Below are 144,179 nucleotides of genomic sequence, written 5' to 3'. Positions count from 1 at the left end.
AAATTCCTCAATAAAAGACCAGAATTTCCATTGCTAATCAATGTGGCCATAAAGCATGCCATCATTTGACTGCATTGCTTAGTGATGGCAATCCCAGCATTACTGTTAGCCCTAAACATCTGCAAGATCTGCTAGTCTGGTGTGCCTCCCAAATAGAATCCAAGCTGGAAAGGTAGATTAATAGCTGTTTATATATAAACAAAGAGAGGCACCTCATAGATAAAAAGTGAGGAGCCTCTTAGAACGGTAGGGAATCATTTAATATACAGTTCAAACACATTGGGTTTGGAGTGAATTCCTTCATTGGTTAGCATCATTTGATTCATCTATGATCTTGCATGCATGCTCAGTAACTTTATATGTACCACATTACATTTCATAGCATTCCATCATAGTATGATCTTGTTAATGCTCATCCTCATTCATAAGGTGTAGTTTTTACATTATAGTGAAGCATAACGGGTTTGCAAGTTTCTAGAGTTCAAATCTTTGTACAGTTCTTGTCTTTAGCAGGTTTGAACCGGTTCTTAATCAGATTTTCACATTCTTCATGGAAAATTTGCTTTGTTACTTCTAAGAACTGAAAACTTTCATCAAAGACACCCCTAGTTACTGAAAACGTTAAGACCCCCCCCTCATGCTCCCATCAGTACCTGTTGCCAGTTTTAACTGAATTCCATTGGTTGTTCAATGAATACCCACCCTGATCCAAGAGAAAGGCATTTATTAAAAGGGAGGGATAAGTCTTTATGTAGGGTATAGAACAGAGGTGGGTTTCAGCAGGTTCTGACCAGTTCTGGAGAACTGGTAGCGGAAATTTTGAGTAGTTCGGAGAACCGGTAGTAAAAATTCCGACTGGCCCCACCCCCATCTATTCTCTGCCTCCCGAGTCCCAGCTCATCGGGAGGAAATGGAGATTTTGCAGTAACCTTCCCCTGGAGTGGGATGGGAATGGAGATTTTACAATATCCTTCCCCTGCCATGCCTACCAAGCCACGCCCACCAAGCCATAACACGCCCACCAAGCCACACCCACAGAACCGGTAGTTTTTTACCGGTAGTAAAAAAATTTGAAACTCACCACTGGTATAGAAAGAAACAATACATACTTTTGGTACATGTGAGGCATCAGAAAACAACAAATCAAACCATAATAGATATTGATTGGACATGAGGAAAGACAGATACCCTATCAAAGCCTTGATAGTACAGTGGTTTAGTGCACCCTGTTATTAACACAGCTGCCTGCAATTTCTGCTGGTTCGAATCTCTCCAAGGCTCAAGGTTGACTCAGCCTTCCATCCTTTCTAAGGTAGGTGAAATGAGGACCCAGTTTGTGGGGGCAATAAACTGACTTTGTATAAAATATACAAAAGAATGAAGGCTATTGCTTAACGCATTGTAAGCCGCCCTGAGTCTCCGGAGAAGGGCGGCATATAAATCAAATAAAAAAAAAAAAAAGGTGTTGCAGCTTCTCCTTTTCCCTCTGGGCTTATTTAATGCTTGCAGCACTCAAATATTCCAGAATAAAACCCGACTGTTTAGTTTCTACATATGCTAGTTTTTGCACAACAAAGTAAATGGTTTTGGCTAAAAAAAAAACATGGTTTCCTGAACTTCAAAAGGAGGCATGGGTGCTATGCTAAAATGCTAATATCTTTATTAAACAGCAAATAATACCACCGCATTGCATAGTGACAGTAAACCTGGTTCCAATTGCTGTTGTAATTTGTGGACTACCTGTTAAAAGCTTAGCACAAGAGGTCCATCTTGGCTGATTTTTAAAATGTCCTGGGGGGGCGGCACATGAATTTCCCAAAATGTGGGGCTGCCAGCTGGGCTGTTTCCCCTTAACTTCTATTGGCTACAGCAGAGTTCACCCAATTCTGGTGGCCCGGAGCAGGGGAAGGGGGGAAAGGGGGGATTATTTTGTGTGAGGGGCAAGCACATGCATGCGTGCACATGAGTGCCCACGACATTTACGACATGAGCATGAGTGTATGAGAGCACCCGCAATGACGCAAGTGAAGCGTGTGCGCAAGTGATGCAGAGGTGCACGTACTGGCTGGCCTCTCACGCAGCCCAGTGGCGATTAGCCTGTGGCCCGGTAGTACAGGTTGGGGACCTCTGGGCTACAGGGAGGAGTGGGGGGATGTTTAATGATCCTCATAAGAAGTTCTTCCTGGACAAGCACATTCGGCTTTTGCAGGTGAGGCTGTATTTGTTGTATGGATGTGATATGCATTAGCTTTCTTTTAGATAATTGTTTCTCAATCATGGTCACTTTAAGATGAGTGGACTTTAACTCCCAGAATTCCCCAGCCAGCCTGGCTGGGGATTTCTGAGAATTGAAGTCCATCCATCTCAGAGTGGCCAAGTTTGAGAAACACTGTTTTACAGTGTTCTTAATCTTTTCTGTCTAGTTTTCATGTTAATGCTGGATGGATCTAACCCAATAACTCACAGGAGACAATGGAATCTCTTCATCAATTCTTTATTCTAGGCCTGGAGTCCTCCTAGGCCCAATTCGGGGTAAAGGTCACTGACCTCTATCTTGTCTTTGCAGGCACACATCTGGAACTGCTGGATGCCCACGTGTAGAACCCTTTTATACATCAGGGGACGAGTCTGAGGTAAGGGGGTATGATGGGATATGGGGAGGTGCCAGCCCCTGCCTGGGAGAATTAGACATTTACCCTGACAAATCCCCCTCTAAATGTCTAATTAACGACGGACATATGATATCTGTAAACATACATGTTAGATATATAAAACACATGATCTACATATATACACATATTTTTGATGTGAGGTATGCGTGTTGCTTTTGAGGTTGTGGTTTTGTGAGTATGTCTGCTGTTTGTTGTTCAGTGTCATATATATGGCTTTAATGAACCCCATTTCTGAGAATTGCCTAACGTGTTTATATTTTATGTCTATGTGCCTTGATCTCTGTCCCACGGCATCTGCTTTTGATATTTCTATAGCTGCCTTGTTGTCTTCATGTATGGCTATGGGGTATGTTGGTTCGGCCCAGATGTCAGTAAGTAAATCATCAAACCACACTAGGTTATTTGCGGCTTTTGATAAGCAGATGAATTCGGCTTTGGTGGTAGAAGTGGCCACCAGCTTCTGTTTTCCTGTATACCAATATATAGGGCAATTGTTTAAGAAGACTACGTACCCGGAAGTGCTTTTTCTGCTTTTGGCATCCCCAGCCCAGTCAGCATCTGCATAGCAGGTTAACTTGGGTTTCTCGGACAGGTCTGGTTCGAGGCACAGCTGGGCGTTGGCACTGTGTTTCAGGTACCTGAGCAGTCTTTTTATGGCTGCCCAGTGCAGGACAGTGGGCTTGCTCATGTGTCTGGACAGTAGACTGACGGCCAGAGCGATGTCAAGCCTCGTCCAGTTGGCAATGTAGAGTAGCGAGCCTATTGTTGACCTGTACAGCTTGTTGTCAACGAAGGGTTCAGCTTCATTGTACATGCTCCTTATGAAGTCCGGTTGCATGGGTGTCTCGCAGGGTTTTCTCCTGACATGTTGCATTTGGATAACAGTTCCATGATTTTCTCTCTTTGTGAGATCCGGAAGCCCTTGTCAGTTTTAATTACTTGCACCCCTAGGTACTTGTCTATCTTCCCTAGTGACTTCAGAGAGAAATGATTTCCTAACTCGGTGGCAAATTTATCGCATTTGGCCCTTTGCTTCCCTATGTACAATATATCATCCACATACACAAGAACACCTTCGAATGCTCCTCCCTCTCTCTTTGTGAAAAAACATTTGTCTGCAGAGGTGGCTTTGAAGCCCATGGTGTTGAGAGCTTTGGCTAGACAGTCTTACCACCTCTTGCCAGACTGAGTCCATATAAACTTTTGTTCAGGAGCCATGTGTTGTCCTTTCCATCATTGTATCCTGGTGGGGCCTTAACATAGATTTCCTTATCCAGTTCTGCGTGTAGATATGCGGTTTGCACGTCGAATTGGAATACTTCCAGCCCTAGGATGGTGGCAATTACTAGGGCGCTCTTGACACTCTTGGCCCTGATTGTGGGGGAGTAGGTGTCTGTGTAGTCTTCCGGGTATCTTTGGGCGAAGCTTTGTGCAACCTGCCTCGCTTTGTAGAGTGTTTTGTTGTCTTCGAGTGTTTTGACTTTGAACACCCACTTGGTCCCAATTGGCTTTTTGTTCTCAGGTATTTGAGCTGGCGAGTATACCTGTAGGTCTCGGAGGCTCTCCATCTCCTTTTCCATGGCTTGTTTCCATCTTTCCCTCTCTTCCTGGGGGAGGCCAAGTATCTCTTCGTAGGAACTGGGTGTGAAATGCTCTGTGTGTATGGACATGACGTAGTCCTCTAGTCTCTTTGGTAACTTGTTCCTACTGGATCTAGTTGGTCTGTCTGGAGGCGTATCTGCTTCATGCAGGCATTTGGCTTCTTTTTTGGAGAGGCTATCTAGGTTCAGTGTGGGGTGTCCTTCTTTCCATTCCTCGGCTTTCAGTTCTTGGTGTTTGGGTCTGTCTGTTTCAGTTTCCTCTGGCCCCCTGGTGGTCAGTTCTTTGTCACTTTGGTTATGTGGTTGCATGTCTCTGCCAAGGAAAATGTCATTGCAGTGGAGCTTTGACCAATTCGAGTGCTCATGGAATTCCGCAGACCTGGATACAATGAATTTGTTATTGCAGTCCACAAATCTGAATCCCTTTGTCCCAGGCTCATAGCCCACGAACCTTAGTCTTTTTGACACCTTTTCTCCCTTCTTTCTTAGCTGTCGGGGAATGTGGACGTCAGCTGGGGCACCAAATACGTGTAGGTGGGCTAGGTTGGGTTTTCTATTGTACATTAGTTCGTATGGGGTTTTATTGATTGAGCTTGACCACAACCTGTTTAGTGTGTAATTTGAATTAGTGTAATGCCTCTGACCAGAATGATTGGTTCATTTCAGCATCCTCCAAAACACACCTCATCATTGTTTGGAGTAGGCCGTTTTTCCGTTCTGAGACCCCATTCTGGAATGGGGAAAAGGGGGTGGAGCTAAAATGCAATATGCCCCTCTCCCTTAACCATTTTGCAAAGTCCTTGGCCATGAATTCTGTGCCCCGGTCAGTCATTATCTGTTTGATTTTCACCCCATGTTGTAGTTCCACCCTTTTATAAAAGTCTTTGAACCTTTGGAATGTCTCATTTTTATGTTTGAGAGAGTACACAGAGCCATACCTGCTGTAGTCGTCTACTATGGTTAGGAAAAACCTTTTCCTGTGTCCAATGGAAGGTCTCAGTGGTCCCACTAAATCCATGTGTACTAGCTGAAATGGGTGGTCAGTTGTGCGCTCTGACCTTTTGGGCCTCGCTTTGACCTTAATTTTTGAAGATTTACACACTGAACACTCCAAATAATTTTTGCAGTCCTTTACTTTCAAACCCTCTGTACATCCTAGCATTTTTTTCTACATCCGGGAAACTGATATGTCCTAGGCTTTTGTGAAGGAGGTGGGCACAATTGTCGTGGATGGGTTTTCCCACGGATACCTTGTTTTTGCCTGGTGACACAGTGTTTGTTTCCTCCTGGGGTCCCCCTCTAGTTTCAGTGTCTCCCCCCTGCTCATGGGTGATGCTTGTGTTTATACTTCCCTCGTTGTTCTCACTGGGTGTAAAGTACGGTAATCCATCATGTGTGGTTACCTTGCCAACCCTTTTTCCTTGGTTGAGTATCTGTACCCTGCCTTCCTTGAATGTTACCTCTGTGTCTGTGTCTGTTGTGAGCTTTGCGATGGCTAAGACATTGTGGGGTATTTCCGGTACGTACAGTACCCCCTCTATTTTCCCAACCCCTGGTATATGTACACTCCCTCTCCCTATGACGTTGGCTGTGCTCTGGTTAGCCATTCTGATCTTGAAGTCTGTCTCTACGAGGGAGGTGAATAGATTGGGATTGTGTGTTGTATGATTAGTGGCTCCTGAATCCAGAAGCCACATGTTCTCATCTGTCCCCTGCTTGGGGTCTGCTTTACCATGCCTGAAGCCGTACATGGTCCCTGGGTTGCTATCTCTGGAAGCATCCCTGCATTCACTGCTTTTTCTAGGGTTGGGCGACCACCCACGTCCCCGTTTCCTGAAATGTCTGCGGTCTGGTGACCGTCTCTCTCTTTATCCCCTGTCCCTATCACCTCTGGGGCAATCCCTCCTTAAATGATTCCTGGACCCACAGGAAAAACACTCTGGGGCAACCTTTCCCCTGTCCCGGAACTCAACCCTTTTGGTGGGTCTGGGGTCCCTTCTTGACATGTGGCGGTCCCTCCTTAAATTATCCTCTGCAATAAGGCGGTTAGTGAGTGTGTCTAATGTTAAGTGTTCTAGACTGAGACTGTCCAATTGCATCACAAAGTTGTCCCAGCTACTGTCTAAAGAGTTTATGACTATACTCATCATACTCTCCTCAGTGATTGCTTCACCCCTATGCATTAATTCAGTCCTGGTTGCGTTAAGTTTTAACAGGTGTTCACTCATGGGGACCCCTGGTCTAAGTCTGGCAGAATGGAATTCTCTGGAAATCCTAGTTGTGGTTGCTCTACTTCTGCTGTAAAAAAGGTTATAAAGTTTTTGTATCACTTCATGCACTGTCATGTGATTCCCTATGCTTAGGTACAAAGTTGGAGAAATACTGGTTAACAAAATACAAAAAGCCCTGTGGTGGTTACAGTCAATTTCAAAAGTCCAGGGTTTCTGGGGTGGATCTGATATTAGGAAAAGTAAGTTTTCTTTCATAAAAACTATCTGCAGCTGTTGACTCCACTCTAGAAGATTTTTTCCATCTATTTGCAGTTTGGGAAAGTTGACAGGTAAAGCCCCAGAGTTGTTAGAATGGTTACTTACAGAGGGTAGCTGTCCATGGTTTTGTGAGTGAGGGAACTCACAATATGGCATGGGAATGGCTATTCTGTACTGACTTGTTTCTATGTTCTGACTTATCTCTATGTTCCTCCCTTCTCTTCCTGCAGGTGGCGTCTGAGCATGTGCGAGGCCCATTTCACGCTGGAGGCCATCCGGAGGGGAGCTCGTGGCTGCAGTTCTCAGGCCTAGGCCTAGGCCTGCTGGTGGAGCGCTTGACTCACCCCTGGTGGGTCTGGATGCGTCGTGGGACCCTGGAAGTCGCTGCTGGGCTGTTTAGTCCCCGGCGAAGAATGGCTGGAGGCTCGGGATCGAAGCGGTCATAAGTCGAGGACTTTCGAGGATCGGTGGCGCGGCGATGACTGGTCCTGATCCGGATGTGCTGGCCCCTGGTTGGTTGGAGAAGCCTGGCGGAGGTCGCGGAGCAGGTAAGCAGCTGGCGCGTCTCTCTTCTCTTGGATCTCTCGTAGTTAGTGAGGCGGGTGGTGAGTTCGAGTCCTGCCTTTGTTCTGCTCCATAGGCGGTCGGGGTTTCTTTCTCGTCGTGGAAGCACGTTGACCCCTTTGGTAGTGATAGGGTTGGTGTCTCGTAGCCGGTGGTCACTCTGGTGCCTTCTTGGCCCTCGAGGTTTTCCTTGCGGCTTGCGGTTAGTGCGGGAGGCTTGAATGTGGAGCCAAAGGCTGCCGCTAGAGTCTCTATTGCTTTCTGTATCTCGAGCATGCTAGGCAAGTTCTGATTTACTTGGATTTGTCTATTGCAGTTATTTTCGGGGTGCCCCTCGTTCATTTCAGGGCCTTGGCTGGTTCCCGCCATTGGATTCAAATCCCGGCCTCCCATTGGTTGCTGGCCATTCCAAGATGGCCGCCGGGAAATTGGCGCGAAACTGAGCCCCTCTATGTCCGGGGCCTCTGCGAGGGAATCCCTTTCCCTTACCGGGCTGGCGTCTTCTTGGGTGCTCATCGCTGCTCCATGGGTTTCTAGGAGGCCTTGGAGTTTCGTGATGAGCTCTCCATTGCTGATGGGCGCTTCCATCATTTTCAGCAGGGCCATTCTCAGTTCGTCTTCTTCTCGTGGCTCTTCTCTTTCGTGATCATCTGCTTCCTCCCGTGGTCTCTCTTTGCAGAGGAGTGGGCCCGGCTCGATGTCCTGTCCACTTTCAGCTGGGGTGGCTCTTGGCATGGCACCTTTGGGTGTCAGTTGAGCAGCCATCCTCTTTTTTTTTATTTATTTATTATTTTTAACATTTTATATTTTAAATTACTAACATTACAAACAACATATACAATATTTCACCCTGTGCTATAAATAAGAAAGGAAGATTTGGTTCTTCGGATATATCCTCATGATCGCCAAAATCCACGTTCTCGGGGTACAGGTACCGAAGCATCCAATTTTCCCAGCGCATAGTCCACAAATGGTTTCCAAATTTTCCAGAAAATGTCTTCTTTATAGTCACCATTTCTAATTTTAATATCACATGTCATTTTATCATTTAAAGCTAATTTCCACATTTCACAATACCATTCTTCTATTCTAAAATTCACATCTAATTTCCAATATCTGGCTATTATAATTCTACCCATTATAATCATAATTCTAATCAATTCTTTCTCATATTTTGTTGGTTCTATTTCCTTAATTATCAACAGTAATATAGTTTCTGGTCTCAATATTATTGCTTTCCCCATCATTTCAAATATCATTTCCTCCAATTGTTGCCAAAACTTTTTAACTTTATCACATTTGTACCACATATGTTCATAAGTCCCTAGCAGCCATCCTCTTGGTGAATGCCCTGGTGTTTACTCTGCTCTTCTTATCAGAGTAAGCGGCTTGTTCGGTCATTCTTTAGAGTTATGGGCAACCATCCTCTGCTGCCATTTTGTTAATGCTGGATGGATCTAACCCAATAACTCACAGGAGACAATGGAATCTCTTCATCAATTCTTTATTCTGGGCCTGGAGTCCTCCTAGGCCCAATTCAGGGTAAAGGTCACTGACCTCTGTCTTGTCTTTGCAGGCACACATCTGGAACTGCTGGATGCCCACGTGTAGGACCCTTTTATACATCAGGGGTGGAGTCTGAGGTAAGGGGGTATGATGGGATATGGGGAGGTGCCAGCCCCTGCCTGGGAGAATTAGACATTTACCCTGACATTTCAGCTGGGGATTTCCTTGAGGTTTTCTCATCCAATCTGATAAGAGTCTATTTTTCCCTAACGCCCTCCTTCTAGATCAGGGCAGAGGTGGGTTTCAGCAGGTTCTGACCAGTTCTGGAAAACCGGTAGTGGAAATTTTGAGTAGTTCGGAGAACCGGTAGTAAAAATTCTGACTGGCCCCGCCCCCAACTCTTCTCTGCCTCCCGAGTTCCAGCTGATCAGGAGGAAATGGGGATTTTGCAGTAATATTCCCCTGCCACATCCACCATGCCATGCCCACCAAGCCATGCCACGCCCACCAAGCCACACCCACAGAACTGGTAGTAAAAAAATTTGAAACCGACCACTGGATCAGGGGTGTCAAACTGAATTTCTTCAAGGGCCAGATTAGCGTTGTAGTTCTTTGCGGGCCAGCGGGGGATGGGGGGGAGATGGGACGGACGCCTCCTGCAGCACCCTGCCATTTTTGGCAGGCAGAGTTATGCTGGAGGCCATGAAGGCTGAAAACGGGCCTTGTGGGGGGGCTTTGCGAGGCCTCTGCGTGGCCCGTTTATGGCCGGTAGAATGCTACAGGAGGCCATGGAGCCGAAAATGGGCCGCAGGGGGGCTGCATGCACACCTCCACGGCTTGTTTTGGCCAGCAGAGGCACAGCGGGCTGGTCTTTTGATATTTCCAGGCCGACACCATGGACCAGATTTAGGCAACCCTATTCTAGATGCACTGCAGATAGAATGACTTGATGCACACACCCAGTTTAAGGATCCTTGCAATAAATGGCTATACATGTAGTGCTTGACTTAAAACCATTTGTTTAGCAATCATTCAAATTACAATGGCACTGAAAAAGTGATTTACAAGCAGTCCATGCACTTACCACCATTGCATTATCAAACTTTATCAAACTTCAGATGCTTGGAAACTGGCTTGTATTTACGATGGTTGCAGTGTCCTGGGGTCATGTGATCACCATGTGCAACCCTCCCAGCTGGCTTCTGACAAGGAAAGAGGGAAGCCGGAATCAATTAATGACCACATAATTCACTTAACAACAGCCTTGCTTAGCAACAGAAATGTTACTTTCAATCAGTTGTAAGTTGAGAACTACCTCTAAAACGGTAACAGAAAAGAGAAGTCATACGAGAGGCATGGTTTTGTACAGTTTTAAATAATTCTGTTCATTTTGTTTATTTACACTTTAATTTTATGGGTGCTGTTTGGAAATTAGCAACTTGTCAATAATTTCAACAAATACCTCAACAAGTCTCGAACCTCTATTATTTATTCATTTATTTATTTATTGAATTTGTATACCGCCCTACTCCCAAAGGACTCAGGGCGGTGAACAGCCAAAAGGTAAAATACATATAATACAAATGTTAAAAAACCATTAAAATACAATTAAATAATTTGGCCCAGAAAACAAAATTTAAAACACCCCAAATTTATAAGACAAATATAAAATTAAAAAAATTTAAAACAGTTTAAAAGAGAGGTTAGGCCAGGCCGGCCTGCTGGAATAGGAATGTTTTGAGGGCACGGCGGAAAGCGCGCAGATCCGGGATCCTCCGTATCTCCGGGGGGAGCTCGTTCCAGATGGCGGGTGCCCCCACAGAGAAGGGTCTCCCCCTGGGCACCGCCAGTCGACACTGTTTGACCGACAGCACCCTAAGAAGCCCCTCTCTATGGGAGCGTACTGGTCGGTGAGAGGCTACTGGTGGCAGAAGGCGGTCTCGAAGATATCCCGGTCCTAAGCCATGGAGCACTCTAAAGGTGGTAACCAAAACCTTGAAGCGCACCCGGAAGATCACCAGGAGCCAGTGCAGCTCGCGCAGGAGGGGGGTCCCATGGGAGTGCCACGTCACTCCATAACCACCCGCGTGGCTGCATATTAGGGGATAGTATCATCCCTGCTGCATTCAAAGGTTGTCTTCCCACACTGGGATGGGCTGACTGCTGTCAGAGATGAAGAACAAGATAGCAGTTCCATATTAGGGTCACCCTCAGTGGACAAATTCTTCAGTATTGCTGACGTGCAGGTATCAAAAGGGGCAGATCTTGCATCGCTGTATCTGCCATTTTGCCTTTTTTGACACTCCCTCCCCAACACCAGCAAGCTGTGTAATGCAACAGTTCTCTCTTCCGATATCTTCAGATCAATCCCACCCCTCTAATGTCTAAGTCAGGGGTCTCCAACTTGGCAACTTTAAGACTTACAGACTTCAATAGCCAGCATGGGGAAGTTGAAGTCCACAAGTCTTAAAGTTGCCAAGTTTGGAGACCCCTGGCTTAAGCCATAGTCCCACCTGCCCTACCATTGCAACCTTCAGTATTCTTGATGGGTATGGAAGAAATGTGAAAGCCTGATGTTTAGTTGCCCAATAGTCTGTATCGTTTGGTTGCAGCAGAAATGCAGTTTTCTACTGCTCTCTGCTGGCAGAAACTGAAATGATGTTGAACAGAGACACACCTTCTATCACACTAATGATGGCATTCACCTGGCTCATCAGTTCACTGCTTACACACCATTATCCAATTTCTCCCACCATTCCTAAATTGGATCCCTCTTTTGGCTCAATTGCAGCCAAGCCATGATTAAAGTGGTATCAAATAATTATCTTTCCAAGTACAATTAGTTCTTGACTTATGACCACAATTGGGACCAGAATTTCTTTGCTAATCAAAGTGGTTGTTAAGTGGGTCATGCCTAATTTTGCTAAAAAATTTTTTACAATGCTTGTTAGGTGAATCATAGTTAAGCAAATCTGTCTTCCCTCTTTGACTTTGCTTGTTGGATTGGGAATTCTGAGAGGTGAAGTCCATTCCAAGTTGGCAAGTTTGAAAAATATTGTGGAGGTAGGTAGGTAGGGTGGGGGGAGAGAGAAAGAGAGTGCTCACAGATAGATGTGGATTGCTATGGTAAGAACCTGAATACTAATTATAATTATTTTCCAGATTGATACGGGAATTGGAGTTTGGCCAGGCCTCCTCCTTTTTGAAGCTTGATATATTGGAAGAACACATACACACAAAAGAAAAGATTTGCTGCCAAAGAAGGAAGAAGCTTCATTTGAAAATAAATCAGTCTCTGGGTATTCTTGAGCTATAGCTTAATTCATTCTTTCTAATAAGCCTCATTAATCAGAACCTTTAGGCTGATTTTGGAGATTAATGACTTCTGGCCAGACTTTGTAAGAGGAAAATTCGACAAACCCCTACTGGCAGGCAATCACACTACTATATTTATTTATCTATTTATTGATTTCATGTACATAACTTCAAACCCATAACCTCGTTGGCCATTTTTAGCAATAAAAGACTTTGAAACAGAAGCTATTAAAAATGCCAGCAAATTTCAGTGTAGCAGAAGTTAAAAATGTTAGTCATGACACTCCAATCGCTCTAACAATCTATTTATTTTATTTTTATTTTATTTTATTTTGAATTTGTGTACCGCCCTTCTCCCTGAGGACTCAGGGCGGTGAACAGCCAAATAAAAACATCAATTACAAATATTAAAATACAGTTAAAAATATATATATAGATTTGGCCCCATTAATTAAAACGATAAACAAAACAATTAAAAACACTTAAAAAGAATTAGGCCAGCCCGACTTGTTGGAAAAAGAAGGTTTTAAGGGCTCGGCGGAAGGCACTGAGGTCATGGATTCTCCTTATCTCTGGGGGCAACTGATTCCAGAGGGTGGGTGCCCCCACAGAGAAGGCCCTCCCCCTGGGGATCACCAGCCTGCATTGTTTGGCTGATGGCACCCCGAGGAGGCCCTCTCTGTGGGAGCGCACGGGTCAATGGGAGGTCGTTGGTGGCAGTAGGCGGTCTCGAAGATAGCTAGGCCCTATGCCATGGAGCGCTTTAAAGGTGATAACCAACACCTTGAAGCGCACCCGGAAGACCACCGGGAGGCAGTGCAGTTCACGCAGGAGCGGTGTTATATGGGAGCGCCACGCTGCTCCCGTCACTACCTGCGCTGCTACATTCTGGACCAGTTGGAGCCTCCGGGTGCTCTTCAAGGGGAGCCCCATGTAGAGAGCGTTGCAGTAATCAAGGCGAGAGGTTACGAGGGCATGAGTGACTGTGCACAGGGAATCCCGATCAAGAAAGGGCCGCAACTGGCGGATCAGGCGAACCTGATAAAAGGTCCCCCTGGTTACAGCCGTCAGATGTTCCTCCAAGGACAGCTGCATATCCAGGAGGACTCCCAGATTGCGAGCCCTTTCTGTGGGGGCCAAAGACTCGCCCCCAATAGTCAGTGATGGAGTCAACTGACTATATCGGGATGCCAGCCACTCAGTCTTGGAAGGGTTGAGCTTGAGCCTGTTCCTCCCCATCCAGATCCGTACAGCCTCCAGGCACTGGGACATCACTTCAAGGGCATCGTTGGGGTGGCCTGGGGTGGAGATCTAACTGGGTTAGAAGATTTTGTGAGCCCATATGGAGTAGTTGAGCTGCCTCTGATGCAAGATCTTTTATTATATAATTATCATGTTTTATTTTTATAAATCTGATTGGCTTTTTTTCATTTTTGAACTAATGGGTGGTGTAGAAATTTAATTAATAAATAAATATGGGCTGGATCCATCTGTAAGAAGATGAGGTCTTCTGAAGGACACCTGTTCACCTTGGTGCTTTGATTTTAGAAGTAACTGGCTGATGACTTTTCAAGCAGATGTTGCAGTGGACATGTGTTAAATCTCATTCAGCAGACAGGTCTCATTATGTTTATTATTTTACTGTTTTTTACCTGTGCATTTTGCATAGGATCTTAGTGAATGTTGATTGATTTAATTTGATCTTGGCACAGCCCACCTTTAAAGTGACGTATACAATGAATGGTACATGATTCTCACCAGGGGTGGGTTCTACTTACCTTTACTACCGGTTCACATCGCGCCCGCTTCTGTGCATGCGTAGATCACCTATGATGACATCTGGGTCAGTGGGTGGAGCTTCCCACTGGTTTTACTACCAGTTCTTGCGAACTGGTCCGAACTGGGGGCAACCCACCACTGGTTCTCACTCAAAGTTTAGCTGTATGATTCCTAAAGTTATAAATAGCTGAACATGTGTTCTGGCTCAATTTGTGGAAAACATTGTCAAATGAAACTTTCTAGCATCAAGAAGGGCTGTTTCTGCTGAAGTAGCAGCAGCAGCATAGTTTCTGCCAACAAGAAGTCAATCTCAATAACTTTCATCATTCTTTGAGTCCCATTAAACATGTGGGTGGGGGAAATTTGGTAGATTGTGCTGTGGCTGGAATTTCAGAAGGCTTCTGGAAATCCCCTACTCCAAAGTTTCATCAGAATAAATTACCACAGACAGCTTTCACAACATGCAGAAAAAGGCATATTTGTGGCTTGGTGTTTTCTCCTTCTCCTCCTCTTTCCCCCACCTCCTCTTCATCTTTCTCTTCTTCCCCCCTTCCTCCTCCTCCTCCTCTTCCTTTCTATACCATTTAGTTTACAACAGAATATCAATAACAGTCTTAAAACCAGTCTCATGACTCTAGCAATGCTTGGAAACAATAAAACATCAAAATGTTAATTTATGTTGTATGAATGGAGTTAACATGGTTACTTTACGATTCGGTGTGCCATGCAAATTGAGGCAGGTGATTTAATTCAGTCAGTAGCTGCATCGAATGGCTGTGCAAGCCAGATACTCCTATTTACTCCTGTGGCTTGGCTGCCAACCAGGATCTTGTGCCAGATGGCAGAACTCAAGATGGTCTCAAAATATATAACCTCTCAGACAGACTTTCCTCATTACTGTGCGCATTTGGACAAGAGACAATTGCCTGCTCTAGGTCGTGTACAAAAGAGAGATTGCCCAACCACTTCCCTTTCTGCTAGAGAGAAAAAATGCTTTGTCAGTTTGAAACCAAGACAGACTTTGGAAGCTGAGGCTGCAAAGAAAAATGGACTCTTTCCATTTCCTCAACCGAAGCCTCAGAGATCATATGGGGAGTCCAGGAAGAATTGAGGCAAAGGGAAATCCTTTTCAGGAAAAATGACTGCCTTTGAAAGCATAAGAAGGAAAAATAAGAAGTAACCACTCCTTTAATTAGAATAATTGCACAAAGCTAGTTTTCCTTTTGTCTGTGTTAAGTCTATTGTCGTAAGTGGTCATTCTCTTGATCATTTGTTTTCTCTTCAGCTCAGTGAATTTGGTATTTTTATGCAGCTTGAAATCTCTTCAGCAAAGGGCTTCTCAGACCGGAAGTGATGTCGCGGCGAAACAAGTCTCAAGGGAAAGGAGCACTCTGTCCCTGCACTGGCTTGAAACATTGATAGTTACTAAAAGGTTATGAGATTGCAAATTGTATTAAATATGAAGAATATTGTATTACTTGTACTAAAATGTAAGACACTCTGGTTCCAAGCTGTTCAAACAAACTATATGTTTGTAGAAAAATAAAAAGTAAAAAACTTTGCAAAAAAAAAAAAGGAAAGGACTTCTAAAGTAGACATTATGACTCCACTCAGAAACTTGTATTGTACAGGTAGTCCTCGAACCTATGACCACGATGGAGCCCAAAATGTCTGTTGCTAAGCAAGACATTCATTAAGTAAGTTTTGCCCCATTTTATGACTTTTCTTGCCATAGATGTTAAGTGAATCACTGCAGTTGTTAAGTCAGTAACAGGTGTTCAATGAATCTGGCTTCCTCATTGACTTTGCTTGCCAGAAGATTGCAAAAAGTGATTGCATGACCCCAGGACACTGCAACTGTCATAAATATGAGTCAGTTGCCAAGCATCTGAATTTAATCATGTGATCATGGAGAAGTGTGAAAGTTATAAGTCACTTTTTTCAGTGCCTTTGTAACAGAATGGTCACTAAATTAATTGTTGAAGTTGAAGAGTATCAGTACTGTAAATTTTCTGGGCGGGGTGCACTTCAAATTATGATCTCTGTGATTTTGAACAATTCTATATTTTATCTCTTTTGTTGGTGAATATTTTACGTGGGACTTCTCGGTGTTGGAAGGAGCTTATATACCTAATCCACGACTTATAATCAGTCACTTAGTAACTGTTTAAAGTTATAACCTACTTAACAACTTAACAACTGCAATCAGCAACATGGCCATATTTACAGACACTTACAGCGTCTTGTGGTCATGTGATCACATTTTATGATTTGGTTTTTAGCAAAACTGCAGCACAGTTAATAATGGGTTTGCTTAATGAATGCAGCTTTTACGTTCGCCACAAAAAAACCCGTAATATCAGGTTAATAACATGACCAACCCGTTTTGTGACTCATGGCATATGACCAGTGGTGGGATTCTGCCGGTTCTAGGGGGTTTGGCCGAACCCTTTGTTAAATTTCTGGCTCACCCCGCCCCTTGCCCCGCCCCTCCGCACCACTATTTATTGCCAATAAATAGTGGTGGGCGAGGGGCGGGCGAGCCAGCAATTTAACAAAGGGTTCGGTGGTTTTTTGTAATTTTATTGGCCCGTGGAGCTTCAGCATAGGCTAATTAGCCCTTGCTTAGATCAGCTCCCGACTCTCAGCTGATTTGCTCTCAGCTGTTTTGCTCAGGACTCTGCTGCTTGCTTGCAAAGAGTGCTGATTTTTTCCCCCCTAGCTATGCTGAAAAACGAAACAGAAAGTAAAGCAGGCTGTTGGCTTTGCTGTTGTTGCACCGTTGGAGAATTAGGCAGGCAGATTTCTTTTCTTTTTCCTCATCAAAAAAGGTAGGTGCAAACAATGGGAAATTTAGGGCAAAAGAGGGGAGTTCAAGATTTTAAAACACAAAAGAAAAAAAGCTCTATTTAACTAGGGAATTGTAATAATTGAGATACTATTAATTGTATATTGTGTTGAAAGCAGAAATGGTTAAGTTGTGGTTTGGAGGAATGTATGGGGGAAATTATTTGGTTTATTATTATTGGTAAATATAATTAATTGATTTGTAGGAAATTGGATTGCATGGAAATAATTGGAATATTCATGTTCATATTGATTAATATACAAAAAAGGTAGTTATATAACTAATTGATTTATATTAAAATGTTGAATTTATATTAAACAACTGTAATATTACATAATTAACCAATGTGAGGATGGATATAAAAATAGATGACAATGGGAAGGGGTATAATATAGAACAGAAGGGAAAAATTGAATTTAATTAAGATTAGAGATGAGGATGAAGGGTAATATTGGTTTTTTAAAAAAATAGACGAGGAATAAATATGGCAAAAAGGAAATATAGAAATTGTAAATTTAATTGAAATGACTAAACACTGTTTAAATTTGTGAACCGGCCAAATACTCTGTTCAGACAAAATACATTGTATGTTTGTATGTGTGTTTCTAATTATTGTTATTTATTCATATTTGTTCTCTTTTATTCTTTAAAGTTTAACAATTCATTCTTTATCTTAATATCTTAATATTTGTTTGGAGTTGGCTTTCTTCCCTTTCATCTTTTTTATTGTACAGCAATCTTTCTCCTCAAACCTACTGTATCCTTTTATGCATATGGACTACTCAGAGGGCTGAAAAAATTATTTCTGACTGGTCCTCGCACTTTTGACCAGTCCTCGAACTTACGACTGTCCTTACATTTTACGTTTTTGCCCTATCTTGTCACCATGGTGAAGAGAAGCAGTTGTGAAATGAGTGACACGGTTGTTAAGAATGCTACAATGGGCATAAATGATGACCAGTCATAAGTGCGAAGACCGGTCAAAAGTGCGAGGACCAGTCAGAAATGACTTTTTTTAGCCCTCTGTAGTCCCTATGCAGATAGCCACGCCCACAGGTCACATGACCAGCTAGCCACACCCACCCGGTCACATGACCACCAAGCCACACCCCCAACTAAGCCACGCCCACAGAACCAGTTGTTAAAAAAAATTGAATCCCACCACTGCATATGACCGTAATGGAGAGGCTCCATTATGGTCATATGTTGAGGACTACCTTTATCTTCTTTCCTCCTTGTCCTTCCCCCTGCTTGATTGTATTGTATTGATAATTTAATTTGCAAAATTAAGAGTAAAGCAGGAGGGGCTGATTTTGTTTATGTATCTATGTCAGTGGTGAAATCTAAAATTTGTTACTATTGGTTCTGTGGGCGTGGCTTGGTGGTGGGGTAATGTGACTGGGTGGGCGTGGCCATTTTTTTTTTTTTTTTTACTTTTAAAGCATTTTTTTCTATAACCTCTTCGGTGAAGAGGTTGTAAAAAAATGCTTTCAAAAGTAAGGTGACCAGATTTTAACATTGGTAAAGAGGGACATTGTGGGTGTGGCTTATTTTGTGGGCGTGGCTAGCTGTCATGCGACTGGGTAGGCGTGGCTAGCTGGTCATGTGACTGGGTAGGCGTGGCTAGCTGGTCATGTGACTGGGTGGGCGTGGCTAGCTGGTCATGTGACCGGGTGGCCATGGCTATGTGTATAGGGACTACTCAGAGGGCTGAAAAGTCATTTCTGACAGGTCCTCACACTTTTGACTGGTCCTCACACTTATGACCATCCTCACATTTATGCCCGTTTAGTATTCTTAACAACCATGTCACTCATTTCACAACTGCTTCTCTTCACCATGGTGACAAGATAGGGCAAAAACGTAAAATGTGAGGACAGTCGTAAATTCGAGGACTGGTCAAAAGTGTGAGGACCAGTCAAAAATAACTTTTTCAGCCCTCTGAGTAGTCCATATGCACAAAAGGACTAACCAGAGGGCTGAAAAAAGTCATTTCTGACAGGTCCTCGCACTTTTGACTGGTCCTCACACTTATGACCATCCTCACATTTATGCCCATGCAGCATTCTTAACAACCATGTCACTCATTTCACAACTGCTTCTCTTCACCATGATGACAAGATAGGGCAAAAATGTAAAATGTGAGGACAGTCATAAGTTTGAGGACTGGTCAAAAGTGTGAGGACCAGTCAAAAATAACTTTTTCAGCCCTCTGAGTAGTCCATATGCATTAAAGGATACAGCAATAGAGAGGGATGAAGGAATGGAAATTAGAGTAGGAGTGAGGGTAAGAGAGGGAGGAAGAGAGGAGGAGAAGGAGAAAGGAAGAGGAAGTAGGGAGGAGAAAAAGAGGGTGTGGGGAAGAGAAAGTAAGAAGGAAAGAAAAGAGAGAGGTGGTAGGTTTGAGGAGAAAGATTGCTGTACAATAAAAAAGATGAAAGGGAAGAAAGCCAACCCCAAGCAAATATAAAGATATTAAGATTAAGAATGAATTGTTAAACTTTAAAGAATAGAAGAGAACAAATATGAATAAATAGCAATAATTAGAAACACACATACAAACATACAATGTATTTTCTTTGAACAGAATATTTGGCCGGTTCACAAATTTAAACAGCGTTTAGTCATTTCAATTAAATTTACAATTTCTATATTTCCTTTTTGCCATATTTATTCCTCATCTATTTTTTTAAAAAAACAATATTACCCTTCATCCTCATCTCTAATCTTAATCAAATTCAATTTTTCCCTTCTATTCTATATTATACCCTTTCCCATTGTCATCTATTTTTATATCCATCCTCACATTGGTTAATTATGTAATTATGTAATACAGTTGTTTAATACAAATTCAACATTTTAATATAAATCAATTAGTTATATAACTATCTTTTTTGTATATTAATCAATATGAACATGAATATTCCAATTATTTCCATGCAATCCAATTTCTTACAAATCAATTAATTATATTTACCAATAATAATAAACCAAATAATTTCCCCCATATATTCCTCTGAACCACAATTTAACCATTTCTGCTTTCAACACAATATACAATTATTAATAGTATCTCAATTATTACAATTCCCTAGTTAAATAGAGCTTTTTTTCTTTTGTGTTTTAAAATCTTGAACTCTCCTCTTTTGCCCAAAATTTCCCATTGTTTACAGTTTTGTACCTACCTTTTTTGGTGAGGAAAAAGAAAAAGAAAGAAATCTCTCTCTGCCTCATTTTGTCACGTTGCAGCTTTACTTTCGCTTTCGCCTTTGTTTTCAGCTAGGGGGAAAAAAATCTGCTCCAGGAACTTTTTGCAGCTTTTTGCAGCTAATTAACCTAGCGGAAGCTGTTAACAGGGGCTGTTTTTTCTATTTTTGCAGGTATGGGTCTACTCTTTTTTTTAACACTGATCAGCTGTAGGTCGGCCCTTTGAAGCCCCGCGGCAAGAGTTTAAAGAGTTTTTTTCCCTCTAGCCATCAACGGGGATTCAGGAGGCAGCCGGGACTCAGGAGGCAGAATGAAAAATCGGGACTTTTTTAAAACGCCGCGGGACGCGGGACAAATTGCTCAAAAGCGGGACTGTCCCGCCAAAAGCGGGACGTCTGGTCACCTTATTCAAAAGGCTCTGACGATCCCAGCTGAGTTGCCTGATCGGCAGAGACTTTTTTTCTTTTAAATGCCTCTGATAACCAGGCAACTCAGCTTGGATCGTCAGAGGCATTTAAAAGAAAAAAAGGGGTTTTTTTTCTTTTAAAAGACTTTGATGATCCCAGCTGAGCCGCATGATCGTCAGAGGCTTTTTTTTTACTTTTAAAAGCATTTTTTCAGCTGAAGAGTTTGTAGAAAAAATGCTTTTAAAAGTAAAAAAAAAAGCCTCTGATGATTGTGCGGCTCAGCTGGGTTTGGGGGGGGCAGGGATTTTTGTTACCGGTTCTCCGAACCACCCGCCTCCATCGCTACTGGATTGGGCGATCCAATCTGAACCGGGAGCATTTCACTCCTGATCTATGTATTGGTTCATTCAGTTCAGTTCAGGCAGTCGCCAGGAATCAAGACTGGCTCAAAGGTACAAATATAGAGAGGCTCATAAGATCACTTCGTTCTTTGAATAAGAAAAAATACATATAAAATAGCAACTTATAGAATGTTAAACTGCTGAGATCTGACTTGGAATCACTAAAACATCTAAATGATTATTTAAACTACTCATATACCCAAACACTATGAGGCCAGAATGTAGCATGATACAATTCATTTTGTATGTATTTTTTTTTCTCTTTCCTTTTTTCTCTTTCTTATCAGTTAGAGGCACACTTTGGAGGATCCTGTCTCTGTAAGTTGTTATTTACATGCTGGGATCAGCAGCTGCAGGCGAGGCAAAGCATCTCCTGGGAGTTAGATAATGTTTTTAATTCTGGTTATTTTTTTATGGTTTTTACTGTTGTTTACTTGGTAGCCGCCCAGAGTCACGTCTATGAGATGACTTATACAGACGAGATGGCCTATGGGTTTATTAAATAAATAAAAATATCAAATAAATAACTCTCAACCAGTATTAAGACAGAAATCAGAACTAAGTGTGTCACAATGGTTCAACACTATTCAATGTTTTTTCTTCGTTAATTTTCCAGGGGTGTGTGGTGTGTATAGTTTGAGTGCAAAATGGGACATAAGTCAGCCGTGTCTTAGGGCAATGAAAAAAAAAACTCACCCAACTATAAAGGTTTAAAGGCAGTCAATTATAATGGAAATATTTAAATAAACTAGCACCATGATGGTTTTTAGTTGGTAATCCATGATATGTTTAAACACACTTTCCTGAATAGCCAATATGAGCTGGGTTTTTAATGTGTAAACTATAGCTTATAACGGGAGGCTGTCACACAACTTAAGCAAAAAACAAAACAAAAAAACCATAGGATGGGTGATACTAGCTGATAAATGTCCTTAAAATACATTAAATGCTATGCATTTAGGAAATTTTGGAGAAAATGAAAGCCTTTTTTGTTCCCCCCTCTCTCTCTCCACGCATGATGTGTTAGCTTGGAAAAGAGGAAGTCTTTGGAAAAAATACTTGCGGCAAACCTGTTTTCTACTTATTTACCCAAGCAGGTGCCTTCTGTAATTTTCCATCCATGTCGAAGAGGAAACAGTCTGTCCTGGATTGTAAAGTCAAGTTTTATGGCAAGAGGAGGAGAAAGGTATTCTTTGTCATATGGTAATGCTACAGGACACAATCTCCCACTTTCTTTCCTGGCAAATCTGAGCTGGTTTTAGTTTAGAGCAATGGTTCTCAACCTGTGGCCCATGCACCAGGGGTGGGTTCTACTTACCTTTACTACTGGTTCGCAGCAGGGCTGCGCGCCGAAGAGGTTGTAGAAAAAATGCTTTTAAAAGACTCTGAAGATCCCAGCTGAGTTGCCTGATTGGCAGAGCCTTTTAAAAGCATTTTTTTACAACCTCTTCAGTCGAAGAGGTTGTAGAAAAAAATGGTTTTAAAAGTTTTTTTTAAAAAAAATTGGCCATGCTCACCCAGTCACATTACCCCACCACCACCACCAAGCCACACCCACAGAACCGGTAGTAACAAATTTTACATTTCACCACTGATTGAACCCCACTTTGCATTGTCTGCTGCATCTCCAGGGTGTAGGGCTTTCGTATCTTTGTTATTGGGATCTTGTCATCTCTGTTTTGGACTCCTGTGAGGTCGGCGGCCATTGACTTCTAGTTGGTAGGCAGTCATGGCCACGGTGGAAGGTGCTGCTCTCTGGACATGTCCATACCAGCGGAGCCGGCCTTCTCTCATCTTCTCTAGAATTGGTGCCACACCAAAATGCTGTCGAATGCTGTTATTTGTGATGTGGTCAAGAAGGGAGATGCCCGATATCCAACGGAGCGTTTGCATTTCCATGGCATGGAAGCTTTCAGCCCTGTTGTTGCAACCCAGCATTCAGTGCCATACAGTGCAACAGGGTGGATGGTTGTCTTGTAAATCTTAGATTTAAGACGGGTTGGCATTCGTCTGTCACATAGCACACCAGTGAGTTCTCGCCAACTCATCCAGGCTACATTCACCCTTGCTTGGACCTCACCATTGATTCGTCATTGCCCTGGAGATGGGATCCCAGATACCGAAAAATGTCCATCTTCTTTAGGTTTTCTCCATTGATTTGAAGTGTTCCGGGGTGGTGACAATCTCTAAGTACTCAGTTTTCTTGATGTTTAGGTTGAGTCCGAAATTGTTGAGGCAATCATTCCATGTTTGAACTTGCTGCTGTAGTTCGCCTCTGGTGGTGGAAGCAAGGATAACATCATCAGCATAGAGCATAGTCCAGGGTGCATTCTGTTGCAGGTCATGTGTGATGGTGTCCATCACCAATATAAACAGAAGTGGTGAGAGTGCACAGCCTTGGTGCACCCCAACCATCACTGGGAATCTGTTGGAGAGGCCAGCTGGACATCACACGCGGCTGCTGGTGTTCTTGTATAGCATTTTGACCCAGTCAATGTGTGGTTCAGGTACTCTATGATCCCAGAGGGCATACCCTATCAGTTGGTGTGAAACACAATCAAATACCTTCTCCAGGTCTAGGAATGCCATATGTAGTGGTTGTCTCTTCTTACGATGTTTCTCTGAGCTGACGGGCTGCAAAGATGGCATCAGTTGTTCCACATCCTTTAACGAAGCCACATTGGTTGAGGATGAATTGGGTGATGCTGCGAATGCGTTGATCAAGGATTCTCTCAAAGATCTTCATAGTGTGAGACAAAAGGCAGATTGGGCGATAGTTGGCACAGCCAGCTAGATCACCCTTGTTGTTAAAAATGGGAACTGTTATGCTTGTTGACCAATCAGTTGGTACATGGCCAGTGTTCATTACAGCATTGAAGAACTCAGTCAGCCAAGGTATCTCTGTATCTTTCACTCGCTTTAGTTTCCAGAAGTCCGGGGCCAGATTGTCAGGTCCAGGGGCCTTCAAGTTCTTCATTCTGTCCACAGCATTGTTGACTTCTTTCTCAGTTATGAGTGGAATGGGTCCATGGGTTGGTGTGCCTTCTGGAATTGGTGGATGTGGGAATTCAGTGTTGGAGATCTGATTGAAATGATCCTGCCATTGCTGCAGGATCTCCTATTTGTTTTGGAGTCGTTTGCCATCCTTGTCCTTCATGCACATTTAATGCTTGATGTCTTGTACAGCCTTCTTCCATGTTTGGCCAATCGGTAAATGTCTTTCTCCCCTTCCCTCATCACCAGGAGGTCATATAGGTCTTGGTAGTGTTCTGCCCTGGCTTCAGCAACCACTCTCTTAGCTGCTCTTTTGGTGGTTATATAGTTCTGTCGTTTCTGTTGAGGATAATTAGAACTGCAGAAAAAACAATGGCTACCAACCTGCCTTCCATTGAGGACCTGCATACTGCATGAGTCAAAAAGAGGGCTGGGAAAATATTTACAGACCCTTCACATCCTGGACATAAACTGTTTCAACTCCTACCCTCAAAACAACACTATAGGACACTGCACACCAGAACAACTAAACACAAGGACAGTTTTTTCCCGAATGCCGTCACTCTGCTAAACAAATAATTCCCTCAACACTGTCAAACTATTCACTAAGTCTGCACTATTAATCTTCTCATCGTTTCCACCACCCATCTCCTCCCACTTATGACTGTATGACTGTAATTTTGTTGCTGGTATCCTTAAGATTTATATTGACTGTTTCCCTGTGACTATCATTAAGTGTTGTACCTTATGATTCTTGACGAACGTATCTTGTCTTTTTATGTATACTGAGAGCGTATGCACCAAGACTAATTCCTTGTGTGTCCAGTCACACTTGGCCAATAAAATTCTATTCTATTCTATTCTATTCTATTCTATTCTATTCTATTCTATTCTATTCTATTCTATTCTATTCTATTCTATTCTATTCTATTCTATTCTGTCTTATCAGCGTGTACACTGTACTCTCCTGTGACAAAATATTTAAAAGTCTTTCAAAGTTGTTATTGAGGTTGGTTGTGTAGTCAGCCAGATATTTAAACTGCATTTGGCATTCTTGTCCACCTATCAAGCCCTTCCCAAGTGGTGCGCCAGATGTTTTGGGATTGCACTCAAAGTGCCTATTACTACTGGTACTATCTTTGCTTTCTTTTACTACAGTCATTCTATTTGCAGGCCTTTACAGATAGTCCTTGACCAATGACAATTATTGGGACTATTGCTAAGCGATGCGCTCATTAAGTGAGTCTCACACAATTTTAGATCTTTTTGCCACAGTTGTTAAGCGAATGACCATGTGAAATGAATCACACGGTCTTTAAATGAATGTGGCTTTCCCCAGGGATTTTGCTTGTTGGAATCCTGCTAATCCTGTCACCACAGGAACGATGCTGCAATGATTGTGTGAGAACCAGTCATAAATCCCTTTTTTGAGCATGGTCATAACTTTGAATGGCTCTTAAATGAATGCTTGTAAACTGGTTATATATATTAATTACACTGTGCGAACAATTATTAGGCAAACTGTATTTTGGAGGATTAATTTTAGAATAGAATAGAATAGAATAGAATAGAATAGAATAGAATAGAATAGAATAGAATAGAATAGAATAGAATAGAATAGAATAGAATAGAATTTTTTATTGGCCAAATGAGATTGGACACACAAGGAATTTGTCTTGGTGCATATGCTCTCAGTGTACATAAAAGAAAAGATACATTCGTCAAGAATCATAAGGTACAACACTTAATGATAGTCATAGGGTACAAATAGGCAATCGAATCATATTAGGAAACAGTCAATATAAATTGTAAGGATACAAGCAAGAAAGTTACAGTCATACAGTCATAAGTGGAAGGAGATGGGTGATGGGATTATTGAACAACTACAGTGCTCTCGGTCAATCCAAAATGTTAATAAACCTCAAACCTGAATATTTAAGAAAGTAAAAGTGAGGTTATGGCTTTCTTAGGGGAATGTGTGCACAATTATTGGGCAACTATTAGTTGTGTGCAACTATTAGTGTGCAGAATTATTATGCAACTAAATGAAAAATGAAAATTTTCCCATCTCATTCAATTATTTTTATCTGTTAAAGTGAGAATAATAAATAACTCAAATTTTACAAATAAACATTTCTGACAGTTGGAAAAAAAATCAGTGACCAATATAGCCACCTTTCTTTTCAATAACAGTTATAAACCTTCCATTCATGGAGTTTGTCAGTTTCTTGATCTGTTGACAATCAACTTTTTGTGCAGCAGCAACCACAGCCTCCGAGACACTGTTCAGAGAGGTGTACTGTTTTCCTTCACCATAAATCTCCTGTTTAAGAAGGGCCCACAAGTTCTCAATAGCCAAGGCCCCCACGCCAACATTCACCAGCGAGCACAATTTTAGTTGGGCCATTCAAGCGGCCACTGTAAGGCCAGACGCCTGGCGCAAAACCCCACTGTTTTTCTCCTCCTCAGCGTCATTCTCCCTGCTCAAGCAGCAGCAGGGCAGGAATGATTCCCGCAGACCCCACCGCTGCTTGAGCAGGGAGGATGACATGCTGCTCCAACCAGCAGGGGCCTCGGCTGCAGCGCTGCTCGAACCAGCTAGTCCAAGCTCAAGCTGGGCTGGCTCCTCCGTCCCCACCAGCGGCTGGGCGATGCTGCGCGCGGGGCATTGAGCGGCTGTTGGCCATGTGGCTCTTTGCCGGTGGCCAGCCCGAAGAGGAAGTGCACGGCCTCAACTCTGCACTCCGGGAAGCGAGGGGGAATGGCTTGACAGCAGCTTCCTTGCTTAGCCCCAACAAGCGATGCATGGTGCCTGCACCAGCATCCTGAGAGAAGCAGATCGCCTCTTGGAAGCAGACAAACAGAGGTAACAAGCGTATGCTGCGCCGTGGGAAAAATGAGAGGCGCTGTTGTTGCACAGAGGTTGCCGCTGCTTGAGTGGAAGGGGGGCAGGGAGAACGGCGATATTCAGGAGTAGGTCAGGTGGAGCTGGCTGACTCAGGGCTGCTCAGAAGCTGCCCCCACCGCTGCCAGAAGTTTGGGTGCCTCGGTTCAGATCGCTCCCTCCCTCCCTCCCTCCCTCCCTCACACACAAAAACAGAGGTTGGAGAACTCTCTTGCTCTCTCTCTCTCCAAGCGCCCATTTGAGGGAAGGGCACACATGGCTAGGTGCATTTGGCTGCAGGAGGAGGTGCGGCGCAATGTGGTTGTTTTGTTCTCCGCAGTGGTGCCTTGGGAGGGCAGGCGGATGTCTGCAGCTGACAACTATAATGAATATATCCACCTGTTCTCCCGAAGCACCGCCGCCACTGTTCGCTTTCGTTTCGTGGCAGGAGAAGGAAGAAAGCAAACAGCGGTGCCCAGCAGTGCTCCAGGAGGGCAGACAGACGTCTGCAGCCAGCCAGGCAGGGAGGGTGGTGAGAGCAGTGGCGGCCCTCCCAAGCGCAGTGCACCTAGGCGGCGGGCAAGGCAGCCCTGGCGCACCTGTTGAGTGGGCGACCAGGTGGGTGGGGGCGCGTTCACCAGGGATGATTGCTACCGGTTCGGTGAACCGATGCCAATCATCACTACCGGTTCGCCTGAACCGGTCCGAACCAGTAGAATTTCACCCCTGACCAAGTATCTACTTAAAATGTATGTTATTCTAAGTAGCGCAGTCTTTTGCAGTTCTGCTGGTGTTATTGCAGGAAGCTGCGATTTCTTTATGTACTTTGTAAAATTCTTGGACATGGTGCCAAGTGCCCCGATGACAATGGGTATCACTGTTACGTGTTTCATCCATAGCCGTGTAGTTTTGATGGCCAGGTCGCGATATTTTGTGATTTTTTCTGGTGTCTCCTGGTACAGCGATATCAATAAACTGTATGCTTCGGCCCTCAACAACTGTGATATCTGGTGTGTTATGTTCCAAATGACGATCCGTCTTTATTCGAAAGTTCCACGAGATCTTTACTGTCTCATTTTCGATAACTTTTTCCACTTTGTGCTCCCATGACTTTTCGGATACAAGTACTGTATGTTGTATTATTATTATTATTCACACAATCAGCCAGATGTTCAGACTGGGTTTGGCATTTTTGTCTACCTATTGAGTCCTTACCAAGGACCTGGGAGAGGCAGATCTGGATGTTTGATGGTTTTTACAGATATCGTCGCAGGATGGAAGCTGTTCCAAGTAAAGCCGCCTTCTGCAATTGACTGATGGTGAATTTGTCAATGCCAATGGCGTTCAAGTAGTGCTTCAGTTGTTTTGGAATTGCACCCAAGGTGCCTATTACTATTGGTAGTAGCCTTGTTTGCCTTTGCCACGGTTATTCTATTTCTATTTGTAGGTCTTTGTATTTTGTTATCTTCTCCAAATCTTTCTCTTCTCTTCTGCTGTCCCCAGGCACTGCCACATCCACTATCCAGACTTTTTTCTCTTTCTTATCGACAATTGTTAAGTCCGGGTGTTATGTGGCAGGTGCCTATCTGTCTGAATTCTAAAGTACCAGAGCAATTTCATTTCTTCATTTTCTATGACTTTCTCTATTTTATGGTCCCACCAGTTCTTGCTTACAGGCAAATGATATTTCTTGCGGATCTTTCAAAGCACCATTGTTGCTACTTTGTCATGCCGCTGCTTGTAGTCAGTTTGTGCAATCTTCTTGCAGCAGCTTACTAGGTGGTCCACTGTTTCTTCAGCTTCTTTGCATAAGTGGCACTTACTGTCTGTTGCTGTTTTCTCAATTTTGGCTTTGTATGCATTTGTCTTTAAGGCTGGGTCTTGTTCAGCCAGAATTAGTCCCTCAGTCTCTTTCTTCAACTTTCCTTCTCCTAGCCATTATTGTTGTTGTTGTTGTTATCATCATCATCATCATCATGATCATCATCATCATCACAGTTCTTGTTCACATCTGTTCTTGGTACAACCTAAAAAAGGGTAGATGCAAAAGGCTCCCTCTTGCCGAGATATGCTACCGTACATAAAAATAATCTCTTTTTCAGTCAAGCATCATAAATCAACCACTCTCTTTAAAAATATTTTAAAAAGCAGCTTACATGTGAGTCCCAGTTTTGTTGATTTAAAATACTAATGGCTTAAAGTGCTTTAAATGAACTTCTTGAGCATGTGATCCATCAAATGTAATGAGAAAAAAATACATGCAGGATTGCTTTAGACAGCTGGGTATTTTAAGACTGTTCATAGCAGCTGTCTGCACGGCAGAGACAGCTCTTTCAACCTGGCACGTGGTTGGAATTAAAAACAAAACAAAAAAATAGATACCTCTGCAGGGTATCTATTTGAGTAAGTGCCTATAAAGCAGGGGTGAAATCCAGGGGTGAAATGCAGCAGGTTCTGACAGGTTCTGGAGAACCAGTAGCGGAATTTTTGAGCAGTTCAGCGAACTGGCAAATACCACCTCTGGCTGGCCCCAGAGTAGGGAGGGAATGGGGATTTTGCAGTATCCTTCCCCTGGAGTGGGGTGGGAATGGAAATTTTGCAATACCCTTTCCCCAGGAGTGGGGAGGGAATGGGGATTTTGCAGTATCCTTCCCCTGGAGTGGGGTGGGAATGGAAATTTTGCAATACCCTTCCCCCAGGAGTGGGGAGGGAATGGGGATTTTGCAGTATCCTTCCCCTGGAGTGGGGTGGGAATGGAGATTTTACAGTATCCTTCCCCTAGGACTGGGGAGGGAATGGGGATTTTGCAGTATCTTTCCCCTGGAGTGGGGTGGGAATGGAGATTTTGCAGTATCCTTCCCCTGGAGTGGGGTGGGAATGGAGATTTTGCAATATCCTTCCCCTAGGAGTGGGGAGGGAATGGGGATTTTGCAGTATCCTTCCCCTGGAGTGGGGTGGGAATGGAGATTTTGCAGTATCCTTCCCCTGGAGTGGGGAGGGAATGGAGATTTTGCAGTATCCTTCTCCTGCCACGCCCACCAAGCCATACGACGCCCACCAAGCCACGCCCACAGAACCAGTAGTAAAAAAAATTGGATTTCACCACTGCTATAAAGGCAGTTTTTGACTTAATGACCACAACTGAGTCCAAATTTTTCATTGCTAAGCAAGACTTAAGTGAGTTTTGCCCCATTTTACATTTCTTGCCACAGTTGTTAAGTGAATCACTGCAGTGGTTAAGTTAGTGACATGGTTGTTAAGTGAATCCGGCTTCCCCATTGACTTTGCTTGTCAGAAGATCACAAAAGGGGATCACGTAACCCGGGGACACTGCAACTGTCATAATTACATGCCAGTTACCAAACATCCAAATTCTGACCACATGACCTCAGGGATGCTGCAATGGTCGTTCGAAGAACAGCCATGTCACTTTTTTTCAGTGCTGTTGTAACTGAATAGTCACTAAATGAATGGTTGTAAATTGAGGACCACCTATATGGCTGAAATCCACAGAACCTCTCTCCCACTTTAAGAACTTCCCAGCCGATTCTAAGGCTGGTTGTTCTATCTATTGTCATTAGTTTAAATTCTTTATATTTAATTTTAATCTCATTTTTTTTCCACTTTGCTCCTTAATTTTTATTGCTAGAGTTGCCAAAAATTCGATCTCAGCTGATACTTGATACAGTGAGACACCTAGCAAATCCATAGCATTCCCCCAGATAGTTAGTACTTGATATTGTTCTTTGTAATATTAAAAATAAATTTATTCATTTCTGACTGTGGAAATATAGATATACATACTTTCCCCTGAATAATAAGCAGCATTCTATCTTTTCCTGTTTTAGAACAATTTATTTATTTATTTATTTTATTAATTCAATTTATATACCGCCCTTCTCCCCAGGGGGACTCAAGGTGGTGGACAGCCAAACTTAAAACACATATAGTACAAAAGTTAAGAAAAAAGTTAAAATAAATTAAATCATTGGCATTTCCAATTTAAATCCCAGATCTGCAAAATCGAAAAGTTCCCAATTTAAAACCCAGAATCAATAAAATCAAAAATTTAAAACCCCCATTAAAACCATTTAAGCTAGGCTAGCTTGTTGGAATAAATAAGTCTTCAGGGCCTTTCGGAAAGCGTGGAGGTCCGGGATCAGTCGTATTCCAGGAGGTAGCTCATTCCACAGGTTGGGTGCCCCCACAGAGAAGGCTCTCCCCCTGGGGGCCGCCAGCTGACATTGCTTGGCCGACGGCACCATGAGGAGGCCCTCTCTGTGCGAGCGTACTGGCCGGTGGGAGGTTATCGGTAGCAGCAGGCGGTCTCGCAGGTATCCCGGCCCTATGCCATGGAGCGCTTTAAAGGTGAGAACCAACACCTTGAAGCGCACCCGGAAGACCACTGGGAGCCAGTGCAGCTCGCGCAGGAGAGGTGTTACGTGGGAGCGCCCTGTGGCTCCCATAATCACCCGCGCGGCCGCATTCTGGATCAGTTGAAGCCTCCGGGTGCACCTCAAGGGGAGCCCCATGTAGAGTGTGTTACAGTAGTCCAGGCGAGACGTTAATTAATTAATACCTTTACTTGATTTGCAGGCCTTGAGCAGATAATATTATATTTCCATGCTCCTCATAATGTTGGAAAAATTGGAAGGAAGGAAGAAGGGAATGACCGTAGAAGATGGAAGAATTACTGCAGCAGTAGGTGCATGATCGGGAAACCCGAAAAACAAGTTAGGGAGCGGGTCTTATCTATGTGGTTGCTAAGATTCACTACCAACTGGTTGGACATAATCAATCACACCTCTACACTGACTATCTATCTTGCATGTTCTACTCTGTGGGGGGGGGGTGTCTTACTTTTTTCTGTACTTTGACTGGTTATTATTATTATTGTTGTTGATGATGATGATGATTCTGTTGTAAAGTTCATCAGGTTCTTGTGAATCGGACAGTTTATAAATCATTGTATGAACAAATACACTTGGAAAGGGGGATTTAGGGATGTTAAGGGGCAAAATGGATGCCCTAAACATCTGCAAGAGTTAAAATACTTCTGCACCCCTTGAAATATAAGAATGTGAGAGTTTTACTTTTTTTAAAAAAATAAATCACCATGAGTATAAAGAAAAAGAGGCAAAGGTGGAAAGAATAAAATAATATTCAAATAAAATAGGGATTAGCATTTTCCAATAGATTATTAATTACTTAGGAATGATAAAATGTATCACTTAAAAAAATTATGAATCACTATTAAGCTTGAAGCTTAGGAATACATTTTAGAAATCCTAAACATTTTGATCAATACATTAAGTCAAACATTTGGTCCCACCAACTCTGGGGGGACAGAGGAGGACACTGGGGGCCTGCACTCCTGGGTTAGGCAGGATAGTGGTAGCATTTCCTAAGGTAGCACAAAAGAAAGACTTTGGTCTAGTGCAGGGGTCTGCAACCTTAAACACTCAAAGAGCCATTTGGACCCGTTTCCCACAGAAAACAAAACACCGGGAGCCACAAAACCTGGGTGGGCGTGGCCAACTCCACGTCACTCACTCTAACCCAGTCACATGACCCCCCCCAGCCATGCCTACCCAGCCGGTCATTAGGGCAGAAAACTGGAAACCACAAAATCCCTTTCTTTCTTTCTGTCTCTCTCTCTCCCCCCCATCTCTATATCTCTCTCTTTCCCTCTCTCTCTCCCCCTCTCCCTCTCTCTCTATATCTATGTCTCTCTCTCTCCCCCTTTTCCTCTTCCCTCTCTCTCTGTATCTCTTGGATTTCCAAGGCCAGGAGAGGAGTGACTGGGAGGGGAGGGTGAGGGGCGGGGCTAGCCAGTGATGGGACAGGGAGCCGCAGCAGAGTGCCCAAAGAGCCACATGCGGCTCCAGAGTTGCAGGTTGCTGACACCCGGTCTAGTGGTTAAGGCATTAGGCTAGAAAGCAGGCGACTATGTTCTACTCCCGTTTTAGGCACAAAACACCACTGGATGACATCGTCAGGTCTCGCTGCTTTAGCAGACTAAGAAAGATACTCAGAGATGATTCACACCCTGGTCAGTGTCTCTTCGCACTTCTACCATCGGGCAGAAGACATCGAAGCATAGCCAGCCAAACAAATAGGTTTAAAATTAGTTTCTAACCTTGAGCTGTCAGACTCTTAAACACAACCACAATCACTCCATGCACAGGCAGGAACATATGATTAGTTTTTCTTTTTCTTTCTCCCCCCCCCCACTAATTACTTGCATAGGGATTATTCTTTATACTATTTATGTTGTTTGTATTTTTTGCATGGATTGCACCAGTGAGGCTAAAACCAATTTTGTTATATATGATGTACAATGACAATAAATGTTATACTACTAAAAGCCAGCTGGGTGACTATGGGCCAATCATCAGGAGATTGTGAATTCTAGTCCCGTCTTAGCCATGAAATCTAGTTGGATGACTTTGGGCCACTGACTTTGTCTCAGCCCAACTGTTGTTGATATGGGGTAAATAAGAAGAAAGTGCATTGGATATGTTCATTGTTTATTTGTAAAAATAATAAAGACGGGATACAAAATAAATAAATCAGAAGATGCTTTTGGGTCAACTGTGGGGTTTTTTTTGGTTCCTTAGAGTCGATCTTGACTCCTGGCAGCTGTCTGGACAAGTCCCTGCAATTTTCTTGGCAATATTGTTTTTGGCAATTGACTTGCCACTGCCAACTTCCTAGGGTTAAGAGAAAGTGACTGGCTCAACATCACCTAGCTGGGTTTCTGCCTAAGGTGGGACTAGAATTCAGGGTCTCCCAGTTTCTAACCTGATACCTTTATCGCTACACCAAACTGATTCTCTTTGTGCTGGAGAACAATTCAGCTGCCAAGAATGTCATTTGGTTACTGAAATGGATGCTGGGCAGCCCAAAAAATTCTTACCCAGATTGCAAATGTTTCAATTTTTGCCTCCAGGTTTCAACATTCCGGATTTACGTACTTTCCACCAGGCCCTCAAGACTTTTTTATTTCAATAAGCCGGGCTGGCCTAACTTCTCCAATTTTAATTTTAATTTTAAATGGGGTATTTTAATTGTTGGGCCAAATTGTTTAATATATTTTAAATTGCTTTTAAATTTTTGTATTCTATGTTTTTTACCTTTGGCTGTTCACCGCCCTGAGTCCTTCGGGAGAAGGGCGGTATATAAATTTAAATATAAATAAATAAATAAATAAATAAATAAATAAACATTTCCAGAAATTTTGCATCTCTAGGAATCCTCGTCAAAGGATTGTTCCGTACACCTGGGGAAGAAGGCTGTGTCTATGGGTACTTGGAAACTTTCCAGATTTTGTGCTTGAAACAACAACAACAAAAAAAAAATAAATGAAATTTTGACTTTGGAATTTGCCGATTAGATAGTTTTGTTATTATAGAAATGGCCACTATATACTAAGTATGCAAAAATAAAAAGTTGAGGCTGGAATGTTATTACTTTTATTCCACTGCCCTGAAGAGTTGGAAGTTAATGCCTTTTTCTGTTTCTCCCCTTACCTCCACACTGCTTTTTCCCCAATTTTCCCATTGTTTTTATTTTCATTTTCATTTTATATTTGGATAGGTTTAATACAAATATACAGGTAGTCCTCAACTTATGACCACAATTGAGCCCCAATATTTTTGTTGTTAATTGAGACATTTGCTAAGTGAGTTTTGGCCCATTTTACGACATTTCTTGCCACAGTTGTTAAGTGAAGCCGGCTTCCCCATTGATTCTGCTCATCAAAAGCTTGCAAAAAGTGACCACATGACCTTGGGACACAGCCACAGTCATCAGTATGAACCAGCTGCCAAGCATCTGAATTTTAATCACATGATCATCCGGCGGCTACAAAGGTCGTAAAGTGTGCAAAATGGCCATAGCTCACTTTTTTCAATGCTGTTGTAAGTTTGAATTGTCACTAAATGAACTGTTGTAAATTGAGGACTACCTATATATAGGACCCCATGGCAAAGAGCGTTGACCCCAGGGGTGAAATCCAGCAGGTTCTGACAGGTTCTGGAGAACCGATAGCGGACATTTTGAGAAGTTCAGAGAACCGGCAAATACCACTGGCTGGTCCCAGAGTGGGGTGGGAATGGAGATTTTGTAGTATCCTTCCCCCAGGAGTGGGGTGGGAACAGTGGTGGGTTGGCCCCGGTTCAGACTGGTTCTATAGAACCTGTAGTAAAACCGGCGGGAGGCTCCGCCCACCAACCCCAATGTCATCAGAACGGTTCTGCGCATGCACAGAAGAGCGCCCGGGTGAGTGAAGCGAACCAGTAGTAAGGGTAGGTAGAACCCACCCCTGGGTGGGAATGGAGATTTTGCAGTATCCTTCCCCTGGAGTGCAGTGGGAATGGAGATTTTGTAATATCCTTCCCCTGGAGTGGGGTGGGAATGGAGATTTTGCAGTATCCTTCCCCTGCTACGCCCACCAAGCCATGCCACGCCTACCAAGCCACCCTTACAGAACCGGTAGTAAAAAAAATTGGATTTGGTTGACCCCCTCTCCCAAAAGGCTCCCTCCAAAATGGCTATGACTTTCCAGCCGGGATTTCCTCGTGGTGTGCTATCCAAGCCTGGGCCTGCTCCCAGAGCCCCCACCTAAGGGCGCCCACGTGCCTCCGCCTGAGGAGAAAGAGGCGGGGGTAGGCGGGTGGGCGGAGCCCGCGTGAAAAGCGACGCACAGGAGGGCGGAGGAGGCGGCGCCTAGGCCAAGGGCGCGGCGCAGGCGCACCTGCGCGGCACCAGCGGGCGGGGCTGCTTTCCCGGCGGGCCTTGTGGGTTGGTGGGAGGCCTCCTGCTGAGGGGAGTCGCAAAAGTGCCGACGCCGCTTCTGCTGCTGCTGCTGCCGTCACTGCTTTCCCGCCGGCCAGCTCCGGTTTCGAGGCTGGGCGTCGCGGGCAGGAGGCCCAGCTCGGCTCTTCCTCTTCGGCCGCGGCTCTGGCCCGACTCCGCGCCCTGACGCAGGCAGAGGGGCCTCCCCGCCCAGGCCGTGTGGGAGGCGCCCGCCCCGCTCAGCGCCTGGCCCTTCAATGCTGCCGGTGGGTAAGCGAGGCGGCCGCGGGTGAGGGAAAAGGGAGGCCTCTGGCCCAGGAAGCGGGGCGGGGGGGGGGAGTTGTGCTCCGACGCCGTTGGTGGCCGGTTCGGGGGGACGCGGGGCGGCTCCGGGGTGACATTGAAGGCGCGCGAGCTCCGGGGGCAGTTGGGAGCTGGAGGGCGGGAGACGAAGCCGGCGAGCGGGGCGAGGCCGGGACCTCATCTCGCGCGTGAGGGGACGAAGGCCGTCTGGGCTCCGGGGGCGGCGGTGCTGGAGTCCTCCCCGGCTCCCCTCCAGGAAGCGCTGGCGGGAAAGGGGCACCTTTGTGGAAACCAGCCGGGCCACAAACCCCGTTTTTAGGACATGGGCAGATCCGGTGAAGGATTCTCAAGTGACCTTCTCTTCCCCCACCTCCTCCTCCTCCTTCCCGAGAGCCAGGCTTTCTGGAGCGCGGCTGCCCTTGGAAGGCAAAGATGGCAGCCTTGGGTCAACGAGGAAAGTCGGGTGCCTTTGGGGCTTAAGAGAAACGGGAGGCAAAGGGCACCTGGGGGGCGGGTGAGGGCTGAGAAAGGTTTCACCTGGAGCGCCCCCGGGGACGGGAGAGAGAGCCGCCGAGATCATCTGGTTGGAGCCACCTGTGGCATGGGCATCCTAGTCTGGGAAGGGGAACAAAATGGAGGCTGGATAGGAGGCAGGTTTGGGAAGAGCTGTGCAGAGTTAACTGGCAGCACGGCTGCAATAGGGGGGAGTTAGCTCTAGGCTAGGGCGATGTAGTAAGAAAGAGGCGGTGGTTATGTAACAATAGATGGAGTTTGGCGCTTAAGACGTTGAGGAAGTGTGAGAGCTGCCCATATACCAGAGGTCTTCAAACTTGGCCGCTTTAAGACTTGTGGACTTCAGCTCCCAGAATTCTCCAGCCACCTATGCTATGCTGGAGAATCCTGGGAGTTGAAGTCCACAAGTCTTAAAGCGGCCAAGTTTGAAGACCTCTGCCATATACAGTAGGCATGTGCTCCTTGGTAATTAAAAGGCCAAGGAGAGAGTGCAAACAGAACGTGGGGTGGGAGAGGGTAGTTAGAAATGGGATAGCAAAGTTGGGTGAGAAAAGCCCAGCAGAGACAGATAATGGGGAGTCGAGGCAGTCCGTTAGGGCTAAAATATTCCCGGGGTAAGTGTCTTTTAGAAGCCTAGAAAAAAAAATTATGTACAAAAAAATATTTATATTAAGTGGCTGGCTCCCATCTCTCTCTCTCTCTCTTTTATTTGTTTGCTTCAAACTTTTTTTTTTTTGCCTTGGGAGAGGTCTTTCTGAGGTTGATTTCAGTCTCCATGGACAGGTTGCTAGTTTCAGTTCGCTCTTGTGTAAATTGAAAACGAAGAGGAGACTTGCCCACTTCCTGTTGAATGAGCAGAAGTGGTTGTGACTCAGAACTGCAGTAGTAAGGAAAACTAGGCACCTCCTCTTGTGACTCAAAGTGCAGAAATGGGCTTTGGTCAGTCCTTCGTGAGAAAGGCTTGTTTCTATGAGATTGGAAGGGAAAGAAGATGATAGGATCTCTTTAGGACACCTTGGCCTGTTGATTCATTTTGCAGGTCTGCTGAAAGTTTTCTATTTATTTATAAGAATAATGAAGTCTGATTTTTTTTTCACTCTTAACATTTACTCATTAAAAGCATTGTTTTCAATTGCTTACTTAAAGGTCTTTTTTAAAAAAATATGATACTGATACTGGTGTTGAAGAGAAAAGTTCCTTTAAAAGTAATTCATTCTATAATCACAGAAAATATATTAATATGAGTTATGCATTTTTGTTCCAAAAATTAGAATATTTTAATTCATTAAAAAAAAAGTGTCATTAAGCTTCTTAAATATTTCACTCAAAATCAAAAATATACCTAAATAAAGTGTAATTTGTTAAGAAAGCTGCCAAAGAGCCTTGGTAACACAGTGGACTAATGCACTGTTATTAACATCTGCTGCTTGCAATTACTGCAAGTTCAAATCCCACCAGGCTCAAGGTTAACTCAGCCTTCCATCCTTTCAAAGGTAGGTAAAATGAGGACCCAGATTGTGGGGGCAATAAACTGACTTTGTATAAATATACAAAAGTATGAAGGCTATAGCTTAACGCATTGTAAGCCGCCCTGAGTCTCTGGAGAAGAGTGGCATATAAATTAAAGCAAAAAAAAAAAAAAACCCTCTAGGAATTGATTTAAACTATGAGAATTGAGTATGACTTAACAGGAACACTTGTCACAAAAAGTTGTTCCTATAAAGCTAAAGTGCATATAATCTATCTTCTGCCAGTCACTGTACTTTGCCCTACTGTGGAATGTTGTGCTGGTTAACTGACAGAGAGTCCAGAAGGAAAAAGAATATGTGGCTGTAAAGTCATCTAATTTGAATAAAGACTTTGTGGTTCTGTCTGAAGTAAGCTATAATATTCTTTTACTAACAAGTAATTTATTTGATACTTTATTAGATACTGTACTAAAACTATTTTTAAAAAAGTATCAACTTTCAAATTTGGGGGAGGGAATTGGAATTGAAATTTCAGCTTTATTTTCAATTCTGTCTTTTACAAGTGGAATGTTACTGTGATCATTTCTTAAAATGAAGAAATTTTGTACCATTTAGAAAATCCAGTTTTTCTTTCTAAAGAAAGAACTGGGGGAGAGGGGGAAGACACCTTTCATCATACAGCACAGAAGTTCTGCATTTTGTTACTGGAAGGAGATGGGATGCAATTTCCTCTGGTTTTTTTTGGGGGGGGATAAGAAACTTTATTCAGATTGGTGGATAATGTGATTTTTGCGAAAGAAATGGGACAAAGCAGCACAAGTATAGATAGTTGATTTATAAAAAAGCACCCAAAATTGCATTTAAAGAATTGGTACATCTTGAAGTAAATACAACAGGAATGTTTACATTGGAATAACAATTTTGTAGAAGATTATGTTTACTTGGAGCTACCTACAATGATAGTCCAATGCATGAAATCTGTTTCTATATCTAACCACCACACACAGGATACTACAGGGGAAATTTTGTTATTCTGTCATAGTGACTTCTGATAAAATGCTAAGCTAAATGGACTTTTAGTCTGTGGCGTGAATGATAAGTTGTCTAATATGGAAATGATCTTAAATAGCTTGCTTGTTCAGTAAAAATATATAACCTTTTACAATCATGCTGCATTTTGACCTTTATCTCACAAAATTCTCCAAACAGTAAACTTAATTTCTGAAAATGGATTTATACTAACTTGTTTGTGTGATCTGGAGGTACACCAATATAATTAGTCATTTGGGTAAATAGAATTGTTGACATTGGTCATAGAAGATGATGGGTCAACAGCTTCTAGAGGCTGACATGTGAAATATACCTGAGGGATGACATGTTGAGAGAGTTGTTTTTGTAAATATATTTTATTTCCATTCTGCCACATACCTTTCCCCCCTGCAAATTGGAACTGCATATACTGGAAACACATTCTCTCAAAATTGTAATTGGAAATCTTACAATAATTTATGGATCTAAATTATTTGCTTTTGAAATTAATTTGCACTTCCTTCATTAGCAGAACTAATTTCATGCATTATTTCCATACTTCAGAAGTGAGTTCTGTATTTGCAGTTTTCTAGGTCTTTTCCACATCATGTAAGGTTTGTTGAATTCTGTTGATATAGATGATATATTGAAAATAAATGGCCATTAATCAGATTACTGCAGTATGGAAAATTCTCCAGTGTTTTTATTTTTCCATGGAAAATTTTCTGTTCTACATCACTGATGTGGCTAATTTGTATTGGGTAATTTGCATCATAAATTTTCCAGTGCAATCTGAAAATTGCCTTATGCAAATTATCTTGAACAATTTGCATGGTGTACTTTTCCAAAATATTTCTCTGTTCAGTGTTTTGTAGAAAATATGCATCATTGCAATGTAAACGTGTTGGGGACAATTCTTTATATTTCTTTTATAAGTACTGTAATATTTTATCTTTGGTGTAGAATCTTAACAGCTTATTACCTAACCCATCTGGGCTCCTAGAAATTTGGCACTGACACCTAGAAACCTGAGGTGTTGATAAGCCCCTAAATGCGCATACGCCTCCCTTCTGTTTTTTTCTGTAACATTTAGTAACAAAAACATATTTCAGTATCTTGCTTTTTCATAATTGCTTTCAGGCTGCTAATATTTCAGTATAGCAAGTAAGATACTTGATACCTGTATTCATGATTTATATAAATTAAGATTAATTTCTCAATGTTTACAGCCCAGTGAAAAATTATTCTTGGTGAAATTATCACTAATTACGAAATGCTATTAGTATATTGTTTAATATAGAACAATATTCATAACATGCCCTCAAACCAAATTACCACTGAATAGTGGTTCCACTTGTAGCATCCTCTATCCTGTAGGCAGACATTAGGCTATTTTGAATGTTTAATTTTTATGTTATTTTGTTGAATGTAAGTCACTGGACCCTTTAATGAAAATGAATCGATCATTTTTTAAAATTCCAAGTTTATAACTTTATAAATTAAATCTACAGGCTGCCCAGTTCATTATGACTCTGAGCACTGTATAAGTTAAGAATACATTCAGTAGAATAAGATGAAAGATAAGATGGACCAATACACCCAACATATTACAACAGTACGGGTAGTCCTCAATTTACGACCACAATTGAGCCCAATTGCTAAGTGAGACAGTTGCTAAGTGAGTTTCTCCATTTTATGACCTTTCTTGCCACAGTTAAGTGAACCACTGTAGTAGTTAAGTTAGTAACAAGGTTACTAAAGAGAAAAGTGAAACAAAGTTTACCTACTTCTGAATGTGAAAAGGCTTAGTTATTATAGGAAGTTAAGCTGGAGGAGAGCCTGAATACCTGAATGCAATGAGAATTATACACCTTTATCTATGCTAACAGGTGGGAATCTGGCTTGTGCTTAAAATCCTGATGAAACATACCTGCATACTTGTTCTGAACTTGCTGAGAGGTGGTACTGTTTGATCATGATTAATATAGCTAGCAACAATCTAAAGGCTGCTGCTGTTATTTCTAAAATGTTAAAAGTTTTCCCCCCAAGAAACAATATTCACAATATATCCTTGAAAATGTCTATTGATCTGACAAGAAGAAGAGCCCCACAATTTTTTAATGTTACTATTTGTGGAAGTTCATATTACCCACATGGAAAATAATGAAATGTGGAACACAGTAAGGAACAGAATGAGTTCAGATAAGCTAAAAAGTATTCAGTGTCTGGCTGATGGGTTAGCAGCTTGTAAACTTGCTTCCAGAAGTTGTGGGTGCTTCATCACTAGAGGTTTTTTTTAAAAGAGATTGGAAAACCATTTGTTTGAAATGGCATAAGTCTCCTGCTTGAGCAGGGGGTTGACCTCCAAAGTCCCTTTCAACTCTATTATTCTGATAGGACACTGAATTAGAAGTTGGGCACAAAAAAAGTAAGTGCATCTGAATTAAATGGACAACATTATCAAGGTACTTTTTAAATTTTCTGTCTTGTTAGCAATGAAACTTAGTATTTGTTCCAGGACTTGCTTATGTTTTTAATCAACCTGGGCTTCTGTTATCTAGTATATGTTAGGACTACAGTTCTCAAAAGTTAGCATTGCCATCGGTCATGCTGTTTGGAAATTCTGAGCTGTAGTTTCAGTGCAGCTGGAGGCTATCCAGTTTTGGGGAAGACTGTAATGAGTTAAGCTTAGCTAATGTTTAACCATGTTCCTGTCATGTCATCCCCAAGCTCTGTGTTTCCTAATTATTGTAAACTGAGGACTACCTGTAACTGCTTCTGACAACAGTTTTTAATACACAAGCAAGAAAAGAGGAAATATCACTTCCTGCTTTCATGCCGTTCTTTTGATTATGGCCATGCTAATGATTAAGTTTGGGAATGAGGGGGCAGAGACCATAGTTTCAAGAAATGAAACTATCAACCTTGACAATCCAGAGTCTGCTGGTATTACCAGGTAAATTGCTTTATGACTCTTCTTATAAGAAGAATAAAATGGAATTTTTTTTTAAAAAAAGGTAAAGAAGAATCAAAATTAAAAGAAATCAGGATATTTTAAAAGATCAAAAAAGGATCTTTTTACACATGGTTTTATTCTATATTTATTTAATATATTTTCTTGTATATATTCTATTTTACTTTGATATTTATTAAGCAATCCTCATAAATTAAAATAAGTAATACAGAACCTTGGATTTCCAACAGTATTTTCTAAATAATGTGATCCATGTCTCAAAGATGGTCTTGAAAAATCATATATAGTCATCTTTAATTATTTTTCTACAGGGTACTAATCTTTTTGATGAGGTTATATTATACACAGTTTATACATTCTTAGTGCAGTTTCAGGTTTGCAAATAGTAATACCATCTCAGTTTCTGAAGTGATGTTTTCCTTTGCTAGTCTGTGATATTTTTCTGTGGTTACAATGCTGCATATAAACAAATATATTTCATTTTGTGTTTGCTCACCATTGGCCACCTCTGTTACTATGGTTTGAATCATTTTTTAAAATCATACAGTAGTTGCAGGCTGTCCTATTGTGACATAGGCAGTTGGAAAAATGAAAAGTAGAAGAGGTTAAGATTCTGTACTATTCTATAAACTACCCATTAGAAGTCTAATCCCTTAGGGATTGTTAAGGAGAACTATAGCAAGAGCATTCCTTTATGCAAGCAGTAGTTGTTTTATAAATCTCTTCTCACTTGTAACTATATTGTTAATTGATTCCCTAGTGTCAGTTGATAGTTTCTTTGCATTCAGTGTTGTTTCAAGCTGTTTGTCTAGAAAATGGCTTCCCCTCCCTTCCCTGGCTATTGGACCATTTTGAGATTCTATGGGGACCTGAATGCTTTACATGTATTGATAGGCAAGGAGAAAATTGAACAACAGCATTGCAAAGCAGTCTTTATGCCTCAAAATCCCCTTTCACACTGCCAACATTTTCTACATTTTATTAAGCTGTGTCCGTTTCAGTTTATCTTTGCCAGTCTGGTATATTTTCTAGGTATTGAACTTCATCAGCTATAATCTGCAGTCAGCACAATTGAAGATCATGTTACTTGGGACTTGAGCTGTGGTCCCATACATCTAAGCTTTAAATCCTAGTAGTAGTAATGACACTGGAAAATGTGAGGGAATGTTTCTGTGGCACATGGTTTTTGCACATTGGTCTTTCCTTCCTTCAAAGTAGTCTTTGAATCTGAAAGGCACTATGCCCACATATCTGTACCACCTTCTCCATAAAATGTGGTAGGGATAGAATTGTGAAATCCACTTGGTTGTATTTCTCCAATAGATGAACATGATAGACTGTTGCAGACATTTGTACACCTGCAAAACTCTTTGTAATAGCTAAATTGTTTTCACACATAATCCATAAAATTTAGGTGTTTTCAGCATTTCTAGGACATGGCTAGTTTTTTGTCTTTGATTAAAAAGCCTTCTCCATATTCAGATTGGGTTGAGGGTGCTTACCTGGGATTGTGTAAACAGGCTACTGAAGTGATTAAAGTGCTTACCTGGAAATGTATAACAGGCTACTGAAGCATGCAGTCCCTTCCTTAGTATATTGTCTTGGGTAATGTACGTCACAACCTTGGTAAAGATCAACACTGAAGTGAGGCAGGTTAGAATTTCCTAGTATTTGTTTTATGTTGTGCGTCATGGAACACACTGCCTTGTGAAAATGTGAGCTGAGCTGGCTTTCAGCTTCCTCCTGACATGACTGCTATACATACGCTTGATGCAAACAGAGCACTTAACAAAGCCCTCCATTCTCATATCTTGACACTAAATCTTCCATAAGCAGCCTGTGAAAGGTAACAATTTTTTAACCAGTGCATTAAGCCTCATTGAAAGGCAGAATTAGTTCTAAATCTGCATAAAGGTGGAATTAGCACCATGTATCATCTGTAGAAGGCTATATGTGTCAGGTAATATGAAAGTTGCTTCTTTCGTACATGCAGTCTTTAAAAATCTATCAATGCCTCTCCATAAGCCTAGATACTTTCTTCCTTGTCTTTTAGGTTTTCCATTTGAATCCAAGCCACACATTTATGGCGATTCTGAGTGTCAGGGCAGATTTCTGCCGGGCCCAGCACAGCACCCTGGCTGAGAAGTGAGCTGGAGACTGGGGTCCCTCGTGGGGTAACTCAACCTGGCCTTGAAGACTCAAGACACTGGGAGAGAATCTTCAAATATATGGGGTTATCTTCTGTACATTGGAAACCTCTTCCTCTTAGTGACACTAGAGAAGCAAAGCCTGGCTGAACTCCGTTGGAGAGAAGACTTGTTCTTACAATTTTCTTTGTGCCTCACCAGTGCCTAAATGTCGTCAAGGCTGCCTATTTTTTGCATGTAGTAGAAACCTGCAAAATCTGAAGGAGTGCCACCTGCAGTGATTGAGGCTGAAGTTGAATTCCAGCAGATGCTCAAGAAAACCAGTATTTCTTAAAGTGAAAAAATATTTTGAAGAACAAGACCAAGGAAATAAGGAAAGCTCTCACCAATTCCCCACTTTAGTAGTCTTTGATGTTTTCTGCTGTGAAACATTGCACAATTTGATTTTTAATTTTTAATTTTTGTTAGCCCTCATACATTTTCCTCCCTTCGCCATTATGAACCGTCCTGCTCCAGTGGAGATTACTTATGAGACTATGCGCTTCCTGATTACCCACAACCCAACCAATGCAACCCTCACCAAATTCACAGAGGTAAGAGGGGTATCCATCTATGATGTATAAAGTTTGAAGCATTAGAAAAAGTATTGAGAGATGGAGAAATGGAAAGGAGGAAGAAAAGGGCATATCAAAAGAAGAAAAAAGTAATTTTATGTAGCCCATTCATAAAAATCCCCTTTCTGTTGATTCACAGATTATTGAAAAGAATTCATTCTTTTAAAAGTACAGCCCCCGTGGGTTCCTACCAAAAAAGGGGCCCTCTTTCATAGAAACTATATGGAGCAGATAATAGCTATGGTGAAACTACTACACATAGTGATAACAAGAGGTCCCGCCATTGCAGTGTCCCCACAGTCACATGAACAAAATTCAGGCCCACTCACTTTTACAACCACTACTACCACCCCGTCACTGACTTTCATTGTCTTCACCTGCCTCCCTTATGCTGGGCTATGCATGCTGGCCATGCACTCGTAGGTGAAAGCTATAGGAGGAGAGTGTGTGGGCTGCACTATATGTTCCACTACTGGCTGGCTCCTTTTTTCTGGCAAGCTTCCCAGCTGGTAGTGCCAGCTGGGTGGTAGAAGCATTTGGTGGCAGCAATTAAGTAGGTGGCCAAAAGGGCAGAGATAAGTAGGTGGAGATGCATTGAAGTAGAGGCAGCCCCTTTCTTTCAATAATGTCTTGGATCTCATTGAGTCCTCACTTAACTATGTGAGATTCGCTCAGCAGCAACTGGGATTGCTGGTACCACCATTGCTAAACAGAGTAGTCAAATGAGGTTTTGCTTAATGTCTGTGTCACTTAGTGATGAACCTGCCAGTCCCAATTTAGGTAGTTAAGTGAGGAGGAGTTGCACTTCACCATATCTAAGCTAGTCACTTTAACTATTCTATTTCAGTCTATTTCAACTTTTAAAATAAAGGAACTGTGTCATTCCTTTGACTTGCTTTGAAGAGACCACTATTGACCCTGTATAATTGTCAGCAATTGACAGTTTACATAATAAAGGACTATGATGAAAATAATTTTTTTCCCTTTCTTTGGTATGTTTAACACCTAAATAGAGTCCCACTTTGCAAAACTGACTAATATGTTTTCCTGTTTTCTCCCAAAGTCTCTGTCAGGTACTGCTCAGGATCTCACAAATTCTCTGAGCTGGTAGACAAATTTGCAGGTTAAAAATGTGTGATGGACATTTCATAAGATGGTTGCAAAATAATCATATGTTAGAATGCACGCAGTACTAAGCAGCATTGACCCACTGCCATTTTATTGTTCTAAAAATGCCTTGAGCATTTAAACTCCATAGTTAATAGTTCTGCCTTAGGCACAAAAGCCAGCTGGATGACTTTGAGCCTGCCATTTTCTCAGCCTTAAGAAGTCACTTCTGAAAATGCTGCCAAGAAATTGCAGATTTGTGTAATCACCAGGAATCAGGATTTAATTGATTGACACCTCCCCAAGAATCCCTTTTGCTAATGGGGTCCAGAGGCTTTGTTGGAAATGCAGAACAAGTTTGAGATGAATGTCTTGCTTTGCAGAATGCTAGTTTCCCTTAATTTTTTTTATCAAGTTTTTAATTTTATATTACATATACATATCAATGCCTGAACAGTGTGACACCTGGGTGCCATACATTTCAGTACAGATAAAATAATATTATTGATCATAAATTATCACATCCATCCAGCTTATATATTTCTAGTAGAATACACATTTATATCAAATTATAATATTTCATTATTTCATATTGTTTAAACATACATAATATTACCGCCGTTCAATTTCTAAACCTCCCTCTTATCATTGCACTTGTCTTATTTTATAAAAATGTGTATACTAATATTCCCCCTTTCTCTTATTTCTGTCTTCATTCTAACTTTTATTCATGTCACCATTATATTAAAAGACGTTCCCTTTGTATTACAATACTATCCTTCATTATTTCATTGTTCAATATTTAAATATACAATTCTAATACCAATCACAATATTATTTAAACATGCAAATTAATTCTATTCATATTCTTTACATTCTTCCAATCTATATGATTCCACTAATAATACACCAGTTTGTATTAAAATATGTTCTTTCATCATTTTATTACTCATTATTTCATTTTATTATTCCACTACAAATCATATTATTTAAACATACTCAATAATACCATTATTCAATCTCTAATTTTCTCATTTTTAATATTTAGTTCTTATTCATATTTCCCATATTTCATTTGAATCTAATTATATTAAAATACTATCCTTCATTGTTTCACTATTCAATGTTTCAATATACTTTCTAATACCAATCACGATATTATTTAAACATACAAAATATCTATATTTTTTGCTTTCATCCAATCTATATAATTCTAGTATTAATACACGTTTATATTAAAATATGTTCTTTTCGTTATTTAATTGCTCAACGTTTACCAATCACAATGTTATTTAAACTTACTTAGTAATACCATCATTCAATCTCTAATTTTCCCATTTTATTATTACTTTTATTTCATCACGTAAAGGTATATATACAAGTAATCCCTCAATGTCCTATTGAACACATTCCTATCTCTGTTCTAATTTCTCCTTCTGCCGCCATTATAAAAAAAAAAGATTTTTTCTTTCTTCTTTTTCCTATCTGGCTTCTTTTTCCTATCCGCCTTCTATCTATCATCTCTTGCCCGCATCAATACTTTAATTCTTATTCTTTTTTTTTGACTTGCCTCCAATATTCTTCTCTTAAATTTTTATCTCTATCTGTATCTGTGTCTACATCCTGCCTAGTCAATCTAAGTGTTTCTCCTATCCCTACCCACTTCCACTGTCTAGCTTTGAAATTATCAGACCGGACCCCTATCTCCCTTCCCCAAGTATCTTCCTGCTCCTCCTGTTCTCTTTTCAGATCTCTTAGAATGTTTCCCCCCTGGTTTGATTGATCAAACATTATTAATTTTATTGATGACTCGTTATCTTCTTTTTGTTGATTCCTCAATTCTGTTTTTTCCTCTATTCCTTCTGGTAGCTCCTTCCGTTTCTGGGCATCTTGGTCATTGCTCATGGTCCTTTGTATAATATTTTCCAATTTTTGATCTATGCCATCCATTAATTCCATAATCGCCTTATGTTCTTTCTGTATCATATCCTTTATGCTTTGAAACATCCAGCCCATCTCATTCAAATTTCGGCTCGTTTCCTCCTTATGTTGCATCTTATCTTGTTTAATAAATTCCACTTTTGGCCAGTAGCCCAAGAACCATTTGTTCAAACCTGAGGTTGCTCTTCAAAGTATACACTAATCACAGTTCTTTATGTTCCATAAGTAGTCAGTTAGTTCCATTTTCATAGTCCAGGGAGTTATCCAAGCCTCTTTAAGTCACTTTTATAGATTCAGTCACATAACTTAACATTCAGGGATCACTTTAATTAAATATCTTCCTTGTTCTCACATTTAAATCTCCAGTGATCATAGGATAGATATAATAGTCCAGTAAATATTTTCACAGTCCTTTAAATGGGTATTCCCAGGCTTGTATATTTTCCTTTCACCAGCAGGTGGCACTCTCAGGTTAATTTTCAATATTATTACTAATAATCTGGTTTTAATTATTTTAAACTGTAATACAATTATAGAAGCAGTATTAATTTTTTAAGTCAGTAATTTCAGCATTTTAAATTGCCTTCCCAATGTCACGTCTTTCCAATTTAAGAGTCCAATTTCCTACGTTTTTGAAGAATTTGTTTTCTTTCTCTTTAATCCTTTCCGGTATGGTAGTTTTCTCAAAGTGTTTGATCGCCGCTTTAACAGATCGTTCTGAGTAAACCCTAGATTTCTCTTGTAGGGTTAACTTTCAGGTAAAAAAAAAATCCTCTCACCCAGTTCCACACTGTTCATCAAAATCTGCTCCAACTCAAAGCTTAGATCAGTGGTTCTCAACCTGTGGGTCGCAACCCCTTTGGGGGTCGAACAACCCTTTCACAGGGATCGCCTAAGACCATCGGAAAACACATATTTTCAATGGTCTTAGGAATAATTTTATGGTGGAGGGTTACCACAACATGAACTATATTAAAGGGTTGCGGCATTAGGAAGATTGAGAACCACTGGCTTAGATGGTCATTGGCTGTCCCAGCTTTGTGGCAGCCATCTTAGGCTGTCTCTTCTCCTTGTCATGGCTGAGAGGGAAAGGAAGCCCCGGGTCAGGTAGGACAGCTGCGACTCTCCCGAGACCTTGCAGGGCGTTCCTGTTCGCTTCACCGCCCCTCCAAGGCGGCTTTGGCTCCTTTTGGAGCCCATCAAGGGGAGAACTCGGCACGGAGACATGGAGACCAGCTGTCTGTGTCCGATCTCACCGCAACATCAACCGGAAGCCTTACCCTTAATTTTTTTAATGATAAGATTTGCAACTAAATGAAATGATTTGCTTACTCTAACAATTATTGCCATAGATTACTATCAGAAAGTATTTCTGGCAGTATTTCAGACAAGTAAAGTTTGATGGCTGTCCAAACAAGGCAACCAAACATTTCCATGTAAATGAGATTAGTAGAGCTGGTGGTAGTAGTTAGTTTTGTTCTTCCTCATTGTGGGGCTCTTGTTTATGTTGGGGACACTTATCATTTGTGATCTTTCTTATCTCTAATTAAAAAAGTCATTCTTAAATATTCTTTCTTTTAGGTTGTTGATAAAGCTTGCTTGTCTGTTTCCTTCTCTATACATATAAACAATATTGTTAAAGCAAAGCAGTTGTTTTGATAAAGTCACTGTAACCTGTGGGCTTCTGTTAAAAGAGAATTTGATGTTTGGCTGTTACTTGTTTAAACACTTTTTGCTGTCAAGAGTTTATTCCAAGTAAAAGCTGATGCCCTTGCTTCTGTGTATATGTCCTTTAAAATATAATTATCTAAAAGCCAGATTCTTCACTATAATCCCCGATTTAGTGCAGATATCTGTAGGATTATTTTTACCATGACCAGAAAGCAGGAATTTATATTTCTTAAAGTGGTGTGTTAGTTATTAGGGTGGTCTTGTCAATGAATTGATCTAATTCCCCTTTAAAATACTCTCAGTTACTTTTCACTATAGTTACAAGAGCAGCCACATTTCAGCATGTATAACTAACTCCTCGCAGGGTAGAATCTGAGAAAAATATCCTGGAGCAATTTAGAGATCATCCCCACCCTTGAATATGTTTCTTTCTTCCCAAAACCTTTTGAAAAACGGGGGAAAAAAATCTAAAATACTTAAGACGCAAAATAAATTAGTCTCTATCTGGAAATGTTCAGACCAAAAATTATATATATAGGGAAGAATTATATGGAGCAAAATGTGTACTCCGCATTACTTTCTCCCTACCCCTTTTCCTCAGCTTTGTAGTACATCTTACTTTTTTATTGATGGAGGATGAATTCCAGAATATATGAATTTTCTTCTATTTTCAGAGTTAACGTTACTTGACTATTTCTCCTAATAGGCAAAAATGAAGGGATACTACATTCCTGAGGTCCAACAGCCTGTTGCCCCATTTGTAGGAAAACTAGAAACATTTACAGCGGTGCTTAAAAGATGTGAATCCTTTTGAGTTTTCAATATTTCATCATATATATGCCTTAACTATTACCTGTTCTCCAGGCAACTTAAATAAATTAAAAGCATACCAGATTAGATTCAGGTGTTACAATCAAAGGAATTATACTTTCTCCTTTAAATGAATTTGCATTCCTAGGGGTTCCAATACTTTTGCTACATGCAAATACATAGTTTTGGATTATTTTCCTCAATAATAAATAAATGGACAATGCTTTTTTCTCATTTAATATCTAGTTTTAGGACTTGTTGGGGAACCGATCACAAGATGATGTAGGTCCTCAACTGTGACTGGTTGAAATTGCAACGGATTTACCTGGAGGGGGTTGGTGGTACTTATGACCGGATTGCAAGTTGCCATGGTCACCTTTCCCTCCCCCCATCATGTGATTCCATTTTGAGTGCTTGACAACTGGACTACATTTACAGTTGTTTGCAGTGTCCTGTGATCACATGACTGCATTTTACAACGGTCTTGCCCAAATCCAGTATTTACAGTATTTTCAATTTTTTGCAAAACCATGCCCATAAGCAAATGACAGTTTGCGGCTGCTTTATGACCATGGTGTTTACTTAATAACTGCCACAAAAAGGTTATGAAATCAAGATAGTCAAGTGAGTTGACCTGCTTTATGATATCATGAGTTATGACCATGATTGGCAGGCTCCATTACAATCGTAACTTGAGAACTACCTGTATTTATGTAGAAATATTGAAAATTCCAAAGGGTTCACAGTTTTTAAATAGTCTTTTTTATACATTATTGAGACAGAGGCACCAGGGCAGCCATCTTAGGTTGTAGCAAAAATACTTTCTTTTGATAGATTGCTGTAAGTTAATAATTATTAATAAAGCTGCATGTCTCCATAAGTGATACTTTTTGCCCTTTACTCTGAGAAATGAATTGGACATGTTTCCTGTTTGTTCACAAAAGGAGCTGAAGAAATACGGCGTGACCACCTTGGTGCGAGTTTGCGATGCTACCTATGATAAAGCACCTGTTGAAAAAGAAGGAATACAAGTTCTGGTGAGTATTTTTCAATCTTTGGGAAGTACAATCACGAAGAGAATGGGACTGACAATATGGCAATTTTTCAATGTCATTGCTAAATGTCTCTTAAATGCTGTGGAATGTTCCTGCATCTGTGTAAAATTGGTTTGGAATCTGGGCTGTAAAGCAGCTTGCATTTTTCTCCCTGTAGGTCTATGACCAGTCAAGGTTTTGACTGTTACTCATTTAGAGGAAGAAGGTATAAGTAGTATCCTGTTCATATCAGAACAGACAAAAGATTTCATTCAAATTGGTCAGTTCAGCAGATAATACTGAACTAAGTTCTTAGATAGAGAAGTCACAGAGGAAAGAGTCACAGGTAGTTAACTGCCTGTTTTCTCAGCGACCAATGATTATGATCTGAGTAATGAATACTAGCATGTCGCTTTTTAGCGGCTGAGCATATTTTGATGTATGTTGCAAACCAGCCGAAAGGTATGAATGAGAAAATGGCTCAAGTCATATATATTGCTTGGCATCCTCTGTGTATATAGGTAGTCTTCAGATAATGTCTGTATAGAAGACTGGAATTTCCATTGCTAAGTGATGGGGTTGGGAAGTGTAAGATCATGTGACCATATTGCTTAGCAGCAGCAATCCTGGCAATCTCTGTTGCTACTATTAGCTAAATCCAACACAGTCATTAGGAGAGAAACAGGTAATTCTTGCTTAACAACCAGCCACTTAATAACCGTTTGAATTAATTATGACCTGTGAAGCACTTCTGATTTGTTGCAAAATGCCCTCCCCAGTAATGTGATCACTGTCTTGCTTAACCACTGCTTCACTTAGTGATTGAGATTCTGGTCCCAATTGTTATACATCCAGGTACTAATACTAAAGTCATTCCCAGCTTGTTCTCTCCCACCTCCAAGACTCAGTAAGGTAAGGGACTGCTTCCTTTTCAACTCCCCCCAGTGCTTATCTCTCCCACCCACCCCATCTCTGCCCTCTTGGCTGCCTGCCTATATTTTGCTACCAGCTGCTTCTGCACCCATCACTGCATACTACTACTGTACTGGCCAGGGCCTTTCCCGTTGCCTTCTTTTGCACTGGTGCAGCCAGGGCTTGCTTTCACGGCTGAGGTTATTTTCCATAAGAAAGCCCTGGATGGGACATGAATGGAGGAGGTCCTGGACAGGTCACAAGAGAAGTCCTGATTGCACCAGCGTAAAAGAAGGTGGTGCAAAGAAGGTCCCGACTATACAGTAGTGATGCATGATGTGGGCAGGGCCAGGTGGCAGGAATACCGGGTAGTAGCAGGTAGGTGGATGGTCAAAAGGCAGCTGTAAATGTGGGTGACCCTGAATTTTGTTTCTGTGACCACAGAGGCATTGCATTGGTCAGAACGTCAAGGACTGGACTTTTAGTCCCTTCATTCACTCTTGATTGAATGGACATTAAACAAGGATTATCTGTAATTAAATTGAGCCAAGGAAGCTATGTGTATTTAAAAAAAACTTTATCTCCATGCCAAGATCCCTAGACTCTTGTTGTTTTAGAAACAAGAATCTTAAAAATAAACTGATTTCTGAGAGTTGCTTTAAAAAAGAAAAGAGAGAACAGCATATCACAGAAAAACCATGGGGAAATCAGTTGAAAAAATACTTAAGAAATTCTGGTGAGGAAATTCACTGCTTTGGTTAACTTCTTCCACTGGCAGGAGGGACTAAGTGGGAATGATTGAAGCTGTAGGACCTCTATTTCATTACTTATTTGCATTTATCCCTTAACAATTTCAGTCTTTTGAAGTCTGTATGTTACTGGACCAAGTGTAAATGTGGGTTGAGTACAGATAATATTACACAGGTTATAGGTGTGATTCATTCAGGTTTAATGGAAAAATGTACTCTAGTAGTATCTTTGGCAATGCCTTAAAGAACTGAAAGTTTCCTAAAATTTTGCAGCTATGCTGTCTGATCCCAGGAGAATATGTTTTGTTTAAAGATTTACTGATGTGTGTATGTGTGTGTGTGTGTGTATATATATATATATATATATAGGCACACAGTATATAGAGAGTAAGATGTAGAGGATATATTTATGCTTACATTTCTTACAATGTTGATTAGACATCGAATGTTAAGATTTCAGAATGCATGTTAAAAGTAAAAACAAGTCCTATATTTCAATAAATGCAACTTTCTAAGGTGAAGTATGTATAGCTGTAATATAGTCTTAAATGCAATAAAAATTCAGGGAGTCAACTTCTCAGATTGTATTTTTGTTTTATTTAGAATAAAGTGGCATAAAATAGGGATGTGGCTGAAACATAAATTATTATGATATTCTGATTTCAGTTCCTATTCATTGATTAATCGTCATGAACCTAAAAGTTAGTAAAAGATTTTGCATAACTTTGCAAGTTTAAATATTCTGAGATCAAAATTAAGATTTCTTGGACAAGTACAGATAATAAAATATTGGGACTTGGATCCTGCTTTGATGTCAATATTTTCAAATAAGAAAATCTTACTTTCATAGATATTACTACAATTATTAACATCAACATTTGGAATAAATTATATATAATTAAAGGAAAAAACTTTTCTTGACTAGAAATTATGAAAATAATGAGAAAGAATAACAAATTACTATGAAAAGATCTTGGAATTCCTGTGCCTGTTCGGAAAATGATATTTATTTAAGAAATGCTTTAAACTGGAAGATTAAATGGGATACCTTTTCCCCCCCCTCAAATTAAGTACTGATTTTTCTGAATGAAAACTCGGGGCCCTCTGGTCTTAATAGCCATCCTAATTTATTCCAGGCCAAAGCGTAGTTTTTGTAAAGATGGAAGTAAAGACATTTTCAAGAAGCTCAACTCGGTAGGCTTCTTGTCAGCATTACCAAAGTGGGCTGCTGTTGCTTTCTCCCAATATTATTTTTGGATCTTTTATACTTCTAGGAATTCCCAGCCTTGGAATTCCTAGAAGTTGCCCATCACAAATTCTTTTTGGAGCTGACTCTGCTTTGATTTCAGCCTTAGCTAAAGTTGATTAGGAACCTGCCATCTTTGAGCTTAGCTTCAGTACATATGTGTCCTATGTGTTTAATGTCAGCGTTAAATCTTAGGATCTCAGAAGGGTTTTTAATATTCAAAAAACATGTCTCATTTAATCTTCTAGCTCATGTAAGTACCATTAAACAATTACAGCCTGCTTTTCATACAGCTCTGTTCACTTCTTTTACTAGAAAAAGTGAACCAAATAAAAACTAACACAAGTTAGTTAAACAACCCCCCCCAACCAAAAAGCATAGTGTTTGGGAATTATTTTATTATTGTGAGACAAATTACTGTTTATAATTTAATTTACTTTTCCAGTCTTGAAGATGCTTTGATTGCTGCTCACATAATGGAATTTTTTAAAAAAGTGGATACACTTTTACTGTGTTCAAAAGAAAAGGTATTACAATTCTTTCCCCCAAAAAAGTAAGGAGTTTCTGGATTAATGATTTTTTTTTAATTTACTCAGTCATAAAGTACACAGAATTTATTTTCAGAGTATTTATAATTTTTTGTATGGTAGGCTAAAAGTATAAAAGATGAAACATTTATATTAGATGACAACAAACTTTTCTAGTTTGTTTCCACAGTTACATATCCAAATGGATATGAGGAAAATCCATATGGAGAATTATGCTTGGATTGATGCTAAATGCCATATTCCATTTTCTGGGATTTTGTTTTCTGTTCTGGAACCAAGCCAGAGTATAGTTCAAGTGTAGTTGAAATTTGTGTTGATTAAATAAAGAAAACCAAAAATTGTCAGCATGGAGACTAAATATGAACCTGAGGGATCACGGAGACCAGATAGAAATGCTCTGTTTAAATAATCATAAGGAAAATTAGCTTTTGGTTGTGTCTAAAAAAGTATAATTTTTATTAAGTAGTAATGCAACTTTACAAATAAGTTAAAACAATATGTTTAAAATGTACATTTAGCAAGTGCATTGTAAAGCTCTTGTTTGTAGTTATAGTGGGGATGGAAAAGTAACTTTCCGACCAATCCTTGCATTTACAACCTTCACAGATCTGTAAAGCAAAGGAAAAGTGGAGTAAGATCATAAGCAGAGTCACAGTTTCACTTAGCAACAGCTTTGATCAACAACTAAGTAGTTGGTTCAACTTGTGGTAGTTAAATGAAGACTATGCCCATGATGGCGAACCTATGGCACGTGTGCCACATCGGTGGGCACATGAGCTCAGCTCCGACGCGCATGCATACGCTGGCCAGCTGAAGGACCCTCTGGAGGCCAAAAACGGCCCACTTCACCGGAAGTCCCACCTGGGCAGAGGGTGGTCTAAAAGACCTCCATGGTCCCTCTAGCACTATGGTTCTATGACTGCTAAACAAGTTTTGATTTAAGAATCATCTCATTCTCTTTTCCCATCTCCTCCTAGTTGGAAGCTTCCTAAAAGAGGCTTCACATATTTTGCCACTTTTCAGAAATAGAGCTGAATAGTTACCAGATTAAGGTGGGGAAAATGTATTAGTGAATTCTACAGAGTACTTGTAGGCCAGGGAAATTCAAGTAGAAATCCTTCCAAACCAACAGATGACCTTGGCCTTGCTACCTCCCACTTTCTTAATTACAGGGTAATTTAAAGCAATTTAAAAATTACAATTCAAAGATACCCTTGTAATCTTGGCGATTTGTTTGAGAACTAAGATGGGTCCAAGGTGCCTATAGAATAGTTCACTGATCTTGCCTTGGCAGATTACATTTAATTCCAATGCCCTCTTTTATCATGTTGGTAAACAAGCCCTCATAAGGACAGCATTCCATAAAGGAAAAAAGAAGGGGATGGTCATGGGATTTTATTGAGATTAATCCATGGCAGTTGTTGAAACATCACAAGTTCATGTGTTGGCTTCCAAGAATAGCTTGTGCTTGAAAAGCAGGCATGATTAAAGATAACAAAATTCTTTTCTAAGAATGGTTTCATTAGAAGGTGTCACAGAGAAGTCACTGTGTCTGGAACAAAACATAACTTGACTCTGGTGGTTGTGGATGAGTTAAATATATTTGTAAATTATATTTAGTAGGCTCCGAGAGCAAGCTTTGAGCTGTATGTGAGCCTAATTATTTGCTTGAAAGATAGGTACCAATTTGCAGGTTTGTATTCATATATACCGTACATTGTTGCCAGTGGTGAAATGTAAAATTTGTTACTACCGGTTCTGTGGGCGTGGCTTGGTGGTGGTGGGGTTTAATGTGACTGAGTGGGTGTGGCCAACTTTTTTTTTTCCTTTTTAAAGCATTTTTTTACAACCTATTTGCCTGAATAGGTTGTAAAAAAATGCTTTAAAAAGGAAAAAAAAGGCTCTGATGATTACATCTGTGGCGCGCGATCGTCAGAGCCTTTTTTACCTTTTAAAAGCAGGAAGTAACGACACCCAGGCAGGTGGGCAGAGCCTTGTGCCGCCATCGGTTTTCCGAACCACCTGCCACAATCGCTACCGGATTGCTCGATCTGGTCCGAACTGGGAGCATTTCACCCCTGATTGTGGCCCTGCAGAGCTAAAGTGCAACAGGGGTAAACGTGTTGGTCTAGCTTCGCCTCTTTCCTGGAAGCTCCTTTGTCTTTGGAGCAGACTTACTCTCTCTGCCCAACCTATTTCTCTGGGGTTGTGGGGAAAATGGGAAGAAGGAACACCATATATGGTTCTTTGAGTTCCTGAAGGAAAGACAGGATATAAATCTAACAAACAAATATGTTTAAAAGCTGTTCTTCCTGGCTTAGAATCTGTTCCCTAACATGTAAAACAGGGAATAATAATAGCCAGTTCATGGCTGTTTTGGAAGAAAAACAAACATGAAACAAATTTAGCAAGCTATAAATATATTCCTAGTAGCAATGAATGCAGCTCTTGTCCTTTTGGTCTCGTTCAGAATTGAAGGGGGCACTTTATGAGTCTTGCAACTTAGTCAGCTTCCATTGCTGCTTAAAAGACATCTCAGTTCCTGTCTCGTGACAGAAACTTACCAGTGGCAGCTTCAATTTCAATAGCTTCAATTTCTGCCCTGAACCACAGCTCTTGTGCCTCTTTTTGTGGGTGGGAAGTCCCTCTGGTGTAGGGCATCCATTCTGATAAGGCACTGCAGGAAAGGTCTTAACATAGCTGTCAACCTGTGACATAAAAGGGCTTTTGAGTTCTAAACGAATGTTGATTCATTGAAGAGCTTGAATTAATTTCCAGCAGCAGTGGGTGGTAGCTTCTTGCCAATAACATGTTATTCTCATGAGTGCTTACAACACGATGTACTTATGAAATAAACCCTATAGGACATATTACAGCAAGGATGCCTGCATAGAGGCTGCTAGTTTTTCCTTTGACATCTCCAGGGACTTTTATTCATGGTGCAGGCTGTGTGGGTCTCTGCCCAATTTGCTGTCACAACATTACTATCTTAGCTTGTTGAGTTTGTTTGCCTTTGGCCCACTCCTGCACCTCTTTTGCTGTTTCTGGACAAAAATTAAGAAATGTGACACCACATGTTTTAATTGGAAATTAAAAATTTAAAAATTAGCAGCTGCTTTGTTTTGCCAGGTATTGCCTGGCACAATGTACTAAGGGCCATTATCTCTGGTATGGTGATAATTAATCTTTTGAGTTAACTTTTGGGATCTTCTATGGGATTAAAATATCGTACCTTTTTCAGAATGTAAAAAAGGGACAAAAAATACTAAAAGATCTGACTCTGGTTTGTCTGACAAAAAATGCTTGAAACTGTTTTCCTGAAAATTAAAGCAGATCTGCTTTCTGGCCATCTCCACTGGCTGCGGTCTTTACTAAGTGGATTGGGATCTTTGGAATCAGATGCTTTGTGAGGAGGAAGAGCAACAGGAACATCTGCCTTGGGTTTGATGAGTGTCATCTGGACTGGGTGAGATATTTGTTCAATATGTCCAGATGTTCAGAATGTCCAGATGCTTGTAGATTCTGGGAAGACCTCCAGATGCCACCAGCCTAGATTGAGAGCCAGTGGTTTCTGATTTCCCTGCATGTGTTTTAGCAAGGTGGGATTTGTGGCTTATTTTTTAGGGGCTGCTTGTACTATTGATAGCACAAGCTGCAGAGCTATCTTGTCTGGAGATTTGATAAAACTTTGAATTTGAGAACTACCACGTTTGCTCTCTTTCCATGTCAGTCCCTTTTCCTTCTGTGCTATATGCTAGAGCCAGGAGTCTGCAACTTTAAACACTCAGAGCCATTTGGACCCGTTTCCCACAGAAAAGAAAACATTGGGAGCCACAAAACCTGGGTGGGTGTGGCCAACTCAACGTCACTCCCACCTAGTTACATGACCTGCCCCAGCCACGCCTACCTGGGTTTTGTGGCTCCGGGTGTTTTCTATGGGAAATTCTCTCTCTCTCTCTCTCTCTCTCTCTCTCTCTCTCTCTCTCTCTCTCTCTCTCTCTCTCTCTCTCTCTCTCTCTCTCTCTCTCTCTCTCTCTCTTTCCCTCCCTTTCTTCTGTTTTTCTCTTTTTCCTCTCCCTCTCCCTTTTTCTTTCTTTTCCTTTTCTTTCTCTCCCCTTCCCTCATTTGTTTCCCTCTTTTCCCTCTCTCATTCTCTCCCTCAAGCTCTCTCATTTCTCTCTCTCCCTTCTCTCCCTCATGTTTCTCTTTTTTTCCTCTCTCTCATACTCTCCATCATTTTCTCATTTCTTTTTCTTCCCTTTTCTCTCTCTCATTTTTCTGTCTCTTCCTTTCATTTCTGTTTTTCTTTTTCTCTCCCTCCCTCCCCTTCCTTCCTTCCTTCCTTCCTTCCTTCCTTCCTTCTTTCTTTCCTTTCTCCCCTTCTCTCTGTTTCCCTCTCATTCTCTCCCTCCAGCTCATTTCTCTCTCCTTCTCTCTTTCTCCCTTCTCTCTCTTTCATTTGTTTTTTTCCTCTCTCATTCTCTCCCTCTCTCATTTTCTCATTTCTCCCCTTTTCTCCCCTTTTCTCCCTTTCATTTCTGTTTTTCTCTTTTTCCTCTCCTTTTTATTTCTGGTTTTCCTCTCCCTCTCTCTTTCTTTCTCTCTCCCCCCTCTTTCCCCTCTCTCTTTCTCTCCCTCAAGCTCTCTCTCATTTCTCTCTCCCTTCTCTCTCTCATTTGTTTCTCTCTTTTCCCTCTCATTCTCTCCCTCCATCATTTTCTCATTTCTCTTTTTCTCCCCTATTCTCTCTCTCATCTCTCCCCCCCCCCCCGTGTGTGTGTGCTCCCTCTTGAACCATTTGCAAAAACAGGCGAGGGTTGGGCTTTTTTGGGGGGGGGGGCTGATGTTCTTTCTTCTTTGGGTGCTTTTTATCATAAGATTTAAATCAAGAGTCATTTCAGGTTCCCAGATAAACAAAGCTCTTTCGTCCCCCTAACTCCCTGTTGGCTGGCTGGCCTTGCTCTCCCCTCCCAGTCACTCCTCGCATTGCCTGAGAAGGTAAGGGTGATGGCGGGGATGGACACTCACTCTGAACGAGAGGGAAGTGCCCCTGTACTTGCCTCTCATCTTGTGGAGGCTTCTTCTGGCGCTTCTTAGTGTTGCTCGCACCTTGGTCGCTTGGGGAGACGCACGACTTACTCTCTGCCCCAAGAAACTGGCCCGGGCTGACTGCGGCCAATGCTCCACGTTGTAAAACGCATCCGCTCCTCCTGAAGCCCATTACGATGCAGAGCATTGGCCGTAGCTGACCTGGGCCAACATCTCGGGGTGGAGAGCAAGTTGCGTGTCTCCCCAAACAACCAAGGTGCGCGCAGCAGGAAGAAGCGCCCACGAGATGAGAGACAAGTACAGGGGCATTTCCCTCTCGTTCGGAGCAAGTCTCCATCCCCGCCATCGCCCTTAACTTCCCAGGCTACGTGAGGAGTGACTGGGAGGGGAGGGGCGAAGCCAGCCAGCCAGCCGGCAGGGGGACAAAAGAGCCACATGCGGCTCTGGGGCCGCAGGTTGCCGACACCCGTACTAGAGTAAGCTTGAATGCTGCCATTAATTTATGGATGTTGACAATTCTGACCCATCCTCCCCTTCCTGACCTTCTTCTTATGCTCTTAGGATAGTGTGTCACATCTGCACGAGAAGTTTGTAGTTTGTGTTTTGTATGTGGATCAGAAAATAACAAATTTAACAGTGTGAGGGATGGAGGCAGTACCTGGCCAAATTTTGTGGCATTGTCTTTAAAATGCATGACTCTTTGCAGTTAAGCAGTTAACTTAAGCCAGGGGTCAGCAACCTGCAGCTCCGGAGCCGCATGCGGCTCTTTGGGCCCACTGCTGTGGCTCCCTGTCAGGTGATCCCACCACTGGCTGGCCTGCACCTCACCATCCCCCCCTCCCCCAGTCACTCCTTGCCTGGCCTGAGAAGGTAAGGGCAACGGCGGGGGATGGGAGAAATGGCCAGGGCAGAGACAGAGAGATACAGAGAGAGGGGGAGGGGGGAGGGGTGGAGAGAGAGAGATGTCAAAAGGATTTTGTGGTTCCCGGTATTTTTTAACAACTGGTTCTCTGCCCTAATGACTGGCTGGGTAGGCATGGCTAGGGGGTCATGTGACTGATGGAAGTGAGTGACATCGAGTTGGCCACGCCCACCCAGGTTTTGTGGCTCCCGGTGTTTTCTGTGGGAAATGGGTCCAAATGGCTCTTTGAGTATTTAAGGTTGCAGACCCCCCTGACTTAAGCAGTTCAAGACATCCGTGGGCTATTCCTGTGCAACATCTCAGGTGAAGCTAAGAGAAAGTGACTGATCAAGGATGGCTAATGGCCGAATAGAATTCCTGCTTTTAATCTGTTACTACTTCATTACACTAGCTCCTTTCTCGATTGAAGTTACAAGCAGACCCTTGGTTTCTTTGACAGCATGGTGATCCCCTGGTTTGGATGAGAGCACTCTTCGGTTATGTTTTGGATTGGTTACATTTGAACCTTAGTTTTAAATCATACTGTTTTTCTTTTTTCTTTGGCTGAATAGGCTTCTGAGCTAGAGTGTTCCATTCCTTGTCGGAAATGAAATAAATTTGAACTAATTTAAATTAATTGACTTGATTAAACATAAGGCTATTTTAAAGATACTGTATTTCATTGTTCTTGTTGGTCAAGCAGTAATTAATTCAGATATGCAGTTCCTACTAAATTAGGCTGGAGGCTTCAACACATTATCTTCTCCATTGACTAAATTGGTTTCAAAGACTTCTGCTGTCTAGGAGGATTAGTCTCTCTCTCCTATTTGTACTGTTTCTTCATTTGCAGAACTGGAACAAAAATAGTCTCTCTTTTCCAGTGACAAAAACTCTGGTGAATGTACCCTTTATCTCTAGCCAAGCCTTTCCTTTAGCTTTCTGGTTCTGCACATTCTTTTCCATTTCCAATATTCCACTACCCAAAGTCATTTAATTTTAATTGTCTTTCCTTTAAATCTCTTAAATTGGCTTTATGTTCATTCCAGATTATATTACACGACCTTGCCCTTCTCTTCAAAGATCTTCATTATCCTTCCTTTTTCCCTATCTTGATACTTTCCTGTCTGCAACTTTAATTTCTTCAACTCCGTCAGTTGAAAGTAATCTCTCTTGGGGACTTCATCCTTTCTCCATTGCTTCATTGTATGTTGGAACTCTTGAGGATATCTTGTTCCCACCCAAAACTAATGGTTTCTTGGAATCCTACTCTTGGTGTAATTCAGCCTAAGCACATCCCAATTTACTTTTGCATCCATTTCCTCTCTTGTGTCATATCTTAGGTTGTAAGACTGGGACAAATCTGACTGCCGAGCGAAAAAGATAGGACCCAACTGGAATATAAATCCTAGCATGATTTTTCACGATACTCATAAGCCCTACCCCAAAAAGAAACCCATTAAGATCATCAGCCAAATGAGTGCATTTAATACCATATCTCTCCCCCCCCACAAATAAGACCTAATCGGAAAATAAGCCCTAATGTATCATTTGGAGTAAAAATTAATATGAGATCCGGTCTTATTTTTGGGGAAACACGGTAGACAGACAGACACTACATACACAGACAGACAGACATATACACTTTAATAAACTATAAATGTGGGCCAGCATTCAGGTTTTGAATTGTTTTTCCAGTGGACATTTTGGGATGTCAACTTTCATGCCGAATCTACTGCCTCTTTCCGGGGGGTGGGGGTGGGGATCAGGCACTTGAATATTTCAGTTTTGAAAGTGAGTTGTTTTGCTCCTAGTCTCAATTTACATTTGACTATTACATAGATTCTCAGAAACATGTCCTAAGACTCCTACTTCAAAGTGGAGTTGTTCTGAATATGAAGGATGTGGGAATAACTGCCTTAATCTTTCTCCAATTTTTCTTTCATTTACATTTAATAAATATTAAATTTAGCTAAACATATAAACTCTGTGTGTGCATGTGTGATTAAACTCCACTCATTTAATACTTTTTTGTTTCTGGGATATAAAAACAAATTTAGTAGCAGTATTTGCTTTCACTGGGACCGCATCCAAATTTCCTGGGGCCTCATGTTATACAGTTATGAATTAGGAGGCTGATTGTTTCTTCTTCACAGCGTGTGTGCCTTGTGCCTCCTGTTTTAAGTTGTTCCCATCAATTTCCAAGTGGAATTTGATGGAAGCCTTGAAGATTTGGGGGTGTTGACTCAGTTCTGCCTGCTTGGAAGAAAGTTGGTGGCATCCCCCTTCTCTTCAGCCTAGATGGACCTCACATTTGTTTATTTATATCCAGCCATTATTATTTTTATAAATAACTCAAGACAGTGAAAACATACAATACTCCTTCCTCCTCTTATTTTTCCCACAACAACAACACTCTAAAGTGAATTGTGCTGAGAGAGAAGGACTGGCTCAAAGTCACCCAGCAGGATTTCATGCCTTAAGCCGGACTGTCTTCTGGTGTTTCAAAGGTGCTTTTTCAAAAACAAAAAACAAAAAACAAAACCTTTGTTTTTTCCATTTCTCATCCAAGAAACTTCTTCAGTTCTGAGTGGATAGTGGTGATGGGGGAATGGAAATATATATATTTCTTTTCAGTCATCTGGTCATTTGCATTCTCTCTCAGAGCAGTTAAGGCCACTTGGTGGGCTAGCTCTGCTGAACTGCTGAAAGTCCAGTTGGCTTCTGAAAAAGCACCTTTGAGACAACCATGATCTGGATGATTGAGAATCTCTATAGACATGTCTTGTGATGATTGGTCCATTCAGATGGCTTTCATGACTAAGCTGGGACTAGAACTCATTGTTTTCTGGTGATTGGGCCAAAGTCACCCAGACAGCTTTCAGGTCTAACCTTCAGAAGGACTAGACCTTCTGAGCTCCCAGTTTCTAGACAGGTATCTTAACCATTCAGATCAAACTGGATATTCCTCCTCTTCTCTTCCCAAGGACTGGCCGTTTGATGATGGAGCCCCACCCCCTGGTGAAATTGTGGACGACTGGCTCAACCTGTTGAAAACCAAATTCCGTGAGGAGCCAGGCTGCTGTGTCGCTGTGCACTGCGTGGCAGGATTGGGAAGGTAAACATTGTCTTGAGTTAGAGCAGGAAAATTAACTGTAATGCTGTTTGGGGGGCGGTAGGGAGGGCGGGGCAGAAGGTGGGTGGGATAGAGCAAAGTGGCAAATTGGGTGAAGCTGTGCTTAGCTTAGCAAAGTTTAGATTTATTTGTGTGGTTTTCTATGAAAGGGGGTCTTACTTTGTAACAGCTGTTTCAGGCTTATTGTGCTTTTGACAGGAAATATTTTTGCCCACTTATGTCAGATATACTGTCAAAACTTGCTTATTCCTTGTGTCAGATACTACTGGATGAGTGTGGCCCAGTCTCTTGAGTGAAGGCAGCTGCCTGTCAATGGGCATTTATTTGTCTGCAGAAAGGTGACTAGTCAGCTCCATAAATTTTTGTCCTACCTCTGAGCAGTTGCTCATAAAACGAATGATAAAGTAGGCTATTTGTACAGCAATGTGCCTCTTGCAAAGAGATTTTCCCTTAGACGTGTTCTGGGTCCTGGTGAGGCATACATACATTGTTTTTCCTTCATTAAGATAATCTTTAACCATGTAAAGTCTTTCAGTTTCCAATTTATTCTTTCAAAACATTCATCTTTAGGACATTATAAAGCATGAGAATCAATCTGCCAGTGCTAAAGTGCAGGCCCCTGATACTCCTCGGAGGGACATAGATATTTCTCAGGGTTTAGCTTGAAAATAATTTAGCTTAGTTTAGCTACACCTCTAGATAACCTGTCTGCTCTCAGTAGGTGTTCTAGAGGTGTAACAGTGTTTCAAACATGAAACAAGGCTGATCTGTGGTTCCTGTGGACATCCAGAGCTTGAAACACTCTAGAATTTTCACTAGAGTCAGACCAACCTGTTTCAAACTTGAAATATCTATTTTGAGCTTGGGATGTTTCAAATGTGAAACATTTTGCAGTGTTAATATACGCATTAGTCTGCATTGGTGTGTTGAGCATTGGGCTGTTGGTGGAGGATTGCTGATTTGGTGTTAGACTTCCTTTTTATGCTGATGGCCTGTGATATCGCAATCTTAAGATACCAATATCTTAACCAATAATACCTTTCTGAGTGCTTAGTAATACAAAGGATGGATAAACTAAGCCCAGAGTGTCTACAACAGTTAGCATGAGTTCCTTTGTGAGGATTGCCATATGGATTGCAGTGTTAAATCGGCTCTTTAAAAATTATTCCTAATTACAAAGCAAAGGTATCTTTATATTCTTCCCCATGTCTCATTTATTTGTAATGAGCTGTTCCAGCAAAATGTACAAACCATAGTTATATCACTTCTGTTTGGCACCCGGAAAACCATTGACTTGGACTTGAATCGAGATCAGAACAGGTGTTCTGTTGCTGCAAGGCACAAACTGTCTTGGGTCAATGGCTATGCTAATTGGAATTATTTCTGAATGTTTATTGGACCATTTTAAAATCTTTCTTAATATTTCATGCCCTTCCAGAGCTCCAGTTCTCGTTGCCCTTGCACTCATTGAATGTGGAATGAAGTATGAGGATGCTGTGCAGTTTATAAGACAGTGAGTGGGGTTGATCTTCTGGGGTATTCCGTCTCCTCCTGCTTGCTTTCTATTTCAGTTTTTCTCTTGAGGAAGTTTCTGTCACAGTGGTTGAAATAATTCTGATTTTGTGCAGAGGCAGCTGTGAAAAAATCTTAGTTCAGACTTCCTCCCAGCTGATGATTAGAAAAAAAGGATCTGTGTTTGGGATTTCTGCTGGTACTAGAGAATGAGAAATTTTGGTGGTCCGCAGAGAAATGTTTGCATTTCTCTCGAGGAGCCCTGCCAAAAAAGTTCCTGCACCACTCGTGCTTCAGCGCTTTGACTTCCAGGGACAGGATGGGGTCCTTTAGGCAGTTAGCTTGGCCACCTGTTAGCGGAGAGAAGCACCCGGGGTCAGCCCTAGCTTTGCTGTCCATTGCAGCTAGAAATCTCAAATGTGAGATTTCAAATCAGCTGGCGCAAATATACCGCAGCGAAGGCGAAATGCTGATGCTGCAGAAATGCAAGTAGTGCTTTGCTCTCGCACCTTCCAGCCATCGCCACCACCGCTTCGCCCCGCTTGGGCCGCCCCGTCCCCCCCCCTCCTGCCACAACAGCACCATTACCTTGTTCTGGCTGGCAAGGGCTGCACTCCCTTTTGCACGTTGCACCACCTGCAAAGTTGCACATTGCACGGTCCACCCCCTATGGTGGAGATTTCCAGCCCCACCACGGGTTGGTCCCATATTCCAGAGCTGCTAGTCCTGCTAGTCACAGGACTGCCCCTTTGGTCATCCTGGAGCAGCTCCTCCACCCGGGTGCACTGGAGCTGCTCCCAGCAACTCTGGTAATCCTGTGACTACTACAGCTCTGGAATATGGAACTGACTTTCCCACCAACATCAGCAAGCCACCGTCAGTCTGCCCGTCTTCGTTTTCCTTCACTCAGCTTGACCAAGCTTCTTGAGAGAAGGAACACAAAAGAGGTTTCCAGGCTGTGTGCCTGGACCAGGCACTTTTTCTCGGGCCTCCCACCCTGAGGCCTTGCAGACGCAGACAGGTAGGTCCTAAAGGTGGCTGAGCCCCCCCCACCTCCCAGTGGTCCATAGAATTTAAAATTATGAATTTGGTGGTCCCTGAGGTCCAAAAGGTTGGAGACTCCTGCCCTAAAGGACATACAAGCTATGGAAAAGAGCACCTTAATGCTGATGTTGCCTTGCTTCCTTGGGATTTTGACCAACTCATTTGGAATACTTGTCTAATACAACTAGTCTGGATGGGAGAGTTTCCCTGTTTAAGATTTTTGGTCCAGGTGATAATGGCACTCTTTCCAGAGAAACTTAAGTTTTCTGTGCAGCAAGTGCCCTTTACAAGATAATCCCTACAGCATTTAACTGAAGAAAGAGGCTGCTGCTAGCAAAGGTAGCCTGCATTTCTCTTAATATGCCAAATGTTTTTAACTTATGGATTTATCTCACCAATCCAGCTTGCTTGTAAAATATTTTTTTAATCGCATCTTTCCTGTAAGAAGTTTGGCAAATAAGGTTCCCCCAAAACATCCCATTTTATCCTAACACTTCTGATTTAGATTTGGCTTATGGACACTTCTCTTTCTCCTTGCAAAGAGAAGAAATTTATTTATTAAATTTATATGCCACCTGCTTTAAGTGACTGGGTTGCTTGCAATAATATAAATATATTTATATTTATATAAATATATGTAAATTACAAATACGTTTAACAACAGTTAAATAGATAAATGGTTAAAACTAAGAGTGTGGAGAGTACAGGGATAGACATTTACTCTCTAACTCCCATCAACCACCTCCAGCAGTGTGCATCCCCAGCAGGGCCCCAAGCCAACTGGCACAGCCAAGCTTTAAGACTCCTCTGGAAGGCCAGAAGGGTGGAATTGGATCTCACCTTTGGGGACAAGATGTGGTTCTCCTTGGCCCTGGAGATCAACTGACAGGATCTCCAGAAGGCCTCTTGGAGCTGAAGTGAGTGGAGTGCAGACCAAAGCCATTAAGATCTGAGCCGAGGTGGCGCAGTGGTTAGGGTGCAGTACTGCAGCTACTTCATCTGACTGCTAGTTCAGCAGATCAGCGGATCAAATCTTACCGGCTCAAGGTTGACTCAGCCTTCCATCCTTCCGAGGTGGGTAAAATGAGGACCCAGATTGTTGGGGCCAATATGTTATTTAGTATACTGTCTTTGGTGTAAACCGCCCAGAGTCCTCAGAGAGTGGGCGGCATAGAATAGATAGATAGATAGATAGATAGATAGATAGATAGATAGATAGATAGATAGATAGAGGGGGTTCCCCAGATAATCTTCTCCAATGCCATGAAGGGCTTTAAAGGTGACACTTTGAGCCTGGAAGCAAACTGGCAAGCAATGCAGGCCCATTGCTGGGTCTTCCCTGTTGTCGAATTAATAAAGGTAGCAATCAATTAAATTGCAGGCTTAATGCAATCTGTGGATCCACTTGCCCTTGTGTGCGCATATGCCAATAACTTTCTTTGTCTCGTGTCTTGCTGTCATTGGGGTAAAGTGGAAGGGCTGGATAGAAAGCAGTTTTCAATTGTCCACCCTTGGGGCTGTTCTGTTTTAGTCATGGATTCAGCAGTTATATAATAATGCCCGAAATGCTCTTGTATTTCAGGAAGAGGAGAGGAGCCTTCAATTCTAAACAGCTGCTCTATCTTGAGAAATACCGACCGAAGATGAGGTTACGCTTTAGAGATGCCAACGGGCACTGCATCGTGCAGTAAGCCAAGTCCCTTTGTGATGTCTTTGACGCTATCATGGCTGTCTTTCTGGACTTGTGGAATCTGGAATTGTAATTCTTGCATTGAGCGACATCCTGGCCGTCGTGGAGTCAGGGCTCCTCCGCCTTTCTCCTAATGATAATGATTGTGATAAAAAATAAAATTAAAACGAAACATTTCAGTGCAGGATTGTCTTCTCATGTTACAGTCTGATCATCTGCCAAGTGATGGGAGTTTCCTTACTTTTCTGTATTTTTAACCTCCTTTGTGGAAGAAAAACCAAATTGATTTTACGTTTTGAGGAACACCGGAGTATGTGCAGAAATTTGTAATGGTGGAGTAGGATGGGGAGCCCTAATGAGGTCCTAGCCTGAATTTATTATTTTTTAGTTTTAGAAGTGGATTCTCTTTCATTTTGTTGAAACCTGGAAGATAGAATTGGAGTTTTGTATGGTCCATGTGAGTGAGCAGCAGCCTTAAACCCTGTGGGGTGCTTTTAGAAATAGTGTGATATATGTATGTATGTACGTTTGCTGGCAACTGATTGTTTGTACCAGGGAGGGAGAGGCAGCGTCAGTAAATCTGATATTCTGGGTTAAAGCCCTTAACTAGGTGGTATCTACAAGCATCTTTCAGTTTACACCTGAAGAGGCACCAGGAAGAAGGCTGGGGTGTGGGCTCATTTCATAATGCTGGTGGTTGTGATACATTTAACAGTGACGTTTCATGCTCTTATTATGCAGATGTCCAAATTACACGATGGTGGGTATTTCCGATGTTGTCTTCAGTGCTGAGATATATTGCTCGACATTTGTCTACAGTTACATGTTATCTAAATGTTTTGAGTTAGAAGTTAACTTCCTGCAGTTTAAACAGAAAAAAATATATCTTCCAGCAAAGAGAGAGACTGTGAATGTTTTTGGTGAAAACATTTAAAACGCCAACTGTGGTATCATCCAGGATGGATGAAAAGGTGGTACGTTTCCTCCCTGGAGAGATCTTAACAGTTGAGTCAAGTCTCGTCTTCTCATGCTGCTTTTCCATCCATTGGCATCTTGAGCTCCCAATGCCTGAGGGCATTTTTCCAGCTTAGCCTCTCATAGAGTTCACCTTAACCACTGATTGCCTTTTTAACTTTTCACCAGGTTCTTAAGGGAGACTTGCTGATCACATACTGTCAATGCCTCTTTTGTTTATGTTGTCTGTGTAAAATATCGGGAAACTGGGCTCAGTTTTGATTACTGATTTTGATTAGGAAAGGCAGGAAGTTTTGCTTGTACGTTTGTTCATTTTAAGTTACTTCTCTGCCAAATTGCTTCAATTAAACTGAGTTGTTTGTCTTCCAACTCAGTTTTGCTTTTAAAAATGTGTTTGCTGAAGATTTTTAATTTATATTCTTCAGTCTTTGTGCAGCATCAGGCTCCAGTGGGTTCCTCCAGCTGCTCTATCAGTGAACACAGACAAGGCCTTCCAGCTCTCCAACAGGGTATCTCATGGTATATTGTGCCGAATCACTTGATATACAGTAGTCCTTTTAAATATTTTGAGTCTAAAAATCATTAAAGCTTCCTGACAAACTTGTGTGAAAGCTGATTGTGATGATAACGCCACTCAAATCTCGATGTGGGTGACCTGGAGTGCAATCCTATGCATATTGATTGAGAACTTCTTTAAATGTAGGGAAACTGACACCCCTGAATGTTTGTAAGATTGCAGTCTTGACTGATTTTAGTTTGTAAATCTATTAAGCCCCAAATGCCAGATTCCTTGATATTTTGTTTTTTCACATTGTTGTAAAACATACAAGTGTTCAGAGTGGCATGTCTTACATTTAAGAAAGATCATGTTTATCTGGAAGCATAATTCGAAGAAGAAGAAGAAATAGAGCTGTCTTTCCTTATTTCCTGCTCTGGCTGTCACACATCTGCATAAAAGCGCACATCCTTGTAATCGGATCTCATTTCCTCAAAAAATGTTATTTTGACCGAAAAATGCTGCAACATAATGTGTTGAAGTCAGATTTTTTAAAATTCCTAAAGTTCTACCCTAAACCTATGAAACAATTGGATTTCTTTTCTTTTCCCTATGTATAGTTTTGTTCTCCCCTTTCAGTTTCACTGTATTGTATTACAGTATATTAGCTTGTATTTCAAACCTAACTGAACTGATTGGGGGAGGGTGGGGGGAGCAGTTCGGTATACAGGGCTACACATTCTGTCATAGAATAGAAATGCTGGAGCTTCAATGTGAGCCGAGCTTAATAGGCACAATTTCTGGTTTAGCACTCGAAACATAGTGCAATAAAGTTCTTACTGTAAAGTCTCCTCCTTGCTTCTTAGTGAATTTGTTACAAGGATCAGCTGTCGGGTTAGGGCAGAAGTCCAGAGACTGAAAGAACTTAAAAGGTTTGCTGCCTCCTCCTGGAAAATATATGACTGCTATTTTTTATTTTTTTCTGTGTTAGACCCAATGGTGAACATGTATTTCAGAGAAAATGATCCACTCCAGTCAATTTACTTAATTCCCAAGCTTCTGACTCTGCAAAGCTTTTTTGTTAGGAAATCATGTAATACATTTTTGGATAGCTATCACCTGTCCTTCAGAGGACTGTGGGGAGGAAGGAAGTTTGTGTGCCCGCACCTGCTGCCTGAATCTCTTTACTTGAGGAGTAATATGCATATATTGGATGCTGTCAGAATCTCTCTTTATCAAGATTCGGTATGTCATTCCATAATGACAACAGTCACATAAATGCTGTGCTACCCAGAGGAATTTATCAGCTTGAGTGTTAACCCCAACACATCCTGCTTTAAATGGCTGAACTTTCACTTCAAGATCTGGGCATTCCTTAGTTATTGGACTGATTTGATGCACAAATATATGAAGTGAGCTATGAATTAATCACATGCATTGTGAGATTTAGGCATACATTAAACAAGCCACAACTTAGGCCTCCCAAAATTTCAGAGATTTTTAAAAAAGAATTTTTTGTGGCTTTTATGTGTACTTGCATAATAAATGTTTGTGTAGTTTTAAAATGACTATGTAATTAAAACACATTTTCATTTTTTTGTGGTGACCAAAAATTGTTTTGGTACACACATTTGTGAGACCTTCCAGTGCAGTTTTTTAACAAGAGGCCTTCAAGCTTTTTATAGCTTAGGATCTCATCAAGTCTAAATCTGGCATTGACCCCATGGGGTCAGTTGCACGAGAAACTAAGCTAAAATGTGGTTACCTGTTTTGTGGTATGATCTGTCATGTAAACACAACTATTGTATCCAGCTGTCTGAGCTGCATTGAGTCTTGGAAACATCTGCTTTCTTGAAACTTTACATTTCTTCACAAGAGCCAATCGCAGAACAGGAATTTAGGGTACAGGTCAGAATCTTAATTAGCTAAAGTCAGGGAACTGTAACTATCTTGGGGAACCAAGCTTGTAGTTGGAAGTAGATACTTCCATTCTCTGGCAGCATGTCACTCTTCTTGTTCCTTCAATGGAAGACAACAGGAACTCAACCAAAAATTGGTAGCTCAGTTATCACTTTGTAGTTTCATTCTCTGAGGGTACATGCACCTAAATATCCTTCACCCTGTTTTTTCAGGAGAGAAGACATCAAGTAGTGTTAATCCTCTTCAGAAGCTGTCCATTTAAAAGAAAGGTTCTCACCATGCCTCATGAACTGGGCCACTGCAAATACTCCTACTAAGTCAAGTTTTTTTCAAAACAAAACAAAACAAACGCTTTGTTGATCAGTTGTAACTAATATAACCTGGGTTAAAGAAACCTAGATGGGTTCATGCCTCACTATGCCAAAACCAAACAACTCTCTGAATTAGTGTCAATTGGCTGCACACGCACCCTATGTAACTGATGGCAGGTGTTTAAGGTTGTAAACAACCCAACCTTTGCATCAAAGTTACAGTTGTTAGATCAGTGTTTAATGTGCCTGTTTATTTCACAGAGTTTTCAGACTTGTTTTGTTTGAGGTAAGTGGCATGAAGTACTTTATTATCTGATTATTCACGTTGGTGCTCAGCAGGCTGTGACGACAAAGGCAGGTGAACAATTCAGGCCAGCTCCGCATTGGATGGAAAGGCTCTAAGCAGGGTATCCAGACCATTTAAGCAGAGCCAACCTGTTTCCATTATCTCCCAGTGCTTTGAGGCTCCTTTCCAGCTTGCCTCTAGGTCTCTCTCTGTTTCAGCCATACCTTAAAAGCGGCAGGCCATCTTCACCTCGTCATTCAGACGCTGCCCAAAGATTCCCTGGAAGGTCACCTTACTAGAAAACTGGATCTTCCAAATCTGGGCCGCAAAGGGGGGGAGGGAGGCTTCATCTCTTGGCTGTCATCTAATGATTGTCCGACTTCTATTTTTATTTGATCTTTTAATTTAGAGGTCATTATTTTCTTACAAACTGAGCTACCCCCACCCCCCCTTAATTACCGGTATGCAAAATTCAAGGGTTCCCTAAACCCAAATAACGGGTACAATAGAAGGAGAAAACACTGGGGCGGCTCTACTATCTTCTGTGCCTTGCCCGGATCCTGTCCGCGTCCCATGGCGCGGAGCCCCGTCCAAGCCTTCCCGATGTCCTTCGGTTGTGTTGAACTACAACGCCAGCCATTCCCTGCCCAGACGGCTGCAACCCCGCTGAGGAGTACCAGCTTCCCACGGAGGGACGCCGCTCCCGAGCAGAAGAGCAGGGCAGGCAGGCAGGCAGGCAGGCGAGAAGCGCTCAAGTCCCGCCTCCTCTGTCTCATTGGCTTATCGGGCAGGCCCCGCCCGCTAGCGTGCCAGCAAAAGCCCCGCCCCTTTGCCCGCCTACCAAGGTGTGCGAGCCCCCCCGCGTGGGCGGGGCCTAGGGAAGTAGGCGGGGCGTTCCCAGGTAGGAGCCCTTTTGCAAGGAGGCGCGTGGAGTGTTAACTGCTGGGCGGGCGACCGTTGGGAAGGAGCCTTTAAGCCGCCCGGTTGCGCCCCATCCTCTTCCCTCCCTGCTCGGCTGGCTGGTCTTGGATTCGAAAGGAACGCAGCGAGGAGACCCACCCGAAGGCTCCCCCGGGGGCTCGGCGGGGCCAGCCTCAGCCCGCGCGGGGGTCGTGGAGACCACGGGGACCAAGGGAAAAGGGGGCATCCGCCTGAGCCCGTGGGAAAAGACACGCGCGCCACGACTCCCGACCTGGCCCGGGGCTTAGAACTGACCGTGACATGTTTTAAAACCTTTTTCCTTTTAAGCGTTAAGTTGGAGGCAATTTGCACTCAGAATCACCCCGGTCCTCTTGCTCAGTGCTTGGGCGGGCGCTCGCTTCCCCTTCCAGGAGATCAGTTCCGCTCAGCGGATCCTGCCTGAAAGGTTGGTGATACAAGCAAGTAAAGAGCATTTCCTAAAATTCGCCCTTAACCCCAGGTCTCTCCCTTAGGTTAGACTCCACTTTTCCACACTGAGCAAAGGCACCACCGGTTGGGCCTGGGCTGGCCTGTAAGAAAAGACAAGGCATTTCACCTCCATCACACCCTCCCTGTCTCTCAATTAAAAAAAAATTGTTCCCTTTTCTTGGGATTTGATCGTCAGGATGGGCTGAAATTAGGAAACAATTTCAATGGAGGAATAAATAAAAAATAGCACATTTTTAATTAATTAATTAATTTATTATTTATTTTATTTATTATATTTCTATACCGCCTTTCTCCCGTAGGACTCAAGGCGGTGTACAGTCAAGAAAAATATAGACACACAAACATCATAAAATTGCTAATTAAAATTGTTACTTAGTTTGGTCAACTAAATAAAACCCAGAATTAGATAACATTTAAAAAATCATTCGCATGTTTGTATGTTTAGCCCCGCCTGTTGGAACATCAGGGTCTTGAGGGCACGGAGATCAGGGATATTCCGTATCTCCGGGGGCAGTTCATTCCAAAGGGTTGGAGCCCCCACAGAGAAGGCCCTCCCCCTGGGAGTCGCCAGTCAACATAATTTGACTGACGGTACCCTGAGTAGTCCCTCCCTGTGAGAACGAACTGGTCGGTGGGAGGCTATTGGTGGCAAAAGACGGTCTCGTAGGTACCCAGGCCCTAAGCCATGGAGCGCTTTAAAGGTGATAACTAACACAATTAATCAATTGTAAATGAATTAGATGAGCTTTTCTATCCTTGCTTTCTCAATGTTAGATACAAATCTCATCACTCACTGGTCCTTAGTGGGAAATGTAGTCCAATCTGTGAAAGGAAGACATCTCTTCTTTTTTTTTAGAAAAAAAAAATATTTTTATTTTTAAACGAACAATTCATCATTAATCAGTGTAACATCTGGGTACAAATTTTTTTGGGTGTCATCATATTCAAACATTTATCATCATTTTCTTAGTGCACATTTATCTTTCCTCTTACATTTAAATTTAATGTATTACAACATATTTTCCCCATATTTTTATTTTTACATTGCCTGTTGTCTATATTCAATCTCTATTCATTGATAAAATTGCCCCGTATGTTGTAATACTCCGATTCTTCCTTCCCTCTAATTGCTAATGTTAATCTCATCTCTGCACATTCTAATATTTTCTTAATTAGTTCTCCCTTTGTAAGAATTTTTCTGCTTTCCAATTTTGAGCCGTTATTACATGGATAATCAAATATATATTTTCTTTACTAAATTTCTCCAGTAAGATACCCAACAGGAACAGCTCCGGTTCAAGATCAACATGTTGCTGTGTCATTTTCTCTAGAAGACATCTCAATGGGGAAGATTGGCATAAAGCAGGGCTGTCAAACTCCCTGCCCACGGGCCGGATGCGTCATGCGCTGGCCACGCCCATCCCCATTTTAGCAAAGGGGAAAAAGTCCCAATACGTCACATCACACCGCCGTGACGATCTGAGTTTGACATCCTTGGCATAAAGGAATATGTTTAAATTATATATATTGAGGGTGTGATAATCTCACCAAGCATAGAAAGCCTTGATAATCAAAATTTATGATTAGGAAAACAATACAGTATTTTAAACAGCAAAATGATATTCTAGGACAGTGTTTTTCAACCTCCTAACTTTAAGATGGGTGTGCTTCATCTTCCAGAATTTCCCAACCAGCATGCATCTTGTTGCAAACAATGCTGGCTGGGAAATTCTGGGAGTTTATTTATTTTTTTATTTATTTTTCATATTTGTATACCGCCCTACTCCCGAGGGACTCAGGGCAGTGAACAGCCATAAATAAATACAAAGACATACAAAAGTTAAAAACTATTAAAAAAATATTAAATAATTTAGGATTAGGTTCAAAGATTAAAACATCCAATTTAACTAAAAGAGATTTAAAACCCAATTTAAAGCCAATTTAAAGGCCAATTTAAAAGGGAGAGTTAGGCCAGACCAGCCTGTTGGAATAAAAACGTTTTTAGGGCGCGGCGGAAGATGCGTAGGTCTTGGATCCTCCGTATCTCCGGGGGGAGCTCGTTCCAGATGGCAGGTGCCCCCACAGAGAAGGCTCTCCTCCTGGGGGCCGCCAGTCGACATTGTTTGGCTGACGGCACCCTGAGGAGCCCCTCTCTGTGGGAGCGAACTGGTCGGTGAGAGGCTACTGGTGGCAGGAGGCGGTCTCGTAAGTACCCTGGTCCTGAGTTGAGGTCTACCTGCCTTAAAGTTTTAGGTGTTGATTAACACTTCTAGAAACTCTGAAAGTTGAGATCCACAGGAAACGTAGGGCGACAAATAAGCTCTAAAGAATCATAGTAGACAAGTGATAATATTACAGTACCTGGGATTGGAATTTTGTTACTGATTTTAGTAGGGAAAAAGTTACACTGCAAAATGATGTTATACAATCAAATCTTTTGGTTGCTTTTTATCAAAACTGGGAAGGAATATTTTAGTCATAGTCATTTCCACACAATAAAATAGTTGATTAGTATTAGATTCTTTCCTGATAATTCCCATATCTTGAATTTCTAGATCTTTCTGAATCCTCATGATTAGCAGGTTATAACTGAATATATTTTCATTTATCAGAACAGTGCTATTCATAGACAAAATTTATTCCAGGAAACACACTTAAAGCTATATAATGCCAGACTGTCACTGCTAAGAACAGCCGTTTTTTAATTTACTACCTTTCAAGATATTTTGGACCAACTCTTAAGAATTTCCAGATCCTCACAGCCTTCCTGGGAATTGAAGCTGAACAAATCAGGCTGCCTAATAATGGCAGGGAATCTCTGTAGTTTCTACAATCAATTTTAAAATATGATGAAGCAAAATGGATGATTTTGAGAGCCAGTTTGAGCCAGTTTAAGGTGCAGGCTTAGAAACCAGGTGTCTGTGAGTTCTAGTACTGCTTAGCCACGAAAACTGGCTGAGTGACTTTGGATCAGTTCCTTTCTCAGCCCAATCCACCTCTCGGGGTTGTGGGAAAAATAGGAGAAAGGAGTATTACGTATGCTGCCTTGAGTTACTGAAAAATAATAAAGGCAGGATAAGAATCAGAAAAGATTAAGATAAGATAAGATTTTTAAGAAGAGATTTTTAAGACAACCATTTGACCAGAATGGTATACTGTAGGGCCGTGATGGTGAACCAATGGCACGCCCTCTGTGGGCATGCGAGCCATTGCCCTAGTTCAGTTCTGCCATGCATGCGTGCGTGCCAGCTGGCCGACAGATCTCTGCCACGCATGTGTGGGGATGGGGCGCATGCAGGGGGCGCATGTGCATGCACAGAGGGGTGGGGCATGTGTGGAGGGATTGTGCACACGTGCGAGAGGGCTCATACAGTGGGGGGCGCATGGCGGCCATGTGTGCATGTGGGGGCGGGGCGCATGCAGCGGGCTGTGCGTGCATTGCATTTTGGGGGTCCGGCCGCGCACACGTGCTTTGGGCACTCAGTCCAGAAAAGATTAGCCATCACTGGTATAGAGTTTCCTGCCTGAGCAGGCGGTTGGACTAGAAGACCTCCAAGGTCCCTTCCAACTCTGTTATTCCTATTCTATTGTATTCTATTGTATTCTATTGTATTCTATTGTATTCTATTCTATTCTATTCTATTCTATTCTATTCTATTCTATTCTATTCTATTCTATTCTATTCTATTCTTTAAATGCTTTGAATAATCTAACATTCTTCAGGGACACTTAGCGTTTGGTTTCTTGTCAGTTTTAAAATGTCATGTAAATGTTCATTTGCTTATCTTTCCTTTCTCTTAAACACTAAATAGCATATATTTTCCTTGGTTTTGTTTTTCTTTTGTGATGTATGCTTTGCTTGTAAACTGCTGCCTTTTAAGAGGGAAGCAAAGTAGTGAACTGAACGGAGTTACTGGTTACAGTCTGCAGAAGGGAGGGAGCAAATAGGGAAGATTTTTTTTTTAATCTTAAGAAGACCAAAAGAATCTGAAAGAGTGAAATAATGTGCTTTTGCTGCACCCTCATTTAAACCCTCATTAAAGACTTGGCTCTGTATTTATCCTCAGAGCTGGTAAAGATGATGGGGAGGGGTCAAAATAGATAAAAGAAATAAGGGAGAAAGACTGTGCTGTATCTGTATTTGATTTTTCTTCTTTTCACAATACAGAATTCATACTCTTTGAAGGATTGTGCAGAGAAAAGAACATGAAATAGCAATTGCCTTGCAAGGAAAGAATACACTGAGGAACTTTTTCCTTTTCACTACGAAAAGCATCAGTTGGTGAAATTACAAATGGAATCTACAACATATCATTCCAAAAAAGCAGGAGCAAAGAAAGAAAACAGTAGAAAACAGATTGGTTTGACCTCAGAAATATTATCAACGTCTTGCAGAAGCCGAAATAAATCTCTAAAGCAGAATACAATAATAAAGGCATCTTTTGTACTGTTGAAAAACATCAACTGTGGAAGAAAAAAAAAGCATGATTATTGTTTAACGGCTCCACGTGGAAAGCAATTGGCACCAAAAACACAGCACAAGAAGTTTCCAGCTTTTAGAAAACTGCAAGTCGTGCTGTATGACATATTGGATAAAAATTGTGTTCCCATTCTAGAGAAGCCCTTCCAAATTTCAAATGTTGGGGCATTGCTAGAAAAGGAAAAAAAGGACACAAAAGAGAAAGGCACCACAGAGGTGGATAATTCTACGGAAGCAGAGGGATTTTCTGGAGACTTGGACCCTGGGCAAACAAATTCAGATTGTGACATTAGAAAATCTGGAAATGGAGCCAGATCTTCAAAATTCTTGGCCTTGAGCGATCAGAGCTTGTTTGCAACATTATCTTTTATTGAACCAAACCATGGAAATGCAGTAAGGGATCCTTGTCACACCCAAACAGATGAAGAAAGGAAAAGAAGCTTTCAAAAGGCTTCTGTTCTGATTTTTGACGCAGAAAACTTGAATACTAAATGTCTTGAACCAATTGAAAAATGTATGGAATCTGGGAGCGATGTGGTTAAAGAAACAGAGAAGGAAAGTGCCTATTATAAAACAGAAGATGGTCAAGATGTGGAAATAATGCTCTCAAGAGGTTCAAGTGAAACAACTATTACTGATGTAACCCAACCCTACAGCCTACATTCAGTCTCTATCTCTGATAAAGGAGTTTTGCAGCGTAAGGAAATGATCCCTGCCTTTAGCAAGGACACCTTCTCCAAAACATCAATTAGCAGAATGATCTTGACTGATAAAAAATCTCATGAAGGAGGCAGATGCCAGGTATCCGAACTGCTCTCATCGTTCTCAGAAATCAATCTTAAGTTAGACCTACAGACTCTAACTTCGAACAAGAGTGAAATTAAGCTGCCAATAAAGGAAATGATGGGTCTCAGTCTGAGCACATTAACTGACAAGATCTGTGAAGATCAAGTGACCCCTGAAGAGGAGGAAAGTAATAGCAGAGATAGCAGTAAAAATAGAGAGAGATTCTGGCTCCTGCTAAAAAACAATGAAATTCGATACGATGAAGCTCCGGTGTGTGTAGCTGATGAAAAAATGGCTGGATATTTGATATGTGGAGATGATGGCCTTTCAGATCACGGTGCTGAATGTTTACTATCGGATGGCAATTTAGCAAATCAGACATGTCCAGATGATAACGATGGAGCCTTCATACACACTGAGATCAAAGAAGCAACAATGCCAGTGGAAGACAAAGAAGTTTGTTTCTTCAATGATGAAGAAGAAAATATGGATTGTCCGCCAGCAGAAGAAAACATTTCTATGGGAGTATGATTATAGTTATTCTCTTTACGGAGGCTAACAATTCAATTTAGGAAAATGTCCCCTGTGCATTCTAGGCAGGGGTGAAATGCTACCGGTTCAGAGAACCGGTAGCAAAAATCCCTGTGGCCCCCCCCCCCCATGCCCAGCTGAGCCTCACGATCATCAGAGGCTTTTTTTTTACTTTTAAAAGCATTTTTTCTACAACCTCTTCCGATGAAAAAATGTTTTTAAAAGTAAAAAAAAAAAGCCTCTGATGATCGCGTGGCTCAGCTGGGATCGTCAGAGACTTTTCAAAGCATTTTTCTCTGCAACCTCGTGGCCGAAGAGGTGGTAAAAAAAATGCGTTGAAAAGTCTCTGACGATCCCAGCTGAGTTGCCTGATCGGCAGGGGCTTTTCAAAGCATTAGAAAAAATGCTTTGAAAAGTTTTTTTTTTTTAAAGGTTGGCCACGCCCACCCAGTCACATTTCCCCCCCCTTCCACCAAGCCACACCCACAGAACCAGTAGTAACAAATTTTACATTTCACCCCTGATTCTAGGCTGCATCAAATGTGACCAGATTCTAAATCTAGGAATAGTAGTAAGACAATCTAAAAATATAAAGATAGTCCTTGACTTATGACCACAACTGGAACTATAATTTCTCTTGCTAAGCAAGTTAAATGAGTCAGGCCCATTTTTATGATCTTTTGTTGCCGTAGTTGTTAAGTAAAATCTCTGCAGTTGTTAAGTGAACCATGTGGTCATGAATGTGGCTTTTCCCCTTGATTTTGCTTGTCGAAATCTGGCTGGGAAGGTCTGAAATGATGGTCCCAAAGGTGCTTTTCCAAAAGGCAACTATATTTTCTTGTTTTTTTCCCCTTGAAAATGTTTCGCTTCTCATCCAAAGAAGCTGCTTCAGTTCTGGTTTCTTGAATGAGAAGCAAAATGTTTTCAAGGAAAAAACCCCAAGAAAGTCCAGTTGCCTTTGGGAAAACACCTTTGGGGCAACCATGACGCCTGGATGATGGAGAATCTCCATCGACATCCCAAATGATTATTACACCAACCCTGGGACAATGCAGCCATTGTACGTCCATGCTGGTTGCCAAGCTCCCATCCATGGGGATGGAGAGAAATAAGAATTATTCCTGTAAAAAGCATAACCTGAGTAACGCCATTTTAAATGCCATGTTTTACCTGATATAACCTGATTATATAACTTGGTAGTGAGCAGGGCCGGATTTTCCTATAGGCTAACTAGGCTTCAGCCTAGGGCCTCAAGATCAAGAGGGGCCTACATTCAAATTGTTAGCAAAATTAAAATTACACTTTCACTATAGGTGAAAGGGCCTCATAAGTGGAATAGCCTAGGGCCTCTTTTCATCTAAATCCGGCCCTGGTAGTGAGGACATAAGAAAGGAAACTGTGTTGTTCCTGAGATGCTTGTTTTGCAGGATATATGATGCATATTTTTGAGGAAATGGATGTTCTGGTAACATTCCGAAATGGGCCTGAGGAAAAGCCTACAATTGACGATACCATTTAGCATGGAAACATCTGTGTAGGATATTTTCGAAGGGTATTGTTGGAGGGGAATTTCCAGGGCAGAACATGTGCCAAATATGTCATATAAGACCTGAAACCAATTCCTTGGTGGACCGTTTGTATCCTGTTGTATTGGGGTTCTGTATCCTGAAAACTGCATTTAACTCGTGTAACCGAAGTGGCCAGTGTTCCTTCCACCCAGGAAGGAATCCTTTTGCAAAAGTTCATAATAAATCTGCTGTTGTTTCTTGTTCATGCTCTCTGTTTCACTTATTAAATGGTAATGCTGATTTCTGCATCTGACAATTGGCGCCCGGACGGGACTTGAAGACATCCTTCTGGAGTGGAATTTTTACCTGAGGGCCGGTGGGTACCCCCACTGATTTTAGCGGTCCGGACCGGGTGGTTCTTTTCCAGAGGGAATTGTTCTTCTTTAACCTGATGTGACAGAGACCTGAACAACTGAGCAGGGAAGTCTGAGCCATGTGGGACCAGGAATACAGTGCACTGACCCAGAGTGAGTATAAGTACGGGGTACTTATGGGATGTCTCACTGGGGTGGTCTGACTCCTTGAATGTCTGGTGCTGTGTGGCATGTTGAGATGCATTAGATGTGATTAGTACTCACGTTGAGCTTTCCTCTGTGGTTCCATCTGGGAGACTGGAGTGGCCGGAGGCTAAGCGTGTTGAGTGGATTTTTTTTAAGGGAAGAGGAGTTCAAGGAGGGAAGTATCGGCTTTAGCTATAAATAGATAAGTAACTATGGGGCCCCGATAGTTGTTAAGGATCCTGAGGAATTTACAGAGGGAAATATAGGGAAACACCTTCTATGTCCCCCCCTATCCCTTTCTCTTATTAAGAGATAAGAAATATCTGGAGGGATGATTTTGCTTTATGCTGTTATGGGTGGATGAGGCAGAAAACTCTGAAAGAATGAGGGTAAAGAAGGAAAGGTTTATTGTTCTTCCTACCTGAAGTTAAATGTAAATAATTTGTCTTTGATTAATGTGATGTGATAGTGATATGTGTGTGCCAGCGAATTAAGTGAACTTCTTGATTTGAGCTTGGAGCTGTGGAAAACGGGTGGTGGGCCCGAAGTCATGTTTTTGATTAGAAACCACATCCTGAAGTTTTCCACTGCTTGAGGAATAAGCTATAAGATGCCCAGGATGGAAGCAAAATGGGAATCTGAAGGGATAAAACTTTCCTAGGTTTTATTCCAGGTTTGCAACTGTTGTTAAATGGTATGTATGTGTGAAGACGTTTGTGTGTAATGAGAGTTGTTTAAACAATAGAGCTCATTGGATTGTAAGAATAATAATATTATTAGAATACTATAATAATAATAATAATAATAATAATAATAATAATAATAATAATAATAATACTGAGAATAATAATAAAGCTCCCTAAAATATTATGCTTACTGGTTGGCAGGGAAAAAGCATATGTGTGTGTTAGTGTACACTAAAAGGTCTGATTGCAGAATAAATATGAGTGTGTGTGGAAAGCCCTCACACAGGAGTGGTAAGGTGATCCTGACACTTGTGAATGCCTGTGCGCTGAACCTCCCAGAGATCTCCTTTTGTAAATAATAAGTGGCAAGGATTGGTTTGTTGTTGTTGTTGTTGCTGTTATGAAGGTAATAGCAAGTGTTCGAATGAGAAAGAGAGATGAGAGAGATATCCTACGAAGAAGTGGGATTAGAAAGAGATATTTACGATGTTAAATGGAGACAAGAGTAGTATCTTTCCTCCCTATATTTCCCCTTTCTTTTTGTTCTGAACAAGAGAAGTAGGAAGGCGGGGGAGATGTGGTTTGTTTTCCCTTTTACACATTTTTTTCCCTTTGCTGAGTTTGTTTGAGAGAAAGGAGGGGCGAATGGGTGACTTGATCCCGCAGCATTGTTTCTGACTGCATATTGCAGTTAAGCAGATATATTTCCTGTCTTGCTCTGAGTTTTGATTTTATTTCTTTTTGTGAAATGTTTGAGGTGTTTAAATGAATTTACATAATAGAGAAGTGACATTGAAAGTTTGGAACAAATATTTTTTGGAGTAGAGACACCTCTATTAGGTGATTTCTTTTACTTTTTGAAGGTGTTCTTTTTATCACCCTCTTTTATGTCTTTATATCTGTGCATTTTGAATGATTTTGAATGCTGAGAAGTAGATTTCTAGGATAGCCTGGATATTGAATAGCCTGGTGTATAGTGGACTATGTTATTTTAGCTTAGTGTTACCCAGATAAGGGATGTTCCCTTAAGGGAAGAATTACTTACTGGTAGAAGGTAAAGATGGACTTTTTGGTCTGGCTAGCAAGTTACCGGTAAGTTAGTCTGTATAGATTTGTGATTTAGATTTGTGACTTGTGAATTAGATCAAGCTTTGTATTTCTCTGAAGCTTGTGGAAATGGTTTATAGAGGTGTGGTGTGATTCCTCCGAAGTGGGGAGAGTTGAGTATTTATTGATGAAAAGCTATAGGAAGTTGTTTGGAAGGAAGGTTTGAAGAGTTGAAGAAAGTAATGATACAAGCTCCAGTGTTGAGCTTGCCTGGTTTAAGAAAAATATTCCACTTGTCTGTAGCAGTGGAAGATGGGATAGCCAGAGGAGTGTTGGTTCACATGTGGGCTGGGAAGAAGAGACTTGTAATATTGGTGCACCACCCTTTTGGCTTTCTGCATCAGGTTTGTACTTTCCTGATGTGGACTACTCACCAACAATGCCCCACCAAAGGTTAATTCTCTCCTCTCCTCCACTGAAGGTGCAATTGCAGCTTCAGCTTGTATACACAAGGGCTAACCTTGCACCACAAAATCCATCAATTTTGACAAAAATATTACAAGTCTCTTCTTCCCAGCCCACATGTGAACCAACATGTGAACCATGTGTAGTTACCTTGGTCACCACCTTCTTAGGAACACGATCAGTATGATATAAACTTTCATGCATCATCTCATAGTAAAACTCTGTTTTATAATTTATGTCTTTTAAATGTGCAACAGCCATAACAGTAGTTAAAACGGCCAATAGTACAAGGACCACCTATGGCATGTGCAGGGATATATGCATAAGCATACAATCCACAAAAGAGAAACCAACCTTTAGGTAAATTCAGAACCTGGCTAATAGCTTCCACTTCCTCCATTTCCAAATAGTGAAACACTTTTTCAGTAGGCACAGGAACATATATCACCTTCTCTTGTCGTTTCTCAGGGTGTTTATAAATCACACAATCATATGCTGGTAATATCGTTTTAACTTCAATCACCAGTTTCTTCTGATTAGTCCATTTAGTTGACCTTTGTGAACTCCCAAATAATGTAATAACATGTGACAAATTAAAATTATTTGGTTCTATTGTAATGCGTGCTTCCTCAAATAAAAATTTTCCTGGAACCGGCACCTCCACAAAACATGTCGCCATTATATCAGAGACAGTTGTCTCACCTCTGATACAAAAGGAAGAACTGTTTAAAGCCACCTTCATTAAATCCAGAAATACATTGCCTTCTTTCTTCCTCTGCTCAGCAATGCTTCTGGTATATCATAAAGGTGCTTTAAGATAACCAATATGCTGCAGTGGTCATAAGTCTGAGAACTGATCATAAGTCACTTATTTCAGTGCTGTTGTAACTTTGAGCAGTTGCTAAACAAAAGGTCATAAGTTAAGGACTACCTTTGTACTCTGTTTCTGTGCTTTCCTAGTTCCTTATTGCTCCCACCTTTGGTTAACAACAGGGTATGTGTGTGTGTTTGTGTGTGTATATATTAAAGAAAAGTTAAGATGGCAACATTGATCACATAATTATGGCTTCCATTTTGACTCTTGAGTTCCTTGCATATGCCCCTGGTTAACAGTTAACAATCTTTTACATTATCCATTATTAGTGCCAGTATTTAAAGTCATTATTTGCTTTCCTGGGTTTTGTGAGACAATTACATTTAAATGCTTAAGATCAGTGGTGGGATTCAGATAATTTAACAACTGGTTCTCTGCCCTAAGGACTGGCTGGGTAGGCGTGGACAGGTGAGCATGTGACTGGGTGGCCAACTCGACGTCACTCATCACACCCAGCCCTGCCTCCCAGCCACTCGCCTCAAAGGCAGAGGTGGGATTCAGCCGGTTTGGACCAGTTCAGGCTAATCCCACCACTGGTTGGCCCCGCCCCCACCCATTTTTCGGCCCATTTTGAAGTCCATAAGTCTTAAAAGTTGCCAAGGTTGGATATCCCTGAGCTAGATGTTCTGATAGATAAGTGTTTTTCAAATTGGGCAACTTTTAAAATATGCAGACTTCAACTTCCAGAATGCTGTCCAGGCAATTCTGGAAGTCCACACATTTTAGGATTGCAAGCTTAAAAAACACTGTCAAAAATGGGCAAATTAATATCCTTTTTAGGGATCTGTGCTTTTGTCTCCTTAAAAGAAAAAACATATTACAGATTATCCTGAGCAGCATATCTATGAAGGAAGACTCTAATAGAAACATGCTTTATGCATAAAAATATAGAAAGGCATCTAAGGATCACTAATCTCCTCACCTTCATGGACCATAATTTATGAGAAGAAGTTCACAATGATCTCAACAGAAGTTTTCCTCAGCTCTGCTTTGCCTGAATATGCAATATCTATGCTCTATCATTGAGCTGTGATCATTCTGGCCCTAAAAATAGACACAAAGTTCTCTCAATCACAAGAATTGTCCTCCATTCTCTTTATTTATATTCTGGAATAGTCAGATAATGAGGAAAAGCTGAGCAGGAAAGATACATGGACAGACATTATTATTGATCTGATTTATCCTAGAATTGTTATCAATGGAAAAAAGGGACTTTTACACTGATACTTAAGATTCCTTCCCTACCTCACCCCATTACATTTGGGGGGGGGGTCTCTTGGTTTTTGTTCCTCCTTCCCTTGATTTCTTTCCAAAGAGTCTGCTTATTGTCCAACTAAATGTGCTAGAGACAGATGTGTGTTTTAAAGCACAACCTGTTTTACAAAGAGAGGTACTGATATGAGGAAAAGGTCCAAGTGTGTGGAAGGATTTTTGACCCTCTTTCAAGCTTATTTTCTCAGAATTGGTTCTAAAAGTTTATTAGTACAGAAATTGTAATTGGAGCAAAGAAGGAAGCAGAAGACAACATGATGGCAATTCAAGTTTTTGATGGAAGTTTTCTTCTTTTCATATCTTGGCTTTAAATCAACCCCAAGACATTACATTTGTTCAACATAATCTATATATGGGTTATGGGAATTTATATCAATTTTTTTTCACAAAGCTTTGCTATAGTCCAAGTGCTAGTGTGCTTAGTAGTGCAATTTTATACTATTTCATATGGTTGTGTAATAATCCAAATGCAGAAGGGGTGAAGACTCACTTTATGTTTGCCAGCAAATATTTAAAAAGTTTGTGCAGAGGGGCAGGAAAAAGCACAATGGATGTGAGGTACTGAGAGGTCTGAAGTGTGTGCCCACACAAGCTACGAATTCCTCTTCCCCTTTCAAATCCAGATTGTTGTACAGCTTCAAGAGAGGTAATTGAAGATTTGAAATCTTCATTTTTTGGCCTATTTTTCAGGCCGTTTTCTGGGCTGTTTCGTGGGTTGTTTTTTGGGCCATTTTTGGGCTGTTTTTCAGGCTGTTTTCGGCCATTTTTCAGGCCATTTTCAGGCTGGTTTTTGGGCCATTTTTGGGCCATTTTGGATGTTCAGTAGTAGTAAATAAATAGAGAGGGAAGTTCTACCTTGTTGAGGCCTTTGACTCAATTTCCCTCTCTATTTATTTACTAATACTAAACATCCAAAACAGCCCGGAAAATGACCAAAAAACACTCCGAAAAACAGCCAGAAACAGCCTGGAAAATGGCCTGAAAAACGGGTCAAAAACAGCTGAAAAACAGGCCAAAAAATGGGTGGGGGCGGGGCCAGCCAATGGTGGGATTAGCCGGTTTGCCAAACTGGGCAGAATTTTAACAACCAGTTTGCCCAAACCGGTCCTAACTGGCTGAAGCCCACCCCTGCTTAAGATCCTAAATGCCAAAAATCAGCATAAATAATAAAAGCTGGGTCTTTATCACAAAACACACTCACCAAAATATGTTAATCTTACTCATCAGCATAAACATTCTAGTACCTGTTTCTCTGTTCAGGTTTAGCCTACGTTTGGTTGGTAAAAGAGATCTCCAATGGAGAATTCAATGTGCCATTTCTTAGATGCAAATTTGAGTCCCAACTTCCAGAGAAGGGAAATTTAGTCTAGGAAATATCTTTATTTGGACCTACCCTGTTTCCCCGAAAATAAGACATCCCCAAAAATATTTAAACGCAGAACTGGAAATCAGGTAAGATGGCAAGAGGAGCCCCATCTTGCTCCACATGCCCCAAAATAATAAGACCTCCCTGAAAATAAGGCCAAGTGCTTATTTTGGGGTTCAAAAAAATATAAGACAGGGTCTTATTTTTGGGAAAACACGGTATGCTGAATGGAATAGTCAGAAGCATGTTTGTGCTTGATTTTGATGATGGATTTGAGGGAAAAAAGATCAGGAGATGATCCTTTTGTGTAAACTGGTCACTAAAAAAGAGATAAAACTAATCTGAAAAGATAACTTAAGATTTGTATGTTCTTTCTAAGGAAGAAGAAAGCTTTCCGCTGTGTCAGTCTCGGAGCGTAAAAATGGTCCTTTACGTAAGTTCCTTTTCTTTTTGCAGCATAATAGATAGGAACTGCCTTTGATTAAACTTCTCCACTGGAGAAATTGCTCAGTGTGCAGCACAGATGTTCTTGTTCCAGCTTCAAACTGCTATCTCTAGAGTGCAAATTCTGAAGTTACTAGTTCCTAGTGGTCTTGGGGTTACAATGACAACAACGATCCCATCTGGAGGCAAGAGTTCCAAAACAATTTAAAGAGCCAAATGTTCACAAATAGTCCTCATCTTATGGCTAGAATTGAGCCAGAATTACTTTTGTAAGTCATGCTGTTCATTAAGGAGATCATCACATGATCGATCCAATTTTATGATATTTTTTTGTGGTGGCTCTGTTAAGCAAATCCTTATGTATAGGATAATGTAGCTTCCCATGATCATGTGACCAAAACTTAACAATATTTTGGTCAAAAACTGGCATTTACTTCCAGTTAATGGCAAAAACATCCCATAGAGAATAATTGGAATAATTGGAAAAAGAGTCATAAAATATGATAACCTGCTAATGGGCAGGCTCCGTTAAGGTCATAAATTGAGGACTACCTGTACTGTACATGTTATATTTATGTTATAAGTGAAAGAACAGAGAAAGAATTATTAAGGGTGTTTTCATGTGTAAACTTTGAAACAGTTAGATGAGTCTTGACATCCTTGTCTGTTAAGATTCACAGATGCAGGAAACAGGTATTTATAATAAAACTGATAAAAATCCAAAGCTACTCACCCAGGCATTTACTTCTGGATCCACTAGAACTGTTTTAAGCTTGCTGTCTAGAAACTTAACATTTCCTCTTTCCCTAAAGTCTTATATTTACCGAGGTTGTTTTTTTTTTTTTTTTACAAAACAACATAAATTTACAATCTATAGTACTAATATATTGCCCTTTAAAATAACGTTGCTCTTTTTGTGATTATTTAGTTTTAAAATAATTCAGAAGAATTTTTTTATAAGACAATTTTTACTACATAGGTAAACCATAATTGAACCCAAAATTTCTGTTGGTAAGTAAGGCAGTTGTTAAATAAATTTTGCCCCATTTTATGACCTTTCTTGCCACAACTGTTAAGTGAATCACTGCTATTGTTAAGTTAATAACATGGTTGCAAAGTGAATCTGACTCCCCATTGACTTCGCTTGTCAGAAGGTTGCAAAAGGTGATCCCATGTCCTTTGGGCACTGCAACAGTCATAAATACAAGTCAGTTGTCAAGTGTCTGAATTTTGATCAGGCTTTTGAATTTTGATTTTGTGTGGGTTTTTTTTTCCTCCAGGAACTGTTTGGGTCACTAGTGAAGCTTCTTGGAAGCCCCAGTGTTAATCAGAAAAAGTCCAGATTGGGAAGACTTACAGAACTGGAGGATTCTTCAAATGCTGAGGTGAATCATTCCATAGTTTCTTTCAGTGTTGTTATTTTTCATCTTCCTTTGCAACTTCATGGAATCTATATATATAAAAGCAAATTACCACTCACGCATCATCACAAAATCTCCAGAACCGTAAAGCCTAAAAACTTGAAATTTGCCACGTATGTTCCTCTTGGCTTCTAGGTGCTCACTAAGAAAGGATTTTTTGAAATGATCATCAGAGCATTAGTATTTCCTATATTAACACGCTCTGATGCTAAGGAGTTCTACTCCCCCTCCCCACCTGAAAACAAATCTGTTGCAAAACACAAGCAGAGGAGAGGAATTTCAGTTTCAGTTTTACTTTCACAGCAGCAAGCAGCTTTACTATAGAACAGTTGAGCTAAGCCACAGCCAGGCTCCTTCCTGTCTCCTTCTTGCTCACACAGCAAATACTGTTTCACTTTCCAAACAGCCCTCTGATGCTAAGGAGTTCTATTCCCCCTCCCCACCTGAAAAGAAATCTGTTCCAAATGCAAAACACAAGCAGAGGAGAGGAGTTTCACTTTTACTTTCACAGCAGAAAGCAGGGGATAGGATAGGGGAGGCTTCTATGAGGCAAGCCTGAGGGAGAGAAGGGGATAGGATAGGGGAGGCTTCTGTGGGGTAAGGCTGAGGGAAAGGATGGGGAGGCTTCTGTGGGAGAGAAGGGGATAGGATAGGAGAGGCCTCTGTGCGGCAAGCCTGAGGGAGAGAAGGGAAGAGGAGAGGCCAATCGTAACTACTCATTAATTTTCAAGCTGTGTCTATTTATCAAGTCCGATCATATAGTTTTGTAACTGAGCATGGGTATTCAGCTAGTAATTGAATAAATGACAGAATAAAACAGCTGTGAATGACGGAAGATGGAATAGAATGCATGCATCATTCAGGCAAAAAATTAATAATTTGTGCCAAGAAGAATAAATTTCCACCGAGAGCAATTGATGTTGCAGAAAAAAAGACCCCCCTCAGCAATGCAATAACTAATGTATTGATCATTTATTGGTTCATTTTTTTCCTCCTTATCTTTCTGGTGGTCTTGAATGGATTCTCAGGTTCAAAACCAGAGCATTCAGCCAAAAGAGTACTTATATAACAAAATCGTTTATTTTGAACATACTTTCCAGGACTTATTGCTATGAAATAATTTTCAAAGCACAATAGCAAAATTCCCTTGCTTTGTTTCTTTTCAATATCTGAAAGTTTGATGGGTTCTTGTTTGTTGTACAACCAATATTAATTTATTTAGAAATTCCTAGTGAAGGAAAGGTTCAAAGACCCCCTTCCCGTAAAAATTTCACGTCTGCCAGAAATTTTTGTTTTTGCTTTTCAGATCTTTTGCAATCAGTTGCTAATGCATAAGGGAGGGGTAATGAAAACAGCTTGGCCAGTAAAACCCTCAGAAATGCTTGCTCTGATGAAACCCCAAATGTTGCCATGGGGTAAGGTGCAGGGGTGAAATCCAGCAGGTTCTGACAGGTTCTGGAGAACAAAGCAGAAATTTTGAGTAGTTTGGAGAACCGGCAAATGCCACTTCTGGCTGGCCCCAGAGTGCGGAGGGAATGGAGATTTTGCAGTATCCTTCCCCTGCCATGCCCACCAAGCCACACCATGCCCAGCAAGCCACATCCACAGAACCAGTAGTAAAAAAAATTGGATTTCACCACTGCTATGAAGGTAGTTTTTGACTTCATGACCACAACTGAGGTCACCACAAGGTGACCTCATAAAAAAGGGAACTTTGGGATAGTAAATGCTAGGAATTTTTTAAATGATGATTAATTATATATTGATTTGCTGAATATAGGGGATGAAACTGGATTGGTCTTTTAGGGGATGACTTACGGGGCTTGTGAGGAAATAAATCCTTAAAAATGTACTGTTTAAGGCATGGCCTTTATACAGGCCAAGTAGGAGTGATCCTCCCGTTGTCCTTCTTTTGTGCAGAATAAAGTCTTTTGAAATCTCCACCTCATTGTGTATTTCCATTAGGTGTTGCACACAGGGCAGGACCAGCCTTCTGGGGTAGTGTCATTTATTTAAAAAAAATAGAATTGTTATTGTTTCTAAAGTAAATGCTTAACCTATGTTCTACATGGAAAATTCTGAGCTGTTTCGATATTAGATAAGCAGCTAACAATTAAATATCAGTTGACACCGCAAGTAGAGGAAACACAAAGATAAAAAAGAACCTATGCTAGGAAAAACTAGGTTATGGTTAAACTGTTAAACTGGAGATAGGACACAGGTGAGAGGGCTCTTGGGGGGGGGAGGAGTAAGTACCATATAAGGTAGTTGTCTTTGATAGGATGCTGTGCCAAAGGGGGTGGGAGTGACTTTGTGTAAGGGAATAAAAAGTGGTGAACGCTTCATGCTGGGCCCACATTGTGTGCACCCGTATTGCAACTACGTGAATAAGTTCTTTGCTGCTTCCAAGTTACTGTCTCGAGTAGCTCCGTCTGTGAACTCGTACTGCTTCTAACAATGGCAATAGTTAAACAATACATGGATTAATGCAACTCATTGAGTAAACTTCCTTTTTCTCCTATGCAACTGTGGCCTGCATACTAATAATGACAATAACCAATGGATAATTTAATTCGAATTCAAATCTGCAAGAGGCCATTAATTTAATCCTGGTTGTTTTCCTTGCATGATTGTCATAATTCCTGTAATGCAAGAAACGTGAAGGCAATGATACCAGGCTCTCTTCAAAAAGGAAAAAAGAAGATAGACTCTGTTTAGCAACAGAGTGTTTAGGTACGTTGCTACTAGTTTATTTATTTATAGTATTTATAACCAGCCAAGGGATCTGGGCATCTTATAAAAAAATAAATGTGTTTTATGCTTTCAGATATCAGTTCTGACTTCAATCTTTCCCAAAGGTGCTTTTTCAAAAGGCAACTGAACTCTCTTTTTTTTTTCCTTGAAGACATTTCATTTCTCATGCAAGAAGTTTCTTCAGTTCTGATTGAATGGTGGAGAATGGAAGCATTTTATATTCCTTGCAGTAACTTAGTGCTAGTGACCAGAGGACTGCAAGGAATATAAATCCTTTCATGCTCCACCATTCAGTCAGAACTGAAGAAGCCTCTTGAATGAGAAGCAAAACGTCTTCAAAGAAAAGACAAAGGAAGTCCAGTTGCCTTTTGAAAAAGCACCTTTGGGACAACCATGACCTGGATGACTGAAAATCTCCATAGACACTTCAGTCCTTCATATTGTAGTAGAAAGGAGACTGTTGGATAGTTGAGGGTTTGTTTATTTTATCTGTTCGGGGCAAATTAATAGAGTAGATTAAGGTTAACCCCATTATCAATGACTCCCAGTTCAAGGGCTGGTGACAACACTAGGAATTTTGAAATTGCATTTTGGTATGTTACCCACATCATGGCTGGCTTCCAGTTTTAAAAAACGAAAAAGAAAAAACTAAGGATGCTTCCCACCAATATTGCAGAATACACCATTTGGCTCCGCAGCTTATTTTTCCTGTAGTTCTCAGCAAAGAGGCAGATTTCCAAACAAAATAACCCCATTTATTTTTATTTTATAGGAATGTTATGGCCTCCACAGGCATTTTTTTGAAATACGGATGATGCTAGAAGCTGGTGCTTTCCTTTATAACCTCCCCATTTCTTCCTTAATTTTGTTTACGATTATTTTTTAATTAAACATCCTGTTCCGCGCAGAGCCTGGAGGGCGCAAACGAAATTGTCTGTAGACATATTGGTGTTTTTAAAGCCTGCCCTGGGGACCTGCGTGATAAGCTTTATGATGGAGTGAGAGTTTGAACAAATGTCAGCTTGCTGTGGGCCTGTCCCCTCTATCACACTGACGATCAACTGTGAATTGTGAAATTTATTGGTCATAAAGAGCAAATAGAACCTATAAGAGCTCTCAGATTGATCCATCGCAATGCAGTAATGGGATAATTTATGGGATGGGCAAGACTGTCTTGTTGGGTGGGAGAAGGTTTTTAGATGCTGGTCCAAAGTCGTGATTGGCTAAGGATTAATATCTTGAAAAAATGTCTTCCTCATATACAATGTTTTACAGATTATGAGGATACACACAAACACACACACACACGTTGAGGGAGGTATTGGAGGGGCAGCTGTTGGTGAAACAGCTTCCCTGAAGAAAGAGCTATGAAGAAGATAACATCCTTCTTGCTAGAATATTTTTTGCAATGTCAGCAATAATTCAGGAGTGCTCATTATAGTCTATAAAATGTTGAAAGCCCTGATAGGCTCTGAAGAATATCTGTCATGCATTAATGGGTCATGCATTTAATGCATTTCATTCGGTTCATTCATTTTAAACTCCTCTGTTTTATTTCTAGAATCAGTTAGAAATGTATATGGAAAAATACGAAATTCTGTGTGATTTAAATTCAGGGCCGGTATCTTGTAAAAAGCTTTAGTAACTGCACTGGAGGTGAATGGCAGCCTGCGAGCTTCTAAGTCAGAAAAGTTAGAATCCACATCTTCATGTCACATAGACAAAGAGAGGTGTAATTACTCCTGTTTCCCAGAGCTTGAAAGCAAAGCTTGGAATTTTCAGAAGAAAAGAGAAGTCCAGGAAAATTGAAGCGGAGAAGTGGAACGAAGAGGTGCTTCAGATAACAAGCTCAATAATTTCTGTTTTCAATCTTTTGTGATTTGGAATGTCAATTTGAATTTCTGCTCTAATCTCTTTACAGCAGTGTTTTTCAAACTTGGCAAGTTATAATAATAATAACTTTTATTTGCGGTCACAGACCAAATCTTGGCAAGTTTAAAATGTGTGGACTTCAACTCCCAGAATTCCCTGGCCAGCACGGTTGTCTGAGGAATTCTGGGAGTCAATGTCCACCTATTTTAAAGATGCCAATTTGAAAAACGCGGCTTTCCAGCAAGTTCTTTTTTATTACTGGAAAACAAGTACAAAGATCTAAAGTGCCCCAACCTAATCCTCTCATTTAGTTCTGAGATTATTTTAATTTTTGAATCTGGGTTGATAATTAGAGAGAGCTTTTGAATTGGTACCTGTCTCCACACAAGATATCTCAGTTGAGGCAAATTTCATTAAACCGATTGGAAGGTTGAGAATGAAGTTTTGGGTTTTTTTGAGAAGTTAGGAGGCATTCTTCTATTTGCTAAATGCGTACATACAAATTGCCAAAGAGCGGAGCTTTTAGCAAGGAAGTAATAGGCCTTCCTCAAATTTCCTTCTGCAAATTCCTCTGTTGAATTGTCTCAAGTCTTTTCTATTATTTTAAAAGACTGCAGAACAAAAGGGAAGATAACACCAAAAAAGACTCCCAAACCAATACCTAGGTCTTGGCTCTCTCAAGAACAAAGTCGCATTAAAGTTATGGAAGCCTTGACAGAAACCCTCCAGAAAAGGTAGGTCAATATGGCTGGACATCCTTGGTATACAAGAGGACAAACTTGATGAAATTAATTTTAATTACCATTATTAATCAAATTGGGATTTCAAATTCGATAAATAATGGCAATTAAAAATGAATTGATGTGTGGAATCAAATGCAGGACCCAAAAACCAATAATCAACGCTCACTGAAGAACTTACTTATTTAACAGTGTGTGCTGGAGATTATACTATTACTGTCTTCAAGAAAGAATTATTGTCTTAATAGAAAGAAGTCTATCAGTTGGCGATAGAAATTTTGATAAAGTTTGCTGAGAACCAGACACTTCAAAGGATACTTGCATTAGCACACATTTCCTTCTATGTTTCTATTTTGCTAATACAGTAGCACTTTACAATGGTGGCAAATTGAAGTCCCATTTGTTTTACTTACACATGTGATAGTATAAATAGCATCCCTTCATGAAGATGCTTTTTGAGATAGGTTAAGAAAAGGAGGATCGCCAACATTCATCTAGTATGCTTTAGAATTGAGTGGTAGCTTGAGTTGGCCTCTGCTTGATTTTATTTGTTTGTTTGTTTGTTTGTTTGTTTGTTTATTTATTTATTTATTTATTTATTTATTTATTTATTTATTTATTTATTTATTTATTTATTTATTTATTTATTTATGTAATTTATATGCCGCCTTTCTCCCAAAGGACTCAGGGCGGCTTACAAGAAGGAGACAAAAAAAAATTACATAAACATCAAAGTCAATTTAAAATTAGTTAAAATTAATTAAAAATTTAATTAAAATTATTAAAAACCACCCCTACGGATTCAGCCCATTTGGTGAAAAAGCCATGTCTTCAATTTGCGGCAGAAGGAGAGGAGGTCAGGGGCAGCCCATTCCAGAGGGTCAGCGCTCCCACAGAGAACGCTCTCCCCCGGGGGCCGCCAGCCGACATTGTCCGGCTAAACGCACCCTGAGGAGGCCTGCTCTGTGTGAGCGCACCAGACGATGGGAGGATGGCAGGAGATGATCCTGCAGGTACCCCGGGCCTAAGCCATGTAGGGCTTTATAGGTGAGCACCAGCACCTTGAAACGAACCCAAATAACCACCGGTAGCCAGTGCAGCTCGTGCAGGAGAGATGTCACACAGGAGTAACGAGAAGCCCCCGTAACAATCCGCGCGGCCGCATTCTGGACTAACTGTAGCCTTCGAGGGCAGTCCCATGTAGAGGGCGTTACAGTAGTCCAACCGAGACATAACAAGGGCATGAGTGATTGTGGCAAGGGCATCCCGATCTAGGAAAGGGCGCAACTGGTGCACCAGGCGTACCTGTGCGAAGGCCTCCCTGGTCACGGCCATCAAATGATCTTCTAAAGATAGCTGTGGATCCAGGAGGACCCCCGTTCTGAGGGACCTGCCCTCCCATCACAAGTGATGGGGCCACTAGATCACGAGATGCCGGTATCCACAGCCACTCAGTCTTGGATGGGTTGAGTCTGAGTCTGTTTCTTCCCATCGAGGCCCGTACCGCTTCCAGGCAGCGGGACATCACAGAAAGGGCATCCCCAGGGTGATCAGCGGAGATTCATAGAACTCCAGAGCAAAGATTCTTCCTTGGTGTTTTCCAGTATCTTTAAATAATGCGTTTAATTGAAAAGTCTTAAGAGAACAGCATTCTAAATGGTCTGTTTGTTAATTTTTGGTGGAAATGAAAAGAACGCATGTTATTTGGTGTGAGCGATTGACTGGTTACACCAACTTATCTCCTGCCTCTGCATTTCAGGCTGAATGATTCCGTTGACATCGATGTGCAGAAAAATATAGCATCGAAAATAGCAAAGAAAGTGGAGACAGAGATATTCAAACATTTTGGCCGTGTGGATCGGCTTTATAAAAATAAGTATCGCAGTCTGCTCTTCAATCTGAAATCAACAGACAACCAGGTCATAAATACCAAAAAAAATGCAAGCTAAGTTGCCTCATAATTCATTTCAAAACATTAAAGAGAATCTTAACTATGAAGCAAGGAACTTAAAGTATGGCTTTGCTTTATTACCATCCTGGGCTGTCATTCATTTTTTTTTGTTCCATTTAAAATTACATTTAACCAGAAAGGGTACTTTTAAACCAATATCTAGTGAGCAGGATAAATTATTCTTATAAATTATAAGAATAATCAATAATTGAGGTAAATGATAAATTATAAGATAAATTATAAATTATAATTCATTTTTGCCCAGTTTTTATTCAAAATAGTATAAAAGGAAGGCTAAGGAGGCTGCGGTTTAGCTCCTCCAAATTTGGAGGCTCCTCCAAATTCTGCTAGAATTTGGGTCATATAATTTGCAATTTAGGTAAGGTTTAAAATGAGCTTTTCATGCAATTCTTGGGTTTAACTCTGTACTGAGTGATAGTACAGGTAGCAACTTCATTTAGCAACTTCTGTGTTTAATGACTGCTCACAGATGACAGTGATGAAAAAGTAACTTTATGGCCAGTCCTTGCATTTATGACCTTTGCAAGTCTGTAAAGCAAAGAAAAGCTGAAATAGAACTATAGGCACTCTTAAAACTCTACTTAACAACCATTTTGCTTAATGACCAAGTTGTCAGTTCCAACTGTGGTTGCTAAACAAGGACTAATGGTAATATGTAATCATCCTTGAGTTGCCAGAAAGCTGTATCAGCATGAAATTTGCTGTCACCCGTGTTGGTCCATTTGCTGCCTCTACAGGTAGTCCTCGACTTATGATCACAATTGGGACCAAAATTTCAATCTCTAAACTATGTGATCATTAAATGAGTCACACCTGGTTTTATTATCTTTTTTTTTTTTTTTTGCTACAGATAAGTCAATCACATAGTTGTTAAGCAAATCTGAACTTCCATGGACTTTGCTTCTCAGAAACCATCTGGGAAGTTACAACTGGCAATCACATGATCCTAGGTGTTGCAACCTATGATCATAACATGCTTTTTGATCATGTGACTGCAGGGCCAGTTGTAATTCTTTTTTCAATGCCATTGTAACTGCAGCACTTTTCAAAGTGAGAAAACCAAAAGTAAACATATAGTAGTACAGTCATCTGTGAGAGGGATCTTGGAGTCTTAGTGGACAACCAGTTAAATATGAGCCAGAAGTGAGCAGTGGCAGCCAAAAAAGCCAACACAATCCTAAATTGCATTAACAGAGGGATACAATCAGGATCATGTGAGGTACTAATACCACTCTGTAAAGCCATAATAAAATCACACCTACAATACAGCATCCAGTTTTGGTCACTACACTATAAAAAAGATGTTGATACTCTGGAAAGAGTGCAGAGAAGAGTAACCAGGATGATTGGAGGACTGGAGACTAAAACATATGAAGAATGATTGCAGGAACAGGGCCTGGCTAGCCTAGTGAAGAGAAAGACCAGGGGAGACATGATAGCAGTGTTCCAATATTTGAGGGGCTGCCACAGAGAGGAGTGGGTCAGCCTACTTCCCAAAGCACCCAAAGGCCAGACAAGGAATAATGAATGGAAAGTGGTCAAGGAGAGATTCAACTTAGAGATAAGGAGAAATGTTCTGACATGAGATCAATCAACCAATGGAACAGAAGTTGCCTTCAGAAGTTGTGGGAGATTCATCACTGGAAGCTTTCAATCTGCCATCTGTCAGAAATGGTGTAGGGCAGGGGTGGGTTCTACTTACCTTTACTACTGGTTCACAACAGGATTGCATGCGCAAATCGCTGATGATGACATCCGGGGCGGTGGGTGGGGCCTCCCACAAATTTTACTACCGGTTCTTGCGAACCAGGGGCAACCCACTACTGGTGTATGGTCTTCTCCTTGGGTGGGGGGTTGGACTAGATGACCTACAAGGTCCCTTCCAAGTCTGTTATTCTGAGATGGGTGACATATTAATCAAATAAATACCCTGTTTCCCCCAAAATAAGACACCCCCTGATAATAAGCCCAATTGGGCTTTTGAGCTCATGGCAATAAGACCAAGCGCTTATTTCAGGGTTCAAAAAAAATATAAGACAGGGTCTTATTTTGGGGGGGAAACACAGTAGATAAACAAAAATAAACTTCAAACATTAAACAATCGGTTATAAGTTGAGGACTAATTACGTTGACTCACTTCCCAACCTTTCCTGGAAGGTTATATAGGTGATTGAAACGAACAAATATGACATATTTGGAGGCCATCCTTGAACAGTGTTGGAATAAGTAGCGAATATTACCTTAACATTTCTACAGCTAAGCACAACTTAAGGGTGTTTGTGGGCTGGGGGTGAGATAAAGGCAATTCACAGGACAGAAAAGACTTGCTGTCCGTGGATGGTGAAATGCAAATGGGGGCCCACCCACCAATTTGAAAGAAAGAAGTTTAGCCATTTTGAGTTGGAGAAATCTAGAGAAGGCAGTGAGAGGCCGGCTGACCCAGTCAACTTGCTAGAATATTGTATTATAGATCCTGGTTTGCAATCTATACGACTATTTGTTTCAGAGGCATTGCTGGTTTCTTGTACTCTTTCACGGAAAGGAAAATAAGGCTATTTTAGGCCAGCTATTATTGTTTTAATCACAGCTCTCGTGCAAAACATCTTTTGCTTGTGTGTTTTCCCCAGCTCTTCCACAAGTTGGTGCTTGGAAAAATCACCCCAAGGAGACTTGTTCAGATGAACTCTTTAGAGATGGCCTCCAAGGAATTAGCAGAGTGGAGAGCCAAGAAGAACAAACATGTAAGTTGAGGTCCCTCTGCCCTTATTACCATATTTTTTGGAATATAAAACACACCTACCTTTTTTGGTGAGGAAAAGAAGAAAAAGAAATCTCCCTCTGCCTCTGAGCAATTTTGCCTTGTTGCAGCAAACAGCCTGCTTTACTTTCATTTTCGTTTTCAGCATAGCTTGATTAGCATAAGGAAAAAAAAATCAGCTCCAGCAATTTACCTCTTTGCAGCAAGCAGCAGAGCCCTGCGCAAAACAGCTGAGAGCAAATCAGCTGAGAGTTGGGAGGCCAATCCAATCAACTTGTGCTAATTAGCCTGTGCTGAAGCTGAAAGGAGCTGTTTTTTCTTGTTTGCTTGCAAGGAGGTAACTGCTGCAAGGCAGAGGCCAAAGGGTGGGGGCCAGTGGGTGGGTGGGAAGCCTACATTCGGTGTATAAGACCCACCTAAATTTTCACCCGCTTTTAGGGGGGAAAAAGGTGCGTCTTATACTCTGAAAAATACGGTATTTGGAAGGGTAAGAATTTGCTACGAGTACAAATCCAGTCTTATTTCCCCCATCTGCAAAAGTTAATATTGGCAGCCAAGTTTGTTCATTTTAGTAAATGTATATGCCACCCGTTTTATTTTCAAGGGACTCTTGCCATCAGTAGAAGGAGGAAAGTGTAGAATATGTTCACCACCTTGAGTTATTTGTGAAAAGAATAAAGGCGGGATACAAATGAATAAATAAATATAAAAATCAATACAAGTAGTCCTCGATTTACAACAGTTCATTTAGTGACCAAAGTTACAATGGCTCTGAAAAAAAGTGACCTATGACCGTTTTTCACACTTGTGACCATTGTAGCATCCCCATAGTCGCATGATCAAAATTCAGATGCTTGGCAGTTGATTTGTACTTGCGATGGCTGTCATGTCCTCGGGTCATGTGATCATCTCTTGAGAGACTTTCTGATAAGCAAAGTCAATGGGGCAGCCAGATTCACTTAACAATTCTGTTATTAACTTAACAACTGCAGCAGGGATAGGTTCTACTTACCTTTACTACCGGTTCGCAACGGGAGCACAGGTGCAGGAGCTTCTGCGTATGCGCAGATCATCCACGATGACGTCCAGACGGATAGACAGAACCTCCTGCTGCTTTTACTATCGGTTCGCAAGAACCGGACCGAACCAGGAGCAACCCACCACTGCACTGCACTGATTCTCTTAACTCTGGCAAGAAAGGTCATAAAATGGGGCAAAACTCACTTAACAAATGTCTCACTTAGCAACAAAAATTTTGGGGCTCAATTGTGGTCGTAAGCCGAGGACTACCTGTATTTCTGCAGTCACGAGCCAAAACTCCTGGAAATATTTAGTGATATAGTTGTTACGGGTGGTACTAAGAGCTTGATCCAGGTGGTTATCTACCTGTGCTTCCATCCTTCTGAAGTTGGTAAAATGAGGACCCAGATTGTTTGGGGACAATATACTGACTCTGTAAACTGCTTAGAGAGAGTTATAAAGCACTGTGAAACGGGATCAGGGGTGAAATCCAGCAGGTTCTGTAGAACCGGTAGTGGAAATTTTGAGCAGTTCGGAGAACCACTCTGGCTGGCCCCAGAGTGGGGTGGGAATGGAGATTTTGCAATATCCTTTCCCCAGGAGTGGGGAGGGAATGGGGATTTTGCAGTATCCTTCCCCTGGAGTGGGTTGGGAATGCGGATTTTGCAGTATCTTTCCCCTGCCACGCCCACCAAGCCACATCATGCCCACCAAGCCACGCCCACAGAACCAGTCATAAAAAAATTTGGATTTCACCACTGAGCGGGATATAAGTCCAAGTGTTATTGCTATTGCTATGATAATCTTTGGAGGGGTAAAAAAATCCAGGTGGATCCATTATTCATGTTTTAGTTGCTTCTGCGGGTGGGAGATAGGCGTTGACATTCATCTGTTTCACTGCTTAGTTAGATTTATGGGTCCTACTGTTGTTGCGGCTACTTCGGGTACTTTTCTTATCCTTGAGTGGTATTTTGTCATGGTCATGCTTTCACAAGCCAGCAGCTTATTTCGGAAGCCACTGGTCTGTCACCAAACATCTTGACTCCCATATCAGATACATACCTTTGAATGTCATGTGTGAAACGATCATCTTCCTTGGAGACATGTCTGTGTCATTCTCTTGCTTACAGGAATTGGAGATGATTGAGAAAGTGGAGCGAGAAGTGCCAAGGCATTGCTCTGAAAAGTTCACCCACAAAGGAATTGTTGAGATATACAGACAAGCAGATATAGATGTGGCATCTGAAGAAATAATTGTGAGTAGATGGTAGTGTTCAGGCCAGGGCAACCAACTGAACCTTGCTGTAGGGAATTCTCTTGAGTTTGAAGCAGGGGTGAAATCCTCCCGGTTTGGACCGGTTCGGGAGAACCGCTAAGGATTATCGGCATCAGTTCGCCGAACTGGTAGTAATTAGCCCTCCTTGGCCCCACCCACGCCCGGCCGGTCGCCATTCACCTCTTCCGGCCACTCGATATTCCACAGAATTCAATGTTCAATGCAGCAGAGAGAATGCTAACTTTTCTCCCTCCATTCACAAAGGAGCTGCTGCAGCCTGTCCCTTTTAAGGTAGTCCCCCAGAGGGAGGGGGAGGGGGGCAGTTAGAATGGAGCTGTTTTTGTGAAAGGCAGGAAAATGGGGAAGGGGATTTTCCTGCCTGTCATCCATTCCTCAATCTCAATACAGACTGAGGGAAGGATGGTAGGCAGGAATATTCCCCTCCCCATTTTCCTGCCATTCGCGACAAGGAGTGGCTTGGAGGGGAGGGGCCGGTGAGGAGCCCCTCGATGTGAGTGATGTCAAGTTGGCCATGCCCACCCAGTCACATGACCTCCCCCAACAAGCCACGCCCACAGAACCGGTAGGGGAATTTTTTTAATTTCACCCTTGGTTTGCATTCATGTTATATATGGTGAAATTCTTGGGATTCTGTATAATTAGTCGTAGATAGTGGAGCTAACATCGCAAAAGGGTGTCTGGATTAGATGATTTTCCAAGTTCCTTTTTGACTCTTATCATCCTACATGCAACCTTACTCTACTTGGTATTAACATTTCCTTTAATTGCCATAGAAATTAACCAAATGGGTATTTCTACACTGGAAATCGAACTCTTTGAGTTCTGTCTATGTTTAGATTTTTCTTAGTGACTTCCTTTCCTGATATTGTTAAAGGTAGCCCTCAACTTACAATCATTTGTAAGCTACTTTAAAACAAATGACTTACAGCTGTCCGCACACAACAGTTGCAGCAACCCTACAGTCACCTGATCAAAATTTGAGGTTTTGGCAAGCAGCGGTTATTTTTGCAGTGTCCCACCAGGGCGATGCGATTGCTATTTCCAACCTTCTTAGCCAGCTTCTGACAAGTAAACCTAATGGGGGAAGCTGGATTTGCTCAATGATTGCATGATTCACTTAACAACTGTGGCAAAAAAAAAAAAAGTGATGTAAAATCAGGTATAACCCAATTATCAGCTGCCTTGCTTAGCTATGGAAATTCTGGTCCCAACTTGTGGTCATAACTTGAGGTCTACCTGTAGCAAACTGTATTACTCAGCTCCCTTGGCTACCTGCCCCCCACTCTCCTCCCCTTGCAAATAGTATTAAAGCTGCAAGCTTCATTGACTTTATTATAGATGTCAACTGGTGAGGCTAAACATTAAAAGCACAGTAACTCTCCTGGTGGTACATTATTTTTAGGAATCATCGCTGCTCGAGGTGCCATCATTAGTTGGAAGCAACCAAATAAGTAAGTTTATTTATTTGGTTTATATTTTATTGATTGAAAGCATTTATCTAGCTGCCCATTTTCTCATCAGGTCTTGGCTGCTCCCATTCAAAATCAATTAAAATCATATTAAATACTATCAAACTAAACACGTTAAAAACAACTACTTTAAATAAAAAAAGTTTATTAACTTTTCATGTTAGGATTGTGAACATGGGTTTTGAAAACTCAACAGAGGATCATTTAAAATGCCCAGGTAGCCCTTGACTTACAGTCATCCGTTTAACACGTGTTGAAAGCTTTGACTGATCTTTGCACTTAACAATGGTTGTAGGGAACTCAAAGTCATGTGATCGAAATTTGTACCTTTGGCAACCAGCATGTATTGACAATGGTTGCTGCATCCCTGGGTCACCCTTTGCCACCTTCCCAACTTGTTTCTGACAAGCGGTCAATGGAGGAAAGCTGGATTCACTTACTAACCATGTAATCACTTAATGTGATTTATTCACAATGTATTCATGTGATCTGTTTAATAACTATGGCAAAAATATTTGTAAAATTGGGCACAACTCACTTAACAACCACCTTTGTTAGCAATGGAAATTGTGATCCCAGTTGTAGTCGTAAGTTGAGAACTTCCTGTAATTGAAAACAACACTTACAAGTATCTTTCTTTCTGGCTCTGCAGGAGAGTTGGCTGCTGAGAATGAGCGGATGTTTGAGCCGGCCACGTATAAATTTACTTTTAAGCAGGACACAAATCCCTCTCAGATTTTGCATCAAAACATCACATGTTCGGAGATTGACAAGAGACCTCAGGATGAGGGCAGGTCTGTCTCAATTTATGATTTTCAAATCAGGTGGAATTTATGATTTTCAAATCACGTGTTCACATTTCTGTGAACATAAACTACGGAGTGTCTTGACCTTTTCAATAAAAGCTTCCAGAAATCTTAAGGAATGCTATGTGAATATTCCAGCCTCTCGGCTGACTAACAGTACTGAAGTACTTGGAGTGATACCAGACATATCACTAAAAGGCAAAATAATGAAATTGCATCTCAACTTACTATGGCCATGTCATGTGGAGGAATTCCCTGCAGAAAACAATTGTGTTTGGAAGAGTTAGTGGTAAAAAGAAACCAGGCTGCCAAAGAACATGGTGGCTGGACACCATCGAATCTGACACCAGGCAGAGTTTTGTAATGAGAAAACTTCTCCCTGCCTCCAACTTTCCAGTCGCTATCACATTCAGGAGAAGAACACATACTGAAAGTCAAATGCAGAGCAAAATTTGGCACTGTTATTTTCATCTAATGGTCATCTCTAAATTATTTGAGCTTCTAGCAGGTAAGGTTGTGTTTTGCATTTTGCAGATTTATTCTCCTAATTTATGGCTGATTGCTTTCCAGATTCTTTTTTGGACAGCAAGAAGTGTGTTTAATGGAGATTTAAGAGGTTAGAGCCATGATGGCAAACCTATGACATGCGTGCCACAGGTGGCAGGCATAGCCATATCAGTGGGCATGCAAGCTCAGCTCTGGCGCGCATGCACGCACTGGCCAACTGATTTTCAGGCCTTCTGGGCCCACCAGAAGTAGGGAAACAGGTTGTTTCATGCCTCTGGAAGGCCTCGGGGGGTGTGGGGTGGGGAGGGCCTGTTCTTCTCTCTCACCTGGCTCCAGAGCCTTTCTAGGAGTCTGGGGAGGGCGAAAACTGCCTTCCCCACTCCCCCGGAGGCCCTCCAGAGGCCAGAAATGGCCCATTTGCCAACTTCTGGTGGGACCAGAAGGCCCGTTTTTTGCTGTCCCCAGCCTCCAGAGCCTCTCTAGGAGTCTGGGGAGGGTGAAAACGGCATCCCCCCCCAGAGGCCCTCCAGAGGCCACAAATGACCTGTTTGCCAACTTCCAGTGGGACCTAGAGAGTCCAACTTCCAACTTCCTAGAGTGGCTCTGGAGCCAGGTGATAGAGAAAAATGGGCCTACTGGGCCATCGTGTGCCAGGAGCGGGGGGAGTGTGGGGGGGGTGTCATGCATGCATGGTGGGGCGGGGCAGGGCACATAGAATTATGGGTGTGGGCATGCACGTGCACACACCCCTGCCCGCCCCCCCTCCTGGCATGCGATGGCAAAAAGGTTAGCCATCACTGGGCTAGAGTGTTTCCTTTTTCCATCCCATGCAAATTGGTCTGTCTTCTCTCTGAAAGAAGATACTTGAGCTGAAAAAATGTGGGGCCTGTTTATTTCTTCTCTCCAGGCTTTGAACAGGAGATAAAGTCAGTGTTTGTTCTTTGGCCAAAGCAGCCCAATGTATTTCATTTTGGCAAAAGAAGGTATCAGCAAAACCAGAAAGAAACTGGTTAGATCCTTTTGGTCAATGCCAAGCATTGATATTAAACCCATCTTTCATCTCTTGTTTGTTTGCTTGCTCTGTGACCATCCCTCAAGTACATCTGTTGTGCATTTCTTTATTAAGTTTTAATTTTATCCAATCATTAAATGTATATACTGCCCATCTCACAATCAAAGTGCGTCAGTGTATAAGAATTTATGGACTGGAATAGCCATAACAACAAGTCAGCCAATGGAAACTGTTTGGTGACTGAGACACAGGATTTGTTGTGAGCCATGTCAGATGGCTCAGAACCTGGGCATGGCTTAGCTTAACTGTTCCATGTATATAAGAGTTCATTTGTCTGTGATTGAGCGTTCTGCCTCCTTGCTTCTTGTCCTTGTCCTTGCTACTTCTACTTCTCTCTACCATGTTGCAAGAGCTGCATGGGTATTGTATACATGCATCATGTTTTATATTATTGTATATAAAGAAGTTTCTTCTATAAATGAATCCTGCTCAATTATTTGCTTGTATGCTGGTTGGATTGCTACAAACTGAGACAAAGTGATTCTTTCAACTGGATCCATGTCAGATAATCTCTATTAAACGTGCTTTGGCTTTCAGTAATAATTTCTATTCAAAATTTTATTATGTAGAAATATTAGCATATTAAAATTGAGTGGAAACCCATAGTGATTAATTAAGACATGAAATAGTAGCTGGTGTGCAACAGACCATAATCTGCAGATTTCTTTCTCTTTCTTTAGGTCTGCCTTTGCTAGCACTGCAAACCGAAATCGACCAGGGGCAAAGCAGTCCAGCTACTCAGTCATCTGGAATGGGCTTATTCAGATGTTCAGTGTGAAGCAGTTTGTAGCCAAAGCGTATCCTGTTTCTGGTTTTGGTCCTCATCTCTGTCAGGTAGGGTACCTATAGAAGAGAATATTTGTAGCTCAGAGTTGAACTGAGGGGTCCTTGGTGCTCTCTGAGCTTATTTATTTATTTTATTTATTTTAATTTGATTTATATGCCGCCCTTCTCCGGAGACTCAGGGCGGCTTACAATGCGCTAAGCAATAGCCTTCATACTTTTGTATATTTATACAAAGTCAGCTTATTGCCCCCACAAACTGGGTCCTCATTTTACCTACCTTAGAAAGGATGGAAGGCTGAGTCAACCTTGAGCCTGGTGAGATTCAAACCTGCAGAAATTGCAGGCAGCTGTGTTAATAACAGGGTGCATTAAACCACTGTACTACCAAGGCTTAGTTGTTTCCTTGCTGATGTTTCATTACCCAACTAGGTAACATCATCAGTGCTAGGACATCAGTTCTAGTCTAGCACTGAAGATGTTACCTAGTTGAGTAATGAAATGTTTGTAGAAAACAACCAAGTGCAGAGTGCTCTGAAGGACCCCACTGGTAGTGGTAGCTTTAAGTAACTGAATCCGCTATGGGCTACCTGTGAGATGCACACTCGACACCCCATTTGCAGCTCTGAGCACCTCAAGACCTGACCTGTTGCTGAAATTTGGCCACAGAATGGTCAATTTTGCCAATGTGATTTTGGGCATCCATCTTTGAAGTTGAAATGGTAATTACCTTCTGATTCCTCTTCTTGCCCATAACACCACCAAAAAGGGCCAAAATATTTTAGTGCTATTCCTCATTGGGATGCGATGATGACAGCAGAAAATTTCCTGATGTCCTGACTTACATAATATTAGCACAGCTGCTCTTGTTCCCCCGTAGAAGGATTGTGCAATTTCTCCATTATTCCACTTCTGTCATTAGAACATTACCCAGCATGGCTAAATGTTAAATACATAACTACATAATGCATTACAATGCACTGAGTTGCAAGAAGTGGTGTCTGGAAAAGGAAACAAACTGCAATGAATCCATTCATTCATTTATTCAGTTTTGATAGCGCCACTTCTCAAATAAGTGGTTTGAATTATTTTTTTTTAATGAATGCTGGGTGGGGGATTGTGGGAGATGAAATCACACAGTTTAAAATTGCTGAGACTGAGAGACACTGGTTGCAAGCCAGTCATGTGACTGCAGTTTTTGCCAGTTTCCAGTACTTTTTGCTGGTTTTTGGCATTTGAAATTTGGAATACAGCATTACACCCATTCAGGAGAATGGATTTGCTTTATGACCATCATAAAAATGGTTGTAAAATTGAGTCAGGTCACATAATGACCCACTTAATGACCGCAACTACTTACGACAGAAATTCTGGGTTCAATTGTGGTTGTTAACCGAGGACTCACTGTATACATCTCTAATGTACCCATGGTTAGAATAATGTATACTATTTGGTCTCTGAATTCCTGGAGGGATATTGCAGAACTGAGAAAAGAAAGAGCAATCAGATTAGTTATGATTACAGAAATGGACCACAGTTATTCTTAGATTCTTATGGATAGGGCAGGAATGTTCTGCTTCCATCAGGAGCTTATTAGAGAGCCTCAAACATATCTGTGTGGTTTTGCTATGGGGTTTTGGCCCTGTTGGTTTTCTTATTTTTTTATAGTCCATAATTACGTGGTGTGGCTCAGCACATGGTTAAGATGCTGGGCTTTTTGGTTGGAAAGCCGGCAGCCCAGGTTTGAGACCCGAGTGCCATGTGATGTGAGTTTCCATCCTCGCCCCAGCTCCAGCCAACCAAGCAGTGTTGTGACCTTGGCTTCCAGAGTCATTAAAACACATGAGAAGTCCCCAAAACCCCTTTTATTGCAACAGCTATGAATTACATTCATTCACAGCTGAGTCCCAATTAATTGCAAAAAGTCCTTCGGGAGAAGTCCTTCGGGATAATCACCAACCTTTACCTCCCTTGACATGCTGCCAAAGACCTACTTGGCAAAGCCACACAGAGTCCAGAATCAAACAGAGATGCTGACTGGGAACAGAATCAACAACGTTGCTTTCCTGCAAAGGGCCCACTTGCCTTTGCTCCTCTTTTAAGCCTTATGGGAGGGGCCAATCATCTCCAGGCCTTACTGCTGAATCGTCCCTTTTGTTTTAACTGTTCTTGCCTTCTGGCAGCTCTGCACATGCACGCACTAGGAACAGGCTCCCTCTGTTCTTCTGCCTCTCTGATGTCCAACTCTGGAGGCTCCGGAGTCCATGCATAACTCCCAGATGGCCCTGGCCCTATTTCTGCCTCCGATGCAGAGCCCTTATCCAAGCCTTCCCCAGACTCCAGGACTGGCCCATGTTCCTCCCCAGCCTCCTCACTGTCCAACTCCATTGCCAGCTCCGCAGGCTGCTGGCGGACCACAACAAGCAGTTTGAAAGCATGCAAATGTGAGTAGATAAATAAGTACCACTTTGGTGGGAAGGTAGCAGCTGTCTGGGACCTCATGCTGGTCACATGACCAGAGAAATGTCTTCAGACAGCACTGGCTCAATGGCCTTGAAACAGAGATGAGCACCGTCCCCTATGGTTGGCAAGAATAAAATCTGCAGGGACTTCTTTATCTTTACCTTGCCATAAGGAATGCTGATAAAAAGTGCATCCGTTGGATTAGCTTTACTACTATATATGGAGCTTTCTTTTTTTGCAACACTGAAAGTTTGCCTCTTTTATTTTCTTGTAGGCTTTACCAACAGTTCTTCAATCAAAGGGAAGTATTCTCCCCAAGGAAGTCTGGGTTTATGTAGACAGCATATGGCCAACAAAGAGAGAGGTATTTTCATTTTTCCCAAATTCTTCCTTTGTTTAGGAATGGTTACTCACTTCCACTTCCAAATATAGGATGTGAGGGACATTGGAGCAGGGGTGAGATGTAAAATTTGTTACTACCGGTTCTGTGGGCGTGGCTTGGTGGGGGGGTGTAATGTGACTGGATAGGCGTGGCCAACTTTTTTTTTTTATAACTTTTCAAAGCATTTTTTCTAATGCTTTGAAAAGCCTCTGCCGATCAGGCAACTCAGCTGGGATCGTCAGAGGCTTTTTAAAGCATTTTTTTACCACCTCTTTGACCAAGAGGTTGCAGAAAAAAAATACTTTGAAAAGCCTCTGACGATCCCAGCTGAGCCGTGCGATCATCAGAGGCTTTTTAAAATTATTTTTAAAAGCATTTTTTCATCAGAAGAGGTTCTAGAAAAAATGCTTTTAAAAGTAAAAAAAAAAAAAAGCCTCTGATGATTGTGCGGCTCAGCTGGGCATGGTAGAGGGGAGGGGCACAGGGATTTTTGCTACCGGTTCTCCGAACCATCCACCGCCATCACTAACGGATCAGGCAATCCGGTCTGAACCGGGAGCATTTCATCCCTGCATTGGAGGCCATCTAATCCAACCTTCTCCCCATAGCTGGAATGGAGTCCCCTGATTTGGCTGAAAGTGTCTGGCTGGCCCAAAGTCATCCAGGAAGCTTGCGTGCTGAAGGAAAGACTAGTACTCACAGGGTCTGTTCCTAGTCTATCTGTCCATCTTTTCCAACCAGCAGACTCCCTGTTGCCTTGACTTTTGTTCGGTACATACTTCAAAGAAGCCTTTTTGTTATTTATTTATTTATTTTTTTGTGTTCATCACTAGCCTCAATTCATTCTCAGTTTTAGCCTCCCTGACCCCATCTTTGGGCTGTATTCTAGTTTCATTATACAGCCTTTTGTTCCATTTTTTAAAAAAAGTTATCCTTTGTGTTTCTGAATTTATAAGAGAGCATCTTTTGAAACGATGCTGGTCTCATCAGCTGTCTCTCATTTTTCTTTCTCTCTGGCACTGTTTGTGTTTGGGCTTTAATTAAGTTGTTTTTCAGACTCCCTCAAACCTCCTGAAGAATTTTTCCCTTCAGGATTTCCATTCTTGAAATCCTCTCTGTTTAGCTTATGAAGTCAGCTGGCTGAGCTGAAATCTGGAACACCCCCTGAGTGTAAATTCTACACTCACAAGGTCAAAGTTTTTGCAGTTTCCACTTCTTCAGTTATTTCTTGGGTTAGGCTTAATTTGCCAGTGTAACTCTTAACATAAAGTACAGTAAGTCTCTGAACACACACACACAAAGACACACACACACAATCCACAAAGAGTTTGCCTATTCCTGTAGTGTGCTGGTCGTATAGGCAGCTCCTGCTTTAATTTTTGCAAGAAAAACCATAAATTATATAGACAAATGTTTATGTTGCAAATTTTTTTTCCATCAGCTAATGGCCTTTCTCTTACCTTTCCATTAAGGAAATGGGGGTGATACGATTCCGCCCCAGTTTATCCAGAGATTTCAATTCTTACCACACATTGTATACCTATCTGAACAACAGACAGAGATACGGCATTGTGGAAAGCAGCCAGATGGAGATATTCCTGGTGCCGTTACCAGCCTACCAATTGGTGCCTTCCCAATTCCACCCGATAGGTGGACCAGGTAGGAACCAGACCAGGTCTCTTTTATGTTCTTGGTTCTTAGGAAGCTGGACAGCTTAAAACCAGGACAAATATTCTTTGTAAGATAAGCTTCCTGTCAAGGAAAATAGATGTGTTTTTTGTTTTTATTTCTTTGGCTATTATAATTTAATACAACCTCTCCGTTATGGGTTTTCTTTCAAGCAAACTTCTTTTTGTTTCAGCAGTTTTTGTAGAGTTACCATTTCTGGACTGCAGACCTTGGAATGGCCACTAGATGACAGGAAAGAGAGCGTTCTGCATCTTTTTGCTGCCATCTAGGGGCAACTGAACTTTTGCAGCTGAGGTACGAGAACTCAAGTGAAATCAGCGAAATGAAAAAAAAAAAGGCTGAAGAAGAAAGAGAATGGCAGAAATCAGATGCTCTCCCCCCCCCACACACACACCTCTGCCTGCTGCCAATGCTGCTGTGTGTTGGAATCGCCTCCCTCCATTAAATTGGGTGTCAATCTGTCCCACCGTCTCTCAGCTTGCCCGCGTTGTACATGTTTTCCCGAAAATAAGTTCTAATGCATCTTTTGCTCCCCCCCCCAATATAAGTCCGGGTCTTATTTTTGGGGAAACATAGTAGATGACAGTATTTTTTTGCTGCCATCTAGTGGCACATGAACTTTTGCAGCTGAAGTATGAGAGCTCAAGTGCAATCAGAGAAGTGAAAAAAAAAAGATGAGAAGAAGAAAAGGGAATGGCAGAAGGCTGCTGGTACTGATGATGTTACTTAGTTGGGTCATGAAACCCCTACAAGAAAACAACCAAGCTCAGAGAGCATCAAGGACCACACAGATAATTGCAAGGATTATTGGTATCTGGAAGAGCAGGAGTAACCGAAAGAAAATGTCGTTTCGTCCAGGGTTGACAGAATTCTCTGATTACATGTCAAGAGAATGTACAAGACAAGTGGAGAGTGGAAGTGGAAGAAAAATTAAACTCAGATTCCCAGTCAATGTAATCAACCTGGCCAAAGTAGATGTCAGTTCTAGTGTTGCAGCTCGAACTCAACCCAAAGAAAAAGAAACAGGATTCAGGAAAGCTGACATGAGAAAGCCTGAGAGAACACAAGATACTGGAAGGTATAAAAATGAAGTTTTCTGTGGGAAGATGCATTAAATGGTGTCAAGACCTTTTGCAGTTAGCAAGATTGACAGGGAAGTCTATGTGATGTCACTCTGTTAAAGCAATTCCAGATTAAGATAACATTTAAGCGAATGAGAGTTGGCAAAGGAGACACTACTCAGAAATGTTAGCTCTGGTATGTGCACCAAGGAGGATATCATCTATGTCAAGGATGCCGAACCTGCAAGCTTTGAGAAATTCCTCTAATAGTTGCCAATAATTTGTTATGTTTAATGTGACCAGAGAGGGAAACCACTGAGAATTCTTGCAGAGAAATAACATAAAATTCATATTTCACATGTGTCAATATAAGTAATTATGAGCTGGAATAGACATGGTAACAGGTCAACCAATGGGGACTGTTTGGAAACTGAAACATAGTATTTGTTTGTGTGGGGCCATAAGAGGCAGTTTGGAGTCTGGGCTTAGACTTGCTGAACTGTATAGAAGAGTTGGTTTGGCCTCTGTACAATATATTAGCCTCTGTATCTCTCTACTCTGTAATGACTTGCTTCTATGAATATTGATTCTGTGTTCCTGATACTGTATGCTGAATTCTGCTGTATGGTATTGTACATAAAGTTTCTTATATAATTTGAATCCTGCTGAATTGTCTGTGTATATGCTGCAACAAACTTTGACAGTTTATGGACCCAGAGCACATCAGACACAGTAAAACTGAACTGTAATTAAGCTGAAGGACTGCCTGTGTTATAGTAAAAGAGAACAAGGCAGAGAAAGATTGCAGGATGGGTGTTGAATTCAGGGAGAGCTCTCTGCCTCATTTGGGACAGAAGAATTATATTATTTGGGCTGCAAAATTGGAATGTTTCCTGAAGGCTAAGGAGCTTTGGGATATTGTTGTTAATCTACCCCTGGCACAATTAGCATCTGCAGATCAAAGGCAGCATGATAAGGCACTCACCTACATCATCTTAAGTTTAGAAGATGAACAATTCTTGAATGTAGCTGATTTAAAGACTGCAAAGGAGGTCTGGCTGAAGTTGAGAAGTGTGCATGTGAGTGCATCAGCATGCAATATTGTGCAATTATCAAGAAAGTTGTACAGAGCCAGGCTGCAGCCACAAGCGAGTGGAGCAGCATTTTTTGCACATGCAGACTTTATTCATTGAGCTGGAACAGCATGGGATGCAGATTCCTGAATCTCAAAAGGTGCTGTCAGTGTTAAACAGCCTTGATGAAACGTGGGACATTGTTTCAGTAGTATTTAATGCAAACCAGAGCAAGAGTTGCGTTTGGAGGCCCTTAAAGCCTATTTAATTTCTGAGGAGAATAAACGCCATTTTAATAATAATAATAATAATAATAATAATAATAATAATAATAATAATAATTTTATTTCTATACCGCCCTTCTCCCGAAGGACTCAGCCAGTTTAAAAACACAAGACACAACAATAATTAAAAATTAAAATAATTAAATAGATTTGGCTGATTTAAAACTCTAAAAATTAAAATACCCCAATTTAAAATTATTATATTGACAGCCCTGCCTGGCGGAACAACAAGGTCTTCAATGCGCAGCGGAACACCCGGAGGTCGGAGATCTTGCGTATTTCCGGGGGCAGTTCATTCCACAGGGCTGGGGCTCCCACAGAGAAGGCCCTCCCCCTGGGTGTCACCAGCCGACATAACTTGGCTGATGGCACCCTGAGGAGACCCTCTCTGTGGGAACGAACTGGTCGGTGGGAGGCTATTGGTTACAGAAGACGGTCTCGAAGGTACCCGGGTCCTATGCCATGGAGCGCTTTAAAGGTGGTAACCAACACCTTGAATCGCACCCGGAAGACCACTGGGAGCCAGTGCAGCTCGCGCAGGAGGGGTGTCACGCGGGCGCAGCGAGTTGCGCCCATAACCACCCGCGCGGCCGCATTCTGGACCAGTTGGAGCCTCCGAGTGCTCTTCAAGGGGAGCCCCATGTAGAGAGCATTACAATAGTCCAGCCGGGAGGTGACAAGGGCATGAGTGACCGTGCACAAGGCGTCCCGGTCCAGAAAGGGCTGCAACTGGAGGATCAGGCAAACCTGATAAAAGGCCCCCCTGGCCACGGCTGTCATGTGCTCTTCTAAAGACAGCCGTGCGTCCAGGAGGACACCCAGATTGCGAGCCCTCTCTGTGGGGGGCAAGGATTCACCCCCAATAGTCAGCGATGGCACCTGCTGACTATATCGGGATGCCGGCAACCACAGCCACTCGGTCTTGGATGGGTTGAGTCTGAGCCTGTTCCTCCCCATCCAGGCCCGTACGGCCTCCAGGCAGCGAGACATCACATCAAGGGCATCGTTGGGGTGGTCTGGGGTGGAGATGTACAGCTGAGTATCATCAGCGTACAGGTGACACTTCACCCCAAAACCACGGATGATCTCACCCAGCGGCTTCACATAAATGTTGAACAGAAGAGGCGAGAGGACCGACCCTTGTGGCACTCCCCATGCGAGATGCCTCGAGGTCGACCTCTGCCCCCCTGCCAACACGAACTGCGAGCGGCCGGAGAGGAAGGAAGAGAACCACCGCAAAACGGTGCCCCCTACTCCTAACCCTCTCAACCGCTGCAGCATGATACCATGGTCGATAGTATCAAAAGCCACTAAGAGATCTAATAGGACTAGGACAGAGGAACAACCCCTGTCCCGGGCCCTCCAGAGATCATCCACCAACGCGACCAATGCCGTTTCTGTGCTGTGCCCCTGCCTGAAGCCCGACTGGTACGGGTCTAGATAGATAGCTTCATCCAGGTGCCTGGGCAGTTGTCGTGCCACCACACTCTCAACAACCTTCGCCACAAAACGAAGGTTGGAGACCGGACGGTAGTTAACTAATTCAGCCGGGTCCAGGGAAGGCTTCTTGAGGAGGGGCCTCACCACCGCCTCTTTCAAGGCGGCGGGAAAGGCACCCTCACTTAGAGAAGCAGTTATAATCCCCTAGAGCCAGCCTCGTGTAACCTCCCGGGAGGCCAGTACCAACCAGGAGGGACACTGGTCCAATAAACATGTGGCGGCACTAATCCTACCCAGAACCCTGTCCACATTCTCGGGAGCCACAGGATCAAACTCCTCCCAGATAATATTCTCAAGACCTACCCTCGTCTCCTCCCCCGGACTCGCCCAGTCGGAGTCCAAGCCTTCCCGAATCCGAACGACTTTATCATGCAGGAATTGCACAAAATCCTCAGCTCAACCCTGCAAGGGATCCTCCCGCACTCCCCCCCGAAGAAGGGAGTGGGTCACCCTAAGCAGGGCGGCTGGGCGGTTCTCTGCAGATGCGATAAGAGCGGAAAAATGGTTAGATTTCGCCGCTTTTATCGCCACTAGGTAGGTCTTGATATAAGACCTCACCTGTGTCCGGTCGGAATCAGAATGACTAGTCCTCCAAATGCTCTCTAGGCGTCTTTTCCGACGCTTCATCTCTCTCAGCTCTTCAGAGAACCAAGGAGCTAATTGAGATCGGCAGCGGGTCAGAGGCCGCAAAGGCACGACACGATCCAAAGCTCCGGCGGCCACACTCTCCCAGGCGGCCACCAGCTCTTCAGTCGAGTCGTGTGTCAGGGTCTCAGGAAACGGCCCAAGCTCCGTCAGGAACCTTTCTGGATCCATCAGGCGCCTGGGACGGAACCATTTAGTTGGTTCCGTCTCCCTGCGGCGGGGGGAAGCGGTAGGAAAGTCCAAGTGAAGGAGCGAATGATCTGTCCATGACAAGGGTTTAATGTCTAAGTCCCCTCTACCAAGATCATTCAACCACTGACCAGAGATGAAAATCAAGTCCAGAGTGTGTCCTCCTATGTGAGTGGGGCCTTGAACTAACTGGGTCAGGTCCATGGCCGTCATGGAAGCCATGAACTCCCGAGCCACCTCTGACGTCTCACCCGCGGATGGAAGGTTGAAATCCCCCATGACAATAAGTCTGGGGGTATCAACCGCCACCCCGGCAATGACGTTGAGTAGCTCGGGCAGGGTCGCTGCCATGTAGCAGGGAGCCAGGTACGTAGTCAGCAAACCCATCTGCACCCCACGGCCCCACTTCACAAAGAGGGACTCACATCTGGCTATCTGAGGAACAGTGGTCTCCCTCGGACAAAGACTCTCCCTAATAATCACCGCCGCTCCCCCACCCCTCCCCTGGGCCCTTGGCTGATGAAATGCACGAAAACCTGGTGGGCACATTTCAACGAGGGGGACCCCCCCTCTTGGCCCAACCAGGTCTCCGTAATACCTGCCAGGTCCGCAACCCCCTCCAATATAAGATCACAGATGAGGGGGGCTTTATTGACAACCGACCTGGCATTACATAACATCAGCCGTGGACCCTGGGCCTGAGACTCTGCACAACCCAGGCCACGAGACGCGCATTGGGGACCGGAGTGCGCAATTGCTCGTAAACAGCGTAAAAAGCCACGAGCAGAAATTCCTGAGGTGGGGGCCCAAGGAACAGAGAGAGAAAAGCAACAGACAAGATGTCTGCAGAGACTGGAATACAGCCCAACAGCAGAGGTGGTGCTTCATATGTGGTGATAAGACTCATTTGAAGAAAGACTGTTTGAAAAGAAAAGGGACAACAGATGGACAGGCTGCTGTTGCAAAAGTTGGCTATTGTAATAGTAGGGACAAATAGTTAATAGACAGTGGGGCTAGTCAAACAATTGTTAACAATTCAAAATTGTTTTCCAGGATGGATCTGGCTGGAAGAGATGAAGTAGCCTTGGCAAATGGCCAGAAGGCTAAAGTTATTGGAAAAGGCAGTGTCCTGGTTCCATGTTTGAAGCAAAGGTTTAATGATATATTATGTGTGCCTGAAATGGAGCATAATTTACTGAGTGTCTCTAGCTTAGGCAAGCATGGATTTGAGACCACATTTGTAAATGGGAGGTGTCTCATAAAGAGAAATGTAAGTGTATGTGCACAGGGCAAAAAGCAGGATAATCTTTATGTGTTACAGGGACAAAAGGTTAAATGTACACAAACATTTGGGAATGTGGCACAACATGATTCATGTGTTCATCTCTTGCATAGAAAGCTTGGCCATGCCAGCTTCAGAGTTTTATAAAAGATGCAACAGTTTGCAGAAGGTATAAACTTAAAGGGGTGTAAGACATCTTTGGACTGTGCAGTATGTAAATAATCAAAGTCTTAAGGCATTCCCAGTGCGCAAAAGTAGCAGACAACAAGACAACAAGGAAATATTGGCATTGCCTATAATTGAACAAGTAAAGTGGAAAGAAGCCATGGACAAGGAAAAGAAATCCATTGGTGAACATAGAGTGTTCACATCTATGACTTTGCCACAGGGTTGCAAAGCCATAGGATGCAAATGGGTGTACAAAAGGAAGATACTACCCAACAATGAGGTCCAGACCAGACATAGCTTGTGCAGTAAGCAGTCTAAGTCACTTTACTGCTGCACCAACTCAATTGCTTTGGATGGATATAAAAAGGAATTCTTAGGTATTTGAAGGGAACTGTGAAATTGGGTCTTCAAATACAGGTCTGGGAAGAATATTACATTATTCAGTTTTCTGTATATTCCAGTCATAAAGGGAGGAGTATCAATATAAGTAATTATGAGCTGGAATAGACATGGCAATAGGTCAGCCAATGGGGACTGTTTGGAAATTGAAACATAGTATTTGTTTGTATGAAGTTCTAAAGGCAAAGATGGGCTTAGCCCAAAAAGGGGATGCAACTTTGTGTTATATTGATGGGTTCAATTTTGATTTTGCTGGGTGTGATGGATATCAGGCCCCTTGGATGATTCAGTGTCCTATACTTTTGTATGCTCCAGGGGCAAATATGGGGATGCTTGAACTTTTATTGAACTTCATTGAATCTCCAATGCGTGGGACGGATTACAATCAACCTCCACATGAGCCGAAACTATTCTGCACTGTTGCAGAATCTTTAATGATTGGACCTTTCGGGAAGTCTGCTTTCCTCAGCTGTCATCTCCCACCCCCCACCCACCCCGCCTAATGCTGTCATTTTCACTGGCTTTGTTATGATGACCTTTGCATGCCTGTTTTGAGACAACATGGTATTTGATTGTCCTGCGGCAACTGGAACAGGATATTAAAAATTTTCCATCGACATTTGGAATTGGCCTCGTCCTTTCGTTTCGCATTGCAAAATGCCAGAGAATCATATGCACAGCTACCAAGTGTGCTATTTACTTAGATCCAGAGTGAGGGATGAAGAGAAACAGGCAGGGGAGCGCATACCAGTTGGTCAAAGCCTTTCACCCTGTCATTTTCTAAAGAAAGCAGATTAGTCTCCTTCACTGCATTGTTTTGTTTCGGTCTAAGCAAAAGATTCTGAGAGTTGTACTTCAGAACATCTCTAGGGCACTAAGGTAAAGCATTGTACAGCACCTATATAATGTTAGTTAAATCTTTTGGATAAATAAGGGCCAACAAGTTTAAAGACTTGTTTTAAAATCCCACAATTACCAAAAAGTTTGCTTGTCCTTCCTTCCTCCTTCCACCCCACCCTACCTGACCCTACAATTTGACTTCCAAAATGGTAGGGTGTATTTATTATATCTGACAGGCTTCTCATACATAGAGCAGCAGATCCCAACTCTTCAGACTCTTACAGAATGTCCGTATTCAGGAAACTGCTTACAGCAAGAGCTTGGGGACACAACATCCCTAGATTAATTGCTTAAGTGGAGACAGGAAGAAAACCATATACGTATAGTTTTGCTTATGGCAGTCCACCAAAATTAATACCTTTAACTGCTATACACTAAATAAATAAATATCTCCATCTCTATATCTCATCTCTATAATCTGTGTCTATATATCTATATCAGTGATGGTGAACCTATGACATGTATGTCCAAAGTGATGCACCATGACATTTTGCGTGACATGCCCGTGTTCACCAACATCCGACAACAACTCCGTTTGAATTACCAAAGAAACTGAATGAATACAAACACAAGAGATACGTGTGACCCTGCACCACCCAAAGCTTAAAATGGATTCTCCCCATCCATATCAGCATATAGTTTGTCATCTTCAAAGGTGTGATTGATAATGACACAAAAGAGAGTGCAACTTGCAAAATGCAATGGGAACACGGGGTGGCACACAAAGATCATTTTCAAGGAGCAAGCGTAGAGAATATTTTTGCAAATATTTTGCAACTACAGTCTGCAAAATGAGCATGCTATCAGCAATGGTGTGCAATCAACTTCGTGTGAACCAGAAGTGCGTTGGATTATGAATGAATACGTAAAGAGTTGCTTCTCTTTTGTTCAGGATGTATGTGTGTATGTAAGAGAGACTGACATGCCTGTGGAGTCAGGTTAGGCATTTCCAAATTTTTGACATGCCAAGCCCAAAAGATTCACCATCATATTGCCATATACAGTATTTGCATGATTTAAATGGTAGGCTTTTACTTCCTGCAGAAAAGACAGTAGAAAATTGGCTGTTCTCTTCACAGCCTTGAGATTGGGAAGGGTATGCTTAAGGTTGACATTATGTTTCTGTCTGGAACTTGAGAACCACAAGTTCGTGCCTCACGAACTTCGTTCTTTTCAGTATTGGCAACCGGTGAAAAGAAAGTGCTTCTTTTAAAAATGGCTGAGACTCTTGTGAAGTTGTCCCTGGGTACGTCCTTTTAATTTTGTGGCTTTGTTTCTTTCAACAGGGCTTGATCAATGCCATCCAGCTTTGCTGTTAGGGCTGATTTTGCCCAAAAGAACTCGTCTGGACATCCTGAAGACAAGTCATGATCTTCCACCTAAAGCCAAGAGAAAGAGAGTCACTTCTAAGGTCAGCCCGGAAAACAGCTGCTTCACTGTCCCATCACATTTACAGGTAGCTGTTGGTCAGGAACAGACCCCGCAGCCTCTGTGCACAGAGGGCCTTTCCTCTGGGGAAGGTCTGTCAAGCCTTCCAAAGCAAGAGGAGCTGACAGTTGATAGTCTTCTCGGTCTCATAGAACAGCTCAAAAGAGACATACTGTGTAGAGCGCCTTCCTCTTCTTGCCACCAAGATGCAAGAGATGAAGTCAATCAAACTTCTTTGGGCGATACTTTCCATTCAACAGCAGATTCTGCTTCAACTGGAGAACAATTGGGCAATTCAACCCTGGAAATTTTGGGAGCACAGCCATATCAGAGTGGGGAAGAGATACAGTTTTGCATTGATCCTCATCCATCCAATTTCTGTAGCATGCTTGAGCCTCTTTTACCTTCTGGGGTTTTACATCCAGATCAACATGGAACTCATATGGCATTACCATATGGAGCCCAAGGGATAAACACCTTTGAAAATCCACTTTCACCTACTGTCCTTTGTGCTGAAGCTGTGACACCTGTTGAAGAATGTCAGGCTCAACTTTCACCCCAGATTCCTTATAGCAACACGATTGGAGAGCATAGCCCATCTGTGCAGGAAACTTTATGTCTCATCCAATATGTGACACAGATGCAGTCCAGCATTCAAAATCTGGAAGCTCAACCATTTAGTCTCCTTACACAGGAAATGATCCCTGCCTTGTCTCAGATTCCAACAGGAATAGAGTCATTTCCAGTCCAGCAAGATGGTGGATACTACATAGGACCAACTTGAGATGCTTGGGAGGGTGACAGATGTGATGATGGCAGTTTAAAGCTACAAAATAGAGGACAACTCCTCTTTGAGAGTAAACAGGGTAGAAATAGGGGTAGAATAAGCTGCAGGTGCAGGAAGCTTCATTACTTTCTTAACCTGCTTGCATATTTAGTCCTTATCATTCTAAGAGCCTGGGGTACATTTAGGTTTCAATTGTGCATTGATTGGGGTTTAAAAGTTTATTTAGTGTTTCTCAGTCTTGGCAACTTCCCCAGCCAGTAGGGAATTCTGGGAGTTAAAGTTCCACACACCTTAAAGTTACCAAGATTGAAAAACACTGAGTTGGATACTGTAAATTACGCAAATCCTAGTATGTCCATCACATACCATGATTGTGACAAACAGGTAGCTAATTGGCTCACCAGAAACCATTGCAAACTCAAGACTTAAAATGAGCGTTTTCCATGAAGTTAATGGAAATTGGGCATTTGGTAATTTCCAAGGCAAAAAAGAGATGGATAGTTTTATGGTTTTATGTTATATGCTGATGATTTTGAATATGTATGTTGGGCAAGAGGCAGATTCCATGAGGAAAATGAGAATTGTATTGGTGGTTGAAGTTATTGTCTGAGTAGAAGACAACTGTTCCTAAAGTTTATTTTCCATGTTTAAAAAACCATTCAAAAGTGTTTTTTTTTTTTAAAAAAATAAAGGTTTTATTACTTTTGTAAGATTCTGGGGTTTTGAGGTTTTTAAAAAAAATCTTTTTTTTAACCTGTGCTGAGGTAAGGAAAAAGTTGGAATAGTTGTTTTCTGAATAGAATCCCAGAGTTGCAAGAGGGTTTTGAGCAATTTAATCTTACTTTAGGATATGTGGATTTCAGTTCCCAGAATTCCCCAGACAGCATGCTGGGAGTTGCAATCCACATCTGCCAAGACTGAGAAACTCTGGTCTAGTCCAACTCCCTTCTCATGGTAGGATGCATTAGAACAGTGGCCCCCAACCTTTTGGGTACCAGGGACGCCTGGTTTCACATGCTGCCTGCATGGGGCTTCGCTTGTTTGCGTGGCCCGGTTTCTGGCATGCCATGGCCCGATGCTGGTCCCAATGGTACCATTGTTTGGGGACCCCTGCATTAGAACAATGTTTCTTAATTGGGGCAACTTTAAGATGGCTGGACTGCAACTCCAAATATGCTGGCTGAGGAATTGAAGTCCACACATCTTAAAGTTGCTAAGAGTGCAATTTAGTGGCAAGTTTCAAAATATTTTACTACCGGTTCTGTGGGCATGGCTTGGTGGGCATTACTTGGTGGGCATGGCAGGGGAAGGTTACTGCAAAATCCCCATTTTTTCCCAATCAGCTGGTACTCAGGAGGCAGAGAATAGATGGGGGCGGGGCCAGTCAGAATTTTTACTACCAGTTCTCCAAACTACTCAAAATTTCGGCTACCGGTTCTCTAGAACTGGTCAGAACCTGCTGAAACCCACCTCTGTGCTGTTGAGGGTAAAACTGCCCTCTGCAAAGTGGTGCAACGGACCAGACAGCGAATAGATACGTTGCTTAGCAAAACACACAGATACTCACAGACTCTGAACGTTTAAAGAAAAATAAACAGTCTTTACTTGTAGTAAAAAAACAAACTTGGCTTCTCAAAACAAAGATAACACTTCTTCAAATAATCACGGTTCAACACAAAAACATAGTCTGCTTACAATTCCAGTTCTCTTCAGTAACACAGACACAGTTCCTTCCAGCAGTTCAACCTTCTAATAGCAGGAGCAGAAGTGAATGAACTTCCTGCTTCTTTTATGTCTGCTTAGCACAGCCAATTAGTCATCTTGTAGCAGTTAAAGTTACAGAACATAGTTTTCTATATATTACCTACCCAACTGTAGGATAAGCATCCAACATGTGCAACAGACCATCTCTGAAACAGAGGCCTATTTAGTCTCTGTTTGAAGACTTCTAGTTGGGTGCTACTACTATTGTTAAGGAAATGGTAAATAATTGCACCAGGAAAAAATTCTCACATTCAGTCTCCTGTTTTGAAGCACTCTATCTTCCTTACCTTTTGCTCCCCCTCTCTCGTCTGTAGGTACAGGTAGCCCTTGACTCACAACAGTTCGTTTAGTGATTATTGTTACACTAGCAGTGAAAAAAGGAACTTATGACCATTTTTCACACAACCATTGCAGCAGCCCCACACGATCAAACTTCAAAAATTAGGCAACTAACTCATATTTATGACAGTTGCAATGTCCCGGGGTTATGTCATCACCTTGTGACTTTCCGACAAACAGTCAATGGAGAAGCTAGAGTCACTTTAACAACCGTGTTAATAACTTAACAACTGCAGTAATTCATTTCACAGCTATGGCAAGAAGGGTCATAAAATGGGGAAAACTCACTTAACAACCATCTTGCTAAGCAAGAGAAATGTTGGGCTCAATTGTGGTCGTATATCAAAGACTGTATAGAGTCCTGTGAACGACAAGCTGGAAGTAGAAAGCAGGTCTGCTGATGGAGCGCATTGTGGCCTTCAGCAACTAATGTTGCCCAAGGGCAGGAAGGCAGGAAGGTAGGTTTCTGAAAGTAATTCGACTTTCTGGTGCTGAAAATATGCGGCAGTCATACAAGTCACCCGTTGCTTCCTTCCTTTTCACTCAGGACCAACTATATCCGTGATGGCGAACCTATGGCACACGTGCCACAGGTGGCACGCATAGCCATATCAGTGGGCATGTGAGCTCAGCTCTGGCGCGCATGCGTGCACTGGACAGCTGATTTTTGGGCCTTCTGGGCCCACCAGAAGTAGGGAAACAGGCTGTTTCCTGCCTCCGGAGGGTGGGGGGGAAGGCCTGTTTTTCTCTCTCCCCAGCCTCCAGAGCCTTTCTAGGAGTCTGGGGAGGGTGAAAATGGCCTTCCCCAGCCCCCTGGAGGCCCTTCCAGTGGGACCGGAAGTTGGCAAATGGGCTGTTTTTGGCCTCTGGAGGGCCTCCGGGAGGGGGGGGAGAAGGCCGTTTTCGCCCTCCCCAGACTCCTAGAAAGGCTCTGGAGAGCAAAAAATGGGCCTTTCGGTCCCACTGGAAGTTGGCAAACAGGCCATTTTCACTCTCCTCAGACTCCTAGAAAAGCTCTTTGAGGCTGGGGAGAACAAAAAATGGGCCTACTATGCCATCGCGTGCCAAGAGCATGGGGAACGTGGGGGGGGGGGTGTCGTGCGTGCATGCGCGGGGGCAGGACACATAGAATTATGGGTGTGGGCATGCATGTGCACGAACACCCCCCCCTCCCCAGCTCCTGGCACGTGATGGCAAAAAGGTTAGCCATCACTGAAGTATATCATCTGATAAGTAGCTTCTGCAGGCTTCCCTCCCCCCTTTTCTCATTGCCTTTCTTCTAGCTCTTTTCTCTTTCTGCAAAACAAATCTGTCCCCCCCCCGCCATAATTCTTTCATGTATGGGCAACAAAAGTCTACTACAGGTAGTCCTCAATTTACGACCACAATTGAGCCCCACATTTCTGTTTCTAAGCAAGACATTTGTTAGCTGAGCTTTGGCCCTGTTTTATGACCTTTCTTGCCACAGTTGTTATGCGGGATCATACGACCCCCGGATACTGCGACCATCATAAATGTGAACAAATTGTGAAGCATCTGAATTTTGATCATGTGACTACCTGGATGCTGCAGCACTTGACTGTGAGTGGAAAATGCTCCTACGTCACTTCAAACAGTCCGTAAACAGACTGTTGTAAGTCGAGGACTGCCTGTAATGCGGGGAAACTTTGGGGGACTCGACCAGGGAGGGTTTTTGAGCATCTGCTGCTGCTGCTGTGAGATTCTACCAGCAAAAGAAATTCATGCCAACCACTGGCTGGTGCCCCCCACCAAGAGAAATGGAAGCTGTGAGTGATGGTAAAGGGAAAGAGTCTCTAGAACAGGGGTGTCAAACTCACGTCGTCACGGCGGCATCACGTGACGTATCGGGATTTCCACCCCCCCCTTCGCTAAACCAGGCGCAGTGGTGAAATCTAAAATTTGTTACTACTGGTTCTGTGGGCGTGGCTTGGTGGGGGGTAATGTGGGTGGGTGTGGCCAATTTTTTTTTCACTTTTAAAAGCATTTTTTCTACAACCTCTTTGGCGAAGAGGTTGTCAAAAAATGCTTTCAAAAGGCTCTGACCATCCCAGCTGAGTTGCCTGATCGTCAGAGGCTTTTTAAAAAAGCCTCTGCTGATCAGGCAACTCAGCTGGGATCGTCAGAGGCTTTTAAAAGAAAAAAAAGCCTCTGCCGATCAGGCAACTCAGCTGGGATCATCAGAGGCTTTTTTTTTAACTTTTAAAAGCATTTTTTTGTCCGAAGAGGTGGTAGAAAAAATGCTTTTAAAAGTAAAAAAAAAAAAGCCTCTGATGATTGTGCGGCTCAGCTGGGCATGGGGGGGGGGCAGGGATTTTTGCTACTGGTTCTCCGAACCACCCGCCTCCATCGCTACCGGATCAGGTGATCCGGTCCGAACCAGGAGCATTTCACCCCTGTGTGGGCGTAACCACCGTGTGATGCATCCGGTCCATGGGCTGGGAGTTTTGACAGCCCTGCTCTAGAAAATCTCTCCAGTTGTTTTCAGGCGCACTTTTTGGCCATTGCTGAGGCAGCAACCTCTTACTCTGACCACCAGATGGTGCAATTTAATAGAAAATGACACTCTTTCTTTCAGCGGACACTGTCCTGGGCCATCTTGGCATCTCCTCCTCCTTGAGAAAATGCTCCAGGCCTGTTTTTCCAAGCCAGAAGTCTCAAGAATTCTTTGAGGATCAATTTATTTCCAGGCTGGTGGAGTAATAATAAATAATAATAAAGTCCTCGACTTACAACAATTCATTTAGTGACCATCCAAAGTTACAACGGCCCTGAAAAAAAAGGTGACTTGCGACCGTTTTTTCACACTTACAACCGTTGCAGCCTCCCCAGGGTCTCATGATCAATATTCAGACATTTGGCAAACCGGTTCATATTTACGATGGTCACAATTGCCCCAGGGTCACACGGTCCCCTTCTGACCAGGAGAGTCAATGCGGAAGCCAGAGTCACTTAACAACCGTGTTACTAACTTAACAGTGATTCCCTTAACAATAACAGCAAGAAAAGTCGTAAAATGGGTCAAAACTCACAACAAGCGTTTCACTTAGCAACATATGTTTTGGGCTCAATTGTCGCAAGTCGAGGATTTACCTGCCTGTAGAGATTCTCAGTCATTCAGGTCATATTTGTCCCAAAGGTGCTTTTTTTTCAGGAGGCAGCTGTACTTTCTTGTTTTGGTTTTCTTTGAAGACGTTTCACTTCTCATCCAAGAAGCTCCTTCAGCTCTAACAGCTCCAACTCCTTGCAGACAGCTGATCATTTGCATCCTTTTAGAGCAGTGTTTCTCAACCTTGGAAGCTTGAAGATGGGTGGACTTCAATTCCCAGAATCCCCCAGCCAGAAGCGCTGGCTGGGGGATTCTGGGAGTTGAAGTCCACCCATCTTCAAGCTTTCAAGGTTGAGAAACACTGTTTTAGAGGGTTGTTGAAGCACTTGGAGGTTGATCTGTGTCCTCAGGGTCACCTGAGTAATGCTCCTGGTTCCTGTAATCTGCAATTTTTTCTCTGGAAATCCATTCCTACTCCCTCACCACTCAAAGGGTGTTCATCCTACAGACTTACCTACAACAAGAAGAAAGTTCAGTTCCCTCCTGCAAAAGCACCTTTGCAGTGGTGGGTTCCTCCCGGTTCCGCTGAGCCAGTAGCGGTGACGATATGACATCACCGAACCGGTTCTGCCCCCCCTCCCCGCCCCCCCGCGTTACTCTTACCTTTTATTTGGCCCCATCCCCAATCTATTGCTCCCTCCTGAGTCCCAGCTGATTGGCTAGAAGGAAAAAAACTTTATAAACTCTTGCCTAGGGGCTTCAAAGGCCTTACAGCTGATCAGTGTTAAAAGGCAGTGTGGTGGTAGACCAGTGCCTGCAAAAAATAAATGGGTAGATCGGTACAGCTCTGCAAGCAGTTAAAAGCCTGGTAGACCAGTACCTCTGCTAAATCCTAAATAATTGTCATATGACCATCAAGCCACGCCCACAAAATAAGCCACGCCCACAGAACTGGTAGTAAAAAAATTTAGAACCCACCCCTGATCCTTTGGGTCAAGGACTACCTCTATTGACACCACTGAATTATTTCAAATGTGAATACTGTATTTTTCGGAGTATAAGATGGACCTTTCCCCCCCCTAAAAGGAAGTGAAAATCTAGGTGCGTCTTATACACCAGATGTAGCCCCGTCCACCCACTGGCCCCCACCCTTTGGCCTCTGCCTCGCAGCAGTTTACCTCTTTGCAAGCAAACAGCAAGAAAAAACAGCTCCTTTCAGCTTCAGCACAGTCTAATTAGCACAAGTTGATTGGATCGGCCTCCCGACTCTCATCTGATTTGCTCTCAGCTGTTTTGCAGCAGGGCTCTTCTGCTTGCTGCAAAGAGATAAATTGCTGGGGCAGATTTTTTTTCCCCTTGTGCTAATCAAGCTATGCTGAAAACGAAAATGAAAGTAAAGCAGGCTGTTTGCTGTTTGCTGCAACGAGGCAAAATTGTTCAGAGGCAGAGGCAGGGGGAGATTTCTCTTTCTTCTTTTCTCTCACCAAAAAAGGTAGGTGCGTCTTATACTCCAGTGAGTCTTATACTCTGAAAAATACGGTAACATGATTTTGAATTCAGGTGTTTTTTTTCCCCTCCTGACATCCTATATGTTTTGGAGAACTGCCTTCAGGTGCTCCACTCAAAGGCCATCCTCCTGAAAAAATGTATTGTACCTCCATTCTAGAATCTGACACTGTAGAAGGAATGTAAGATTAATGTACCAACAGATACACCAGAAGTAGGTTTGCCAGATCAAACTGCAGAGACCAGGATTACTATTAGAGGATAGCACTGAGGTACAGAAAACTCCTTGCTGCCTTCTGGATTTCAAGGCCAAATTTGGAAACACACCAACAAAATGTGTTTTGGCCTCAAACTCTTTCAACAAACTTTGAACAAAACATTTTTGATAAGATATTAGAGATAGAGATACTGCCTTGGTGAGATCTCACTTGGAAAACAGTGTCCAGTTTATTTATTTATTTATTTATTTATTTGTTTGTTTGTTTGTTTGTTTGTCTGTCCAATTTATATGCAGTCCTTCTCCATAGACTCAGGGCGGCTTACAATGCATTATAGCAATAGCCTGTATATACTTTTTTGTATATACCTGCTTATTAGGGCTTTTGGCCCTCCCTAAGTGGTGTTGTTCTATACAAAATTGGCTTATTGCCCCCACAATCCGGGTCCTCAATTTACCTACCTCGAAAGGATGGAAAGCTGAGTCAACCTTGAGCCTGGTGAGAGTCGAACTTGCACTAATTGCAGGCAGCTGCCAGCTAAGTGCTAGCACTTTAACAGCACTTTAGTCCGCTGCACCACCGAGGCTCTAGCCATTATGACTCTTTATACTTTCTACCTGTTTCCCCAAAAATAAGACCTTGTCTTATATTTTTTTGAAACCTGAAATAAGCGCTTGGTCTTATTTTTGGGGAGGTCTTATTATTTTGGGGCGCGTGGAGCAAGATGCGGCTCCTCTTGCCATCTTACCTGATTTTCAGCTCTGCATTTAAATATTTTTGGGGAGGGCTTATTTTTTGGGGGAGGGCTTATTTTTTGGGGGAGGCTTATTTTAGCACATACGCTCAAAAGCCTGATTGGGCTTATTATCAGCGGATGTCTTACTTTCGAGGCGTGTTTAACTCTTAATCTTTTGTGTGCTTGAGGTCTTGCAATTTGGGGTGAGTGTTCTGGGATGGGGAGTGGTTTTATGTAGTTAAAGGATTTCCCTATCTCGAGAAGACTTTCTGAGTTCTACAAGTCCCTTGGGTGGTTGAATGGGAAGTACCTTCAAGCCATAACTGTCCTCCGTGTGCTGGTAACTTCTGCTGACTGAGTTTCAATTCCCTTGTCTGGATGATTGTGAGCAGGCTGAGGCCTGAGGGGACCTGGTGGGATGCGGGGGGGAGATTGTGTGTGTGTTTGTGTGTGTGCGCGCGCGTGTGTGTGTGTGTGTAGCATCCCTGCAGACAATAATGGGCAGGGGCCTTGCAGTGGTCTTAACTTTGAAATCAGATTGCAAGTACCTTTTGCAGAGTCTGTCGTAACTTCAAATGGTTGGTAAGTGACCCATCGTAAGTGGAGGACTACCTGTATTTGATCCAATGGCTCTACTGATGAGACTGGACCTAAATCATGAGCAAAGGATCGTACATTAGCAAGCAATGGTTCTGGTCCAAGTCTTAGACCAGGGCCAGATACCTCTGGTTCACAAGAGATTGGTTGACCATCTTCTTCATCTGAAGAATTCCTGTCAGAGAGTCCAGAGCTCTCAAGTCCTTGATGCTTGGTGGCGCAACAGACTAAAGCACTGTTAAGTAACACCAGCTGCCTGCAATTACTGCAAGTTCAAATCTCACCAGGCTCAAGGTTGACTCAGCCTTCCATCCTTCCAAGGTAGGTAAAATGAGGACCCGGTTTGTGGGGGCAATAAGCTGACTTTGTATAAAATAGAACACCGCTTGGGGGGGGGGGGCGGAAGCCCTACTAAGCAGGTATATGCAAAAGTATGAAGGCTATTGCTTAACGCATTGTAAGCCGCCCTGAGTCTCTGGAGAAGGGTGGCATATATAAATTGAACTAAAAATAAATAAATAAATAAATAAATAAATAAATAAATAAATAAATAAATAAATAAATAAATTCCTTATTCTTGGCTGACCTGACCTTATATGGTATTCTTGACACGGTGCTTGCCTATTGTGGCATTCTCCCATGCAGTGCCTACTGTTACCCATCCAGAGCTGGAAGCTCATAGGCTGCAGTTAAATAGGATTCCTAAGTATCTGCAAGGCATTTTGTCTCAAGAGATGGAATTTTTCTGAATAGCTAATGGCAGGACTCTCACAATGTTCACTGTTTGAAAACAGTCATGGGTGCAATTGGAGTGAAGATTTTTGGCACAGGACCTGGTGCAAAGATCTAGGACAGTGTTTCTCAACCTTAGAAGCTTGAAGATGGATGGACTTCAACTCCCAGAATCCCCCAGCCAGCACTGTCCACCCATCTTCAAGCTACCAAGGTTGAGAAATACTGACGTTGGCAACTTTAAGATGCATGGAGTTCAACCCCCAGAATTCCCCAGCCAGCAGCAGGACAAGAGAGTGAGTTTACCGATTGTAGCATGCTTCCATGAAACCAAACCAGAACTTGTCTTCAGGTTTTATGTTCTATGCCAGTGTAATTAATTACCAGCACTTTCAAATGTGTAAGGGGTATCTGATAACTGTTGTCTCCCCTATTTCTCTCTCCCACCCACCCACCATGCCATTCACTGAGCTATTTTGACATCATAACACGTGTTTCAATCAGAAATTTCTCACTATTATGCCTTTGATTTCTGGAAATAACAGTTAAATAATGTTGCAAAACTTTTTTTAAATGAGTGTGTATTTTACAGCATAGGGCTTTATTTATACGGCAACAAAAGGCAGACTTTTATAATCCTTTGCAAGATTGATAGTTATGTTTAATTGCAAGAGCAAGTTACTTAATGAATTATTTTTAACATACAGCCTGTGCAGCAACGAAGCAGGGATTTAAGAAAGTATGGTGAATTCCAGTAATGTATCAGAGCCCATCTGGGTGCAGAGTTGACTTCATTTGCTTGGCTGTATTGAACTGCTGGCATCAGAATACATGGTTGGGATGTTCCTCTAAGACAGAGAAGTCCTCCAGTTGTAGCTGAATTGCAAAGTACAGTTGGATGGGACAACTGGGAGTGGCAATTTAGCAGCGTCTCACACCTTTTGGTTTCACCCATGTTCTAAGAATGTCAAAAGTGCCCTAGCATACCTAGTCTTATTAACCTTTTAGGCTTATATACCATCCCCTAAAGCTTTACAGCACTCACTGGGAGGTTTACAATGTATGCATTGTATCTCCGAGGCGGTATCTTCGAGACCGCCTTCTGCTGCATAGCTCCCAGCGACCGGTAAGATCCCACAGAGTTGGTCTCCTCCGGGTCCTGTCAGCTAAACAATGTCGGCTGGCAGGTCCGCGGGGGAGGGCCTTCTCTGTGGCTGCCCCAGCTCTCTGGAACCAGTTACCTCCTGAGGTCCGGACCATCCCCACCCCATTGGCCTTCCGAAAAGCGGTGAAGACCTGGCTTTTCCGGCAGGCCTGGGGCCGTTGACCTCGCTCTTGCGATCCGGCGAGATCCGGCCATGAATGGTGTGAATGAGTTTTAATGTTTTTAATGTTTTAAATTCTTAAATGTTTTTTATAATGATTTTAAATGCATTGTGAGCCGCCCTGAGTCTTTGGAGAGGGGTGGCGTACAAATTTAATAAATAAATAAATAATAAATAAATAAATTATTTACATATTGCCCCCAACAATCTGGGTCCTCATTTTACCAATTTTACCTCAGAAGGATGGAAGGCTGAGTCAACCTTGAGTCCTGTCAGGATTGAGCTCCAGGCTGTGGGCAAAGTTTGCCTGCAATACTCCACTTTAACTGTTAAGTTGGGTGAATGAGGACGCAGCAAGCCAGGCAGTGAGTGACAACAGCTCTTTATTGTAGGGTGAGAACCCAGCAACTGACCTTATATACCTTGAAGCTGTGGTGGTCAGCCAATCAGCTGAGGGTCAGTTAATTCAAACTTCCCGCCAAACAAACCTATTTACATAACATTAACCACTGTGCCACCAGGGCTTATACATCTTCATTCACCAGAGTCAGTCCAATTGCATAAGTTCCCCAAATCTTTCTTGGGAAGGCAATATTTTGAAAAGGATAAGCAAAAATATACATGTGTGTATAGTTTGGCTCTTGGATCTTTTGCTAGAGGACAATGGATGTGTGAGGAGCTGACTTACAAGCTATCCTTGACCGTAGAACTAAAGTATTGCTAAGCTTCCCAAAATGACACATTTCCAGCAATAACTGGAGTAAACAACTTTACAATATACTTTTCATGGTTCCCCTGGGTCAGATACTGTGGTACAATCAACCAGGCCAGAAAGAGCTTGAATGTCATTTAGAAAATCTGTCTTCCTGTTCCTGAATTCTATGAAAGTGAAGACACTCAAACTCTGCTGTCAAGTTGGTTGAAGTCAAGCAAGGTTGTAAAAACAAGCATTATACAAACTTCAGGCAGATCTCTTTCATGCTAGTCTTGGAGAAAATTCTTGGAAACTGCAAGAGGAATTAGCAACCTTCACTGATACCAAGTTCATTGGAGTTAATGTGTTCTGCCCCAGCTATGGATCCCAAGAAGTGTAGCACACACACAGAGCTCCAAAAACTCTGTTTAATACAAACAGACCCCTTTCAAAATGCAGGCTTTAACCACCAATGTCCTTATCAGCCTGCTATGAATTACAGAGATTAAACAAAGTCCGACAAGGGTTGGCAATCAGCCCAGAAACCAAGTTGTAACAAAAAATTCACTCTCAAAATGCTCTGTGTAGGACCAAACGTTGTTTCCATCAACATTTGCTATCTGTGTGCAAACTTAAATAGGCTAAGGGAGTGGCCAATTAACCCCAAGCCTTACTCTCGAGAAGACCTCCTCCTGAGTAGCCACTCCTGCCTTTTGGCAGCTTTGCGTGCTCAAGCATTGAGAAGAGGCTCCTCCACTTCACTCTCTTCACTTGAAGGAGCCTCTGGAGGTTCTGAAGGCCTTGGCTGAGTCTCTGCCTCTGGCACCACATCCTCTTCAGCCTCCTTGCTGTCCGACTCGAGCGCTGGCTGCACAGGCTGCTGGCGCGACACCACACCAGCCTCCTCGTCGTCGGAATCAGCCACAATCCGCGCAGGCTGCTGGTGGGCCACAACACTATGTTCTGAAATGTTTCTTCCTTGTTTTTTAACCACCTAGGCCAGGGATGTTCAAACTTGGCCCCTTGAAGAGTGGTGGACTTCAACTCCCAGAACTCCCCAGCCAGCAACTTGCTCATATTTATAGTGCATGCTGGCTGGGGAATTCTGGGAGTTGAAGTCCACCACTCTTCAAGGGGCCAAGTTTGGACACCCCTGACCTAGACTGTCTGGTCTGCCTCCGTTCAAATCCCAAGAAAGGAAACCCTCGACTCCCATTGAAGTAGAGAAGAGGTACTTTTACTGAGTTTGAAATGATAGCAGTGAAAGAAAAGCAAGATCTGAGCCGACAGGTGCAAAAATTACATACTGAAAGTTTCCCCAAATCCCTCCCCCCAGGGACCCAGGCTGAATGTCCAATCCCCATTCAGCTGCGCAATAACTCGTGAGAACAAACCTCACTTTTTATTCACATGGGCTGTCTTCACACCAGCTCACTTCCCCAACCCCAATGCCATGCCCCCCCTCCCCGTTACTATGGCAGACGATAGCAAGCAAGCATCAAAGGGAAAACTCATGCTGGAGATCCAGCTGACATTGACCGAGTTGCCATTTATAAATTGCCTGTGGATTTGCCACAGATGTCTTGGTTGTTAGATTTATGGCTTTTTCCAGCCTCTCAAAACCTCTCATATCTTCATGCCATTCATAACTAATGTAGTAAATTCAATTTAATCCACAAGAGCAAAAAATAATAAAAAAAATACTCCTATTTATTTTATTTATTTATTTTATTTAATTTATATACCGCCCTTCTCCCGAAGGACTCAGGGCGGTGAACAACCATAATAAAACAGTGTACAAAATAGAATTTAAAAGCAGATTAAAATAATTAAATCATAGGCTGAATTTAAAACTATCATTTAAAACCAATTTTAAAACCCCATTAAAACCAAATTAAAACCATTTATCCCATCAGAGCGGCTTGCTGGAATAACAGGGTCTTCACTGCACGACGGAAGGCATGGAGGTCGGGGATCCTTCGTATGTCCGGGGGCAATTCATTCCAGAGGGCAGGGCCCCCTACAGAGAAGGCTCTCCCCCTGAAGGTCGCCAGTCAACATTGTTTGGCTGACGGCACCCTGAGGAGGCCCTCTCTGTGTGAGCGTACCAGTCGGTGGGAGGCAATCGGTGGCAGAATGCGGTCTTGTAGATAGCCAGGTCCTAAGCCATGGAGCGCTTTAAAGGTGGTAACCAAAACCTTGAAGCGCACCCGGAAGACCACCGGGAGCCAGTGCAGCTTGTGCAAGAGAGGTGTTACATGGGAGCGACGGGTCGCATCCATTATTACTCGCACAGCCGCATTCTGGACCAGTTGGAGCCTCCAGGTGCTCCTCAAGGGGAGCCCCATGTAGAGAGCATTACAATAGTCAAGACGGGAAGTGATGAGGGCGTGAGTGACTGTGCGCAAGGCGTCCCGATCCAGAAAGTGGCGCAACTGGGCAATCAGGCGAACCTGATAAAAAGCCCCCCTGGCCACGCCCATCATATGATCATCCAAAGACAGCCATGAGTCCAGGAGGACGCCCAAGTTGCGAGCCCTCTCTGAGGGGGTTATGATCTCATCCCCAATAGTCAGCGATGGTGTAAGCTGGCTATATCGGGACGCCGGAAACCACAGCCACTCAGTCTTGGAGGGGTGGCTAGTCTAGTCAAGTAAGGCCTGACAGGTATGGATGGGTGTCAGCATCACAGGGGCTCTCAAAGGAGGGGTGAAATGCTCCCGGTTTGGATGGATCACCTGATCCGGTAGCGATGGAGGCGGGTGGTTTGGAGACCGGTAGCAGAAATTCCTGCCTGCCCCCGCCCCCCCCATGCCCAGCTGAGCCGCACAATCATCAGAGGCTTTTTTTTTACTTTTAAAAGCATTTTTTCTACAACTTCTTCGGCCGAAAAAATGCTTTCAAAAGTAAAAAAAAAATGCCTCTGATGATCGCGTGGCTCAGCTTGGATCGTCAGAGGCATTTAAAAGAAAAAAGCCCTTTTTTTTTCTTTTAAATGCCTCTGATGATCCAAGCTGAGTTGCCTGATCGGCAGAGGCATTTAAAAGGAAAAAAGTCTCTGCCGATCAGGCAACTCAGCTGGGATCATCAGAGCCTTTTGAAAGCATTTTTTTACAACCTCTTTGCCGAAGAGATTGTAGAAAAAATGGTTTCAAAAGTAAAAAAAAAAAAAATTGGCCACCCCCACCCAGTCACATTTCCCCCCAAGCCACACCCACAGAACCGGTAGTAACAAATTTTAGATTTCACCACTGTCTCAAAGCTTTATATTTGATATCTTAGAGCAGGGGTCACCAACCTTTCGGACCTCAGGGACCACTAAATTCATAATTTTAAATCCCACGGACCACCAATATGAATTTTTTAAAAAGATAAATAGTATTTAGTGCAATATAAAAAATGCAAATAATTTTTCTGCAGACCACCAAAAGGGCTTCTTGGTGTCCAGCCAAAGAGAAAGAGAATTCTATTTTTCTTGACCATATTGCTACCCAGTAGGCTTTCAATGTGAAGGACCGGCAGTGATTTTGGAGACATGGAGGGTTCACAGTTCCCCTTACTAGAGATGCCTTAGGATTGAATCCCATGCATAATCAGCAGAATCCTTTAGTTCACACCCTGCCTCTCTCTGCACCAAGGTGATCTGCCACTGATTCAGTAGAAGCAAAGCATTAGCAACATCAAATAAGAGCATAATTCCTAACGAGATGGGCCTGACATTTCTATGAAGAGCCAAGAATTGACCTTAGAGAAACTGTGTGACAGCAGTTAACAAAACATGTTTTAAGCTAGGAAATGAAGAAGGCCTTCTACTCCTGGCGACAGGTTTGTTTGGAGGCCGAGACTGTACAACCATTCTCCTGTTAATCGCTGAGGAATGCAGGCGTTTGTGAATGCCATTGTACTAATTTGTTGGTGGCCTTCCAAATGGCATCTGATTGGGCCATCGTGGAAACAAGATGATAAATGGGAAGAAATGTTGACCTGATCAAGCACAGATTTTCTCAGGTTCTTTTCTCCTCTAATTAAGTGTCAATCAGTTCTACAGTTCTTTAATATGGTTTGTTTATAATTAGATGTATATATCCCACTTTTATTTTGTACCATTCAGAGTGACATATGTACCGTATTTTTCAGAGTATAAGACGCACCTTAGTTTTTGGGGAGGAAAATATGAAAAAAGGTGATTGGTGAGTGGTCTCCTGGAATACCCCCAATCAGCTGTTCCCAGAGGTGAATTTTAACAACAGGTTTGTTGGTTGTGAGCTCTGTGCCTTGCTTTTTTTTCTGCCTCTGAAAGCCTCTGAAACAGCTTCAGAAAAAAAGTTTTTTTTTCTGAAGCTCTGTTTGGAGGCTTTTTTTCTGAAGCTTCTTTCAGAGGCTTTTATTCTGAAGGACTATCTGTACTCTGTTCAGTCTCCTTTCTTTGGTATTGGTATATAGATTAACCTCTTCCGATCTCTTGGTTATTGTGTCATTCTTCAGGTTTATTAGCATAGTTTGGTTAGAACCTTTACTGATTCTTCTTTTGTTACTTACCATATTATTTTAGATAAAAGCCTTTCAGAGGCTTTTTTTCTGAAGCTTCTTTCTGAAGCTTCTTTCAGCCTCTGAAATCTCCATTTGCGAGGCTGGGTGGGGCTACATCAGAGTATAAGAAGCACCCAGATTTTCACCCTCTTTTTTGGGGGGGGGGAAAGGTGTGTCTTATACTCCAAAAAATATGGTATATTTCCACATCCTACATTGCTGAGGACATCAAGCTGTGCGCTGGGTTGATTTAGAGAGAGCACAATTGTCCCCAAACCACTGTTAGAAGAAATATCCTTCTGGGTTCAGCTCCAAATGGGGAAAAAGACACTGGAAACATGGAGACTGCTTGGAAAGATGGTTTAATGGTGGACAGGAATCACATGGCTTGAGTTCCTGAATAGAAAAGGGCAGAGATGCTGAGCGTGCCTTGGTTTTATGCCCTCTCTGAGCTTTGAACTTCCTGGGGACCAGAAAGAGTATCCTGATTGGTTATCAGACTCCCAGGGGGTGGGAGTCTTAGCTAGCCTTGTTGGCTGATGTAATCTTCCCAGGTGCCATGTGGTGAGTTTCTGTTGCTAGATGGGTCCCATTGTGTTGCAGATGATGGTCCTTTGACCAAGGATTGGGTTTCTGCCTCTGGCCCATTGACAAAAGGGAGGGGGGGGAATGCAGGAAGGTGGGAGCTGCTTTGTCTTTAAAACATGTTTCTCCATTTCTCATCCAGGGAAACATAATATTCTGCCTTTTTAATATTTCCTAAAATACTTCATTCTTCTAGTAAAGGGGTGGGTGCTAACTTCCTACACCACCGCCAGCTTTCATTCTAAGGGAGGGCTGGAAATCAGGGTCTCCCAATTTCTAGCTTGGTACCTTTAACCACAATGCCAAATAGACTCTCTTATTGTTTAATGTAGTCCTATGTAAAGCATATGGAAATATAAGTGTCAGCTAGGAATAGTGGTTGCACTGACAGACTGTGTTCCTCTACTCTATTTTATTTATCTACATGTTTTAAACATGTGCAGGTAACAGTTCTTGTTGCAATCACTCTAAAGTGGCTAAAGTGATAAACAAAAATACTTCTTTTTAATCGCAGCAGTTGTAGGTCAAAGAAAGAACAAAGGAAAGATCACAAAACAAGAGAAAAGTATAAAACAACTATAACAGCAGAAAAATAAAGAACCACAACAATTATCAAGGGAATCAGAAATCAACAGCTTTTGTTAGTGCCCAGAACTTTCTGAAAAAGCCACTTTGCATCTAATGAATGAAAGCATGCCCTAAACGAAACAATGTTCAACTGGTTAAACGATAATTTGCTTTCAAAGGGGAAGAGAGTTTAGAAGAAATTCTTCTGATGAAATGTAGAATTCTTGCAGTGATGAGGTAGCCATGTGAATATCCCTCTGGTCTCCTGCATGACTTCTCATGCATCCATTCAAACGTCTCCACTAAGAGATTTATTTATTAATTCAATTTGTATGTAGAGATGTTCTTGGCATGAGTGAAAACTAGGCAACCTATGACATGCTGGGTCATTGTTTCAAATATATTTCCTTTACCGGATTCCTATATATCTTCAACAAGAGCAGAGCTTCTAATGTATCGGAAAAATTCTTTAAAATTCAGGGAGATATCCAGAGCACATCTTGAAAGTAAACCATAAACTGTGTACTGTACAACACAGTCAAACATTAGCAGTTGACCACAGGAAATGGTTTATGACATTTTGTACTGTATCATAAAATGTTTTATGAAATTTGCCAAATGTTAATTCCACAGGAATCTTGGATCCCAGATTTTGGATGCATTCTATACATTGGCCCTTTTGAGATACCTTGGTTCAAATTTATTTATTTATTTATTTATTTATTTATTTATTTATTTATTTATTTATTTATTTATTTATTTATTGGTTCGATTTATATGCCGCCCTTCTCTGGAGACTCAGGGAGGCTTACAGTGCGTTAAGCAATAGCTTTCATACTTTTGTATATACCTGCTTAGTAGGGCTTTCGGCCCCCCCTAAGCGGTGTTCTTTTTATTTATTTATTTATTTATTTATTTATTTATTCGCATTTCTATACCGCCCTTCTCCTTTCGGACTCAGGGCGGTGAACAGCCAGATAAAAAACATCTATACAAACATCACAATTAAAATAAAATTAAGATAATTTATAAATTTGGCTCATAATTTAAAACTTGTCAATTAAAATAAATATTAAAATTTTAAAAATTTTAAAACTAACCCTAAAATCAGGACAGACCAGCTAGTTGAAAAAAATGAGTTTTTAGGGCCCGACGAAAAATCCGGAGGTCGGAGATCACTCGTATCTCTGGGGGTAGATTGTTCCATAGGGTAGGTGCCACCACAGAGAAGGCTCTCCTCCTGGGGGTCGTCAGCCGGCATTGTCTGGCCGACGGCACCCTGAGGAGACCCTCTCTGTGGGAGCGAACCGGCCGGTGGGAGGCTATTGGTGGCAGAAGGCGGTCCCGTAAGTACCCTGGCCCTAAGCCATGGAGCGCTTTAAAGGTAATCACCAACACCTTGAAGCGCACCCGGAAGTCCACCGGAAGCCAATGCAGCTCGCGCAGGAGAGGAGTCACATGGGAGCGCCCCGTCGCTCCCATAATCCCCCGCGCAGCCGCATTCTGCACCAGTTGGAGCCTCCGGGTGCACCCCAAGGGGAGCCCCATGTAGAGAGCGTTACAATAGTCCAGACGAGAAGTGACGAGTGCTTGAGTGACCGTGCGTAGGGAGTCCCGGTCCAGAAAGGGACGCAACTGGCGTATCAGGCGAACCTGACAAAAAGCCCTCCTGGCCACGGCTGTCATATGCCCTTCTAAGGACAGCCGCGCATCCAGGAGGACACCCAAGTTGCGAGCCCTCTCTGTGGGGGCCAATGATTCGCCCCCAATAACCAGCGATGGCGTCAGCTGGCTATACCGGGACGCCGGCAGCCACAGCCACTCGGTCTTGGAAGGGTTGAGTCGAAGCCTGTTTCTCCCCATCCAGACCCGCACGGCCTCCAGGCACTGGGACATCACTTCCAAGGCATCATTGGGATGGTCTGGGGTGGAAATGTACAGCTGAGTGTCATCAGCGTACTGATGGAACTCCACCCCAAAACCACGGATGATCTCACCCAGCGGCTTCACATAAATGTTGAACAGGAGGGGCGAGAGGACCGACCCTTGCGGCACCCCACAAACAAGGCGCCTTGGGGTCGACCGCTGCCCCCCTGTCAACACAGATTGCGACCGGTCAGAGAGATAGGAGGAGAACCACCGCAAAACAGTGCCCCCCACTCCCAGTCCCTCCAGCCGGCGCAACATGATACCATGGTCGATGGTATCAAAAGCCGCTGAGAGGTCTAATAGGACCAGGATAGAGGAATAACCCCTATCCCGGGCCCTCCAGAGATCATCCACCAACGCGACCAATGCCGTTTCCGTGCTGTACCCAGGTCTGAAGCCGGACTGGAGCGGATCCAGATAGACAGCTTCATCCAGGTACTGGGGAAGCTGTCGTGCCACCACACTCTCAACAACCTTCGCAATAAAGCGAAGGTTGGAGACTGGACGATAGTTAGCCAAAATAGCCGGATCCAGGGATGGCTTCTTGAGGAGAGGCCTCACCACCGCCTCTTTCAAGGCGGCCGGCAGGACACCCTCGCTCAAAGAAGCGTTAATAATCCCCTGGAGCCAGCCTCGTGTAACCTCCCGGGAAGCCAGCACCAACCAGGAGGGACACGGGTCCAATAAACATGTGGTTGCGTTCAGCCGTCCCAAGATCCTGTCCATGTCCTCGGGAGCCACAGGATCGAACTCCTCCCAGATAACACTCTCAAGGCCTGCCTCAGTCATCTCGTCTGAACTAACCCAGTCGGCGGCCAAGTCTTCCCGAATCTGAGTTATTTTATCATCCAGATACTGTACAAAATCCTCAGCTCGGCCCTGCAAGGGGTCCTCCCGCGCTCCCAGATGGAGGAGGGAGCGGGTCACCCTAAACAGGGTGGCTGGGCGGTTATCTGATGACGCGATAAGAGCGGCAAAATAGCTAGATTTCGCCGCTTTTATCGCCACTAGGTAGGTCTTAATATGAGACCTTACCAGTGTCAAGTCAGACTCGGAACGACTGGCCCTCCAACTGCTCTCTAGGCGTCTTTTCCGGCGCTTCATCTCCCTCAGCTCCTCGGAAAACCAAGGAGCTAAGTGAGTTCGGTGCCGGGTCAGAGGCCGCAAAGGCACGACCCGGTCCAAAGCCCCGGCAGCCGCCCTATCCCAGGCGGCCACCAGGTCATCAGCCGAGTCATGAGCTAGAGTCTCAGGAAATGGCCCAAGCTCCATCTGGAACCTATCAGGATCCATCAGGCGCCTGGGGCGGAACCACCTGGTCGGTTCCGCCTCCCTGCGACGGGGTACGGCGGTCAGAAAGTCAAGTCGAAGGAGCGAGTGGTCAGACCATGACAAGGGTTCGATATCTACATCCCCTATATCGAGGCCACTCAACCACTGACCAGAGATAAAAACTAGGTCCAGAGTGTGTCCCCCCATATGAGTAGGGCCGTGAATTACTTGGGTCAGGTCCATGGCCGTCATGGAAGCCATGAACTCCCGAGCTACCTCAGATGTTTCACCGATGGATGGCAGGTTGAAATCCCCCATGACCACAAGTCTGGGGGTATCAGCCGCCACCTCGGCTATAAAATTGAGGAGCTCGGGCAGGGTCGTTGCCACGTGGCAGGGAGCCAGGTACGTGATCAACAGACCCATCTGCACCCCGCGACCCCACTTCACAAAAAGGGACTCACATCCGGCTATCTGAGGTACAGTGGTCTCCCTCGGATCAAGACCTTCTTTTAGAATGACCGCCACCCCCCCGCCCCTGCCCTGAGCTCTCGGCTGATGAAATGCCCGGAAGCCTGATGGGCACATCTCCACGAGGGGAACTCCCCCCTCATGGCCCAACCAGGTCTCCGTGATACCTGCCAGGTCCGCTCCCCCCTCCTGAATAAGATCACAAATGAGGGGGGCTTTATTTACCACGGACCTGGCATTACATAACATCAGCCGGAGACTCGGGCGCTGAGACTCTAAGCAGCCTGGGGAACGGGAAGAGCTAAGGGGGCCGGGGCACGCAATCGCTCGAAGATAGCGAGTACGAGCCCCCACCACATGATATGGCCCCCTGCTCCCGCCATACCTGCCCCTCCCACTCAGTGTGTTAATAGAGAAGCCCTCACTAGAGGGCATTCTAACAGTCCCCTTTCCCCCAGAGTCCGCACCCCCTACGGCACCATTAATAACAACCGGACTGGTCTGCAACCCCCGTGGGTTTTCCCCCAAACCCACATAACCTCCCCCACCCCCAGAACCCCTTAAAAGTCTATTTAAAAAAGTCTTTAAAAAACCCCTCAATCCCCTTTTTGCGACATGCCACCTCTCGGGGTCCCAAGATCCGTCATTAAGGTGGGCCCTCGATAACATAGAGGGCCAGGCCTGCGAGAGGGGGGAATCTCGCAGCGCAAGAAGCTTTGCCCTAGAATACATTTTAACACTAGAGTAATAATACAAGTTTGGCCTAGACATGGCCTAGGGGTTTCTAATGATGGTTTCAGATGTCCAGGAAGCAAGACTAAGTTAATCGGAAGAGTCGCCATTACCCTCTCACGGTAATGGGTAGGAGTCCTCACGTTCAGTCCAGGGAAACTATCCAACCACCCTCTCACGGTGGTTGGCCATCCTAATCAAGGCAAGATGGAAAAAGTCAGAAAAAGTCCGAAAGCCACCCTCTCACGGTGGTTTGGGCTTCCTGGCCCTGGAAAGATGAGTCCCATCCGTGGCGAACGAAGTCTGGAACTGGCTCCATCCATCCTCCCGTAACTGCCTTGTCCTCCATACAGTCAGGAGACAGGACGAAAGACAGAGCCAGGTCCCAAGCTCTGGGGAAGAAAGTCCACATTGGCCAATAGGCCGATAACAGGGCCAGAAAAAGGGAGGGGGGGGCCATCCATAGCGACCCAATACTTGAGCCGTCCACCAGCCTCTCCAAACCCAGGTCTTTCCATACAACCCTTAACATCAGCCATGTATCCTTCAACCCCTGAGCACAATGGGGTTCAGCTCCCCCATTTCAATGTCAAGGCTTGATGTTCTTCTCCTCTCCTCCAACGCCAACAACTCTCCAGCTCTCCAGCACCACCGCCCTCAACCTGGTTGCCACGCAGTAGCCGCCATCACCACAGCGTCGTCCTCGGCGCCGGCCACACCCAAGCTCCCAGCGTTCCCCAGCGCCCCCGGAACATCCAAAAGAAACCCCCAGGGGCGTCCAGGGTCAGGGGGGAGCTCGCTGGGCATCACCGCCGCCGCCGCCGCCGCCAACGCTCTGGCCGCCGCCGCCTCGGTCAAGCAGGGAGGAAAAAAGCGGCGGAGCCGATGCAGCCGGGCTGTCGGCGTTTAGCCTCGGCGTTCTTCCACCCGCGCCGTCTTCCGCTCGCTTCTCCCCAGCCACGAAGTTCCGGAGGGCGAAAAAGCCCTCATCAGGCTGGGGAGAGACTCCTCCAACTGAGAAAGGGGTTGCCGATGTTCATGGCAGCCCCAGAAGACCCCTGCCAGTCCATGAGCCGCCCATCCCTAGACGCGATTTAGACGGGCGTCGCCATCTTGGGGCATGCGCATTTTTATACAAAGTCAGCTTATTGCCCCCACAATCCGGGTCCTCATTTTACCTACCTCGGAAGGATGGAAGGCTGAGTCAACCTTGAGCCTGGTGAGATTTGAATTTGCAGTAATTGCAGGCAGCTGGCAACTAAGTGCTACTTTAACAGCACTTAGTCTACTGCGCCACCAGACTCCTTTTCACCTGTTGCCTTGTGATGCTCAGTTTCATCTAATTAAAAGTCATAGACACAAAGAATTTTAATAGCATATTAAACAGTGCCTCCAATATTGGCATTTGTTCCTAAGCACAAGGACTAATGTGAGCAGGCAATGCATTGTGACATCACTTGGGCTGATGGTATGAATGGCTTGGGTCAGACAACGAATTTGCTGAATTTCTTGGCCATTCATGTTTTCCAGATGGAACCCAGAATTTCTTGGTGCTCAATAAAGGTCAGGTTTTAAAACAAATATTTTCAAATATATGCAAATACCTTCAAAGCCATTAATTTTGTCTGGAGATACCCCTTTTTTTTTGACACATCCTTGGAGAGAGAAATGTTTTTTGGAAGGAGATTCACTAAGAGTCTTGTCTCAGTACACCCACCTTCATTTTTGATAAAGGAAGTTTTAATGTTAATTTCGTCAACCTAACAATCGACTTGACCTAAAGCAGCAGTGAATTTTCAAAAGAGCTTTCTCTTATGCCAGCATTAATGGCTTTAATGACGATCATTAAAATGCAGGCCAGAGGCAGAGGAATCCACATTCAAAGTGATTTTAAAAAGATGCCAAATTTCACTGTTTTTTCATCAAGATTCCTTGTGTTCTTTAGACAGAGTGGGCAAATTTATTTATTTATTGGTTCGATTTTTATGCCGCCCTTCTCCGGAGACTCAGGGCAGCTAACAATGCGTTAAGCAATAGCCTGCATACTTTTGAATATACCTGCTTAGTAGGGCTTTCGCCCCCCCCCAAGCGGTGTTCTTTTTTATACAAAGTCAGCTTATTGCCCCCACAATCCGGGTCCTCAATTTATCTACCTCGGAAGGATGGAAGGCTGAGTCAACCTTGAGCCTGGTGAGATTTGAACTTGCAGTAATTGCAGGCATCTGGCAGCTAAGTGCTACTTAACAGCACTTTAGTCCGCTGCGCCACCAAGGTTGAAACAATAGCAAAAGTCACAAAGCTGGTTTAACTAACTATAGAAAAACCCCGATCTCTGTTCAAACTATCTTCAGTTTTTTTTAAAAAAAGTTGAAAATCAGATCTTCAGATTTAGTGAATGAACTAAAATGGTTTTGAAATAGATCATTTTTTAAAGCCACCCAAGCATTTAAACTTCTCAGTCCTATCAATGGAATTCACCTGTAGTGATTTAAAACATTTTGGCCTGACACATGGCTAATGTTTATGAAAAGAAAAAAAAATGTTCTAGGTGAGGAGAACAAAGGGCTACCAGTTGCTAAAAATCTGTATTTAAACAATATCCTAGAAATGAAATATTACTTTAAAAGACAGTGTTGTTTTCTGGAGGAATACTATATCCCAGAGAGATGTGTTCTGTTTTATTCCGGCTTTAGTCCATTGGGGCCTTGACAGATGTTGCTGCATTGTAAACAAAACAAATTAATTAAAGGAAAATCAGAACATCGGCACTTTCATAATTGGCTAATCTACCGGCCCCCTAATATAATTAATTATGTTCATACAGCTGGCAGCTGCCATAAAGGGAAAAATACTGCTGATTAACTCTATCAGAGAGGGACAGTTTTCCTAACCAGGGGCTCAATCTGAAGCACCCCTCTTGTATTTGACTCATACAGAAGCCATCAACATTTTGGAGAGGCTTTCCCAAGACTTTTAGATGGTTTTCCCATTTTTCTCCATTCTTCGAAGCCCAGACAAATAAAAGAAAGGAAAGACAGATGGTGGATTTTGTGAGTGCCTTTCCAAAAAATGCGGTTGGAGGGAGACCGATTCTGTTGTGGCCCGCCAGCAGCCT

The 144,179-nt window shown here is 42.5% G+C and overlaps 2 protein-coding genes and 1 long non-coding RNA gene across 8 annotated transcripts; all 3 read left to right on the top strand.

Moving 5' to 3' along the window:
• The first annotated feature begins 2,556 nt into the window (after window positions 1-2,556).
• On the top strand, window positions 2,557-12,134 carry LOC117663294 (uncharacterized). The gene is made up of 4 exons (XR_004590668.3): window positions 2,557-2,633; window positions 6,993-7,310; window positions 8,903-8,969; window positions 11,995-12,134. It is a non-coding gene; the product is annotated as an uncharacterized LOC117663294 (long non-coding RNA).
• A 23,192-nt stretch (window positions 12,135-35,326) lies between these two features.
• PTP4A2 (protein tyrosine phosphatase 4A2) lies at window positions 35,327-70,184 on the top strand. 4 transcript variants are annotated; one of them, XM_034413335.3, is made up of 6 exons: window positions 35,327-35,732; window positions 43,808-44,494; window positions 50,989-51,081; window positions 63,468-63,598; window positions 65,055-65,129; window positions 67,755-70,184. In XM_034413335.3, the coding sequence occupies exons 2-6, from the start codon at window positions 44,399-44,401 to the stop codon at window positions 67,861-67,863; spliced, it is 504 nt and encodes a 167-aa protein (XP_034269226.1). In that variant the 5' UTR covers window positions 35,327-35,732; window positions 43,808-44,398; the 3' UTR covers window positions 67,864-70,184. The 4 variants fall into 4 exon arrangements, with proteins under 4 accessions (XP_034269226.1, XP_034269227.1, XP_087732845.1 ...); XM_034413336.3 differs by having other exon boundaries at window positions 35,351-35,736; XM_087876719.1 differs by having other exon boundaries at window positions 35,407-35,755.
• A 2,472-nt stretch (window positions 70,185-72,656) lies between these two features.
• SPOCD1 (SPOC domain containing 1) lies at window positions 72,657-120,710 on the top strand. Of its 3 annotated transcripts, none has more exons than XM_087876717.1 (15): window positions 72,657-72,751; window positions 77,429-79,051; window positions 87,215-87,268; window positions 88,560-88,664; window positions 91,355-91,433; window positions 93,937-94,060; window positions 95,826-95,985; window positions 98,666-98,779; window positions 100,947-101,072; window positions 102,516-102,564; window positions 103,235-103,376; window positions 105,648-105,801; window positions 108,488-108,577; window positions 110,068-110,254; window positions 119,072-120,710. In XM_087876717.1, the coding sequence occupies exons 2-15, from the start codon at window positions 77,555-77,557 to the stop codon at window positions 119,995-119,997; spliced, it is 3,807 nt and encodes a 1,268-aa protein (XP_087732843.1). In that variant the 5' UTR covers window positions 72,657-72,751; window positions 77,429-77,554; the 3' UTR covers window positions 119,998-120,710. The 3 variants fall into 3 exon arrangements, with proteins under 3 accessions (XP_087732843.1, XP_034269228.2, XP_087732844.1); XM_034413337.3 differs by having other exon boundaries at window positions 72,682-73,216; XM_087876718.1 differs by lacking the exons at window positions 91,355-91,433; window positions 93,937-94,060; window positions 95,826-95,985 and having other exon boundaries at window positions 72,682-73,216.
• The last annotated feature ends 23,469 nt before the right edge of the window (window positions 120,711-144,179 follow it).

The sequence above is a fragment of the Pantherophis guttatus genome, chromosome 10 (genome assembly GCF_059756535.1).
Source record: "Pantherophis guttatus breed Tessera chromosome 10, ASM5975653v1, whole genome shotgun sequence".
In the NCBI taxonomy this organism is placed as follows: domain Eukaryota; kingdom Metazoa; phylum Chordata; class Lepidosauria; order Squamata; family Colubridae; genus Pantherophis; species Pantherophis guttatus.
This window is presented reverse-complemented; position numbering and strand designations above follow the sequence as displayed.

What these genes read in the sequence shown, in the direction of transcription:
- PTP4A2 (XM_034413335.3), top strand. Translation starts at nt 44,399, where the DNA reads ATGAACCGTCCTGCTCCAGTGGAGATTACTTATGAGACTATGCGCTTC. An exon ending in CCCTCACCAAATTCACAGAG is followed by an intron (nt 44,495 to 50,988) that starts GTAAGAGGGGTA and finishes TGTTCACAAAAG; the next exon opens with GAGCTGAAGAAATACGGCGT. An exon ending in AAGAAGGAATACAAGTTCTG is followed by an intron (nt 51,082 to 63,467) that starts GTGAGTATTTTT and finishes TCTCTTCCCAAG; the next exon opens with GACTGGCCGTTTGATGATGG.
- SPOCD1 (XM_087876717.1), top strand. Translation starts at nt 77,555, where the DNA reads ATGGAATCTACAACATATCATTCCAAAAAAGCAGGAGCAAAGAAAGAA. An exon ending in GAGCCAAGAAGAACAAACAT is followed by an intron (nt 98,780 to 100,946) that starts GTAAGTTGAGGT and finishes TCTTGCTTACAG; the next exon opens with GAATTGGAGATGATTGAGAA. An exon ending in TATGGCCAACAAAGAGAGAG is followed by an intron (nt 108,578 to 110,067) that starts GTATTTTCATTT and finishes CTTTCCATTAAG; the next exon opens with GAAATGGGGGTGATACGATT.